The sequence below is a fragment of the Talpa europaea genome, assembly GCF_964194135.1.
Source record: "Talpa europaea genome assembly, chromosome: 8".
NCBI classification, from domain to species: domain Eukaryota; kingdom Metazoa; phylum Chordata; class Mammalia; order Eulipotyphla; family Talpidae; genus Talpa; species Talpa europaea.
Window position 1 is genome coordinate 39636493 of NC_140075.1, and position 144179 is coordinate 39780671.

General features: G+C 40.7%; 2 protein-coding genes and 1 pseudogene across 3 annotated transcripts in view; 1 reads left to right on the top strand and 2 right to left on the bottom strand.

Annotated features, from left to right (window-relative positions):
• Nucleotides 1-821, bottom strand: part of LOC311175252 (large ribosomal subunit protein eL8-like) — a 2913-nt pseudogene extending 2092 nt beyond the window's left edge. Inside the window, exon 1 of the transcript in view lies at nucleotides 813-821. The product of the transcript in view is annotated as a large ribosomal subunit protein eL8-like (transcript). The remainder of the gene's footprint in view (nucleotides 1-812) is intronic.
• A 13260-nt stretch (nucleotides 822-14081) lies between these two features.
• On the top strand, nucleotides 14082-68800 carry AP4E1 (adaptor related protein complex 4 subunit epsilon 1; the record flags this gene model as incomplete). The annotated part of the gene is made up of 21 exons (XM_084240986.1): nucleotides 14082-14231; nucleotides 15514-15585; nucleotides 18148-18271; nucleotides 23219-23292; nucleotides 24774-24895; nucleotides 27506-27665; nucleotides 29662-29828; nucleotides 32745-32818; nucleotides 40996-41118; nucleotides 41219-41328; nucleotides 43394-43533; nucleotides 44564-44676; nucleotides 44787-44905; nucleotides 46436-46738; nucleotides 48699-48813; nucleotides 54134-54257; nucleotides 58863-59121; nucleotides 62721-63272; nucleotides 65107-65297; nucleotides 67516-67673; nucleotides 68640-68800. The coding sequence occupies 21 exons, from the start codon at nucleotides 14082-14084 to the stop codon at nucleotides 68798-68800; spliced, it is 3411 nt and encodes a 1136-aa protein (XP_084097112.1).
• Nucleotides 68801-89416: 20616 nt separating this feature from the next.
• TNFAIP8L3 (TNF alpha induced protein 8 like 3) lies at nucleotides 89417-129759 on the bottom strand (the record flags this gene model as incomplete). The annotated part of the gene is made up of 2 exons (XM_084241117.1): nucleotides 129657-129759; nucleotides 89417-89979 (listed from the first exon to the last, which is right to left on the bottom strand). The coding sequence occupies exons 1-2, from the start codon at nucleotides 129706-129708 to the stop codon at nucleotides 89417-89419; spliced, it is 615 nt and encodes a 204-aa protein (XP_084097243.1). The 5' UTR covers nucleotides 129709-129759.
• Nucleotides 129760-144179: the final 14420 nt, after the last annotated feature.

Sequence of the window (144179 nt, forward strand, 5' to 3'; positions counted from 1 at the left end):
TCTCTCTCACCATTTTTCAGAGCCCAGCTCTTACTGGTAAAATGAATAAATCATAAGGTATAAATAACGGATGCTACTTTGAAAACCAGTTTCTTTATTTGTAGGCAAAAATAATAGACTCAATTTTCATATGCAAGAAAAATCTGGGTTAGTTTAGCACTTTGGGCTGTTTCTCCAAAGTCTTTCTTACCCTGACCCCAGGCTTCTTAGCCCTCTATTTCCAAAGAAGATCATTTGCTAGAGTAGGGTTTCTCAATTTTACTCTGGGCGTCCTGCCTGACCTCGCTTGAATATTTCTGTATTGGAGTTATGTCTTGCAAACAAGGAGAGTCCCTGTGACAACAGACCTGAGGAAACAGACACCTAGAAACAGTCTCTCTTTGTCTTAGGCATTATACACTCTAGTCAGGCTGACTCTTTGAACTTGTTTATTCTCTCCAGCTGCTCAAATGTTTTATCCTGGCCCTTACAACTTTCATATTGGATGAAAAAATAAATGGTATGAATTTAGCTTGCTATAGCTTTGGTCTTAGCCAAAGGAAAGAAATACAGCAACTTCGTTTTGGAAGTGGCAACTTACCTAAGCAGTCTTCCTCTTCAGACTAAAGTCCTTGGTAGAAACCAACATTACAGGTCAAGCCCACACAAAAACCTCGGATTTTAGTCATATGTCTCGCAAGGATGTTACATCATTTCTTAGTTTACCAAAAGGAGACATTTCTTGAAACAGAGGCCCACTGCCAACTGTTGCCTAAAGGTTTTGGGGATGATTTCCTTACTTGACTGTCTCATTGACAGGTTTTTCTTTTCACCTCGGCCATTGGTCCTTTTTTATGGGTGGGATACAAAACTGTTAGTTGTCTTATTTTTGAGATTCCAGGAAGTTTCAAGTATATTATGTTAGGGCCCCAAGGGAAATGAGGGCACACTCAAAATGAGTAATTTGAGGAGAGTATTACAAAAGGACTATTTAGAAAGGAAACAGAGTTTTGGTAGAAGCAACAAGGGATTGGACAGTATCTCAGGGTTAGTTACTGTGAACAAAGGACAGGTGGTAATAGTTACAGCAGTGATTCTCAATTTTAGTGTGCACCAGAATCACCCAGAGGGCTTGTTAAAATAGATTATTGGGCCCCACCCTGGAGTTCTTGCTTCAGTATGTTTGGAGTAGAACTAGATAGAGTCATCCCTCGGTATCTGTGGGGGACTGGTTTCAAAAACTCTTGCAGATACCCAAATCCACAACTGCTCAAGTCCCTTGTAATGGTCTCTCTACATCTGCATCTGTGGACTCAGCCAACTCATGTCTGTGGTTGGTTGAATCCATGAACGTGGAACCTAAGGATGTGGAGGGTTGGCTGTATTTATTGGGAAAAAAAAATCCCTATATAAGGGGAACTGTGCATTTCAAACCCATGTTGTTCAAGGATCACCCGTGCTTGTGTTTTTTAAAAATTTCCTCATGATGCTGGGTCCTGGTAGAGAGGTGCAGGCAACCTGAGGAGAACCAGCAGGTTGGACAACTGGGAATCTTATCCAGTCAACCAAATCATCCTCTTTCCAGTGTCCTCTGTTTATCCTCACTGGTTAACTCTACCAGCAGCCAAAAGGTGTAGGGGCCCATTGATGCAGTTTAGAAGTTCAGTCATGCGGACACAGATCAAGGTGGAGAATGAATCTGGACAAGCTAATGGGAAATATCCAGCACTTCTCCCTCCGCTGGCCCCCATATCTTCATATATCTTCTCCTCACATTTTTTTTTCATACTGCCTTATATTCCTTTCATGCTTTCTAGTAGACATCAACATTCATATACATAATATAATGTGATTCTCATAGTAACCCTACAAAATAGTGTGGGATGATATGTATTTATACTCATTTACAATGAGAAAACTGGGGCTCAAAATGGTAAAGACTGCACATCTGATAAGTTCTGAGACTTAAGTTTTCTGGCTGTCAATTCAGGACTCTTGCTACCACTTTACACTTCAGACTTGGGGGAAGCTGGCAGTGACACAGTAGCTCCACTCCATGCTTTCAGAAAGCTGTGTCTTTGCCCTCACTGCCCATGTGCAAGCCCTTGAAGCTGCATTCTCTTCTGGAAAAAGAGGCCCCCTTCCCACAGAGGAGCTCAGTCCTTGCTCATTAACATACAGCAAATTTGGTCTCTTGCTAGAGTCACTTCTTTGGCTTATTCACTGGTTTACAAGACTTTTAGTCACTGGGCTATTTCAAATCTTTATTTGGGAGCTTTGAAGAGGCTGGTAACCCATAGCACATACCCACTCTGAGTTCAGAATCTTTGGAGAAACAGATTAGTGAATCAGACACATGGAGATACATAATCCCAGCTTTGATGGGCATGAGGCCAAAGTAGAGGACCCACTGGTCAGGGTTTACAACAGATTTTCTGTACTGTCCGAGGAAGCAGGGTGTGTGTGTGTGTGTGTGTGTGTGTGTGTGTGTGTGTGTGAGAGAGAGAGAGAGAGAGAGAGAGAGAGAGAGAGAGAGAGAGAGAGAGATTGAGAGAGAGAGAGGTGTTCTAGGCTGGGATGCCCCTGATCTAGTGAGCAGGCCCAGAAATGAAAAGGCCCAGAAGTGGCCAAGCATAGTCAATGCATTCCTAGTGCCCCAATCAGATGAACCATACCTTCCCTGGGGAGAATCACTGGCAGAGCAGAAAGCAAATATTCTTCACAATTTTAAGGAAGTGAAAGTTTGTTTGACTTTCCCCAACAATAATGACCTTTGAGGCGCATCCTGCTCTTAGCAGTGTGTAAGAACCATTGATGTCATTAATTCCATCATATGGTCTAGGTACTGTATTTTAAAGATGTGACTCTCATTAGTGCATTAGTATAGCCTCAGGCCTCAACAGTACTATCGACTCTTTGCAATGTCACTCTTATTTCCTTTAACTGGATTCACTTCTGATCCCTTGGTCACCTTCTACAGTGCCCTGGATCAGGACCTGCTTAAATATTGAATAAGTTCCCATGGTTTCTTTCTGAGAAACCCTTCTTATTGAATCAAGAGCCCATTTCTCTTTCTCATCCAGGATTGGGTAGACTATTGGGAAAAGTTCTTACAAATATTTCCTGGGAACTGGATTTTTAAAACAAGTGCCTGTGGGAAAATACTCTTCAAGTACTGAGGGGCTCTGTTTTGTTGTTTTTTTTTTTTCCTCAAACTCCTTGGGGAAAGAAAGTCTTACAGGTCAAATCTTTTTTACAAGTAAGAACCACTGGACTATCCAAATATGTGGTATGGATCAGAATTTGGTTTCATTGACTGTAGCTTGAATTAGATTAGACATAAACAGGGCTGTGGAGGACTCTTTCCTTAAAGAGATATTTTCATTGTTAAGGTATTTATTGTAGAGAACTTATCTGAGAACTCTAAACTAAACGGAGAACTCTTCTAGCTAATGTTTTTACCAGGCTGATTCAGACTGGGGAGCAACAGTGGGGGAACTGTGGACATAGTCTGCTGGCTGGCAGTCAAGGCAGAGGAAAGAAAACACAGGCAAAGTTCTGTGTGAAATGTGAATCTGAGTCACAGAGGAAGAGGAAGAAAATAGCATATGTCATTCTGAAAAAGCTCCTCTTAGGGCAGTTTCTTTTGGCTCTAACCACTGCCTCTCCCCGGGAGAGCATCACAGGACCTCACTAAGTTCTTCCTGTTGCTTTTTCAGACTTAAAAGGAAACCACCTTTGGGCAAATTCCCTCTTCCTCCCAAGAAAGAAAATAAAAGGAAATTGAGTCCTAGTCTCTGAAGAACCTGGGTCAGGTTTTGATTAACCCAGGACTGTGCCCTGCTGGCAGGGGCTGGGAATGTTTACAGTCACAGCTACGGTGGTGGTGGGGGGCTCCTCTGCTGCCCCTGGGCATGAGCGGATAGCTGTGTTCTTTAAAGTTTCCTAAATCTCCACCATTGGCATACCCAGAACTCTAGTCAGTATGTCTACTTTTGTAGGCCTTGCCTCTCAGCTTGGAGAGTTTCCGGAACAACTTCTTGTCATTCCCAAGGTTTTTCTTTCCAGCTTTTTCTAGGGTCAACCCCTGTAGACTTTCCTCAATGTATTCATTTTTCTAAACAAATTCTTTCTCTTTCCATTTCTGCATTTTTCTCTGGTGATAGAATTATTCTGTAGTAACTGTCAATCAATAACACTAAATAAATGAAATTCATTTAAAATTTTTAGTTTTATTGAAATATAATTTATATACCATAAAATTCACCCATTGTGCAACCACTGGGTACACATTACCGCAATCTAATTTTAGAACATTTCCAAAACCCCAGAAAGTTCTCTCATGAGTATTTGCCATCGATCCTCACTTTCACCTCTAGTTTTAGGTGACTGCTGATCTCACTCTGTCTCTACAGCTTTACCTTTTTTGCCATTTCACATAAACAGAAACATAAAATATGTAATGTTTTGTGACATTTTTTTCTACTTAGCACATTTTTGAGGTTCAACAATGAAGCATGTATCAGTACTCTAGTTATACGTCCTTTATCAGGTATATAATTTACATAATTTTCTCTCAGTCTTAGTCTTTTCAATTTGTTAAAAATATCTTTTGAAGCATAAAAAATTTCATTTGGAGGAAATCTAACTTGTCAAATTTTCCCTTTGTGGATTAGGCTTTTTATGTCATATTAGAAACTCTGCCTAGCACAAGGTCTTAAAGATTTTGTTTTGTTTTCCTCTAAAACTTTAATACTTTTATTTCAAATAATTAGAACTAAGATCTGTTTTAAGTTAATTTTTGTACGTGGTGTGAGGTGAAGGTCTTTTTTTTTTTTTTTTGGCACATGGATATGAAATTGTCCCAGCCTCATTGGTTGTAAAGATAACCTTTCCCTATTGAACTATTTTGGAAACTTCATTGAAAATCAATTGAGGGCCTCCCTGGTGGTGCAGCAGTCAGCAGCAGTCCAGTGCTGGGTTGCGAAACTGCCCTTACCTCTGCAGCACCACTTTGATCCCCAGCCGCCTGGTGAGGGTCCCACATGGCGCGCAGACCTCTCCTTCCGCCCACTGCTCCCCTCAGCAGTGTACATCTGTCTGCCTGCTCTGCTCTCGCCTCTGGCTCTGGTGAATTCTCTCACCCTCCCGCGCTTCTGACTGTACCCAGTGCGTGTATAAATAAATAAATAAATAAATAAATCTTAAAAAAAAAAAAAAAGAAAATCAATTGACCATAAGTATAAGAATTTATTACTGACTCTCAAATCTGTTCTTTTAATGTATGTATAGACCCGTCTTTATACCAACACTATACTGTCTTGATGACTGTGAATTTATAGTAAGTTTTGAAATTGGTTATGATAAGTCACATAGTTGTTTTTATATTTCATATAAATTTAGGATCAGCTTGTCCTTTTCTACCCAAAAAAGGTGGCTGCATTTTGTATCAAATATATAGATTGATTTTGAGAGACTAACAGTCTTAACAAGGCTGATTCGTTCAATTCCCATTTACTTAGATATTCTACCTATCAGCAGAAGCAAACACTGATAAAATTGAAAGGAGAAATAGACAATACTACAATAATAATTAGAGATTCAAATATCCACTTTCAATAATGAATAGAAAACAATATAGAAAGTCAATAATGAAATAATGTGTTATGTGAATAACACATAAATCAATTAGAACTAACAGACATACACACCAGCAAGATAGAATACACATTTTTCTCAAGTGTGAAAATACTCTCCAGAATAGAGTACATGTTATTCCAAAACACAAGTCTTAATACATTAATACAAAGGTTGAAACCACACATACATACAATATATCTTTCTGACCACAATGGAATGTATTAGATTCAAAAACAGAAGGAAAATTGGAAATGTGTAGAAATAAAACATACTATTTTTTTTTAAAGATTTATTTATTTATACAAGCACTGGGTACAATCAGAAGCGTGGGAGGGTGAGAGAATTCACCAGAGCCAAAGGGGAGAGCAGAACAGGCAGACTGACTAAGTACACTGCTGAGGGAAGCAGTGGGCGGCAAGAGAGGTCTGCGCGCCATGTGGGACCCTCGCCGGCAGCCAGGGATCGAACCAGCGCTGCAGAAGCTATGGCAGCTTCGCAACCCAGTGCTCAACCACTGCGCCACTGGGGAGGCCCAATAAAACATGCTCTTAACCAATAAAAAGAATAAATCACAAAGAAGATAAGTAACAATTGTCCTATTTTATTATTACTACTGTGCCTAATTTATAAATTAAGTTTTATCATAGGTATGCATATATACATAAGTAAGTAGACAGCATATTTTGGGTTTGGTACTATCTGTAGCTTCAGACATCTATTAGGGGGTTCTTGGAACATATTCCCTGAGGATAAGGATAAGGTGATCTACTGCATATTGATATTCTTTTTTTTTTAAAAAGATTTATTTATTTATTATTTATGCAAGAACTGGGATACAGGTCAGAGGTGCGGTAGGGTGAAAGAATTCACCAGAGACAGAATGGGGAGCAGAACAAGCAGACAGACCAAAGACACTGCTGAGGGGAGCAGTGGGTGAGGCAGGAGAGGTCTGCCGCGCCATGTGGGTTTCTCCCTGGCCAGCCGGGAATCGAATCCACACTGCAGAGGCTGCAGACAGCTTCACAGCATGGTACTCAACCCACTGTGCCACTGGCGAGGCCCTGTATATTGATATTTTTATTTATTCACTCTGAGGTACTGTTTGTTTTTCATTTTTGTTCTGTTTTTCATTTTGAATCATTTCTATTGATCTACCTTCAAGTTCACTGATTATTTCTTTTGTCTTCTTAATTCTCTTTTAGAGAATTTTCAATTAATATATTTCAGTTTCTTAATTACCTTTTGATTATTTTTATAGGTTATATCTCTATTGAAATTGTCTATTTGCTAAGTGATTATTTTAATGTTTTAATTTTTCAAAATGTGACTACCTTTAGTCCTTTGAACATGTTTTTTCTTTTTTAAATATTTAATTATTTATTCATGCATACAAGAACTGGGGTACAGGCCAGAGGTATGGGGGCGGGTGAGAGGATTCACCAGAGACAGAATGGGAAAAAGAACAGGCGGATTTACTAAAATACACCACTGAGGGGAGCAGCAGGCAAGTCAGGAGAGGTCTGCTGCGCCATGTGGGTCAGCTTCTTGGCTGGTGATCGAAATCATGCTGCAGTGGCTGCAGATTGTTTCATAGTGCTGCATCTTAACCCCTTGTGTCACCAGGGAGGCCCCAAACATGTTTTTAATAAGTACTTTACAGGGGCCTCCCCGGTGGCTCAGCGGTTGAGCGCTGGGTTGCGAAGCTGCCCGCAGCCTCTGCAGCTCTGGTTCAATCCCCGGCTGCTCCCTGGCCACCGGAGGAGGGTCCCACATGACGTGCAGACCTCTCCTGCTGCCCGCTGCTCCCCTCAGCAGTGTACTTCGGTCCTTCTGCCTGCTCTGCTCCCCGCTCTGGCTCTGGTGAATTCTCTCACCCTCCCGTGCTTCTGACTGTACCCAGTGCTTGTATAAATAAATAAATCTTAAAAAAAAAAAAAAAGTACTTTACATTCTTTCTCTGCAAAGACAACATCTGAGCTTACGCAGAGATTCTATTTACTGCTTCCCCCCCCCCCCCCAGTATAGGCCAAACTTGCTTGCTATTTTGCAATGCTCATAATTTTGGTATTGAAAACTGGACATTTTATTTATTTATTTAATTTTTCTAGAGGCATGTTTTATTTATTTATTTGTTTGTTTGTTTTGTTTATACATGCACTGGGTACAGTCAGAAGTGCGGGAGGGTGAGAGAATTCACCAGAGCCAGAGCGGGGAGCAGAGCAGGCAGAAGGACCGAAGTACACTGCTGAGGGGAGCAGCGGGCGGCAGGAGAGGTCTGCGCGCCATGTGGGACCCTCCTCCAGTGGCCGGGGAGCAGCCGGGGATCGAACTGGCGCCACAGAGGCCGCGGGCAGCTTCGCGACCCAGTGCTCAACCGCTGCGCCACTGGGGAGGCCCAGAAAACTGGACATTTTAAATAAAATTCAATAGCAAATCTAGTTTGTGATTTCCACTCCCATGATAATTTGTTGTTACTGTTTTTGTTTGTTTAATAACTTGCCTGGACTAAATTTGTGGATCTCTCTACCTCCCACTGTGTTCTCACTGATGACTCTGACTTCCTAGGGGTTCATTCTTTTGTCTGTGGAGCTCGGTGGTCAGCCTTGATTGGTCAGAAGTTGTGCTCCGATAACACACAGATCCAGTAAGTCTTCTATTCTCTGATAATAGATATATGTATGGTTTGGAAAGCACTTTTGCATTTTAGACAAGTTTTCAAGTCTGTGTTACTTTTACTTTCCAATGGGCCCTATTGTGTATCCTTTCTGTGTGATGCACCTTCTGGTTGGCCAGAGATGGATGGAGAGTCACTGTGTATTTCTAGGTCTCTTTTAAATAACTGACTAGTTCTTGATCCATTGATATATAAAGAAAAATATACAGAGTAATCCTAATTATACAATCTTAGGCAACCCCTTTTTTTTTATATTCCCCATAAAATTGCAACCCCCTGATTTTGACCCCAATCCCTCCTTTCTCCCTCCCGCCCCCCCTTAGACAGCCACTTTTAACATTTGGGTATACATGCTTCCAGATATTTTTTTATGCACACCCTCCTCTCTACCATACTCTTCATTTAAGAAGCATAAAATGAATGCTTATTAAGTATCAGTATAGTGTCAGGTGCTATTTTCAACTAAATGAGAGCTATCTTTTCTTTCAACAGAAGAAGAAACAGTGGAAATCCAGTCCTAGAGGGATTAATTTAATAGGCTCAATCCTTGTAATAGTATGTCATTCTGAGTGAAATTACCTGGGACAGAAGTGGAGATGGGAAAAGGAGAAAGAAGAGCCCATATTTAAGGGGGAAAAATGCACAGTCTAAAATTATAAGCTTAAGAGAGAATATTTCCATCCCTTTAATTTCAGGGCAGGACTTGGAGCCAGAGTCTAAGAACAAGTCTAAGGCAATGTATTCACTATCAATGCCAGGAAAGTACAGGGGAATGTACAGGCTCAAAGCCTACATTTAGGCCACAATTTCAATTCTTAACCCTAAGACTTTGTGATCTCTATCAAGTGGTTTCCTCATTCTAAATCTCAGTATCCTTTTTCTACAAAATGAAAGGATCATTAAAAGAATCATACAACATGACCAGGTGGGATTTATTCTATGGATATAAGGATGGTTTGACATGTGCACATCAATCAATGCAATTCACCATATCAACAAAAGGAAAGATAAAAATCACATGGTCATATCAATAGATGCAGAGAAAGTATTTGACAAAATTCAACATCCATTTATGATAAAAACTCTAAATAAAATGGGGACAGAAGGAACATACCTTGTCACAATAAAGACCTTATCTGACAAACCACAGCTGACATCATACCTAATGGTGAAATATTGAAAGTTTCCCCTCTAAGATTAGGTACAATACAAGGATGTCGACTTTTACCACTACTGTTGAACATAGGAATGGAAGTCCCAGAGTAATTAGGCAAGAGAAAGATTCAAAAGTAATTAAAATTGGAAAACAAGAAATAAAACTATCACTATTTGCAGTTGATATAATAACATACATAAAACCAAAAGACATGACTACAAAATTATTTCAAACATTAAATCAGTACAGTAGAGTGGCAGGGTACACAACCAATGTACAAAAACCCATTCTCTTGGGCCTCCCTGGAGGCACAAGGGGTTAAGATGCAGCACTATTAAGCTATTGGCAGCCACTGCAGCACCAGTTCAATCTCAGGCCAGGGAGGTGACCCACATGGTGCAGCGGACCTCTCCTGTCTCTCCCGCTGCTCCACTCAGCAGTGTACTTCAATCAATCTGCCTGTTCTGTTCCCCACTCTGTCTCTGGTAAATCCCCTCACCCCCCCGCCCCCGCACCTCTGGCCTGTACCCCAGTTCTTGTGTGCATAAATAAATCTTTTAAAAACAACAACCAGGGCCTCCCTGGTGGCACAGCAGTTGAGCACTGGGTTGCGAAGCTTCCCGCAGCTTCTGCAGTGCTGGTTTGATTCCCAGCTGATCCCTGGCCACTGGAGGAGGGTCCCACATGGCACGCAGACCTCTCCTGCCGCCCGCTGCTTCCCTCAGCAGTGTTCCTCAGTCCTTCTGCCTGCTCTGCTCCCCACTCTGGCTCTGGTGAATTCTCTCACCCTTCCGCGCTTCTGACTGTACCCAGTGCTTGTATAAATAATAAATAAAAATAAATCTTAAAAAAAAATAAAACCAACAACCATTCTCTTCCTATAGGCCAACAATCAGAAAAGAAAGAAATCAAGAAAATAATCCCATTTACAATCACATAAAAATAATTATCTAGGAATAAACTTAACAAAGGAGGTGAAAGAACTGTGCAACAAAACTACGAAAAATTATTCAAAGAAATAGAGGAAGACACACAAAAATGGAAAGACAGTCTTTGCTCTTTGATTGTAAGAATGGCCATCTTACCCAAAATAATATATATTTTCAGTGCAATCCCTATCAAAGTTGCAATGTCATTCTTCAAAGAAATAGAGAAAACATTACTGAAATTTACATGGAACCATAAAAGAGCCCAAATAACTAAACCAATCCCAATAAAAAAGAACAGAGGTATCATATTCCCAGACTTCAAATTATACCACAAAGACAGTTATCAAAACAATATAGTATTAGAATATAAATAGATAGATCTATGGAATGGAAATGAGAGTCCAGAAATAAACATATATTTATATGGACAGTAAATTTATTTATTTATTATTTATTTAAAGATTTATGTATTTATGCATACAAGAGCTGGGGTACAGGCCAGAGATGGGGGGGGTGAGAGGATTCACCAGAGACAGTGGGGAACAAAACAGGCAGATTGACTGAAATACACTGCTGAGGGGAACAGTGGGCGAGACAGGAGAGGTCTGTTGCACCATGTGGGTTGCTCCCTGGCCAGCGGGGGATTGAACTCGTGCTGCAGAGGTTTTGGATTGCTTCATAGTGCGACGCTTAATCCTTTGCACCACCAGGGAGGCCCTGGACAGTAAATTTATAACAAAGGAGCCAAGAATATACAATGGAGAAAGGAATATCTCTTCAACAAATGGTGTTGGGAAAACTGGACATTTACAAGCAAAAGGATGAAAGTAGATCACTATCTTACACCATACACAAAATTAATTCAAATGGACTGAAGATTTGAATATAGGACCTGAAATCCTAATATACATAGAAGAAAACATAAGCAAAACACTCCCCAACATTGGCTTCAGTGATATTTTTGGGGACTCATGTCCAATGACAATGGAAACAAAAGCAAAAATGTACAAATGGGACTATATAAAACTAAAAAGTTTCTGCATAGTGAAAGAAACTATCATTAAAACTACAAGACACCCTGAGTAAGAGAAAATATTTGCACAACATACAGCCAACTAGAGGCTAATATCCAAGATCTACAAAGAACTCATATAACTCAGTAACAAGAAAATAAAGAGCCCAACCAAAATTGTGCAGAAGAGCTAAATAGTCATGTCTCCAAAGTCTCCCCTTCTTCAGCCAATGGAATTCAATCATTTAACCTGTAAGATGCTTTAGTGGGTTTTTAATTTCTATATTGAAAAGTAAAAACAAAAAAACTTTGGGTTTTAAAGCTTATTATGTCTACATTTACAATATTCAATTCCCCTCTAAACTATGGTTGACTGATTTTAAAATGATGTCTCATTTTAAATAATGGTATTTGGAAAAGTTCTTTTTGCATAAGAGAACACTGAGTAAATTAACATCTCTAAAGCCAAGGGATAGGAGCTTTTGACATACTGTTTCTTCTTAAGGACAGTTTCACCCAGATTCTTCCCCATTGCTGAGCCAGAGAGACTCCTATGATCTAAATGTCAGTATCATCTTTTTCAGCATCTTTAAATGTTTAACTGTTGAGGATGTAAGGTAAGCCTTCTAATTTCCTTTTTGTAAGTTAACCAAAGATACTGAAATTTTTTAAATGTGAAAAAAATTATTTTAGAACAAAATATTACATTCTAAAAGGTCAACAGTTTTAGATAAAATGTAAACACTTGGGGAAGATTTCAATAAATTAAAAAATATTCTTACAAAACAAGTCAAAATGGATTTCCCCCCTGTGTTTCTGCATAGATATCAAGGCAATTTCAGGATTAAAAATTTTAATTAAAAAATTAAAAAAAAAACCTTGTATTAGGTTACAGAGATGAGAGCAGGCGTAAAGAGAAGATGGCCAGTTAGAACACACTAGAAATATTGAGGACAAACCCAATTCTTCTTTGAAAACGCTCATACTTATATTCTAAACCTGCAAATTTAGAAAATTCTAGAAAACACAAGAATATGCAAGTACACATTTCACCAGCCTGCACAGTGCTTGCAAGTCATTTATCCTCTTGAAAAGTCTACACTCCAGAGAATGTGACAAGGTGAACAGTAAATGACATTTCAATAATATTACAATATAATTTTGACTTGGTGCATCCCTTCAAAGGGTCTCCAAGACTCTCAGAAATCACCAGATCACGTTTTGAAAACTACTGTGTTAGAGTCTGTTTTATTTTATTTTATATAATTCTTACATCATATTTCATTTTTGCACAATGTATGCATTTTCATTTTGGTTATATTCCCCATACAGTTCCCACCCCCTTATTTTGACCCTAATACCTCTTTCCTCCACCCCCTAGTGTGTGTCTGGTTTATTGTTGCTTGTTGATTTTGATTTTTTCTTTATTAGCCTTTTTCCTGGTCCCTTATTTAGGTTTTCTAAATTCCTGCTATGAGTGAGAAGTTGCAACAACAAATGTTGGCGAGGTTGTGGAGAAAAAGGAACTCTCCTGCACTGCTGGTGAGAGTGCAAACTGGTCCAACCACTATGGAAAGCTGTGTGGAGGTTCCTCAACCTACTACAGATAGAGCTTCCATATGATCCAGCAATTCCACTCCTAAGTATTTACCCAAAGGACACAGAAACATTAATTCAAAAGGGCACCTGCACCCCATGTTTAGCAGCACTATTTACAATAGCTAAGCTATGGAAACAACCCAAATGCCCCCAAAATAGATGACTGGATCAAGAAGATGTGGTACATATACACCATGGAATATTACTCAGCAATCAAAAAAGATAAACTCATTTCATTTGCAGCAACATGGATGGAGCAGGAAGGGATCATGCTCAGCGAAATGAGCCAGAAAGAAAAAGGAAAACGCTAGAGTCTGTTTTAGGTAATAGCAATGGATTAGATCTGAGCCCTATCGAGAGAGGCCTCCTGTGATCACTTCCAAAATGGAAAGAATGCAGTGTCGTGGAGGGGCGTGGAGGGGCAGGCAGCGAGGGCTCTCCTTGCTGGCCAGGTAAGGGACATCGGCCTCAGAGGAGTGAGTGACCTTTACCCCGCGACCTGCCGACGGCGGAGGGGAGTCACTTCCCTCCCTGTGCGGCCCCGACCCCAGGAATCGGACTGGGCGGGAAGCGACAGTGGCCTGAACTCGCACTCAGACTCCGCGACACTGGCCGCCGCGTCGCCTCTGACCGCCCCCCCCCCCCCCCCCCCGGGTCCCCGGCCCGGCCGGGGCAGAGGCGCCGGGGCGCCCGGCCTCGCGGGCCAGCGGAGGGAGGCGGCGGCCGGGAACGCGCTCTCCCCGCCGCCGTCTCTGGCGGAGGGAGCCCCTGCGGGGCGAAGTGCCGGAGGGACGGGTCAGAGCGGCTTCCTCAGGAAGACTCGGAGCCGCGGGGGACCGCGGGGTGTTCTCCGAGACCCGAGGAGTCGGGGTCCCCTCCAGGCGCCAGCGGCTGCTCGCGGGCGGGGCGAGCGGCCCTTGTGGCGCGGACTCGCGCGCCCCCCGGAGGCCCCTGCCGGCAGCGCCGCTGTGCGTGTCCGCGGGCGCCAATAAAGCTTTCGCGTTCAAACAAACAGGAAGCGCCTACGGAGGCCGGGCGGCGACCGGGCAGGGCCGGGCATGAGGCCGGGCGGCGGCCGGGGCGCGGGCGGCGATGAGCGACATCGTGGAGAAGACGCTGACGGCGCTGCCGGGACTGTTCCTGCAGACCCAGCCGGCCGGCGGGGCGGCGGCCGCCAAGACGTCCTTCTCCTCGCGTTTGGGCAGCCTCGTCCGCGGCATCACCGCGCTCACCTCCAAGCACGTAGGTGCCAGCCGGGCGGGGAGGTCAGGGGCGCCGAGGAGGCCCCGGCCCTGGCGGGCCCAGGGCGGCGGGCGGGCGGGCGCCGGGGCCTCCCCGGGGGCGCGGGGGCCGAGTGTGTCGCTGCGTCCCGGCGTCTGTCTGGAAGCCGCACTCGCCTGCTCTGACCCACAGCCGCGAGGCCGGGTTTCCACAGTTGGCCCTGGCCCTGACTCATTATGATCTGGGGCAAATCCCAGATCTCCCAACTTCCATGTGCTTCCTGGACACGGGAGTGGGAACACGCCGGACGCGTTTCATGGGTTGTGTCGGGGTGAGGCGTCAAGCGTGTGTGTAAATACCAGGGGCGATGCAAGGGTTTGCGTGATTCACCCATGAAGTTTCTTTCCTTTCTCGTTTTCCTGCTCTCTTCCAGTCCCGTCAGTCAGTTACTAGATGTCACACTCAGACCCTGTCATCGTAATCTGTTGACTATCTTTGGGGAGCTTGAATTCTTAGCTTAGACCATTGGGTTGAGCAAAGAAAAAATATCATTCTTCCAAAACGTAAAATTTGCTGAGTAAGTCTCTGCCTCAGGATGGACTTGGGAAAAGAGCAATTATGATAGAAGTTATGGTCCCACAGACTTTTGGTGGCTGCATTAATTGTGTAAAATACTGACTGCAAGTTGCAAAGAGTGTATCTCAAAGAGATCACGTGTTATATTGTACTTTATTATGGAGAGATGTGTGCGGAAAGTACAAGTGCCACACTGGTGTTTTTGTTATTCTCTGTGTGAGAGAGGTAGGAAGTGAGGGAAAGGATGTGAAGAATGAGGAAGAAAGTACAGGGCAGGGAATATGGAGAAAAATTATAGCACAGGCTAAAAGAAGATTGATTCTGTTTCTGTCTTCTTAGCCTATTTCCCTATTCCATGAAGACTTTTTACTTCTAAGGTGCAGGTATGGGCTCTTATCAAGGGCAGATACAGGAAGAATTTATTTTCTACACTCTCTCCACTGTTCTTTTTTTAAAAATCACTTTCTGCTAAAGAGTCCTTGAGAAGAGAGGAGAGACTAAAGAAAAGAGAAATGATGGGTTAGCTTGGAAATACTCATTCTTTCCAGTGATGACTCTGAGGGTTGGAAAAAGGCCTTAAAGGCATATCTTAAGCACATAATTTCTGTAACTTTTAAAATGTTTGTTTAATTGAAGGTATTATAAATTACATTTTCCCTTAAAAAACTCTGTTATATTTGTCTTTTTAAAAGACAGTTATTAAAACATTTAATTTTCACTTTTTCAGGAGGAAGAGAAATTAATCCAGCAGGAATTGAGTAATCTGAAAGCCATGGTTTCTGCTCCTTCTACAACGCTGGTAAGTTTTTGTAGTCAATGCCAGCACATACTGAATTGGAAATCTGGTCCACTATGGACTCATGAGAGGTATGGAATTGGTTGCTAAAATCTAATTTATCATAGTCAAAAAAACTCACTGGTGGTAGCAATTCAAACATTAACTTCAGCCTTTTATTATTTACTGACTGCACTGGATCAAGACTTGTTTGACTGATGTCAAGTTAGTGCCCATGTCGTGCTGACTGGATGAATGCGGTGATGGTCCGGGACCCCAGTGCTCATCTTAACTGTTTTAATGTTGATACTGGGAAAAGGATAGACTATATCATTTAAAATTATATTTTCAGACCTGAGTTGATATATTGTAGCTGTAGCTGTTTTGTTTTACTGTTACACATATTTCTTGGAGTATAATTTGGTTGACAAAATGGAAATAATGTTTTTTATTATTTGCTATAACACTGAGTATTTGCACAACGGCTAAATTCATATTGAGTTGTTTTAATCTTGGTCCCATATCTTATCATTTTTCAGATGACAGTCATTTAATAAGAGACTGCTACATGCAGGCCATTGTGGGAATGTCCTTGCATAGTTAGATTAAGACCTAGTTTTTTATTTTAATGTGATGAGATTTTTTTTCCCCAAGCAACATTTATTCAGCAAATATTTGGTGTTTTTGTGTCTCAATGCCTGGGAATTTTTTCCTTCCTCTAATAAAAATATCTGTGATCATTTTGCATGAGTATGTGATCATGTATAAGAGTAACACTTGTAAAGTCCGAAAGAATGTTTTGGGCAGACCTGGTTTCTCTCTTTACTTTGTTAGATTTCATTTTCCATAATTGGAGTACTAAACACAGATTTTCTTGCTGCCAGGCATAAACCTGCTATGGGCGGTACTAAGATAAATAGGTAGAAGTTAGGGAGTCAGAGATGGGAAGGAAGATTTTATAAGTGATTATGGTCATCCAGCTTTGGGCATTCCTGTCAGAGTAATCTGTCCCTGAGGTAGTCATGTAAATGTTGGATGACAGTTTGACAGAGAAATTGTAACGATAATTCCTGCGATGGAGAATGTGCTTTCTTTTCTAAAAGTAAGTGAACGATAATGTATGCTGTATAATTTTACTTAATGTTTGTAAAGACTTTTAAAAAACTGTGATATAGTGGCCTCCTTGGTGGTCTAGAGTTAAGTCTCAGCGCTATCCCCGCTATGGCCTTAGTTTGATCCCTGGCCAGGGAGCTAACCCACATGGCACACCTGTCTCGCCTGCTGTTTCCCTCAGCAGTGTATTTCAGTAGATGTGCCTGTTCTGTTCCCCACTGTCTCTATGAATCCTCTCACCACCCCTCCACCTCTGGCCTACATCGCAGTTCTATGTAACTTAAGTAAAATAAATTAAAAAAAAAAGAAAAGAAAAATTCTGATACAGAATGTTATAAAATCAGGATTGATACTTAGTGGTTTAAATGAAAACTTTCACTCCTCTAATTGTTGTAAAAACCATTGAGAAGGAGTTGCCAGTATCTTGGAAGCTTTTTTCCCTCAGTATTTAGTAGTCTTGATTAATGTGCTAATGAATTTAGTTGTGTTATTTTAAACACCAATTACCTGAATTAAATTTTATTCCCCTAAGATTTTGCAATGGCTTTTAAAAACTCTTTATACTTACATATATATAAACACCCAAATATATACATATATATCAGAAATGTCAGACATTATTATCCTATAAATATTTAAATATTTAAAATATTTTGCTGTTTCCTAAGCATTTTGTGATATAGTGATCCTGTAATATACTAACACTAATTAAGTTTTAGATACTAAAATAGTATATGTGTGTATATTTTTTCCTTGATTTTTTTAGCTTATATTGAAACACATCCCTTTTATTTTTGATAAAGAAATGCTGTAAATATTGAGAGTGCAATATTATACTGATAACAAAAGTATAAACTATTAATTTGTGTTATAAATATTGAGAGGCTTAATTACAAATTAAATATTGAATTGGCTATACTATTAATGAAGTCACGTCCCTTAGTTCATTATAACTGTTGAAAAAGAAAGCAAACTATTGCATATTTTATATAGCATAATTCTGAACAAATCCCTGTTATAGTATGGGTTTTAAATGTGAAAATTATTTTCATTGCAGAAATCATTATCAACTTGTGGACCTTGTATGGATTTTTTTACTTGATAAAGTATAGTAAAATAATATGCCAAATTTTAGAAGCTAAGTAAGATTTTTCATGGGTGAAATTATGACCAAATTTTACAAAGGGCTCATAGTAATAGAAATAACTATAGTTGATTTGTTTCATAATGTTACCACTAACAAGATATTGGAATAATTTTACTAAAATGAATGTTGTTAAGTTGGGGATCAAATTTTTATTCATAAAATTTGATTCGAGGTGATTATTTGATTTTGTGTGTGTGTGTGTGTGTGTGTGTGTGTACATATGTAGTGCCAGGATGAAAGGATTTCCCCTGTTAAATGATGACAGCATAATGAAACAAAAATCAAAACATTTTATTTATACCGTTACTGGATATTTTGCTTTTCAGAAAATGATGAAGGAATGCATGGTGAGACTTATATATTGTGAAATGCTTGGATATGATGCTTCTTTTGGCTATATACATGCAATCAAGTTGGCACAACAAGGAAATCTTTTAGAAAAAAGAGTGGGTATGTATGTATTTAAACCTTTCATACTTTAATGTTGCTCTTAATGTTCCAGCCACCATATAAAATGAATGATGACAGGCACAGTATATTTTTTAGAACACTGCTCTATAATTTGCAAAGCTTTAAAATACATCACTTCAAAAACCAAAGCCTATAAATGGAATCAGTTTACCTGATTTATTTTTGAGGTTTAGAGATTAAAAATTGCCTGTTCTTGTATTGGTGGTTAGATGGCTATATATATTTGTCAAAATTCATTGAACTATACACTTAAAGAAGGGGACTTTTTTAGTGTGTAAATTTTATGTCAATTAAAACTAATTTTAAAGAGTCTGTCTAGCCTCATTAAAGAATAAAACAGAAATTGACTTGAATAATTTCAAATTGCCTGTTCTCAGTTTCACAGATGTTACTAAGAGAATTAGAGGCCTTTAAAAAAATTTTGGCTCTGTAATCAATGTTTAGGGCTATTAGGAAAACTCGTTTCAAAGATTGAAGCCTCCTATCTATATAGGTTCAGCTTCTTTAACAGAATCTCAAGAATGAAGCCCTTTAGAATATTATAGAAGTACAACATGTTTTTTATTCAAAGAATAGTGTCATGTCAAGGACCAGCATTATTCATAAATTGTATTTGCATGTTGTCAGATGATGGTTGGGCTGGGAGATGTCTTAATAAAGATGCTGAGCCTGCATACCCATAATATTCCACTTGTTGAACCCATTCCACCCAAAATACTCTTGTATCTTCTCTACCTGTATACTTTTCTTCAAGAAGACTGTCCTCTAACATACTGTCTCTCCTTTTCCATATTCCAAATCAAATTTTAATTCTTCTTTGATTATTCCGATGGCTCTTACCATCTGTAACCTGGGGGTTGTCTTTTCATGTATTAATGTCTTAGCGCCTGAGCTAATTCTAAGATCCGTGAAGGCAGGGGATGTTGAAAGCAATACATATTTTGTATAATTATGGCTGCTTCATAGATTTTCATGTAATTGTTTTCATTTATAATTTAATTTTATTTTAAAAATATGTAAAGTATTAAATGGTTCCAAAGTTAAGTAAGACCTTATACAAAGGTATAATCAAGATGTCTGACTTCATCTGTTGCTCTTCTGTCTAATGTGCCCCTTACTTCCTTTTTTTAATAGAACTTTTTTTTTTTTAAGATTTATTTATTTATGCGTACAAGAGCTGGGGTACAGGCCAGAGGCATGAAGGGTGAGAGGATTCACCAGAGACAGAGTGGGGAGCAGAACAGGCAGACTGATTGAAATACATTGCTGAGAGAAGCAGCGGGCAAGACAGGAGAGGTCTGCTGCGCCATGTGGGTAGCTCCCTGGCTCGCCAGGGGATGGAACTTGTGCTGCAGAGGCTGTGGATTGCTTCACTGTGCGGTGCTTAACCCCCTGGGTCACCAGGGAGGCCCCTTCCTTATTTGTTTCTTTTTTTTTAAATCTTTTTTTTTTTTTTTTTTATAGAGGCATGTTTTTATTTATTTATTTATTTATTTGTTTTTTGTTTATACATGCACTGGGTACAGTCAGAAGCACGGAGGGTGAGAGAATTCACCAGAGCCAGAGCAAGGAGCAGAGCAGGCAGAAGGACCGAAGTACACTGCTGGGGGGAGCAGCGGGCGGCAGGAGAGGTCTGCGCGCCATGTGGGACCCTCCTCCGGTGGCCGGGGAGCAGCCGGGGATCGAACCGGCGCCGCAGAGGCCGCGGGCAGCCTCGCAACCCAGCGCTCAACCGCTGCGCCACCGGGGAGGCCCCCCTTATTTGTTTCTGATTAACCTTTTCTCTTTTTGAAAAAATAAGTAAATGTATTTGTACATACTCAGATAGTCTCTTTCACAAAGGTAGCATATGATATACCCTGTCTCTTAACACAAAAGATAGATTGTTTTATAACTTGTTTGACATCTTTATACTTTGTATACTTGTATAGCTTTTATTGGGTGGATGGATATGTTATTTTTTTCAACCATATCCCTACTAGTGGACATATGGGTGGTTTTTGATATTTTGCTCTTATAAGTTATAATGTTGCAGTGGATAACTATGTACATGAATTAATGCATTATTATGGGGGTTTATCTTCGGCTTGTCTTAGACTCTTAGGAGACCTCAGAGTCATTTTTATTGATATTCAGGTCTCTCAGGAAAGTAATTTATAACCAACAAGACAGACCTATTTGCAGACATTAGACATTCTGTATATGTGCTAATTAGTGGAAGTTATTTTTAAGTAGCATTTAAACACTTCTGTCTTTACTCTGGTACTACTGCCTCATTCACTTTACTGAGATTTCTTAGCCTAGCATTGTGCTTTCTTTGACGGAGAATGCCTTCTTAGTTTTTATGTGTATGTTGTTGAATAAATTTCAATACCCATTAAGTCAGGTGTTACTTTAGGTTCTTTATCTTGTAAGATAGCACTTATCTTCATTTTACAGATGAGAAAATTAAAGCTTAGAAAGGTTAAGTCACATGTCCAAGGTCTGAGAGCTAATACATGGTGGAATCCGAATGTGAATGTAAGTTTATACGTATCAAAGCTTATATTCTTACACTATACCCCACTTTATATATATCGAATGTACTTTATAATCATAGTTTAGTTTTGTTTTTCTGAAACCTTTTTCATTTTTTTGAATCACAGAGTATCTTGCCTTTTGTTTCCTGATGTTCAAAAACGGTATTTTTTGAAATGGCCTTTGGGTTAGTTTATCTTCTACCCTGATATTTGTGAGTTGATCATGTGTGATACCTTAGCTAAACACAGGTGTCAGAAACCCTTAAACTTTGGGGCCTCCCCAGTGGCATAGCGGGTTGAGCGCAGCACTGTGAAGCAGCCTTGCAGCGCGGGTTCGATTCCCAGCCGGCCAGGGAGATTCCCACATGGTGTGGCTGACCTCTCCTGTCGCGCCTGCTGCTCCCCTCAGCGGTGCTTTCGGTCTGTCTGCCTGTTCTACTCCCCACTCTATCTCTGGTGAATATCTCACCCTCCTGTGCCTCTGGCCTGTACCCCAACTATTGTATAAATAAAAAATAAATCCAAAAAAACAACAACCCTTAATCTCTGCTTTAAATTTCTTTGTGGTTTTTCTCATCTTTCTTGGTCCTGATTAGTTCTTTTCTTTCTCATGATTGTGGGAGTAATCGCTCTGCTCCTCTGACCTTCATTGTAGATATTGCATTAAGTCATGCTGCAACATCTTGGCTGTGAGAATAGCCAATGGTTTTCCCATGTTCCCTAATAGGTGCAGACAGTGTGGATGCTAATAATGATGGGGATAGTTAACATTAAAATCCTTTTTTTAAAAGATTTATTTATTTATTTATTTATTTATAGAAGCACTGGGTACAGTCAGAAGCGCGGGAGGGTGAGAGAATTCACCAGAGCCAGAGAGGGGAGCAGAACAGGCAGACTGATGAAGTACACTGCTGAGGGGAGCAGCGGGCACAGCAGGAGAGGTCTGCGTGCCATGTGGGACCCTCCTCTGGTGGCCGGGGAGCAGCCAGGGATCGAACTGGCGCTGCAGAGGCTGCGGGCAGCTTCGCAACCCAGCACTCAACCGCTGTGCCACCGGGGAGGCCCAACATTAAAATCCTTAATGAAAGTGCTAAAAGAATTGAGAAAAGGCCTCCCTGGTGGCGCAGGGGTTAAAGTCTCAGCACTATCAAGCTCTATCCTCAGCCACTGTAGAATGGCATGAGTTTGATCCCTGGCCAGGGACCAAACCCACATGGCGCAGCAGACCTCTCCTGGCTCACCTGTTGCTTTCCTCACCTCAGCAGTGTATTTAAGTAGATTGCCTGTCTGCTCCCCCCTCTGTCTTTGGTGAATCCTCTCCTTTCCCCCCACCTCTGCCATATATGCTAGTTCTTTTGTGTATCAATAAATAAAAATAAATCTTAAAAAAAAAAAACAGTGAGGAAGGAGGCAAGGAATAATGCCTCAAGGTGTACTGTGTGGAGAGACAGCATGGGATTAAAAACATCTGACTGCTGCTTGCTGAGTTTGTGTCCTTGCTTCCCCATCTAATAGTTGTAGACTTTGGGCAGTTATCTTTATTGGGGCCTCATCATGTTTAGGATAATACCTACCTGCTGGAGTTTTAAGCATTAAATGAGGTGAGGCTTGTGATGTACTTGACCTATAGTAACTGTCTAATAAGTGCTAGTTATTACTAATATGAAGAATGACAGGAAAATTATGTGGAGCATCTAGATTCCATGCACATGACATTTGTCAGTATTAATGTATTTTCTTAATACTAAGATATATATCTTTAGGTTTCAGTATTATTCAAATGAAAATGCTTATTTAAGTCAATGAGTACAATTAATGCAGTAGACAATGTTTTTCACTCAGCAACTGCTATTCATTCAATAGTGTGTCTTCAAATGGAGACAATAAACTATTGGTTCATTTAATACATGATTTACATTGTATCGGTTGGTATATGGTAGCTCATTCAGTAATACAAATGGAAAGTAATTCACTATTAAATGTAGTAGCTTTTACTATACCTGAGAGGAGAAAGCAAACATTGTATAAAAATGAACAATTATGTAAAATATATATAAATTTTTTTAAATGTAGTAATTAGTTTTTGAATAATTTTGTTTGGCTACAAGATAGAAATATTTTGATTGATTGTGAATATTTGCAAAAAAATTAGAAGACGTATTCCTGATATCATTACAAGACCTTATTTTGGTATACATTGCCTGTTTTCATTTCAAACATATGCTGTGAAATACATAATTCTAAAAAATTTCAGAATGAAAAACACTTGAAATTTTCCTTATTGAAGTTTTTGTACCTAGTATTTTGCAATTTGTTTTTGTATTGACCTGTAACTGGTACCTTTGTGTAACTTGGGAAAGTTACTTTGAGCAGGTAATAATGAGATTTTTCTCCTCAACTTTTATAGGTTATTTGGCTATTTCTTTATTTCTACATGAAAGTCATGAACTGCTGCTGCTCCTTGTGAATACAGTTGTAAAGGTACTGTATTGTATGTTGGTTAATTTGAAGTCTTAAATTATTCCTGCAGATGTGACATTTCCCCTTAATCATGTTGAATTAGATGTTTTTGAAAGAAGATAGGCTTATAATGGGCTTATAAAGGTCATTTAGATCAGTTTCTGCATCTGTAAAGTGAAGATAATGATATAACTTAGCCAAATTGTACGGGTTACTGCTTCTATTTTATTGTTTCATTTTAAAAAGCAAAATTAGAATTATAGCTCATTTCTCCAAAGATGCACTTTTCGTATTGTTGCCTTTTTCTTTAGGATCTGTTTTTTTGTTTGTTTGTTTGTTTGTTTTGATGTACTTATTTATGCATACAAGAGCTGGGGTTAAGTGTGTAGGATCTGTTCTAAAGGAATATAGATTTAAATGGAATGTTGAAGTCTTTTAAATTTTAAGTCATTTTAAAGGACAATAGAGTACAATTGGATGAATGAAATATACAGATGATCAAAGCACAGTTTAATCCATACTTCTAGTATTTTTCCTGTTAAACTTTTTTATTTTAAAGATTTATTTATTTTTATACAAGAATTGGGGTACAGGCCAGAGATGTGGGGGTGAGGGTGAGAGGATTCACCAAGACAGAGCAGGGAACAGAACAGGCAGACTGATGAAATACACTGCTGAGGGGAGCAGTGGGCGAGACAGGAGAGTTCTATCCCACCATGTGGGTTTCTCCCTGGCGGGCCGGGAATCAAACTCATGCTGCAGTGGCTGCGGATTGCTTCATAGGTTTCGTCTTAACCCCTGCGCCACCAGGGAGGCCCTTTCCTGTTAAACTTTTAATGAAAATTGATTATGAAGTATAATTGAATTGTTGAGCTTTCTCATGTTTTTCTTGTGTCAATCTTTTGTGTATTTTGTGGGCAAACACCTTTATTCTGTCTTATGTTAATCTTTTATATGAGTGTGTATATGTATGTAGCCTTTTCGAATTTTGAGTCATTGGCTATTTTAAGGTTTCTAGTTGTTTAAATCTTTTCAAATTTATTAAAAACATATTTTCAGGTTTTATTAGAATGACTTACAAACTTTGTGTAATATGTAAGCATATGTGAATACTTGCATTTTATTGTATAGACTTGAGAATTACTTCCTTTTTAACTTTCAGTAATGTTATTAACAAGAAAAATTCATAAAATTGTTTGATTGTACTGGTTTGGAAAAGTTTAAAGACTGTAATAAATAAAGACTGTAATAAAGACTGTAATACTTTATCCAGTGTTAGAACAAATACAATTACTTTTTGACTGTGTTTGTCTCTTGGCTCTGTTACGCCAAATGAAATAGATATATTCCATAAAATATGAGGTAAGCCTGAATGTACAAATTACTTATATAATTGGTGGAAAACTATCAAGTATGTAGGACCATTGATTGCATTGTTGAGCTCACCATCCGGAGTATCAGAATTTGCACTAAATGTTTTCTTTGCTTAATAATTATGTCAGGACTTGCAGAGCACTAATCTGGTAGAAGTATGTATGGCACTTACGATCGTCAGCCAAATTTTCCCTCAAGAAATGATTCCTGCTGTTCTTCCATTAATAGAAGATAAGCTTCAGCATTCTAAGTAAGTAAATTGTTTTTAGATAGGTGTTTATGCTGTGTATTTCAAACCAAAATTCATTATAACTTTAACTTAATACCACCAGGGTTGAAGATACTCTTCAATTGCTAGATACAATGCAAAAAGCCTCAGTAGGATCGTTCTTTATTTTTATGTGGGTTTATAAAAATATTAGGGAGTCTTTTTTTTAAATGTTAAACTGAGAGATAGGCTTAATGTCAAGATTCTGTGACTTTCCACTTCTACCATTAAAAACAGTGATTGAGTTTTTCCTTACCTACATTGGATTGGTTGAAGCACCTTAGTACTCACAGGTTGTTTTGAGGATGAAGTAAAATAATGGAACACATTTGGAAATGCCTCAAGTCATATGAATAAAAAACTTTGCTATCTGGGGGATGCTTTTATATAAAAATTGTGACACTCATATACTATGTTATAGCACAGTATATCCAGAAAAATTTTGCTAGTCTTTTAAGAATTCTTAACTCTCTTCCTTATTAGCTTGACTTACTTTTTCACCACACTTGGAATTCTTTTGTTTTTGACCAAGCCTTTCAACTTCATCATCTTTGAAAGCTTAGGAAACATTGTGCATTTTCCATTTTTCCTTTGTGATCACAGTATTTTAACTATTCTTACATTCGTGATAGATTTATTTTGTTACTTCTACAATATTTATTTCATATGCTTCTTAAAGTCAATATAATGTTCTAAGATTATAAAATACTGTTTATGATCTGTGTTCTTCAGGAAATCTTGGACCATGAATCTTTTAGCTAAAATAACTTTTAGTAAAAATTATAGAGTAGTTTAATAGGGTTTTCAGACTTTTTATAATGTTTCAGTTATGTCAGATCTGTTTTAGAACAAATTTTCTGGGTATAGACAATTATTGGAAATAAAATGTAGTTTTTTCTTTGATAATTATAGGTGGATCTGATCATAGCAGAGCATATTTTTATGTAATTTTTCCATACCACTACCATTTTTGTGGTAGTCATACTTTACAGACCCTTTGCATGAAGTTCTTTTGAGAATTGAATTTTTTTTCTTACTGCTTCTCATCTACTCTAATTTCAAGTCCTGGCTTCTCCTGTCTTCTACTGGCTAGAGTTTAGGCTTTTCGAAACTGCTTCTGCTGTTATGTCCATACCTAACTCCATGCTGTGGAGTAAAGAAGAAAGAATATGGGACAGAGCTACAGGTAGGCTAGTAGATGTCACAAAGATAATGTGAGACAGGGCTTGGACCTGACTTTTAAATCCCAGGCTGTATTTCAGTATGCCAGACCTGCAACCCAAATCTAGGTGTCTTGATGTCTTGCATTAATACTACCATTTAGGGCAGGCCTAGAGATTCCTGAGTCTATTCAGAGTTTGTATTCTTCTTCTGTATTCTTTTATTCTTTTACCTACTGTCTCTGAGAACTAATATTGGTTAATACCCAGTAACTATTGGGTAGTTTACAGTCATTCAGGTATTAATACTAATGGAAAGTCTGTTGTTAACTTCTTTCCTTTCTATGTGAAAAGAATTTCCATCATGGCATAGTTTGCTTACAAAGAATGAGTTGCCTGTGAGGGGAATTTAGCAGGAGTTAGGTGATCATTCATTAGGACTCTTGTAAATGCTATTCTTTAGAGAACATGGGATTGCATTGAAGAATCTGATTTTAGAAAACAAACTATATTTAAGAACCCTTAGAAGTAAATACTTCACTTCTGTGACACAAGTGAACACTGCTGTCGTATTCTGTAAATATGAGATACGTGGATATAGGCATGAGACAGAAGAGGAAGAAATACACTCCCTTGGAAATATGATCAAGGATAGTAGTGCCTTATTTTTGCTTCTTGTGTGCTAGATTTTCATTATCTGTTACAAATGAAGAGCAGAATTTCTGTATACTTACCCTCTTTGTTGTAATGAGATTTTTGAAACATGAGCTGGGCACTGAAAGGAGTAACACCTTTTAATTTCACGTGAATCTGCCAACAGAAGTATTTGGAGTATGTGTCCATGATATAAAAAAGAGAAACATGAAAAGCTCAGAATGTTAAAGAGACTTTTAATATTAACAAAGAGATTGTTTAATGGTAATACATAATACCTCTTAGTGATGTAAATTTACTATTGATCCATTTCCTAATTTCAAGACATATGACTTTCAAAAATGGTGTTAGAGTAGTAGGGATTTGTTTATCTTGTTTGTTCTGGTTTCAAATGTAGTATATGCTGGTTACCAAAAAATTCCATAACTGGAGAAATATATAACATGATCAGCTAAAATTTCTTGAGGCCTTACCTCTAGAAATAACCACTTTTTATATTTTGGTGGATTAAAATAAAGAAATTGATAATAGATGTATTATTTTCTCATTTTAGATTAGGATAATAACTGATATACATGTATATACATTTTTATTGAAGTAACATTGTTTTATAACATTATGTAGGTTTCAGGCATGCAACTTATAGATCAGTTGTCAGTGTATATTATATTCACCACCAAAAACATAGCTGATATTTTGAAATCATTTGATCCATAATCTTCACCCTAAATCCCTGACGATTCAGATGACTTGCTTAGATTTTATTTTTTACCTTTAGGGAGATTATACGAAGAAAGGCTGTCTTGGCATTATACAAATTTCTGCTTATTGCTCCTAATCAAGTACAGCATATCCACATTAAGTTTCGGAAAGCACTTTGTGACAGAGACGTTGGGGTCATGGCCGCTTCCTTGCACATATACCTTCGGATAATTAAGGTAAGTTGGAGATTTCAGCAGGTACAGAGTTGGTACTGTTAGCAATATAAAAGAAAACTCAGATTTTTCAGTAAAAATGGATAATACATGTTTATTATTTTTAATAGTAACTTTTGAAAGTTGTCGATGGCAAGAGTTATAGGCACATTATAGAATTAGTCTTTTTTAATGCTTAAAATTTTTTCTTGTTTCTAGTATCTATTGAAGGTGCTGTAAATGTGTAGATTTGTGCTTTTTCAAGTAGTCAGTCTTTTATATAACTTCATGGGATGCATAATAACTTACAGAAATGAGGAGCGCTAGTAGAGGCTGTGCAAGGTATAGACTACGCTTTCAGACAAGGAAGGACAGAATGGTATGGTAAAATTTTTCTAAATGGTGATGACAAGTTCATACTAATTCAGCCCCAGTTTATTGCTGTTTGAAACCCTTTGTATCTGAAAGTATGTATTTGTTAGAGAGTTGATGAGTACTTCATAGTGAAATAGAATATGCTATTAAATTCAATTTAAATTTACAGAACTGAAGGTTGTCTTCACTTTTATGTATTGTTTTCCAAAATAATATGCTATAAGTACACATTGAATAATGTCTTATTTTTCCTCTAACATTTACTAAGCTTTGAAAAAAACTATTCCCTTCCAAAAATTTGTCCTTGGTACATAATGAAAATTACAATGAAGAATCTGATGTTCATTTTGGGGAATTTGTATTTTATTTCTCATTTGTCAGATAATCATGGCACACTCACTCAGAAATGCAAACGGATTAATTTTTAATAAGCATGTTCACTGATTTTGGGGAGTTTAAATATATAAGTAGTCTTGGTTATGCTCTTCCACATAGAGCACATTTACATTAGAAATACATACAAAATTCACATAGTATACAGTCCTTTTATTTTCATCAAAAGAGGAGATATTACTGCCCTCATTGAATATTATAGTTCTTTACTCTTTTCCCCCTAATTGCTGGTATAGGCATATCTCTGATGTACTGTGGGTTCAGTTCCAAACCACCACAATAAGGCAAAAATTGCAATAAAGTAAGTCACAGAATTTTTTTTTTCATTGTCTAGTGCATATAAATAGTTGTTTCCACTATACTGTAATCTATTAAGAATTCCACAGCATTATGTTTGAAAAAAATAATGTACATTAAATGTGACACAGACATGAAGTGTGCACATACTATTTGAAAAATGGTTTTGATAGACTTATTCAAGGTATAGTTGCCACAAACCTTCACTTTGTTTAAAAAAAAAAAAACAACAAAAAACTTGGTTGATGTTATCAACCAATGTTACTTTATTAAAAAAAGAATTAAAAAATCTGGGCCTTCCTGTTGGCGCAGTGGTTGAGCGCTGGGTTTGCTAGGCTGCCCGCAGCCTCTGCAGCGCCGGTTCGATCCCCGGCTGCTCCCCGGCCACCGGAGGAGGGTCCCACAAGGCGCGGCGCGCAGACCTTTCCTGCCGCCCGCTGCTCCCCTCAGCAGTGTGCTTCGGTCCTCCTGCCTGCTCTGCTTCCCGCTCTGGCTCTGGTGAGTTCTCTCGCCCTCCCGCGCTTCTGACTGTGCCCAGTGCTTGTATAAATAAATAAAAATAAATCTTTAAAAAAAAAATTCTTTAAAAAAAAATTAAAAAATCTGTGAAACTCAATGTAGTGATGCACAATAAGATAAATAACCTGTATTGGCTGTTAGTCTTTCTAAGATGAAGTTATAAGAACATTTAAAATGTGATTAAACTGTTTATAGGGACAAACAGAGTGGTTGACACTTTTCAGGGGATGATTCAGCTTCATATGGGATAGGCAGGGTTTCGTCATGGAAGAAATTACGCATATTAAAGCTCTGTTTCATTAAATGTGAACATGAAACTCCTAGATAGCTTGTATTAAGTTAGAGTCTATAAGGCATTTTAACCAGGTCTATTTTATATTTGTTAAGACATTATTAGTAGTAAAGTTTTTTGTTTTATTTTGTTTTCTGGATGTAGGAGAACTCATCTGGATATAAAGACTTGACTGGGAGTTTTGTAACAATTTTGAAGCAAGTAGTTGGAGGCAAGCTCCCAGTAGATTTCAATTACCACTGTGTGCCAGCACCATGGTTACAAATTCAGCTCTTGAGAATACTAGGACTTCTAGGAAAAGATGATCAAAGGTAAACTAGTTTAAGTAAATTTGATAACCTTAGATTTTAGTCACCTAGAGGTTTCATGATAAGCTAGGTTATTCCCAATGCTTAACTTAATAGTGATAAAGGAATCTTTCTAAGAAATATATAAATTCAGGTTGCTGGGATAATCCTGGCTCTCTGCTTACCTTAATCTTGCTCATGGTGAAAGGTACCTTTGAGGCTCCATAGCTTCTGTTAAGCTTTCTTAATTTTGGTTTAGAGGTTGAGAAACTTATTCTGTAAATGACGAGGTAACAAATACTTTTTGATTTCCAGGCTATATGTTGTCTCTTACCATTATACAACACTGCTATGTAGCTCTATAGTAACCATAGTTTATAAATGACTGAGCACACCTTTTTACTGATACAAAACAACTATTTGTGGACTCTAAAACTTTAATTTTCCTCTCCAATCATTAAAAAAATGTAAGCATTTTTAACCTACAGCCATACAAAAATAGACATGGAATGATTAGGCCTGTGGACTGTGTTTGCTGACCCTTGCTGTAGTTGGATGTGAGCACTTCACCTTCTTAATTCAGTTAATCTGAATTCCTCTTTTAGCCAGTAATTTTTATTAAACTTTTTGTGGGTGTTTTTTCCCAACTATATATACTTATAGCTTTTTATTTTGCCATAGTTTTTCAGACTTACAGAAAAGTTCCAATTGTAGCATTTGCTTTATCTTTCTCTGTTTACATGTATACACAGTTACTTTTTTCTGAACTGTTTGAGAGCAAGTCCAGCTAGATTTTAGTTCCTTGAGAGAGAGGACCATGGCATAAATCCCTAAAGTATTTCTATCCTAAGAAAATTGTTAATCAGTGTTCTGATTTTATTAGACTTTCTCTTTTAGGCAGTAGTGTACATTTATATTCAAATTCTTTTATTTGGTTTTCCAAAAGAACTGTCCACTAGGCTTTTGCTACTAGAAATGCCTCACCATCATCTTGTTAGCATCCATTTGCTCATGAGCTTGTGATGAACACCACTTGGGCTCTGATTGAACTCAGGTATAAACCTGAAGGTCATGGAACACACACACAGATTATTAGTTCTAGTTTTATTTTATACAACTCAGCCTATCCTAGTGTGGAATTTTAGTTAAAGTTCACTGGAATTTTGTTTTAAAATCACAAATTTTATAGTAATGTACCCCAACTTCTTTGGTCTAAAAATAATTATTGCCATCTTATGTTGTCAGGAAGTAACTTTGGAGGCATTTAGTGAATTTACTGAATTGACTAGCTCATTATTCTCTTTCATTCCTTCATGGATGAATTTAGAGACTATATGAAAGGATGAATAAGATAGTGCTTACCTTTATGGAGCTTAGTTGAATAGTAAGTAGGCTCAATTCCTTCAATAAATAAAGACTAGAACTCCTTGATGTTGTGAAACATTAAAATGTTTCTCCTTTGTAGTTCTAACTTTAATGAGATTTTATGTTAATATCAATTTTACATATGATTAATTCAATATGGCAAAGTAAAAATATTAATCTATTTTATAACAGGATTCTGAACTTTTTAGTTGAAAGAATTAATTTACTGGAAAAATATTTTATTTTTATTCTTTTATATTTATTTTCTTTTGTTCTGTAGTATAGCATTCTACTTTTTAGGCTTCTAATATTTAGTTTGATCATGCCTGCAAATGTTTCCATATTTCATGTGGTTAATTGTGACTCTTAATGCTAGACATTGGCTTTGGATTTTGAAATTGAGTGACTAGGCTGTAGTTGTTTTACTGAATTTTTTTTTTTCAGGGATGGGATGGGAAGATTTGCAGTATCTATTATATGGTGTTATAAGTGGAAAAATGCTTATGCAATAAAACGAGGGATTTTAATGTATGGTTCTGGCTTCTCACTGGATATTTGTACTTTAGTAAAGACAAACTAAAAGTACTAAAAGTACTAAAAGACAAACTGAAGTACATTTCTTTTTTTTAGAATAAACATTTTCTTGAGGTACATACCATAGCAAATGTGTACAACCCCAGATTATTTTGGTCTTTTATTTGTTTTATATTGTAGTTTCTCAGTGAGACTATTGTATATATTCTCTATTGGTATAACTTTTTTTCTCTGTACTTTTAAATTTGTAAAATATACAGAAATACCAGCTCAGAAGCCATAGTTTTCTCATTGGCCTATTGGAGAGGAATTTTTTCTTCTAGGCTTAGGACTCGCTGAAGCACTGTATTTTCCTAGTGTATTGACCTCAACACAATTACTGTTCCTATAAGCAGTGACCATAACATAGGAATAGTGGTAGTGTGTGTGGTGTGTTAACATACACTAAAAGGGTGTGATCATGTATATCTCTTAAGTCATGTATAATGCTGTAAGCCAATGTCTCCACAATAAAAAACAAAAACAAAATAAAATATAAAGGGGTGGTACAGATCTCTTAATTCTACAAAATATGGTTTCTTTATATTTAATATAAATGAAAGTTAAACTTTACTTTTGAAGAACTTAGTGCTAAAGACTAGTATTTGTATTTTTTTTGAAACTGTGGTTAAAATATAGATAGAAATAATCTGGCTATATAATGTATAACTGTAGAAACTTAGAAACATTTTATTACGAAGAAGTTATAAAAGATAGTGTATTCAGCTACATCAAACCAATCAAACCAAAATCAAATTTGTAAACTAGATACAGATTGAGGAAAGAATTAATCAACATATTTCAATATATCTCTTTATTGAGTAGTCAGCTTTGATAAAGAGCAAATGGAATCTTTAAGAAGTGAAATACCCATAACTTCATAAAATGAATTTCTTTCACTTCTTTTCTGTAGATCCTCAGTTTTAAAGAGAAGTTTGAAAGCAATGTTTTATTGGGTTATAATACTATAATTCTACTGCAAATAAAATATCTTTTAAACAGGACAAGTGAATTAATGTATGATGTTCTTGATGAATCCTTACGAAGAGCCGAATTAAATCACAATGTCACATATGGTAGGTAACATGTAAATGCCATGCTAATGACCAACAGTGTGTTTCAGTATTATGACTAAATCTGTGTCATATTACTATAAGTTCCAATAGAGTGTTACATGTTCATTTTTAAGGTGGTTCTTTGAGTTATTATTTTTCAATGTAAGCACTGAATAACAAATAATTTTCAGTTGTGACATTGTTTTAAATGTTGACCTGAATTCATTATGATAATTTTCTTTTCCTTAAGACTTTATTTTTAAGAGAAATTATATGAAAGCATTAAGCATTTAATTGACTGTGAAGATAACTCAGTAGATCTGTTCCATATTTTATAAGCCTATATTTGAATGTAGTTCTTAAATAAATCAGTGAGTCAACTAGTTGTCAAATATTTATTATAATTTCTCTTATTTGTCAGACCCTATGTAAGATGTTTGGACTATATCTGTGAGTAAAACAGAAACTAACCACTCATTGAGCTCATAGAGTAGAGAAATGAAAAGGGGCAGGTGCTGTAAATGTTACAAAGAAGAGATACGTGGTGCTCTGGGATGTCTTAGGTGAGGGGAAGAACATGGAAGGTTTTTCTAAAAAAGTGATTTTTAAGAATATAGCCAAAGAATTCATAGTAACATATAAAGATAAATAGATATAGAGTAGTAACATACTATTTTGTGAAGAGATGATAAACTGTGTTACATACAATTTTAAAAAGTAATTTTATGATAGGAAATAATAAATTGGGGAAGACAGTAGAGAACTGAGAAGAGTAACCAAAAAAAATTTCCAGTTTTAGTAGCAAAGGAAGGAACTATTAATTAGTTCTTTTATTGGTGAGTTTGAGAAAGCTCAGTGGAGAAATTGAGCTATTTGGAGATACTTAAGAACACTTAACACAGTTTGAATTCTGCATGCTTTGGTAGAAGAGGTATTGAGAGAGATGACTCAAATGAGAAGTAATTTCTTAATCTGTGACATAGATTTGTGTTTCATATGCGTAGATGGTAATGAAGGCAATGTGAGTGGTTTATTCATTTATTTAACCAGTATTTGTTGAATACCTACAAAACAAAAACTTGATTTGCCAACTAAGTGTAGATTGAGGAAGGAGGTGATTGATTTAATGTATTCCTCCATGCTAAATGTAGAAGATTAAAAGAAAAATAAGGTAGACACAGGCCCTGCCCTTATGAGTGTGTAGGCCAATGAATAGTTGATATTATCTAGGGCCCTGCTATATAATGAGGTTTAAAAAAGGGAGGGGCAGAAACCACTTTTATTGAGATAGTTGGTTTGGCTAGAAGTTGTCAGAATTTTTCCAGGTAGCTAAAGTAAGTTAAAAAGTTTTGTTTGAGATAATCACCATCAATGATAAGGGTTTGAAAGGTTTTCAAGGAATTCTGTTAAAGCTCTGCCTTTTTTACTTGCAGAACTTTTTTCTTTGGGTCAATTGACGTTTCAGCTTTAATTTTTTTTATTTTTGAATAGGTAATATATGCACATGGTTCAAAATTCAAAAGGTACAAAGGGTATACAGTGAACAGTAAGTGTCGCTTCCACCCTTATCACCCACCACCTAGTTCCCCATCCTAGAGATAACCACTATCATTTGCCCCTTTTGATTTGGAGAAAACTATATATGTAAGGAAATATTTTTTAATGTTCTCTACTAGGATACCCTTCTTTTTATTAAGATTGCTGGAGCCAACACCAGCCGTTTGTAGACTGTTAGTCTAGTGTTTTTCCTTGCCACAGAAGCCTTATAATTTCTGTTCTCGTTTATTTCCTTTACTCATCTTTCCATTGTTATGCTTTCCCATCGTATTTGTTTTGATACATTTTATAGCTTACATTGATTATGTGAGTGGTGTTCTCTAGTAATCTTAGTATAAATATTTTATTAAGAATGTCAATTTTAAATTTCAAACTTCATAAGGGCAGGAATTGTGTTTGTCTTATTGACCAGCAAACCGCACTACCTGGCATTGAATTCATTGATAAGTAATATGTTTCAATAGCACTAAAGGAAGAGAAAGTTATTTAACTTTTATCAGTTATCTGACTGGTTTTCATTCTTAATACTTTCTAAGCCAAATTCTTAATGAGAGTTGTATTATTGTAACTTAGTGTCAAATCAAGAAATAAATTACATCAAAGACATTTATTGAGTATCTGCTATGTACCAGGCATTGTATAAAGTAAAGTAGAGGATATGAAGAAGTATAAAGCAAATCTTTGTCTTCAAGGAATTTACAATGTAATGGTAGAGAACTTATTTAGGAGCCCATATAGTAAGGCAGAATGCAGAGGGGTAGCACAGGGAATAAATATTACTGGAATTCAGAAGTGGTAGGGCACACATAAGATTTACTGATGTAGTGGCACCCTGAAAGTACAGGGTTTAGATAGCTAGTAAGAAGGGAGGTTAAACAGAATTATGGCTAAGGAGCATGAAGGAAGGAGCAGAAATGGGAGTGTAGAATGTTTCAGAGAACACTGACTCGCTGATCATTGACTAGACAGTGTGTAGTGGGAGCAGCAGAAAGACCATGTTGCAGAAGTCCTCTCCTACAGCCACTTGAGTTTGGATTTTATACTTTATAAATCTAAAGGTGTGAAAGATTTTGGGCAGGATACTGATTTATTTAAAAAAAGAAAATTCCCTCTTAAACAAGGACATTTATTATTTCATGTAACTGGAAGTATGGCAGTTCTCAGGGCTGATAGTTTCGGTTCTTCCTTGGGCTGGCTTTAACGTCAGGTTGGAGCCGAGATGGCTGCCACAGATCCACGCCTCTGTTCCAGGCATGGTGATGGCATTTAGAAGAAAGTACTCACTTGCACCTGGGTTCTTCTTAAGATCATAGTAATTCTCTCCCCAGAAGTTCCCAAATAGACTTTCTGTCATTTCCCATTCACCAAAACAAATTCCTTTCTCTAAGTCTACACTTGGATAAAGGAATGAGATGATCACAGCTGGTTTTCACTAATTAGGGCTCATCCCATGGAGTTGACTCCCAAAAGGAGTTAACATTTTAGGAAGCACATGGCTGAGTTACTTGAGCCAAATTACTTGGTTATTTGAGCCAAATTAGAATTGTGCTATAAAGAAAGGAAGTAAAGGCTGGGTAGACACTGAGCAGCATTTTCTAGAAAACTAACTTCTTAGTTGTTTTCCTTGGGGAAAATTTATTAGTAAAATTACTCTTGTTAAGATTAGGAGCTATGGGGCCTCCCCGGTGGCGCAGCGGTTGAGCGCTGGGTTGCAAAACTGCCCACAGCCTCTGCAGCGCCAGTTCGATTCCCGGCTGCTCCCCGGCCACCGGAGGAGGGTCCCACATGGCGCGCAGACCTCTCCTGCTGCCCGCTGCTCCCCTCAGCAGTGTGCTTTGGTCCTTCTGCCCGCTCTGCTCCCCGCTCTGGCTCTGGTGAATTCTCTCACCCTCCCGCGCTTCTGACTGTACCCAGTGCATGTATAAACAAAACAAACAAACAAACAAATAAATAAATAAAACATGCCTCTATTAAAAAAAAAAAAAGATTAGGAGCTATGCCAAGGAATGAGGGAACACTCAAGTGCTAAGGGAAAAGAGAAGTTAGAAAAGAATGAGAGAAAAAAAGGATTATCTCAAAAGACAAGACACAGATGAATTGTACAAAAGGCACAACCAAAGTGCTTGCCCAGAGGGTGTGAATGCTTATAGAAGTGATTATGAGGTATTCTGAAGCACAAGTGGGACAGAGAGAGAACTCAGGATTTAGAAAGATATGGGGATCCGGTGTCTAGAACAATGAGAAGGAATAAAATGACAAATGAGAAGAAGGAAAGAAATAAGGGGAGGAAAATCCCTGCCGGGCAGCAGCCAGTCAGAGGAAGGTGCTGTTGCTGCGAGGCCTGTGCTGCCGGGAATTAGTCCCTGACAACTGGCTTCTGACGGGGAATGGTTTTTAAATAGCTGACTTCCTTTGTACCTCTGTTCATTAAAAATATAATTTAATAGTGAGGGAATTCAGCAGAGTTGTAATTTGGAGACTAGAGCCTGTGTTTACCATCTAGTGAGAGAAATTACCTATTAGGGTAAACTTCTGTTTCAGTCCTGGCTCAGTTTGAAGATGTGGTATTTGAGTGTGGTCTGCCCAAGGGATAGGAATGGACATTATAATTAACAGTAGTTTATTTCCTCCCCAACTTTTTCCAGAATGACTTAGTAAACCCTAAATCATCACTTTGTTCTTTAGAATGCTTCCTGGGACTATCATTGTACACTTGCTTCCCAGGAACCCTCTAACCCTCAGAACTTCATTGCCTGTGATTCCTGTTATGTTGTGTGTGAAGCTCAAGATTATAGTACATGACAGCATTATGATTAGATACGTAATGATCTGTGACTTGCATAATTCAGCTCTACAGATACTTTATGCTTTGGGTATTACTGTGTAACAAATGGATGCCCAGAATTTGCATTTAAATGCAGCTTGACTAATATGAGCAAAATGCTACAAAACTATGAAAAAAGCTAGCCTTAGATAATAGCCCATTTTCTGGTACCTGTTTAATTGGTCATTTTTTTATACTTGCAGTTTTTTTTTTTTTTTTAACTTCTTTTTTTTTTTTTCTTTTTATAGAGGCATGCTTTATTTATTTGTTTTGCTGGTTTTGTTTGTTTGTTTTGTTTATACATGCACTGGGGACAGTCAGAAGTGCGGGAGGGTGAGAGAATTCACCAGAGCCAGAGCGGGAAGCAGAGCAGGCAGATGGACCGAAGTACACTGCTGAGGGGAGCAGCGGGCGGCAGGAGAGGTCTGCACGCCATGTGGGACCCTCCTCCGGTGGCCGGGGAGCAGCCGGGGATCGAACCGGCGCCGCAGAGGCCGCATGCAGTTTCGCAACCCAGCGCTCAACCGCTGCGCCACCGGGGAGGCCCTAATTGGTCATTTTTTACTTTGGTTCTGACATGTTTTCCAACTTCTGTCAAGTGTCCATCTTTTGTAACTTCTTAGATTCTGTTATAGGCTTAATATCTTAGTCCTATCCTCAACTTTTTATCCAAAATAGTCTTCTACTTCAGCTCCCAGAATGACATTTTTACTAAGCCACTTAGTAAATTGGGGGATTTATATAAAATGGAATATAAATGACAGAACCATGAAATTAGATAGAAGTACTTTTCCACTAAGTTCACTTAAAAGTCCTGAATATTGTATGTAAAACAAACAGTAGACTCTGAAAGGTGTAAAAAAGAAGATGTCTTTTCTTGGCATAGAAGGACTATATCGTGAGTAACCTGAGTTTTCTTTTTGCTTGATGTACCCCAGAGTAGGTACTGGAGAGTCAACAACCTGGAAATGGCAACAGGGCAACAAAAATAACCCAGAAACCCTCCTCTCTAGCCAAAGGACCAAGAAGATAAGGGCACAGAAGAGACCAAGAAGATAAGGGCATACCAACAGGGAGAAAACATCTAGTCAGTAACCTCTCTATTCCAGCCAAGCAGTCATGACTGCAAAGGGTGAGGGAGAATCAGACTTTATGACAAGGTGCCTTAACCATCCCACTGGGATGGTGGAGGAGAAACCCAAGAGCTGGGATTTCATCCCTGCCAGGCAAGAAAGGAAGCCCTCTACCCTGAAGTGTCAGTGGAGATGATGTGGGAAGACTCGATTTCATCTTCCAGGAGTGGGGAAGAAAGAGCTACCCTCCTCTCTTTGCTGGAATGGTGTTAGAAGAAGCCTAATGTGGAAAGTCAGTATCTCACCATTGGTCAGTGATGCCGTGGCCACCTCCTCACTGTTGGTGGAGGCTGCCTGGGGAGTCGTAATGAGGTGCCCCTCCCTTTCCTGGGCAGGGTAGCATCAGCAGTTACTTCCACCCCCACCTGGCAGGAACCGGGAGTCCTTCCCCCAAAAGTCAAAGGAGACTTTATACCCATTGGGCAGTACTTTCCTCCCCCTTGCCAAAGTGATGTCAGTAGATGGAGACATTCCTTATTAAAAATGAAAATCTAGGGCCTTCCCTGGTGGCGCAGCGCTTCCCTGGCTGCCCGCAGCCTCTGCAGCGCTGGTTCCATCCCCAGCCACTGGCGAGGGTCCCTCACACACACAAAATAAATAAATAAAATAAAATAAAATGAAAATCTAGTGTGAAGGATGAAGTATCAGTAGAACTTCAAGTTTGGTTTGAGCATAATCCAACCCAAAGCAATATAATAAAAACCATGTCACAAAGGATAGAACATTATTAGTTTTCATTTTAGTAATTTTTACTTAATGGTATTTTGGTCAGGACTTACTTGACTCCTGAAGAATAAAGTTCCAGATTGTGTATTCACATTTAGAAAACCTTAGAAGCACTTTTTCTTTCAACCACTGAGGGGTGACACAGCAGAATGTCTGCTTTTTCAATTTTGGACTTCCACTCAGATTTTGGCAGAGTTGGAGGATAAAGGGATTTAGTTCTAGGTAGGAAAATGATTTAAAAAGCCTATCAAATTCATTTTCAGTTCATTTATGCCTAAGTTGACCAGTAAGTACACATTTTAAACTATTATTTTTACCTATATCACCTTTCTGGAAATCTTATTCACATCTGACTATAAAAGTTTAGATTTTAGATGGGTAATGAGAAGCTTTTGTGAGTAAAGTAATTGGATAGCAAGTAAAGGAAAATATGTTAGTTATGACTGAAAATTGAGCAATAACATTTTTCATCTTTCTTGGGACTGTCATGTCTGTTCAGGGTTTGGCAAACTTTTTCTGAAAAGGGGGCCAGATAGTAAATATTTTGACTTTGCAGGCTACATGTAGTTCTATCACTTTTTTTTGTTTGTTTTGTTTTTTATAACCTTTTAAAAATGTAAAAACTATTTTTAGTTTACAGGCTTACAAAAATAGGCCGAACACTAGAGTTAGTGGCAGTTTGTCCACTCCTGCCTTAGTTTGATAATTCAGTTGACCAAGGCAAGCTCCCTTTGTTTAGTTTTTAGCACAGTAAAGACATTTTACAGCACAAGTATCTGAAAGTACAAAGTATGTCCTTAGGCTCAATTTACTTTATAATTTATCCTTTAATTAAGGTCACTTCCCTTCTTAGGGAGAAATTTATATTTCAGATTTTTTCTGATTTCTTTCTCATCTGTCTCTCTCTTTTTCTCTCTCTCCCTCTCCCCTTCTCTCAGAAGTGTGCAATACTGAAATAATCAGAATTTATCTTATATGCAAAGAAGTTCCCAATTGTTAATGTTTTAAGCTTTTGGAAATAGAGGATTGATTCTGTCAAGAACTTGATATATGGGTGTGGTGTGGTAACATACATCTGTAGAGGTTTTAATAACCTATACTAGCATATATAGTGTTATATATTACTGTTCCCTCAATTAAAAAAAAGTTTTAAAAAATGTACTTGATATGCTTCAACTTGCAGTAGAATTGTTTTACAGTATACTGCTTCTGTGTCTCAGTTCTGATAGTTTGGTTATGTGGGGCATGTCCTTTATGATGCCTCAGTGATTCTTCTTTACCATGTCAGAGCTTCAGCGCTAGCTCCTTGATGCATGCTCTTTAAGAGAATTTGAAAAAAATTTTAGTGTCCGCTTTAATCATCTATCATAGTTATTAGATCTTTGACTATTATTAGAAAATCAAGTTTGCACCCTATAAAGATATTCACTAGATTGTTCTGTATCCACTGAGGTTATTTTTAAAGAACTGACTTGGAATATTTTTGAGTAGTGGCCTTAAAATTATTATATTGAAATAAACTATATGATTTCTGCATGTAAATGGCAGAAACTTCCTGAGAATAAATGATTTTAAAGCATTCAAGGAGCATTGGAAATGTCTGTGTATAGGAAGAACAGTGAGTACGTTGCATGTTAATTAGAATGTGACCTGGAGGACGGGATTTTGTCTGTTTTCTTCATTTCTGTATCCATAGTACTAGAACAATGTCTGGTACATAGTGGGTGTTCAGTAAATACTTGTTGCATGAATGAATATGTCATTCTTATCTATTAATAAATATAATTCTCTTTAAGTTGTGCTATGGTAACCTTGTCGTAATAACTACATAAACCGGAAAGCAGTAAAGTCTACATCTTTGAAAAAATTTCCAATTAGTTTGTTTTATTGTGATTTTATGCAATTTGTTTTATTTTACTTTAGCATGAATCTTGACATTTTATATATTCTTTTTCTAGCTATTCTGTTTGAATGTGTGCATACAGTCTATTCTATTTATCCTAAATCTGAATTACTTGAGAAGGCTGCCAAGTGCATTGGAAAATTTGTTCTGTCACCTAAAATAAATCTTAAATATTTAGGTAAGATGATTGGTTTTTCAGCAGAAGTGACAAAGAAAGCTTTTGAAATTGCTGAGTATTTGTTTCATGTTACTTTGTATAATGTAATCTTTGTTTCTAGGACTGAAGGCTCTTACCTATGTTATTCAGCAGGATCCTACTCTGGCTCTTCAACACCAGATGACAATAATTGAATGTTTAGACCATCCTGATCCCATTATTAAAAGAGAGGTAAACTGGTACTTTGAACGTGCACATGAAGTGTTATAATTTTTAAACTTTATGTTGGTATTACGATGAGAGATTGGTGGGTGGTGTGTATGTGTGTATTTTAACTTGAGAGTCTTTTATTCTTCCAACTATGGAACTTTTCTAAAAAGTGCTTCAGTTAGTATCCATAGGAATGGTTTTAAATTATGAATCGGAGGATGTAGGTTCAATAGTTAGTGTATGGATTCACTAATACTTTTTTGGTCCAAGAATTGTATCAATAGGAGACCTGAATTCTATTGTCAGTTTTAAGATGAAATTTGTGGTAGTTAATAATTTTCATTATTGCCCTTAACATCTATAAAATAAAGTAATATATCCCCTGTTAAATATGTGGGAATGTTGAAAGAATTAATGAAGATATGCCTAAAATGATTTTTATTAGTACAGATGTACTAATTCCTTTGTGTAGGCATTTAGGAGAATGGCAAGGCACCAAAGGACATTAACAAATCTCTGTGGTTCTTCCTTTTTCACAGATAAAGAGTATGCATTTTCTTTGTGTGGCTGACCCCTAAATTGAGCAGGATTGACTTCAGTACAATTTTCTTTCTATTTTTTTTTTAAAAGCATGGACTTTATTATTGCTGTATTTAGTTATTGGGCTCTCAATTTAAAGGACTCAAAGGGCAATAGACTTTTAAAATTACCAAGTCTGATATCTTTGGTGTGTTACCTGTAGTGAAAAAAATTAGTTGAATTATTTGAGGAAGGGGCTGAGTATCAGTGGGTACCCCAAGGAGGCACTGCACTATTGTCTGCTCAGTGTCACTGGCAGGTCTAACCTTTATCAGTAGTAATTATATGCCAAGGACTTTGGTTGTTGGTTATGCAGTGACCTACTTCTTGGGACTGGGGTTCCCTTTTACCTGGCTTTATTACTCTCGTACAGGGAGAAGAAAGGCAAAAAGGAGCTACCAAAGTTGAACAGAAAAGACCTCTAGCTGTGCCATTCTCATACCCCGGGCAGTCCTAGAAATGCTGAATTTCATGGCTTTAGCGTAAGAAGTTAATTTGATGTAGATTATCTGAAAATATGTAACATATAATTTAGAATCTACAGGGAGCATATGTGAAACAGCTCCATAAATTGAAAACTATTGGTAGGGAGATCTATGTAAGTATAAGGTTTTAAATGGAGTTAACTGAAACAGTTTTTGAAAAATCAAACTTTCAAAATCTGTTATCCTTGGTACTTTCAGTCCTGGCTGAAAAATTAGAAGGAACCCTTAAGATACTTAGGACAAGTTTGACAGGTAGGATAAGTCAGTGTATGTAAGTAAGAGTGTAAAATTCTCTTGCAGCTATTGGTGTTCCTAAAACACTATAAAGTGATATTTTCTAAGTATTGCCTTTAGTCTCATATTTTTAGCACCTTAATGTAGAGCCTTAAGGCTAGTAAAATGGGAGCTCAATCTGGCAGTAGTCTTCCTTCATTTTACTTAAAGTAACAAGGAGTATATTCCTCAGCACTGAGAAACTAGCTATAAAATGTTTCTGGATTCCTGAGTTTCTGAACTTTGCCTTGTAGGCTTTTAAGTGCTTGAGCCATCAACCTTTGCCCATCAACATTAGGGGCTGTTTGCTCTTAACTGACAAACCTACTCGAGTTCAGTTTTCTGTTGCTTGGATAATGTGGAAAATACACTTTTTAAGGCTGGATTTTTATGTGTATGTCTGAGAAGACTTAGTAATGTAGGGTTGAGAACCTGTTGTATTTTTAGAAACTAAATTATAAACCTTTTAACTTTAGTCTTTACACGGCATGTCATGTAGAAATGTCAGATTGTAATTATATCAGTAAAGGCTTTTAGACTTTGAAATCGATCATAATTCATTTTTTGACAATAATTTTGCCTTAAATTCTGTTTCATTTAAAATATGCATTTCTTGAGCACCTATTAACTGATTTCCAAGAGATCTACATAAAAGTGGAAGAATCAACTATTACTAACCTATTTGTTACTATGTTTGTGTTATGCATTGTTTTATAATACTGTTTTTTTTTCCTCTCATTCTTAAATAGACACTGGAACTTCTTTACAGAATTACTAATTCACAGAACATAACAGTGATTGTCCAGAAGATGCTTGAATATTTATATCAGAGCAAAGAAGAGTATATTATCGTTAATTTGGTTGGCAAAATAGCTGAATTGGCTGAGAAATATCCTTTGCTTGAACCATAAGTAATAAAATACCTTTAGTTACACAGTGACTTTAAAAGAAAGTCAAGTTAAATTCAGAGAACCAGCAATCGCTTCTATTCCTGATTTTCAAACCTTTTATCAAAAACAAGAATTTATGTAGTACTGGTTTGGTTCTTTTCATTTGGTTGGTCACTATTGTAAACAGGAATCTGCCTGATTCCTCTTTCAATTCCTCCTTGAGACATTACTTCATACTCAAATTTCTTTTCTGAGTAAAAATTCTTGGGTTTTTATTTTGGGGTAGGAGGAGGTCATTGCTCAGGATGCTAAAAATGATTCTTCACACTGTTGCTTATGCTGGAAATTGTCACAATAAAGTATTTAGGAACTGCATTCATCTGCTGCTATTTTTCATTTGCTTTGTAAATGTGAGAGAAACTTTAAAGGTCGCAAAGATATTTCATTCTCTTTAAAGTGTCTTCTAAATCTAAGAAAGGAAAAAAGGAATAATGTTAACCCTTTGCACTCCGCTGTCCCCTCTCAGGGGACATTGGTAGCCAGTGTCCAGAATGGTTCGGAGTGCAAAGGGTTAAATCAGATCATCTTGGAAATTGTTTAAGGATTGTTTGTTTTGTCATAGCCAATGCTGCCATGGGTAGAAGAACAATAGAATTTTAGGACCAAAGAGGAACAGATTAGAAAAGAGGTTAAACAACTTCTTCAAGTAGATACACCACAACACTTAGCCTTTCTAAGTATTGATATATCGTTTTCCATTGTTTGTTCTTAGCTGTGATGTTTCTTTCAATTATTTCACATCTATATCTTGGATGGTTATATGCAAGTGCTGGATAAAGTGATATCATAATATCGGTTTATTAAGCTTTTACTGAGCACCTGTTTTATTTAAAACTGGAGTATAGAATAGTTTATTGTCAGCAGTTAAAAGTAAAAATGCCACACTAGGTGAATAGGGCTATTTTTAAAAAAGGTTGATGCCACTTACGTGGCACGTGGAAGTGTACTTTTCCTTAACACTGTGGACACATATGCTCCTGATAATGCATGGTTTATTCAAACAATGAATGCTGTGTTTTCAGTGGGAGGAGATGTAATGCATCCCGATATTCCCAATAACTTTCTAAGACTGCTAGCAGAAGGTTAGTAAACTGTTACATTGTAAAGAAAAGATTTAAAATTAAATGTTTTAATTACAGAGTCCTTTAGAAAATCTAGTAGAAATTAAAATGATATATTAATATCTTTGTAGGTTTTGATGATGAAACAGAAGATCAACAATTAAGACTTTATGCAGTTCAGTCTTACCTTACTTTATTAGATGTGGAAAATGTGTTCTATCCACAAAGATTTCTTCAAGTTATGAGTTGGGTGAGCAAAATACATTAAATCATAAATGTTTATACCATTGCTTTTATAAAACCAAATAGTACAATATGTTTCTTTCAGAAATCTTTCCATTCTGCTCAGCTAACTCTCTAGCTGTGAATTTTTTTTCTCAGTAGCTACTTTCTCTCATTTAACTGTTGTCTGTTCTTTCTCTTTGCCATCTCTTATCTAGTCTTTTAAATATGTATATTTATTTAGATAAATGTTTATAATACATTTCTTGTGTTTTCATTGTGAACCTATGTTTGTATGTGTGAATACTTATGTACCTATGTTGCATTAGTTTTTTATTGCTGCATAATAGTGTTACCACAAACTTAGTACATAAAGCAACACAAATTTAATGTCTCAGAGTTTCTGTGGGTCGGGAGTCGAGGCATGGCTTAGTCGGGTTCTCGGTTAGAGTCTTTCAGGGTTACAATCAAAGTGCTGGTTGGGTTGTGGTCTCATCCAGAGGTTGACTGGTGAAGGATCTACTTCCAAGCTTATGTGTGGTTGTTGGCAGGATAGTTTCTTAAGTCTTAGGACTGGGATTTGAGTTTCATACCGTTGACTATAGACTGCTGTTGAATTGCCTTCAGCTTTTCCACTTGGGCCTCTCAACATAGATGTTTGTGTTTGCAAAGCCAGCAAGGGAATTTATGTCTTTGCAAGAAGATCACAATTTTATGTAATATAATCAGATATTATTGCATACATGCCATCATCTTCATGTATTTTTTGTACATATGGGTCAGTGTTTAGGGGGAGATTTGGTGTAGTGTAACTGATGGGTCATAGATTATATTTAATATTTTATAGTTCTGCTAAATGTTAGCATATTAATTTAAATTTAAACTTCTTTTTTTTCCTTCTTCCTGGTGTCAATATTACACCAAAGACAAGAAAATATTCTATTAATGTCACTTCGGAAATCTCTCAATTCCACGAATTGTCAGTTTATTAATAATTTTTCGACTAGTAGGATTATTTCACTTGAAATGTTAGCTGTAAGAAAAAAAATATGTAGCATAGACCAGTGTTCTTCAGAGTCTCTTCCGTGGATCATCTACATCAGAATCAGCTGATGCTTGTCCAGGATGTGTATTGTAGTTCCTCACATACTAAATCAGAAAGCTAGGGCGAGAACCTAGAAATCTGTATTTGTATAAAACAGCTCAGGTGACTCATGCATACTAGCATGTGAAAACTACTTGTTTTACTACCTACAGGAAATAGTAATAGTGTCAAAGTGTAGAAACTAACAACTGCCTCTATAAGCTCAGAAGAAAGCTTACTTGTAAAGATATGCTGCTTTATGTATTGTTAACAAAGATATAGAAAACCTTTTGGTGTTCATTTCCTATTCTTGTGTAATTTTGAACCCAAATGTACAATTATATCTTTACCTAATAATTTCTTCATCATTAGAGTATGTTTAATTTAAATTCACTCCAGCTGTAGCTATTTGTTTATATTTTCAAGTATAGTTTGCTATATAACTTGATATTTATATCTTTGTTTTACTCATAGGTTTTAGGGGAATATTCCTACCTCCTAGATAAGGAAAAACCAGAGGAAGTTATTACCAAGCTATATAAATTACTTATGAATGACTCCATTTCTTCAGAAACAAAAGCCTGGTTAATTGCTGCTGTGACCAAGTTGACACCCCAAGTGCACTCTTGTAACATAGTTGAGAAATTAATCCAGGAATTTACTGTATCTTTAGATACTTGTATGAGACAGCATGCATTTGAATTAAAACATTTGCATGAGAATGTTGAACTTATGAAGAGCCTGCTTCCAGTTGATAAAAGTTGTGAAGACATGGTGGTAAGACATCTGTGTTCCATCTTCTTAAAACTTGCATTGTCTTTAAACACAGAATAATTTTTGCATTTGTGATATATCGGAAATATCAAAATACAGTTTCTGTAGCACTTACGATGAAGGTTAGAGTTTTTCTTCCATTAATATAAGTGACAGTTTGAGAACTTCCATTCAGTTGTGATCCTAAACAAGAGTGGAAGAGTATCTCTTCTGGAGAGCTGCAGTAAAGGGATTTATTCCCCCTGTAAAACTCTCTTCCCATATGTAACTCAAGGATTTCTTTTATTGTTATCTCTTTTGAGTTCTATGATATATGCCATTTTATTATTATTCTGTTTTCCTTGAGAATATAAAAGAAATAGTTTTCATTTTATTTAGTCTATCTACTATCTAAATTCTTTATCACTTGGGAACCTCACCAGCTAACTTTTCTTCCACTTACTTTCAGCCCATCTCCTCTTTTAGTGCTTAAAGTTACTTCTAATCCTTCAAAATCATGCTAGTCTCTTCCTCAGATTGATATAAATCAGAAAAATTTCAAAAGCCAAATTTATTCACATTTTTATAGTTGAGAAAGAGGAGATAATGGGCAGTATTCATTAGTTCTTTCAAAAGTTCCTTTTTTTTTTTTTTAAAGATTTATTTATTCATGCATACAAGAACCGGGGTACAGGCCAGATGTGTGGGAGGGTGAGAGGATTCCTTAAGGACAAATGCCTTGCCTTAAGGCATTCCAGTGAATGTTCTTTGAAATGGTAAATGAATACAATGTGTATAGAATTAAACTAGGAAGTAACTACTCTTTCCCTTTCCTCTAATAAAAGACAGTGATGACACAGCATCATCTGTTAAGATCTTATTGAAACTAAACATTTCCAAATTCAGAGTGTGAGATGCTACTAAAATATTTGAGAATTACCTGTTGTTCTAAGTTATCTGAGCTGATTGCATGCACTTGGCTATATCATGAGAAGCAAATCTGTGGTTTCTGAGATCATCATCACTGGTATTATCCTTTTGTGTATATCTTGTTTTTCATTTCTTCCTTATTTTTTCTTACCTATTTTCCCCTTTTTTCTTTAATCATTCTTTTATATCTTTCTGTTCTTATTGAAATGAAGTAATTTTTAATCAGTTTGTGAAAAAACATTTTCAAATTTAAAGGGGATAGGATAGATAATGGTTATGTGGGAGGCTGAATAATGGCCCAAGAAAGATATCCATGTATTAATCACTGGAATCTGTCTTTGTTACCTTATATGTTAAAAGAGATTTTTTAGATGTGATTACATTAAGGGTTTTGTGATAGGGATATTTATTCTGGATTATCCATGTGGCCATGATACAATAAAAAGTGACCTTATAAAATTAAGGCAAGAGTTCAGAGAGGAGAAGGCAAAATAACATTAGTATTAGAGATAAGAGTGATGGGACCATAAGCCAAAGAATGCTAGCAACCTCTGGATACTATAAGAGACAAGGAACTTAGTCTTGTCTGGAACATCACAAGAAATCAGTCTTAACAACACCTTAATTTTAATCCTCAGTAGCAGGAAACTAATATAGATGCTGTAATTCATAGTGTGTGTGTGTGTGTGTGTGTGTGTGTGTGTGTGTTCTCTCCTAGTAGGTTACAGGCTCTCGAAGGTAGAAATTCTGTCTTCCTTTGTCTCAATTAATGCACCTAAAATGCTGGCTTAATACAATGGATGCTCAAAAATGTGTTCTGCTTTGCAGGGAAATTAATAATAATTGCAAATGATTTGCTAGGGCCTTAGCTTGGGAGGTTTGATTAGAGATGTTTCAGAAAACTAGACATTTGGGTAGCACTTATTATAAAATTGAAGTTCTATTTTGCAATTAAAAATTGTTTTTAGGATATATGGGCTGAAGTTATTTGAATGTACAGTTTATTTAGGATAAAAAATTTTTAATTCATAATTTTTGCTTCATTTTAATGAAGGTAGATGCTTCCTTATCTTTTCTGGATGGTTTTGTGGCTGAAGAACTCAGTCAGGGGGCAGCACCTTACAAACCTCACCACCAAAGGCAGGAGGAAAAGCTTTCTCAGGAAAAAGGTAATTTTTCTTGGTTTATAGTAAACTAGATCATAGGGACATCATTTTTTTTTAAAGATTTCTTTTTTTTTAAGATTTACTTATTTATGCATATAAGAACTGGGGGGAGAGAGGTTTCACCAGAGACAAAGTAGGGAGCAGAATAGACAGATTGAAATACACTGCTGAGGAGAGCAGTGGGTGAGACAGGAGAGGTCTGCTGTGCCATGTGTGGGTTAGCTCCCTGGCTGGGGATTAAACTCATGCTGTAGCGGTGAGAGCGTTAAGACTTAACCCTTAGGCCACCACGGAGGCCCCTTTTTATTATCTTTCTTTAAATCTGCTTATGATTTGTTTACCCCACCTAGATTTTTGGATATCCTGAAAAAAATTTAGTCTAGCAGTATTCCCATAGTCATAAGCTCCATCTACGTAAAGCACCAATGATAGGATAGTTACGATGGAATTTCGAAAGAACTTGAAGGTGGAGTTATCTTGTTGGTCATTGTGCTAGAGAGCTGACAGATATGAACCAGGGCTGCAGAAAAGTTTCTGGAAAAAACTGGTTATATGAACTAATGAGCTTCATTTTCATTCTGAGCAATCTTAAATATTTTAAGTGTATTGGAATATTTCCTCCAACAAAGTGTCTGATCAGCAAAGTTCACAATAGTTAAGAAAGGAAAAAATAACTTCATATTTAAAAAATGTAGCCTCTTAGGGAAAGACTTCTTGGTCATGATTTTGGTAGAGGAAATCTTCGAGCTATTTGGGTGGTGAAAGGGATGTATATATATGCATAAAGGGAGACCACTGAATGTATCTATATAGGAGTTCAGAATGTGAATACTGAAAAGTCAGTGTTGAAACGTGTTTTATTCCTATTCACTAATGATTTTATTGAGAGCTTATTATTTTCCAGGCTCTGTGCTAGACATAATCAGTTTTGAGTCCAACTAAATGATTGATCTTAAAATGAGATCAAAAAGTTACAAATACTAGTCATAGACTTGATGCTATCTTTTTACAGAAGTATTTCCTCTTTTAAGGCTTTTGACACGTTACTTAGCACAGTGTACCTAATGACCTAGAACAATTTAGTTCTCTCTCAAAGAATAGTCACTTTCCCTCCTATGAACTACTTAAATATTTATGGAATGTTTTGTGGGGGAAAATTAAGTTTTAAGTTACTATTATTGTGCATATGACTATAGTTCATATAAGAACCTGTGATATGCTAGGCCTGATGTTCCTGATGTTCCACGGTAGGAGACATAGTCCATGGCCATATTTCCTTACCATACCCGTATTTCCTTACCATAGCAATATTTCCTTATTTTCACATGAGGAAATATGGGTAGGAAAGAAGAGGTAGGTTGAAGAGCCGAATTCTTGGTATCACTTGTCTTCTTTCTTAAAGTAAGTTAAATGGCTGACACAAATATAATAGCCCTGGAATTCCCCAAATTAATGCATTCCTCTGCCAAGCATATTTTTTCCCATAGAACTATCATTATAAATGATGATGGTTCTCAAATCAGGTTCTTCCTCTTTCCTCCCAAAACTATTCTTTTAAGTACTCTAGAGTACAATTGAAATTTCGTGCTCTATCTACATCATATATAGACTATCTATAGCATAGAAAAGGAAAGTAGTTATGAAACAGGATATAGTGAGTACTAAATAAATATTTGAGGAATAAGTCACAAAAATTACTATCTTGGAATTGAACTGGCTATAACATAGAAAATAAAGAATAAGGGGATATTAGGTATTTTTTTGTGTAAAAAGTTTTTAATTCTGTAATCCTTCAATTATCAGTAATTCTGAAACTGATCTTGAGATTTTCATAAATCACTTGCAGAAAGTAGTAGCTAGTCAGTGATACTTAGCTCTAGGGTAGATAAATGCCTAGTTTATAAGAATAAACTTCAGGGAAATGTTGTAAGATACTAAGAATTGGCAAAAAAAAAAAAAAAAACTGGAATGATGGGAAACAGACTTTATTACCAGTTCCCTCCCAAAGAAAAGCATTTAGGTATCAGTGTAGACTATTCTATTAAAACATCATTGGCATATCTTACAGCCGCAATGTTAGAGACAGCCAGGAACAGTTTGGGAAAACAGCAGTATGATTTCCTATCTACAGAATTACGGCTTTAAAAAAAGATGTCACATTGAAAAAATAATAACTGGGGTCAGTCAGAGTAGTTTTTAGCCAAATGATCACAATATGAAAGAACTGCAGTATGGAGTATGAGAAAGGAGTGTATATAATCATATAAAGAAGTGTGCATATTATCAGGGCCTCTAAAGTCACAAAGGTTGTGATCAGGTCAAATATTGATTTACTCACTTCTGCTGAGGATACTTTACTTTTTATCTCTCCCTGGATTACTTCAGTAACTCCTAACCCCCATGGACTCTGCCTCCAGCTAATGCTTTCTCTTCTGCATGAATTGTCCTTTGCCCTCACTATTCATCTGGTTAATAACTGCTGTGTATTTGTTAAGTTTCAATTCAGCCATCTTCTTCCTTCTCCTGACTTTTTCTGCATACCATTCTCTGCCTCTCGCTCCCCACATGTACACACACTCTAATACATCTAGTTAACTCTTAGAAATCTGACTCTTCTAGTCATTTACCACTAAAAGGACTTGGGAAATGTTCACTAAAGAATGAAAATGATGTGATTTGAACTTTATTTTCAACTTCGAGCCTTTCCAGGCCTTCCTTAGATGACAACCTTTATTCTTTTCTCTCAGGATTGTCATTTTATCTGCCTACTCTGCAGAGGCTTTCCCCTTCCACATCTATTCATTTTCTCTCTTCTCTGAAGAGAGAAATTTTGAATTCTTTCTTCTCTTTGTTTAAATTCATTATCTTACTTGCTCTTTGACTTAAATTCTTGGTCTTCCCTTGTGCATAGGAAACATTTCTTGAGATTTCTTGAGCTATTCACTCTTACTGAAAGTGTTAATGCAGAGGCTGATGACTGTCGTAGATGCTATTAAAAAGAGGCCAATATGGGATAGAAGGTTAGGCTAGATGATTGAAAAGCTTAAGATGAGATGTTCTGGCTGAAAAGAACCTTAGAGATTTTTAAAAATGGCTTCCACCTATGATTATGAATCAGAATCATAAAGTTTTCAAAGTTGATGGAGACTATTAAACATTATTCCTTTACATTCTGTATCTGAATCTCTGAAAGCTGAACTGTATGTATAAAAAAGGTCTGTGGGAGGTTTTATGAAGTCAACTTGATCCTGGTTATCAAATCAACATTTGGAAACTACTGAACTTGTCTGAGTCCTATACTTTACAAAGAAATTAGGTCTAGTTCACACTCAGAGTTAACACCTGACCTACATCAAGAACTCAGTTCTTCTAATTATTTAGCACTTTTTGGCTACTGCACATTGATTCATCTTCTGTATAACTCATTCAGCTAACAAACAAGCATATAGATAGTAATATTTGGATAAGGTCCCCTTTACTTTGGAATAGGCAATATTAAGTTTCTTTGTAATCTGGGGTAAGTTTATGGCAAACTCTGCCAGTTTCCTCATTAGTCAAATTAGGATTATAATTGCAGAAGTTAACATTTGTATTATCTAAGATAATTAGATAATTTAAGAAGATCCTTTGTGTTGTAATTTAGATAGCTCAAAAAGATAAATATGATTAGAACTAGGTTTAACTAAATAAATAGCATGTTAGAAAACAAAGACACTTTTGCTCTTTCCCATTAAAGAAATCCTGAAAAGGACAGCCCAGAATTGATAATAGTTTTCTGAATCTAGAAGAGGAAAGCAGAGAAGGAAGATTTTTTTCTTCCGGGGGTATTCCTCCCAGAAGTTACATGTAAAATATATGCATAGTTTCATTGGCCTGAACTTAGTCACATGGCAAAGGAGTCTGGAAATGCCATCTCTTCCCTGGGTGGCTGTGTACCTAAGATTCAAGGGCTCTTTTATTTAGAAAGAAGAAGAGAATGGATGTTGGCTTCTGCTCTACCATGATAACAATATAAATTTTCATGGCTCTGATTGGATTCATTTGCATTATAAAGACTCAAAGTGAACCTTGTTCTTTATTACTAAGGGAGATTTCACATTGAAGGCTCCATCAGTCCATTTGGCATTGGAATGTGTCCAAGAGCATTTTGTTAAGTGAAACTGGTCATATTTTCATTCATAGCTCATTTTGCACAAGAGCAGTGACTTTTCACTATACCTGGTTTATCAGTTGTCTTTCCTAATGAAATCCTTTCTTATCTTCTAAGGGAGGTAAAGTAAAAATGAAGGACAGCTTGTCTTTGAACAACTAGTACTGCAAAGATGCATAGTAGATTTTTTTTTCCATCTTTTTTGGTACTGCTTTACAACCAATATAAAACAGTGGTTTTGAAACACTGTATGAATCAGATCTTGTAGTTATTTTCAGTAAATCTTAACTGCATTATTATTAATGTAACTATTTTATTAGACCATCTGTAAAATCTAAAAATTGTTTCTGGATTCCATTCTTTTTTAAAATTTTTTAATTTATAGTTTACATCATTGTTCATTTTTAAACAATATTTGCTTCCCACCCCCTCCCTCAGGTGTAGTCCCCATAGAGTTTCCTTCACCAGTGCACCTCTGCATCATCACCACAGCCCCTGTGCTCCTCCCTCCTTCCCTCTGATTGGATTCCATTCTTGAATTGTAAATGGCCAGACCAGGTCTTTTGCTCACAACCAGAAAGCCAAACTCTGAACCACAAGATAAGTCTTTATGTGGAGGAGTTTGTTGTATGAGATGACCACCAAGGAAGTCAGCGAAGTTAGCACCTTAATGAAGTTAAATGGTGGGAGCGCTGTGACTGAATAAGGGAGGAAGGAATGTGAGGAGAGTGTGGCACTTTGTATTTCCACGTCCAAGGAGGTGCTGGGCAGTCTAGGCGACATGAGTCAAGTCGTTTAACTTTCCCTCCAGGGTGTTTTCTCAGTAATAAGATGTTTTCCATGCCACTGTCAACCTCAGAGGCACAGAGAATTTTTGTTAGGGATGTAACACAATCATTTTTTCCTAATTTCCAGAAATGCAGTTGGAGCAAGTCAGTGGTTAACCATAAGAAAAGAGTAGAGGGAGTACAGTCGGAATGAGTTAACAGTTAAACATAGGAGAGTAGGGAGCAGAGAATGCAAAAAGTGATTAGTATTTAATTCTACTTAGGGGAGTTTTTATTGCAAAGTGGAGGGGATCCACCTACCCAGTTGTTTTAGTAGTCGGTGGTCACTTTGAATAATCTTTGCTTTATTTTAAATGTGAACCTTTTAATTGTTTTAAAATTCTAGTTCTCAATTTTGAACCATATGGACTCTCTTTTTCTTCATCTGGCTTCACTGGACGACAGTCTCCTGCTGGCATTTCTCTTGGTTCAGATATATCTGGGAATAGTGCGGAGACAGGACTGAAAGAGTAAGTTCCTTTCTTATTAAAATTGAGCATATGGGAGTGTTTAAATGTCTTTAAGCATTCCATTTGCCTTCTTCTGCTTTGTACCATCTTGATCATTATTTGCTTTTTTTTAGGATAACTTCCAAGAAGTTATATCAGTGGTCTTTAGTTTTCAAAGGGAAAGGCACATTAGTAACAATGTGTTTTAATGTAATAGCTAAATTCTGCATGGACTATTAACTGGTTCTATTTATTGTTCTTGAGGTGTTGATACTGTACAATATGTTCTTTAAGAACTCACTTGCCTTCCAAGACGGCATAGGATATATACAAGCTTTATCCATAGTAATAATGTGTAAATTGAATTTATATATGTACATATAAAATATGGAATAGAATGTAGATACACACACATATATTTATCTAATTTTTTTTTTTTAATAGAGGCATGTTTTATTTATTTATTTGTTTGTTTGGTTGTTCTGTTTACACATGCACTGGGTACAGTCAGAAGTGCGGGAGGGTGAGAGAATTCACCAGAGCCAGAGCGGGGAGCAGAGCAGGCAGAAGGACTGAAGTACACTGCTGAGGGGAGCAGCGGGCGGCAGGAGAGGTCTGCGCGCCATGTGGGACCCTCCTCCGGTGGCCGGGGAGCAGCCGGGGATCGAACCGGTGCCGCAGAGGCCGCGGGCAGCTTCGCAACCCAGCGCTCAACCGCTGCGCCACTGGGGAGGCCCTATCTAATTTTTTAAAAGAAGCATATCAAAACTTATGCACCCAGGTGAATATTCAGATTTCTTTCTGTATTGCTTATCTTTGTGTCATTCTTCTGATAAATAGACCTTATAACTCTCTCGTTGGAACAAATAGAGACGGGCATAAAATAAGGTGACTAACTTCATCTGAGAATGCTTTGTATACTTTGTTCAGAGTGCTTTCAGAGCTTCTCCCCAGATAACTGGTGATACCTATGTGTAAATATCTCATGTGGATCCAAATCTTCATACTTTTTAGTTAGACTTTGATTTTAGAAATGTAATTAAATTGATTTTAGAAACATAAGTAAGTTGATAAAATGAGTGTAAGTTACCTCTTACTACTCAGGGCATAGTAAATGATCAATAAATGGTAAGTGCTATTACGATAATAATTGTCATTGCCATGATTGGCCTCATTATCCAAAAGCTGAGTTTACCAAATAAAATTGGTGATCAAGGTGGATAACTTTGGTCAGCATTTTGATATGACATAAAGCAAGTAAATGTGATAAAATTTTAAAGGTGACAGCTCTAAAAGATGGCATTTGAATTTTGAGTTCTCATAATGTTCATTAAGTAATTTTATGTTTGTCTTTGCATTTGTCACTCTTACAATGAGATGGTTTTAAGAAGTACTTACCAGAAGAGTGAACATGTACTGATAGATTAAGGAGTGTAAAATGATATGCTGAATAAAATGGCATAAATTCAAATTATCTTTCTTATCCTTTTTTTCCTACTCTCTTGTCCACCTTCTTTTCTTTCCCAGTCATTTAATTTTGGTACTCCTCGCAGGTTTGTGGGCATGTGATGGTGTAGTAATAGCAATGAAATGCCCTAAATAGAACAGGGAGTCAAGGGAAAAAGAGAGAGATAGGAACCCTCCAGACCCAAGGAGGAAACTTACACATTTTCTTTCACCTGTGCAATAGGTGATAGCAATTGCTTTTCTTTAGTATTGAAGTAGGATCTGGGAAATATGACAAGACCTTATAAATTCCCTATGTATATGTGTGCTACCCTCAGAGAAGTGACATTTGGAAATGCTGTTTGGGAATTATACATGCTGCATTACCATAGGATGGGACATGAGGAGGGATGAATTTTAAATTTATTTCCAAAGAGGACTACAGCTTACACATTATTTCAGACTTGGAACCTATGTGGTAATTGGCAAGATACATCAACTTTAGCGGAGAGACCATAGCTCTTCTGCAGTAACTAGCAACTGAGAATAAACCCAATTTAAACTTTCTTACTTGTGTATCCTATTACAGGGCAGCACCCTACCTCAAATGGGAATTCCTAGAGCTGAATTGAAGTATATAACTAATCTTTTGACGGTTGCTTTGCCAGAGTTTATATTTGTGTTTAAATGGTCTGATTAAAAGCAATGCAAAGTATACCATCAGTGTTGTCAAAATCAGGCAAAGATGACAATTTAAAAAATTCATTTACAGTAAGTTTCATATCATAAAGAAGCGTATTTTGTATATGAATAACTTTATGCTGCTCTTATTTATTTTGCTGCTTTTTTTAAAGACTATGTAATATGTGGCAGAGATTATTTATGTTGATAATAAGCAGGTATGCAGATGAAATAAGCTAGAAAACTCTTTAAAATTGCAGGAGTGATGTAAAATATATATATAAATAAATAGATTTAAACAACTGGAGGTTCCTTTTAGGTTCCCTTTCCCTCCCCTTTCCCCTTTAACCTGTTGATAAGGATTGGGCTCCCCAGGATGTGCATTCCACAATGGAATTTAGCATACATAGTATTGAGGAGTGCCCTTGGGATCAGCGACTATGGAAGGCAGGAGAAAGAAGCAAGTTTAGGCAGAGTGAGTAGTTAGATGCAGTATAGTGTCAATGACAACCTCTGCTGACCCCATAGGGAACTCTAAAACTAGAATGGCCTCTCAGAGTTATATTGATTTGGGCCTAAAGAGGTTCCAGGACTTTATGCTTATATTCATCAGTCACTAGATGTAGGCTCTCCTCAGAAGGAGTGTGTTCTCAGGTGAGGTGGCACTCTGCAATTGGGGCATTCCTGAAGCTGTTGCCAACAGTTGTGGCAACACGTCCTTCCTTTAAGGAGGATCTGGCAGGAGCATCCATTGCCCACCACACCTGTCTTTTTTGTTAAACTAGTATTTGAAGCATTTATTAGTAAAACTAGGGGAATTGCTATTTTTTTTTTTTTTTTTTTTTAAAGAAAGGATATGTTTTGTTAAAAGGAATGACAGAAACACTGTAATCCTGCTGTGGGTACTCATGAATCCCATGAGTTGCTGCTTTTGAGCATCTTAGAGTTCCTGGGGACATTTTAGTGGTTCCCATCAACCTTTTGGATTTGCTTGTGGAGGGACAACCAGTTTTTTTAAATTTATTTTATTTTTATATTCCCCATACAATTACAACCCCCTTATTTTGACCCCAATCCCTCCTTTCCCCGCCCCCCAGCCCCCATAGAGTGTCTCTGGTTCATAGTTGTTTGTTGATTTTGATATTTTCTTTCTTATAGTTATTCATTTTCTTGGTCCCTTATTTAAGTTTTCTAGATTCCTGCTATGAGTGAGACCATCTGGTATTTTTCTTTTTCTTTCTGGCTTATTTCGCTGAGCATGATCCCTTCCAGCTCCATCCATGTTGCTGCAAATTGCATGTGTTTATCTTTTTTGAATGCTGAGTAATATTCCATGGTGTATATGTACCATATCTTCTTGATCCAGTCATTTATTTTGGGGCATTTAGGTTGGGACAACCAGTTTCATTTTAAGAGAGCTGACAACTAAGTTTTTATTATTTTAAAACTTAAAAAAAAATTCTTCTTGTACCTGAAAGAGAAGGAGGTTTTTGTAAATGAGCTTTCAGCAGTAAATATTGAGGAGGAATAGACTAATTCCCTGGATGGATTCTTTATTTACATTCAGGTTTTCTTTCTTTACTCATTTTGAAGTTTCACCACTTGTATTTGTTTTTGGCCTACTATGACTATGGAAAATCAAATTGATAATGATTCCAACAAAATTAGAATGGAATAATAATCAATCATTTCATTTTTATAGAAGTACCTTTATAGTAGTTGAAAATGTAGCTAGTGTTCACATTAAGAAGCCCTTGTGGATTAAAGGTAAGTTTATATGTAGGAGTGAATTTGAATGATTTTTTTGTTGTTTCAACAGGGCTTTATTTTGTGAATTTATGTAGAGCGCCTTCATTGAGTGATTATAGCTAAGAAACTTAATAGTCAACACTGATCTTTAACCCTGTAGAATGAAAGATATTTTTGAAAAGTCAATGAGGGAATGGAATGAATGACAGTAGTTCTATTTTTTTCTTAATATTTATTTATTTATATAAGAACCCGGGTACAGGCCAGATGCGTGGGAGGGTGAGAGGATTCACCAGAGACACAGAGGGGAACAGAACAGGCAGACTGAAGAAATACACTGCTGAGGAGCAGCGGGCGAGACAGGAGAGGTCTGCTTCACCATGTGTGATTCTCGCCGGCTGGCCGGGATCGAACCAGCACTGCAGAGGCTGAGGATAGCTTCACAACATGGCGCTCAACTGCCTGCGCCACCAGGGAGGCCTGACAATAGTTCTATTTTTAAATAGATGCAGATGAAATTAGCAATTAAATAACCTGGAGTTTTAAAGTAAGTCTAAATTTCTCTTACTTTAAATCTTTTGGCTGGAGCATGGAAAAGGGAATATAACTAAAATAAAATCTGGCATAAAGTATATAATATAAAAACTATTTCTAAAAGATTATGGTAATGATGTTTTTTAAAAATGCCTCAAGAAAGTAACTGTTTAGAATTGATTTAAATTGACTTGTTTTCATTGTCAATCTCCTTAGGACAAATAGCTTGAAGCTGGAAGGCATAAAGAAACTGTGGGGGAAAGAGGGCTATCTTCCCAAGAAGGAAAATAAAACCGGTGATGAAATTGAAGCTCCAGCTGTTCCTCAAGAGAGTATAATAATCGAAAATGTAGATCAAGCTATAACAAAAAAGGATCAGTCTCAACTCCTTACCCAATCTAAAGAGGAGAAAGAAAAGTATCTTTTGGCATCATCATTATTTGTTGGCCTGGGATCAGAAAGTACAATTAGTTTGGTAAGTAGTAATATTCCTCTGAGAATCTATATTCCTTGTTTTGGCAAAAAAAATCCGGCTTTATAAAAGCTCTTGACTGTGGCTTCCCCAGCTCCAGAGCCACCAACGACATACTTTTTATATTCCTGAGAGAAAGTCTGACTCAGCTTGAGTCACATGTTCTCTCTAGTCCAGTCAGCTGATGCAGGAGTCCGGGTCCAAATAAAGTTACAAATAGGATCTTTGGTACTCTCATTACCATGGATGAACAAAACAGTTAGGGGGCTTAATGAAAATATTGTCAATAATGATACTTAACAATGTTGATATATCTAGGGAAAAAATACTTCTTAAAATGAAACTTTAGTTGTAAAAAGTAAGATTTTCTTTCTTTTTTTTTTTTTTTTAAGATTTATTTATTTATTTATTTATTTATACAAGCACTGGGTACAGTCAGAAGCGCGGGAGGGTGAGAGAATTCACCAGAGCCAGAGCAGGGAGCAGAGCAGGCAGAAGGACCCAAGTACACTGCTGAGGGGAGCAGCGGGCGGCAGGAGAAGGCTGCGCGCCATGCGGGACCCTCCTCTGGTGGCCGGGGAGCAGCCGGGGATTGAACTGGCGCTGCAGAGGCTGCGGGCAGCTTTGCAACCCAGTGCTCAACCACTGCGCCACCAGGAAGGCCCAAAAGTAAGATTTTCTTTAAAAAAAAAAAAAAACAAAAAAAACAACATGGCTAGACCTCTGGGCACTAGCTCTTGAAATTTATTTTTTAATTTAAAAAAAATATTTATTTATTTATTTATACAAGCACTGGGTACAGTCAGAAGCACGGGAGGGTGAGAGAATTCGCCAGAGCAGAGAGCAGAGCAGAGCAGGCAGATGAAGTACACTGCTGAGGGAGCAGCAGGCGGCAGGAGAGGTCTGTTACGCCATGTGGGACCCTCGCCGGCAGCCGGGGATTGAACCGGTGCTGCAGAGGCTGCGGGCAGCTTCATAGCCCAGCGATCAACCGCTGCGCCAGCAGGGGAGGCCCTGTAAAAAGTAAGATTTTATTTAGATGTCTAACAGTAAGAGAATTAGCCAGCCTATCATTCAGCCATTAAAAATGGTAAATGCTTGCCTTGTAAAGTAAAAAAATGATTATGTTAAACAAAACAAACAGAATATAAAGTTCTACTTACACATTGTTCACAAATGCTAAGAAGATAAAAATGTATTTGTACCAAAAGGAATTAGGCAGAAATGAAATTACAGTGCTAATTTTCAAAGCTTTTTATGCTAATAGATCGTTCTCACAGTCAAAGAATAAAAAATAGGCATGAAAACAGTTGCCTTTTTTGAGCATCTGGGAGTTCCTTGTAACTTTCTATTTGGTAGGGTAGTAAGCTTGACTCGTGCAAAATTGTGATTAGAGCTAAATTTTCTTTACCTTTATGTCATCCCAGTTTTTTCATCCTGCTTCTCAATTGTTAGAACTTTCCATTCCTGGTGACACCAGGCTGGATGGTATAACACACTACACTGTTTACCTATGTCCCTCTCTTTTCCAGACCTGTTTCTGTCAGATTTGATTCACTCTCCTAAGAAAAAGCAAATACAGCCTAAAAGTACTACTAAGTACTGTATCTTAATACTGTCTCAGTCACTCTTTGCAATTCAGCACCAAAGTGACTGATCTTAGGGCTTTAAGTTGTTCCAGCTCACTGTTGTAAGGGCACCAGTGAATGCGATGGCCCTGATGGGACAAATTCTCAGTGGTCAGAGTGTACGCAGGACAGAGTGCTCCCCAGCTGATGAAGTCCTGATTTGTGAACCTCAGTGCTGTGTTGAAGGATTTTTGTTTTAACAAAGTATGTAGCTTTTAGTTAATCTTTCTCAGGAGAGCATTTAGGGTGACAGAGTAGTATCAGACTTTTTTGTGGTGAATTTGAAGTCAGAAATGTAATTAAAGATTTTTTTCTATTTAAGTCATGCTAAATTCTTCTTGCATTTACCCCTTATACTTTTATCCCCCTCCCCCCTAGCTATCATTAAAATAGTAAAAAAAATAGCAAAATGTGTATTTTCCTGTTTTATGGAACTCTGAATTCTGTGAGAAACTGTTTATAATGCAGATGGCATCTGCAGAAAGAAGGAAAAGCAAATGACTACAAAAAATTAGCATATGTCCTTTCACCCCTCATGCCCAAACTTTCCTCTGTCACTAGAGTAAAGCAGATAGGACTAGCACCAACCAGATATGTTCCATCTGTATGATGCCTCTTTTTGGATGGCTACTTTCTCTAGCAATCTTTCCTAATGTTTTTTCTAATATTTAAAGTTCTAGTTACATAGATTAAAGCTATATTGGTGTTTCATTTTAACTAGCTTTTATTTGTTAGGTCTGTGGTCCATTTTGAGTTAGTTTTTAAATATAGTTCATAAGGGTCAAATATTTTTTCTCCCCATCTTTATCTTTAATTTCACCCTCATTTTTTAAAGATTTTTTTTGGGTTGACTTTCTTTAAATATTTTAACAAAGGTATCACTCTAGTGTTTTCTGTCATGTGTAGATTCTGATTAAGTGCAGATTAGACAGTGCAGCAGAAAAGATCATTAAATTTGGATACAAAGTAATAGAAATTATAAAACATGAAACTCAGAAAAAAGGAAAGACAAAACAAAGAAAAGCACCAGAATACTGTTGGTCTGAAGAGCAATATCTAGCCATTTAATATATTTCTAATTTGAGTCCCAGGACTCCTGGAAATGGAAGTCCTTCGCCCCTGTTTTTGTTTCTATGTCAGCAGAATGTTAGTTCTTGTTTGATGACTTCCAGATTGAGAGGTAGGAGACAAACTAACTCATCCGTTGAGCGTTGGAAGAATTGTTAGGGCTTTTGGGGATGGAGAAGGTATGAAAAGGGAACTAGAATTCTGACTAACTAGAGTCATGGAAAGGTTGGCCAGACAGTATTGAAGCCTCCAGGAGGATGGAGACATGAAGTTAGAGTAGTGGTGGTCTCTGCACCAGGTCTCTGCACCTGAAGCAGGTAGAACTTTGTGAGCAAAGGAATACTTGAGTCATCACCCTGCTTACAGGGTCTCGCAGACCATTCTTCAGGATAACTCAAGGATGGCAAATTTGTTGTTCCTGTCTTGAGCCTGTAGCAAGCATCAGTAATAGAATTCTTTACAGTTGACTCTAAGGTAAAATCAATTTTTCTTCCCTGAAGAAAATATATTTTAGATAATGGAGCCAGAATTTGGACTATCACATTTGAGGCTCTCCAGCTTCTACAAGCCAAATCTAGAAACTCAAAAAATGGCTGCATTCACTTTTTTTAATTTGTGCAGTAATGACCTCTAGTATTCTGTAATCTAACAGGTTTTAAGAATTTTTCATGATTGACTTTTTCACCTTATTTCATTTTCTGACTTTATGAGAAATAAGATTTATCTAATAAACTTATGTAGCTGTTAGAATTTTAGGGCATACAATTTTATTCATTTCTTTGTTAATCTATGTTTTATAGATGGAACCATAACAACTTAGTAAATTGCTCATTTGAAATTATACTTAAAACTTGTGACTAATAGCATGATTTCTTTTTATGTTATTGTTAAATTTTGTTTTTACAGCTAGGAAAAGCAGATACCACCCCTCACAAGTTCAAAAGGAAATCAAAAGTCAAGGAAACCAAAAGTGAAGAAACAACCAGTGTTCAGATTACAGCCTGTTCTTCCTTCAGTTCTTCGTCAGATGTGACATACGAAGAAAGTTATTATTTGGAAAATTTGCCGGACAGAGGAGACAAAGATTTAAGGAAACTTCCTCTCAATTCAGAACTTTTGGATTCTGAGTCACTCAAAGAACAACCCTTGGTTGAAGAACTCTCAAATTGTAGGCTTTCTACTCCTTCTTTATTTGCTGATAGTAACATGGAAGTTTTTCACTCTCCTGAATCCACTGCAGTTGCCAGTGAAATCTCTTTAGCTGCTTCTTTGTTGGAAGAAGCAACTGAACACATGTACTCAGATCTTACGGAGGTGTGTAATAATGAAACTATATCAGTGTCTTCTTACAAAATTTGGAAAGACGATTGTTTACTGATGGTTTGGTCACTTTCTAATAAGAGTGATTTAAAGTTGGAAAGTGCTAACTTAGAAATTTCTCCTGCAGAAAATTTCAAGGTAAGACAATGAATGATTCCTTACTTCTGCCTTAAATGAACAGTACTTGCAAAGTATTTCTGCTGTTGACTCTTTTTTTTTAATATTTATTTGCTTTCTTTGCACAGAACTGGGGTATAGGCCAGAGGTGCAGGGGGCGAGAGGATTAACCAGAGACAGAGTCAGGAGCAGAACAGGCAGATCTGAAGTACACTGCTGAGGGGAGCAGTGGGTGAAGCAGGAGAGGTCTGCTGTGCCACAAATGGATTAGCTCCCTGGCCGGGGATTGAATTCATGCTGTAGCAGTGATAGTACTGAGACTTAACACCTGGGCGACCGGGAGGCCCCTCTGCTGTTGACTCTTTTGATGATTTATGTTTCTTCCACATTCTTCTTTCTTCGTTAGCAAAGAAAATGAAAGGTGTTACAGTTTTTTTAATATTTGTAGTAGAGACAAGAAAGACAGTAAACAAAGATTGTATTGAGGAAGGTCATAAATATAAGCTGAGTTTCAAAAATGAAGCACAGTAGTTAAGAATGTAGGCTCTTAAGTCAGGTAACTTGACATTGAATCTTCCTTCTGCTGCTTATTAGTTTTGTTACATGATCCAGTATGTAATTGTTCTGTGGTTCAGTTTCCTCATGTTTAAAAATGAAGATATTAAATAATAGTGTGTCCCTGCTGCTGTGAGGATTAAATGAAGTTAATAGCTGTACAGTGCTTATAGCAGTACATGGCATGTGATGTTACTGTGTTGTTATTTTCATTGTGTATTTTGTGTTGTTTTCTTGCAATCTTTAAATGTTTCATTCATTCTTCATAAGCACTGAGACAGAATGCTCAATATGACATCAGAATACCAAGTAAGAACATTGAAGGATAATTGTGTATTCTCTCTACTTTTTCTCTCACTGATTTGCTATTCTTTATTGAGTGCCAATGTGTCAGTTCTACTTCCCTAGCTCTGGGTGATGGTCATTGTGACTTCTGGATGTATACTTAATTACATTGCTGTGGGTGCTTCTTTGTGGAGATACGATATTTCACAAACTGACCCAATTTCTTCTCTAAGCTAGAATGTGTTTAGTAAGATCTCACCTGGGCTGATGACCAGGGCAGAGCTTCCTCACTCTAGGTGTGCATTAGAGTCACCGTGGAGCTTAAAAAAAAAAAAAGACAAACCCAACTCATGTACTTGAACTTTACCCCAGAGTTTGAGTGACACTGGAGAATAAGAAGGGTAGACATAGGTTTTTTTTAGACTCTCCCACTTTTAAAAACCTGGTACTAGCCAGGATTGAGAGCTATAAGACTAGAGTTTATTAATCTTTTTGTTGTTAAATTAGACAGAAGTTTTTATTGTAATGCCACTTGTTACATAACTTTGACCCGTATGCTATTTATTATTTCCTAATTATGTATGCTAATGAATTTTTCTCAAGTAAAGTCAGTCATCTTCATAATGTGTTTTTTTTTTTTTTTAAAGATTTATTTATTTATTTATACGAGCACTGGGTACAGTCAGAAGCACGGGAAGGTGAGAGAATTCGCCAGAGCGAAGAGCAGAGCAGAGCAGGCAGATGAAGTACACTGCTGAGGGGAGCAGCGGGTGGCAGGAGAGGTCGTTGCGCCATGTGGGACCCTCACCCTGTGGCCAAGGATTGAACTGGCGCTGCAGAGGTTGCAGGCAGCTTTACAACCCAGCGCTCATCCGCTGTGCCACCAGGGAGGTCCCATAATGTGGTTTTTATTAACATCTCACAGAATACAGCTTTGTACCACCTCAAAAGTTGGTGTTCATGTGATAGTCTGTGTTGATCCCTTCTTCAATGCATCCATTACTTTTATTTACAGGTCACTGAGCAGCTTGGATGCCTCTTGCCTGTGACAGAAGCAGAAAGCATCAAAAACTTCCAGTATAGTGTGCAGATGGAAAAACCTTTTACAGAAGGGAACCTTTCCGGTTTTATAAATTATCAAATGATGGATACTCATTCTGTTCAGCTTGAATTTTCAGTAAATTTATCACTGTTAGATTTCATTAGGTAAATATTTTCTGAAATGTTAATTCAAGTTATTCATTCTTTAGGAAATGTTTATTAAGGCTTCATCACTGAAAAGAATCCCTGTGCTAGGTACTAGGGGATTACAATTTAAAAGTAGCCATAGTCCCTACCTTTTGGGAGTATCTAGCCCATGGAGGAAACATTGAACATCACACAAATACACATATAATTGTGAATTATGCTATGAAGAGAAAGTAAATGTTACGAGAGATTATAGTATGGGACCTGACTTAGTTGGGGTCGATTGTGGTTTTCTTGGAAAAGTTCTGAGTGAAAGAAATATTGAAAAATGTTTAAATTGAAATTGCTGTAAAGATTCTGCATTTTTAAAGCTTTTAATGTTTTTTCATTTGTATTTCATTTATATAATTATATCATAAAATCTGTTCATTAATTTTGAGATCTACAAGAAAATTACTCACCAAAGTTAATAAAATATTATTAGGCATGCATTTTTTAGCATTATGCTAGGCACTGTGCAGCATTACCAAAATAACTGAGAACAATCTCTTAACTTTTCTCTCATTTAGTTTTATGTGAATATATTGTACTGTGTTCAAGCATTTTTTAAAAGGAAGCCTGCCTGAACAATGCAGAATACCAAGAGTATCTGTAAACTTTAACTTCTGCACATCCACTGTATTATACTACTATAATTTTTGCCCACTCTTTAAAGTTTTTCAGTAAGAGCATGTCTGTCAGTCTGTCAAGGAGTATTTATGCACATGATGCCATTGTGTAAGATAAAATCCAGACTGAAAAAACTTAAATTCTGACTATGAAGATAGATCGCAAGTGAGCATTAGTAACCTGAAGAAACACAATATATATAACACAAACAGTTCTTCTGTATGTATTTTAAAAATCTTCTCTACCTTAAAATTTTTTCCTAATTATAAAACATTAGTACTTGAAAAAATTCAAATGCTATAGAAAAAATAAGTAGAATATAAAAATTCCTATAATCACACCTAAATGTTAACTCTTCAGTCTCATGAACCAGTTTTTTTTTTTTTAAGATTTATTTATTTATGCATACAAGAACTGGGGTGTAAGCCAGAAGTGTGGGAGGTGAGAGGATTCACCAGAGACAGAGTGGGGAGCAGAACAGGCAAATGTACTGAAATACACTGCTGAGGGGAGCAGTGGGCGAGGCAGGAGAGATCTGCTGTACCATGTGGGTTGCTCCTGGCCATCAGGGATAGAACTCATGCTGTAGTGGCTGGCAGTAGCTTGATAGCGCTGTCTTTAACTCTTGCACCACCAGGGAGGCCCCTCATAAACCAGTTTTAACATAAATTTGTTGAAATCTTTTCTCTTGGTCTAATTTACTTAAGGTGCTAGGTCTTTGTTTTCACACTGTTGTAAAGCAGGTCCTTGAATAATATTTTTTTCACCATCATATTTTTTTAAAGATATTTTAAAAATTTTATGCATACAGGAACTGGGATCTAGGCCAGAGGTGTGGCGGGTGGGGGTGAGAGGATTCATCAGAGACAAAGTGGGGAGAACAGGCAGATCTACTGAAATACACTGCTGAGGGGAGCAGCAGGTGAGGCAGAAGAGGTCTGCTGCACCATGGGGGTTACCTGCCTGACCAGAGATCAAACTCATGCTGCTGTGGCTGCCGATAGCTTCATATTGCTGAGACTTAACCCCTGTGCCACCAGGGAGTCCCTCACCATCATTTTGTTTTTACTTTGATGGGAAAAATCAATCCTGGCAGAAGTTGAATGACATGATGTTATTGGAGCACCTGCTTTTCTTACAGTTTGTTTAACTTAAGGTCTCAGTTTCCTAGAAACTGCTAATGACCCTATAGAAAATTTACTGTGTACAACTTAATAGAGTATTTAATGCTCAAATTCAAAGTATACGTGGAAGCAAATTTTTCTTTTATATTTGAATGATTCATGAAATTAAAACATGGTAAAATTTTACTGGAATGTCTAATACTCAGAAAAAGAGAAAATTGACTGATTTATTGAAAAGACATTTGCAATTTAATAATGTTGCCTGTTTCCAGTATTTTCAGGTTGGAGGATGATGCATTCTCTTCCTACTTTAAAACAAATTTTGTTGGACCTAGATTTTCAATGATTATGTTTTATTCTCTTGGTTCATTTTAAATGTGTTTGTTTGTTTAGAATGATTTTATTCTTTGAAAATACATCTAATTTTAAAAAATTATTTTCAGACCATTAAAAATCTCGACTGAAGACTTTGGCAAACTGTGGTTATCCTTTGCAAATGATGTGAAGCAAAATGTAAAAATGTCAGAATCTCAAGCTGCGCTGCCTTCTGCCCTAGAGACCTTACAACAGAAACTAAGATTTCATGTTGTTGACATTATAGGTTGGTAATGTTCCAAAAAAGACAATCCTTGTGTAGGATTGTCTTTCTCACAAACTGAATATAACTCATTTATAAGTATGAGATTTGTTACTGTATTCTTATTATGAGTATTTTTCAGATAACGTGTTCAGATTTTATCCAGGACATTTTTTTGGTAGTAAAATATACATAACAAAATTTATCATTTTAACCACTTTAAAATGTATAGGTCAGTGGCATTAAGTACTTAACATTATTATGCAGCCATTACCACCACCATCCTAGAGTTTTCTCATCTTCCATAATTGAAACACTATGACCACTAAACACTAACTCCCCATACCCCCTCCTTCACTAGCCCTGGCAACTAACATTCTGCTTTTTATCAGTTTGACTACTCTTAGTACCGCATATAAGTAGAATCATCAAATAATTTAATTATCCTTTTGCGATTGGCTTTTTTTCATTTAGCATAATGAAGATCATCCATGTTGTAGCTTGTGTCACAATTTCCTTCCTTTTTAACTCTGAACGTTGTTGCATTATATGAACATACCACATTTTGTTTATTCATCTATCGATGGACACTGAATTGCTTCCCTCTTTGACTATTGTGAAAAGTTCTGCTTGTGAATATGGGTGTCTAAGATTTGTGTTTGAGTCCCTGCTTTCAGTTCTTTTGGTTAGAAGTAGAATTTCTGACTAATGGTAATTCTGTACTTACATTTTGGAGAAATCGCCATATTACTTTCCACAGGAACAACACCATTTATATTCCTATCAGCAATGCGCAATGCACTTTCTCCATATCCTCACCAACACTCATCCTAATAGCTTGAATTGTTTCACGGTTGTGATTTACATTTCCTTATTCAGTGACGTTGAATATCTTTTTACGTGCCTATTGGCCTTTCGGTATTTTCATTGGAGAATTGTTTACTGAAGTCCTTTTTTAGTAAGTAATTTTTTATTTTTGCTTCATTGTAGGTAATGAAGGGCTTTTGGCCTGTCAGCTGCTCCCATCCACCCCCTGCTTGCTGCATTTCCGGGTTCATGCTGATGTCGTAGCCTTGTGGTTCAGATCCTCCTGCTCTGCTCTTCCCGACTACTTACTGTATCAGTGTCAAAAGGTGATAGAGGGATCCTAGCAGAAATTCTGCTTTTATTTTATTTTATAAAAGTAAATGGTTTACATAGATAAACTTATTTACCAAAGTGAAACAAGCTCATGGTACTTCTAATGAAAATGGGGATAACTACAAGTTGTGCTTTTAAGTGTTTTCTTTGATTCCTGGTCAAGAAGGATCCCCAAGAAATTGTATCCCTAATCTTTTACTCAGGATTGTACAGTATGTTTGGGTCCCAAAAAAGTGACCTAAGCTAATGTTATAAACTGTAATTGATTTATATATCACTTAGTGTAGAGGGACTAAAAATAATTTATTTTGTTATAAATAATTTTATAGCAAATTTATCCTACTGCTAGCTGACCTGTAGGGAAGCCAACTCTTCGTTCTCTGCATTAGTGAAAGATAAACATGGAATTGATAATCCCAAAAAAATGAATTCATATTGGTCTTTCGGATGTGGTATATGATTTTTGGTAGAAAGTTACTATCAATTATATTTTGCTTAAGTTAGTGTTGAACTATTTTGGCACAGCACACACTACTAATAGTTCAGGAAATCTGTGAGCATGCTGGATATTTGGGGGAAACCAATCTGATATATGATATAGTTTTTGTTACAGATACCTTATTTCACATAATTACAGATAATTTGCCTGTAAAATTTGTTTCCCACTTATATTTATTTTTAAAAATCAAAGCGAACTACTGTGTTCTTACTTAAAGCCATTTACAAAATACTATCATAGAGAAACAAAACCCTTAAGAGCACACAGTACTAAAGCAAACAGATACAAAAGAACTTTTTCATTAAGTCAGATCCTTGCCACTTAGATCCTTTTGGCAAATTAGAATTTGTGATTACAATGTAAGTGGCAAAACTATCTTTCCTAGCTTTTGAATCTAATACTCACTGGATACCACTAAAGTAACTAAGTACATGACAGTAAAATATATTATTTTCCTGTTATAGTTGCATCTATGTGGCCTCTGTCAAAACTGTTATTAGCAAGCCTAAAGAGTAAGCTAATATGAATGATGCACCACACTCTTGAGATTATGCATTTAATGTTGAAAACTGAGAAAGTATTTTATAAAACTTTATGGTGCTGTGGAAAATAATTACTCACTTTTTTCTGATACTTCACCATGGAGTCTATTCAGGTAATACAGTTTAAAGTCATTGCATTTAATACTTTGGTTAATTGGTACTTTTTGCCACCTAGGTGAATTCTGGTTTTAGGTTATCTCATTAATCTTATCTGATAAAGATGGTAAGGGAATTTTCCAGAGCTGATAGATTCATTAGTCATTTGTGTCTAGAGTGTTCCTCCCTAAAAACAAAAGCAGTATTGTAAAAATTAAATTTTAAGTTGCTCATTTTAAAAAATGTAATAATTTCATGCTTTCAAAAACATACAGTAAAATCTTGCTCTAAGAGCAGTGATAAGTGATTGGCATTTCCTGCATGGAAGGTTTCTCCTTTTAATAGAAGATCTCCATCCCCAAGCTCCAGCAGTGTCATGGTAAAGGGAATGTGCTATTTCAGTGGTGGACTCTGGTGGCTAACCTTACCAGCTTCCTCTTTATTCCTACCTCTGTCAGTGCATCCCCACTCCACCTGATTTTGCTGCTACTCTGACAAAGAGCTAGGACATGTTTTCTCATTTTTTTAAAGGAATGTAGCATGTGGCAAAGGAGGTGCTCCAATTTTTTGTGTCCTTACTTTCCTCTGTTTGCATGGAGACTGGGTTGAGTGTGGAGAAGTGATTGTAAGGTGCGCAGCAAACAAATGGATAGTTATTTGGGAGAGGTTACCATAAGCTGTTCTGTTGCTTTGCCACAAGGGTATTCATGAGGAACAGTAGCATTTGTCAGAGAGATAGTTGACCTACAAAACTGTCTAATGGTGGGAGACATCTAATGGTCGAGTAGGACTGGAAGGAAGATTTTAGGTCTGCTAAAGAACATGGTACCATTTTTGTTCTTTTTGATCTCAACTAAATAAAAATAGGGTAATGGTTTCTACTGAAATGTTTAGTAGAATGTTTACAACTTTTATATTTTTATGATTTTAAAAACAACAGTAATAGAAAAGAAGTTTTAAAGAACTACAGGGCAGTATATATTCTGCTTAAGCTAAATTCAATGTTTTAAACGCTAAGTCAGGTATTGCCGACCTTTTTTTGCATTGTAGAAGATGTGACTATGAAGTAGGAAGAATGATTTTCATGGATAGATCAACTCCCTATAACGTGGTCAGCTAAAAGGGCAAGTCTAGAGTAAGAGCTCTGGAGGGATGCTCAGCTGTGTGAATTCTATGCCAGGCGTTCTGCTGAGAATGGAGGTGGCAGCAGGTATGAATCTGAGGGAGAATAAAAAGAAGACAGGAAAGCCTTAAGGGTAGGTGAAGCAAGAAGGATAAGCCTCCCACCAAAATAGACCTGTGGAGATCAGTCTGAGGGGAAAGTAGGTCTTGAGTAAGGGTTCTTCTAAAGAACTACAGGTGGATGCTGAGCAGTCACAAGTGCGAATGTGCCAAGCATGCCAAGCACAGCATGTGCTCTGCACAGGAACGTTGTTTTGAACGATATTGTTATCTACCAAAAAACTTGTGGTGAAAATGCAGTATTTTTTTTTAATTTCATGTCAGTGATATTTTAAAATATTGAACTATTTGTCTTATATTTTTGTGGATATATGTGGTCTTTGTCTTATGATTGTGAGCCTCTGAAAGTGCACTGAACTTATTTACATGTCTTTAAGGTATCTTGCTGTGTTAAAATTTTAGGAGGGAAAAATGCAAGTGACTAACAACTTAAAAGGCATTAATTACCTTATTTTGCAGTTGAATTCTGTAATATGAAAAAACTCAGTTAAACCTGTAATAAATACAAAATGATCTATATTGTTCTTTGGTCTATACATTTATTATCTAAAGGGCAGAATATTAAGTAATACTGTTAGTAATTTGATAGGTATTAACCAGAAAGAGCAGATGCAATTGGAATGGGATGAAAAGAATAATTTGCTTCTTACAACCCCAAAGAAGCTAGTCTGATCTGCTATTTCTGCATGATATTCAGGAGGAACTTTGTGGACTTCAGACAGGTGAGAGCATGGATGGATCCTCAGGATGCCTGTCCACATCCCCTGCCTTCACACTAGCCTGTCCAGGGCATTCAAAGTAAAATGTGCTTTTTCTCTAGTGCCCTCTCCTTACAGTTGCCTCAAGATGCAAGGAACATGGTAAGTCAGCTGGAGACTTAGTAACCAAAGATTCTAAGCCTCCTGGTCACCCCTGCATTGTGCATCCTAAAACACAAGCTAGATCAGAAGTGGCATTTCAGTCTCAGTGATTTATGCCACTGATATATAAGTAAACTGAGACCAGGTAATACCCAGGGACTGATTTTAGTAATTCTGTGACTCTCTTAGTATAAAAAAAAATCATCTGATGCGGTTAATAGATATATTTACTCTAACTTAGAGATGTAAGTCAGCAAACAGGGATTCTGGTGAAATAACCAGTTTGTACCAGGTGATAGGAAACACACCAGCTTGATGAGACCTTTACCAGTTTGAAGGCTAAGTCCTCTGAAAACTAACCATACAATGTGAGATCTTTTCATAAAAACAGTGTGATTACAGATAAAAATTATGACTTGGAGGAGGGGTACTTTTTTTGCATATAAAACTACTTGTTCTAGGGTCTCCCCTGATGGCACAGTGGTTGAGCGCTGGGTTGAGAGGCTGCCCGCAGCCTCTGCAGCGCCAGTTCAATCCCCGACCACCGGCGAGGGTCCCACAAAAAAAACAAACAAACAAAAAAAAACAACAAACTTGTCCTAGTATAGAAAGCAGTGGACATTTGATCAGCAAAATTAGATAGGGAGCTAAGGCTGATTTGCCAAGTAAATTAGTGTCACCTTAGTGACCACTTTGATAATGGGAGAAGACAGCTGTACATTAGTAAAGTCAACAGCATCAGTAGTAGGAATAGATGTTACCTAAAAGGAAATGTGTTTCATATGTATCACACAGAAACTTGATCATAGGTGCATGGATCAAAGATAGGAGGGTACTGAAGGAGAGTCCAGAGAACCTTGAGAACTTATAAATTGTGGTCTGTTTACAGAGATGGTGGAGGGCAGGGTAGGCAAGGGGGGGGAGCGGGGGCGGGGGGGGATAGAGCTGGTGATATCAATCATTGAGTTTCCTGCAGCAACCCTAATGTTGAAACAGTAGTGGGGCCTTCCAAGTGGTTGCAGCTAGATTGTGGGCATCTTTCCTAAGAGAGGAATCAATTTCCTTTAGTTACTTTAAACTATTTTCCTATATAGAGAAATAATTTCCTTTCCCCAAAACATTAAATTGCCAATACCACTAAATGGCTGACCTTAGTAAGTTTTTCCCTCATGGGGTCAGGCTGGATATGTACTAAATGGATAGACTAGTGCCTAGAGATTATTTGTATTCCAGTGAGAAAAGGTAATTAGAAATCTGTTTAATTGCACATCTCCACCCCTAAGTCACATGACAAGTAAAAAGGAACAGAGATGTATATAGTTGTACTGGGAGGCATTTGGTCTGGATTGCTGCCACATGAAGGTAAGGGCAAAACCAGTCACTGGAATAAGCTGTCGCCATAAGTGAGGCACAAGAATTTATTTTTTTCATCTTAGTTGACTGGTTAATGGTTGATGGAATTGATTAGAAGAGTTATTGTGAACTATAGGAAAGATGAAATGATTTAAACCCAAATTTTGAGCCCAGTCTTCATCTATGGAAGTGGTAGGAATGAATGAGCCTCCCTGGTGGCACAGCGGTTGAGTGCTGGGTTGCGAAGCTGCCCGCAGCCTCTGCAGCGCCGGTTCGATCCCCGGCTGCTCCCCGGCCACCAGAGGAGGGTCCCACATGGCGCGCAGACCTCTCCTGCCGCCCGCTGCTCCCCTCAGCAGTGTACTTGGGTCCTTCTGCCTGCTCTGCTCCCTGCTCTGGCTCTGGTGAATTCTCTCACCCTCCCGCGCTTCTGACGGTACCCAGTGCTTGTGTGTATGTATCAATCAATAAATCTTTTAAAAAAAAAAAAGTGGTGGGAATGTTTTTTGTTATTCCAGAGGAACTTGTTAAAGTGTACTTGAGTTTATGCTAATAAGGCTACTTACAGGTGGGAGTAGGGTTACATAACCTCAGGATGGGACTAGTCTGTGGAAAGACCAAGTAGTGAGGTGGTTGAAGCTTTCAGCCCCACCCACCAACCTCTGGAAAGGTGAAATAAGAGAGGTGGCGTGGAGACTAACCTCTACAGGAACTTTTGAACAGTGGGATTTGATGAGCATCCATGTTGGTGGCTGTAGTGCCAATGAGGCACAGAGCAGGTTTTCTGTGATCCAGGCATACAGGTAAAGGAGGAGTCATGGAGCCCTCAATGGCTTTTAATGATCTTTCTCTTCCATTGTAGTGAGGCAACCAGGTAGAAGGCAGGCAAGGGAAGGGGACGGGATAGGGGGTTGGGCAAGGAGGCTGGTGAAGCCTCCCAGGTGAAGCTTTACTCCTGCTGGGCTCTCTGGCATTCTGTGGTGGTCTCTTCTGCACTCCGCCGCACAGTCCTCTACCGCCCCGGTCCTCTGCTGCCTGCCCAGTATGCTCAGTCTCTGGCTCAGGTGCGCCCACTCATGCATGCCCACACCATACTCCAGGTGCCGCCGTCAGGCCTGCGTGTAAGACCACAAGTGTCGATCATAGATGCTAAAGGCAGGAGGGCAGAAAATACCTGATCACTTCCATTTACCCTACAGTGGCATACCCGTTTCATGGGAACAGAGCTCCTGAGCTTTGGACCCTTTTGGAGCTTGCAGTATTTGCCTTTTCTGGTTGTGGTTAGTCAGAATTGCATTTTACCTGGACAGATGACAACCATCCCACCCGCTTATATGTATACCTGGAGGGTACTGATAGGAGAGTCCAGAGAACTCTTCCAGGACCTGGCTTCTCTTAGAGTCATCCAGAAATTCCCAAGAAGAAAGAGTAATGAGGGATTCTTCCAAAGCCCTAAAAGCATCCATTATCCAAAATAGACATCCAATATGTCCATTTATGACTTGCCATAAATACCAGCATTAGCAATGTTTTCTTCGAGTTAGGGGTTGGCTTCATAGTGTTTTGGGAGTGAAAACATCATAAATATCTATGAATTAATGTTATTTTTTTCTGTTCTCATAATTTACTCCAACAGAATTCTGGCCAATTTAGACATCTCCATGTAAATATACGAATATAATCATAGGAAAAAATGGAAACAGAATAAAATGAGGTCAAGTATCACATTTAATCCATAAATATTATGATAGGATTTGAAACTGTTTTATGGGTGGCTAAAGTAAACCTTTTCTGAAGCAGTGATGATGTTATGTATAGTGCCACCAATCTAAAAAGAGAAAAGATGCCTAAATATGGACTGCATGGAGCAGGCATTTTTAGAACCTCTTTTTTCTCTCTCCTTTTTTTAAGATTTATTTTTTATTTATAAACTAGCTGGGGTATAGGCCAGAGGCGCAGGAGGGTGGGAGGATTCACCAGAGAGTGGGGAGCAGAACAGGCAGACAGACTGAAAGCACTGCTCAGGGGAGCAGTGGGCATGACAGGAGAGGTCTGCTGTGCCATGTGGGACTCTCCCTGTCTGGCAATCGAACCTGCGCTGTGGAGGCTGCGAACAGCTTCACAGCGCTGTGCTCAACCCGCTGTGCCACCCGGGAGGCCCTTTTTTCTCTGGTTAATAGTACCCGTCTTGATAAATGATATAGTGGTATCTTAAAGTACTAGACCTAGCACATTTATGTACATATACATTTATATAGTCACTTTAAGACTAACAAAAGATGTTATTTTACAACACTCAATTCCCTGTGACATGTTTGGAAGTGTGCCATAAAGAAAATTCTGAAATGGAGTTTGTCCATCCTTTGTCACTAAAGGTCATTCAGGTGAAAATGAACACCTCTGATTTGACTCTATGAAGGTGTCAATTAAATTAAGGAAGCAGTTATGGAAGTGAGTTACGTATTATTCATTCTGGTTTCTAAAAATATGCCTAATGTGTGATCTATGAATCTTCTTTCCTTGGGTCTGGAATCCTCTCCTGCTCCCCATTACTTTTTCAGCTATTTGGGATTCTAGGGGACTTTTTGATTTCTAGCTGTGGTACAGGTTTGAAGGAGGCAGATTTCAGGTTGAGACACTGGGGGGGGAGTTGGCTACTGTTTGAATGTCCATACTGTATTAGTAAATTGTTGATAGGGTAGATTGAAAAACCACTGCTTAGTGGCTTGCTGGTAAGTGACTTCCTCCAGTCTTTCTCTTAAAGGTTAGAAGTGGACTCAGTATTTCCAGGAAGGGGTGGAAGTGGAGTCTGTGAGCATATTGATATGGAGAATACATGAGACTAAGGAAATGTCTAGGTCTGGAAGCTTGGTTTATGAGGGCAGGAGATGTGGCTTTGCAGAGCAAATATCTGCTACAATTATAATATGCCTTGGAAGTAAGCTCTAACAAAAGGGGAATGAAAAAATACCTAATGTACCATTTAGTCTAAAAGAAAAAACTACCTCTTATAATCCCTTCTCTCTCAACAATACCTTAAACTAATTTTTTTTTTTTTTTTTTTTTTTTTGCTGTTATTTTTAGTGGTAGTAGCTCTAGGACTACTTTGGATAGTGAATACCAGTGACCAACACTTTTTAAATGCCTCCTGCTGGGGTTTTTTCTCTCCCATCCTGGTTTCAGTGGAAACACAGCAACCTCTGGATCCTTTTACAAAGCACAATTGGAGCATACAAAGAAAGAAGACAGTTAGGAACATTTACAAGGAAATACACCCACAGCTGCTATAAAGGATATAGGTAAACTACATATTCAGCATGTTTTAATGGTGAGGCATAGTCAGCTTATAATAGAACCTAGTGGGACTCAAGGGACCATTTCTGAGATAAACACACTTATTCAAATGCCACAGACACACTGTTTCCCTAAACAGAGAGACTTGAGGCCCAGCAGTTTTTATGCTGGAGCAAAAGATTTGGGTCAGAATCAAAGTTTTAGAGACTTTTTATTGAAGAAGTTCAAAGATTCATTGGCCAGCAGCCAAGTGTGGTCTGATTTGTTTGCATTTCCTCTGGGAACTCACAGGCAAGTAAGGAATTGGCCAGCCAACACTGTGAGGATCACCCACTCCCCTGTGGGCCTTTTCTCCCTGGGCATTTACAAGGTGGGGGAGGAGAGCCAGGAGGAACTGTAGGCATACAAAGGCCCAGTTCAATAGCCCAGTCAAACTGCCTTTCTCTTCTTGGTGAAGGGAACTACAATCTCACCTCATTTCAGCGCAGCATTAATTAGTCCACAATAAGACCAACATCACTCAGGGGTAAAAAGCCATGAAATGAGAGGTGGGAGGTGAAATATCACTACTTTTCCTTCTACTAGTAATGGTTGGAGGATTTGCTCCAGGTTCATAGGCATCAAGCACATGTACTCATGGACTGGTTTTCTTTGTTCCATTTCTTGCAGATTTTAAGTTTTCAAGAATCTCTAAAGCAGTCCTGTTGTTTGTAGTTAACTCAAGGAGCTGTTGTTTGTAGTTAAAGAGCTTTTGAAAAATAGTTAATTGAATTTGATTGAAAAATATATTTTTGTGATGATTTGGCAAGTTAGAGAAAAAGATGCTTGACCATCTCCACACATATATACATACACACCATAAAGGCCCTTCCTCTTTTCTTGGGATTTTTATCACATCGGTAGAAATTTGGGCAAAAATAAAAAGGACACATGATTACAAAAAGGCGAGGAAGGGGAGTTAGGTTTAAATTGATGGGTGCCTGGTTCTCCTAGACTGATAAATCCTGACATGAGTCTCATGGCTGTTGCTTAGAAGAATTCACTGTCTCCATGATGGTTTTAACATTCAAACAGGCGATGGAGTAGGAAAGCTGGAGATCATACATAAACAGACATGATAGGCATGGGATGACTAAGCACATAAGAGAGAATAAGCCAAGGAGGACTCTGGGGAAAAGGTGAAGTAGTAAGCACCAGGAATCTATCCCCAGCTAGACAGCAATGGCACTAGCAGAATCTATCTAATGTGATTTTTTTAGAACTCTGTAATGTATTGAATAAGAAAGACTTGCAGTTTCCAGGGGAAGTCTTGGCTGATTTATTTTGGTTAATTTCATCTCTGCATAGTAGCATGTACCTATTCCTGATCCCCAGGCACTTGTCAGTCAGTTGTGTGTGTCTAAGGCAGCTTCTACAAGCAAGAATGGGCAAAAATTAACCTGTCCTCCAAATATCAGGGATCTGTGCTCTGATCATTTATTACTGCTTCTGATCACAAAGATAATGATAAAGAGGAAGGTGATCAGTGTTGTTGCAAGACCCTGCCCCACTGGCTAAATCAACTTTGAGGAGACTTAAAGGGTCAATGCTCTCCTCCCTTCATATAAATATATATATTTTTCCTTTTGGGAGCCAGATATTATTGATATAGGACATTCAAAAGCAACTTCATATGTGGGAAGATTAATAAGTGACTCTACATGCCCAGGGAAAGGCACAGCCTTGGAAAAGACCTGAGAAGATCTATGTTTACACTGCAGATGGATCCTTGGCACAGAGATAGCCTACAACAGTTAAAAAAACAACAACAGTAAAAAAATAACAAAGCCCAAGAAAACCTTGGGAAAGGGGAGAATCTGATTTCCAGAGGTACTTAATTGTTAGATTCAAGTACCTAGTTTTCAACAGAAAATCTCAAGGCATACAAAGAAATAGGAACAAATGGCCCAAACAAAGGAAAAACAAACAATAGAAACTGTCTCTGAGAAAGGCCTGATGGCAGACATACTAAACAAAGAGTTTTTCTAAAGATGTTCTAGAAACTAAAGAAAGATGTGGAGAAAGTCAAGAAAATGATGTATGAACAAAATAGAAATACCAATATAAATTATGAGATGAGATATGACACCTAAAAATAAAAAAAAAGGGGCTCCCCTGGTGGCGCAAGGGGTTAGGCAGCGCACTATGAAGCGATCCACAGCCTCTGTAGCACAAGTTCAATCCTGGCTGGCCAGGGAGCAACCCATATGGCACAGCAGACCTCTCCTGTCTCACCTGCTGGCCCCCTCAGCAGTGTATTTCAGTTAGTCTGCCTGTTCTGTTCCCCACTCTGTCTCTGGTGAATCCTCTCACCCCCTGTATTTCTGACCTGTACCACAGCTCTTATATGCATAAATAAATAAATCTTTTTAAAAAAATAAAGAAAAAAAATTCCAGAGTACAATCACTAAAATGGAAAAAAAAAAAAATCAGAGGCCAACGAGCAAATAGAAGCCAGTATCTTAAAAATAGAGCAGTACACTCATAAACAACTAGTGTATTGAACTCACAAAGAAAATTAGACTATATCTGGAGATGAGTGGAAAAAATATCACAAAATTTATGGGATGCAGTGAAAGCAGTGCCAGTGGGAAAATGTACACATAGAAGTGTATAAATAAATGCTTTTTAAGATCTCAAATCAACAATCTAATTTTACAACTTTAGGAAACTAGGGGAAAAAAAAACTAAACTCAGAACTAGCATATGGAAGGAAATAAGAAGTCAAAAGAGATAATGAAATAGAAAATAGAAAAACAATAGAGAAAATAAATGGAATAAAAATTGGTTACTTTGAAAATACCAACAAAATTGACAAGTCATTAGCTAGACTAAGAAAAAAAAGCAAGACTAGTTATAAAATCAGAAATGAAAGTGGGGATCATTACTATCAATTCTACAGAAATCAAAAGGATTATAAGAGAGAACTATGAGCAACTGTACTCCAACAAATTGGATAACTAAGATGAAATGGATAAATTCGTAGAAACAACTACCAAGACAAAATCACAAAGAAATAAGAAATCTGAATAGAAATAAGAAATATGAATAGTAAGGAGGTTGAATCAGCAATCAAAATCTGAATAGTAAGAAATCTGAATAGTAAGGAGGTTGAATCAGTAATCAAAATCTCCCAACAACAACAATAACAAAAGACCCCCAGACCTGCTTGGCTCCATTGGTCAGTTTTACCAAACATTCAAAGCAGATTGAATAGCAATCCTTTTCAAACTCTCCTAAACTGAAGAGCAGAGAATATTTCAAAATTCATTCAATGATATATTACCCTAATGCCAAAATCAGACAAAGACAACAAAAGAAAAAAAAAAAACACCAAAATTGCAGACCAATATACCTTATGAACATTGATACAAAAATCCTCAAAATACCTGCAAACAGAATTCAACAGTATATTACAAGGATCTTACACCATAACCAAATGGGACTTACTCCTGGAACACAAGGATGGTTTCGCATATGAAAATCAATCAATGTAATACATCACATTAACAGAATAAAGAAAAAATCCACATGATCATCTCAATTGATGCGGAAACAGTATTTGCCAAACTCAACTCCCTTTCATGGTAACACTCGTCAGTCTAGGAGTAGACAAGAAAAGGAAGTTAGAGTCATCCAAATTAGACAAAAAATTTATCTCTCTTTGCAGATGATGTAATCTTACATGTAGAAAACCCTAAAGATTCTATGAGATAAACCTGTTAAAACTTAGAAATGAATTCAGCAAAGTAGCAGGATACTCAACACAAAAATCAGTTGTATTGTATTTTTGTACATTAACAAGGAATTATCTGAAAAGGAAATTATGTAGAGAGTTTCATTTTCAAATAGTATCAAAAAGGATAATATATTTAGAAATCAACCGAGGATGTGAATACTTATATCATAAAACCACAATAAAATGCTAGTCAGGTCAATTGAAAATGGCTCAAAGAAGCATTAGCTTAATGACTTTAGATATGGCAATAATGTCTTAAATATTACAATAAAGACACAGGCAACAGAAGAACAAATAGACAAGTTGGAATGAAAACAAGAGTATCAACAGAGTAGAAAGACAGCCCATACAATGAAAGAACACATTTGCAAATCATTTGTCTGGTAGGGGATTAACATCTAGAACATAGAGTGAATCCCTAAAATTCAAAAACAAAAATCAAGTTACAAAGTAGGCAAAGGTCTTGAAAACATTTCTCGAAAGAAGACATACAAATGGCCAATAAGTACATGAAATGATGTTCAAATTACTAGTCAGTAAGGACATGCAAGTCAAAACCACAGTGTGTTACCACCTCAAAACCAGAGGATGACTACTATCAAAAATCCAGGATATTGATTTTAGCAAGGATATGCAGAACTCTTGTGTACTATTGGAGGAAATGTAAAATGGCTCAGCCACTGTGGGAAGTTCTATGGCAGTTCTTCAAAAATTAAAAATATAATTACCAGATGTGATCCAGCAATTCCACTTCTGTGCATAAAAGAATTAAAGGCATTGTCTTGAAGAGATTTTGTACACCCATGTTCATAGCAGTTTTATTCACAATAACTAAAATATGGAACCCCAGTATATATTAGATAAGTGATGAATAGATAAGTGAAATGTGGTATACACGCAGTGTATATACAATGGAATATTATTCAGCCTGTAAAAGGAAGATTTTGATACCTGCTACAACATAAATGAAGCTTGAAGACATTATGATACATGAAATAAGTCACAAAAAAGACAACTACTGTATGATTCTACTTTCTGCGATAGTATAGTCAAAATCACAGAAATGGAAAGAATGGTAGCTGCCATGGGAAGGGGGAATGGGGAATTACTATTTTATGTGTATAGAGTTTTAGTTTTACAAGATAAAAGCATTATGTGAAGATGGATGACAACATGGTGGGAGCACTTTCATTTTTTGCTGCACTTTAAGATCTCTTTCTGAGAGGAATTCCCCTGTCCTTTCCTGGCAAGAAACCCCAGCTCCTCTTTGCTTAAAGAGCTTGAATCAGAACCACTGAAGGGGTTGGGTAACCCTGATCAACTTGCAACACGGAACCAAATGTCCACGTGCCTGGAGCCCTCTCCCCTAAGTCTGTGGCCAGAATCCTCCCTTTCTGGGAGTCCTATGGCTCACTGATCTTAACTGGCAGGTGCTACTTCAATATCCTTTCTTACTATCTGAAAGAAAGGCATGGCACCTGGGGGTGTCTTTCTGCTCCTTTTCCCCTCTAGTTTCCAGGAATAATCCTGCCTCTCATTAGTATTTCCAGGATGTCCTGTGTTACCGAAGAGAGGGCCTTGAAGAGGAAAGTGCTAAAGAGGGGTGCCATAGAAGAAACCATCTTTAATGTGTCCTGAGAAAAACTTACTCTTCCTAGAGAAACTGGATCAAATATAATTCTGGAAATTTTATTTCCAGATCAGCATTTTAGATCATTGACCTTAGAAGAAAACTTTGAGAGAGCCACTGTAAAAGGTAATTAAGAAATGATAAATGTAGAAGGTAATTAACTGAGAGATGAGAAATGGAAAAATAGAGCAGATGTGAAACTCACAGCATTGCCAGCACAGCCAAGGTTTCCATGTTTCTTATATTCCGGTGGCTCTTGGCATTGGTGATAATTGATGGTGTCCACTGAAGAGAAGGCATCCTTCTAGCACTGCAGCTAGTAAAAACAGGGCTTGAGCAGCCCTAGGTAATGGAATGCATGAGAACAGCAAGACCCTAGGGGGTGGCTCATGGATACAAAGAATGGATGGACTCAAATTCAAAGATGGAAAAGGCGGGAGCCAAGCAATTCAAGAGGGAATTACATCTTCTGAGAAGCACAGGATTAAAGATGCAAAGTATTTCAAGTTGTGCCCTCTATACTGGGTCAACAAACTTCACTATATCTAAAAATGACCAGGAACTTTTTACACAATGCAGATCTCTAAGCCCCATCTAGAGGTTTGGCTCAGGCAGTTTTGGGGGTGGACCCTGGGATTCTGCTTTTTTCACAAAACCATCCCCACCCCCTGGAATTATGATTGCAGGTGGTTCACCATCCACATTTGAGGCTATCTGTCCAATGCAATATCTGAGCTCCTACTATGGCACCTCCAGTACATGGCCACTGCCTATATCCAATGATGGAGTGGCAGGATGATGAGAGAGATGCCAACCTCAGGAAACTCTTTTAGGCCTCCTGGTTGGCCTTATACCTGGTGGGGTCCAGCACCCTGCAGAGCCCTTCTGTTAAGTAACAGGCTCTTGAGTCTTGTTCTTGTGGGGATAACATGACGATGCTTGAGGCCCACCCAGCGTAGCACAGTGAGTCTTAGTCATTCGTGTTAAGATTTATTCTCTGAATCTATGGCCATAGTGCAGTTATATTGAAATTTTTTTTTGTGGTATTTTGGAGCTGGGAGAAGAACAACTTTTATATTGCTAATAACATGGGAAGGAGGTGATCGCTAACAGCTGCCATGTTTCTTTTTGATGTGAGGAAATGTTCTAAAATTGATTGTAGCTGTAGTTGTACATATCTGCATATATGAATACACCAAAATTCACTGAATTGTATACTTTAAGTGAGTTTATGTTATGTGAAATATACCTCAATAAAGCTGAAAAATAGGGGTTCATAAGAAGGGTGGCATGAGTACACTAAGCCACATCCTAAAGATTTTCAAGGAATGGTAGTTGTAGATATGGATGAGGATGGTGTTGTTCCAGTGAGGGAGTACATTCACCACATGGAGGCATGGAATACACTAGGCAAAGGAGCATTTATTAAGGATGTTTCACACAGCGGTGGTGGCAGAGGAGGTTTGACAACTCCATCAAATGTCCCATTTGTTGGGGGAAAGGCTTCATGTTTATATATAATTCTCATAATTTCCTGTGATCTCTGACTAAAATCAGTAATGATTATTCATGAGTTTGCTTATTACTCTGTTATTCCTGCAGAGATATATTATTGGCATCATATATTTCAGTTTGAAGTGCATGTCTCAATAGAGGGTGGGTGTGGACATGGAACCCCAGCTGAAGTAGCTGTGCTGGCGACTGTCTGATGACCTCAGCCCAGAATGTGCAGTTCACTTGTGAAGGTCCTTGTGGATTTTGCTTTGCATTTTCTGGCTTAAAGCTTTTCCTTTCTGGAATCATGAACTTAGATCCACCAAAGTCCTGACAGGATCAGGGGGGAACTACTTCTCAGCCTATTTGGAAACTATTGCTTTGTTTAAATGATGAACAGGCATCCCTCCAAAGAAACCTAGAATGCAGAAGTATTCAGAACCTCTCTCAGAGACCTTGTGCAACTTTCTGCTTTTACAGTTGAGGAAACAGACCTAAAGTAGTGAAGTGTAAAGAAATCACCAGATACTGGGGGAACTAAGACTTAAAATCCCTGTCTTGTGGCCCGATTCATGTTCTACACTTTCTGCTGCCCGCGAAAGCTGACAAGGAAACAAAACCCCAAATACCCACTCCTGTTTTCCCAAACCCAACAATCTATTTCTAAAATCAAATCATAATTTTCTGAAACAGAACAGGGGCAGCCCCATCCCGTCGCCCCAGAGGAAACATGACCTTCTTGGCAGGGAAGATGCAGCTCTGAGGTAAAAGGAGCTTAATGACTCCCCAGAGACCAGCCCACAAGCTCTTCCTTCACCAGTGACAGAGCCTGGAAGAGCACGTCTCTCCCTTTACAACATAACCTAATTGCTGCTTCCCCACCAGCCTTGGCACTTGCTCTGTGGCAACCTCTGGCTTCCATCCAGGCTATCCTTGGGATAGAGCCAAACCCCAGACTCCCTGTCCCAGGAACCAGTCCAAAATGGCCTTAGCAATCAGTGAGGAGCTCTGAACCACAGCCTGGGGGGCCTGGCTGCCTGAGTGGGTGGCCAGAACCCCTCCTCTTTAGAGGTCTGCCCTGACTCAGGAAGGGGAGGCTGAGGAAGGAGGACAGGTCAGTGGTAGCACTGTGGCACTTCTGGGGCTGGGGCATGAGAGTGCTCTGGCTGACTCTTCAGACTGGGAGGAATTTGAATTCAGTGTACCTGTATCTGAGGGTCATATACTTTATTCTTAAATTCAGTCAAGGAATTAACTTAGGGACTACTGGAACCACACATTCTTAACACCTAATCTGCCCCACCAGCAGGTAAAGCTGGAACTGGGACAGAGCAGGTACAGGGGCTTGTTCACAAGACTTCTTTAGGCCCTTTTCTAAGAGAATGGGGCCTGGTGGGTCCAATCTGATGTCTTTTGTACTGTGGGAATGTATTATTAGTATTGCTAGGACAGGTTGGTCAAGTCTTTGATTTGCATGTTGTACCTTTTCCTGACAATTTTTAATGGGCAGGTAGGGTGTGTGGGAGTTTGCTTCTTTCTGCAGCAAGCCTTATGTCTCCCAGATACCAGTTTACCCTCAACCTTTGATACCCCACAAATGAGTAACTGTCAAGGGCAGGGTGAAACTGATTTACTTTCTGCAAGTCCTCATTCTCATGTTATAGAAGCAGTTCTCAAATTGGGACTCATGGACCCCCAGGCTATGTCTATAGACATCTAGGGATTGCCTAGCCTATTCACATTCAATTCTTTAAGTTGATCAATGAGCATGAATGACAATTGTATAAGCAAGGAGAAACTCAGACTCTGAAGCAGATGGTATCATCTGGCTATGAGTAGTCATCTTCACATGATTCAGAAGTACCGGTGTTAATTTTGATTTTTAAAAAAGTTGTTCGAATGAAACAAAAATCTAGAATCTCCTTTTAGAATTCACAGTCTCTTCCCTTCTCTTGCTCTCCCCATTCTTAGAACTTTCAGGGATTCCTAGATGCCATTCCGAGGAATAGGATTATAGAAGATTCCCGACAAACAAGATGTCCCTTTAAGGGATGAGCACGAGGTAGGCCTGGTCTCGTCTATCAGCTTCATGGGAGGCTCAGACTAAACAAGGGAAACATATTGGCCACTCAGTTGGAAGTTGGGAGGACCTTAGGGACAGTCTCCTTCAAGGCCATCTGATTTATGACTTTATTGTCAACATCCTAGTCTACTACAGGGCCTGCTAATGTATTGTCCTTGCAGCCAGAGTTTGCTGATCTAGAACTTTAAGACTGGTTTTGCTTTTGACATCTTTGACTATTGAATTAAGAGTGGTAAAAAGTCTCAAAGATGTTAGGGCAGGGGCATATAAGCCTGATCTGAATGCCTTTCTTTTTTTATATAAATGGATACAGTAAGTTTTTTTTTTTTTAATTAAGAAAAATCGTTTATTTCTTTTTCGGAAGAACTGGGGCCAGAGGTGTGGAGGGGGGTGAGAGGATTCACCAGAGACAGAGTGGGGAGCATAATAGGCAGCTCTACTGAAATACACTGCTGAGGGGAGCAGGAGGAGAGACAGGAGAGGGCTGCTACATAATGGATACAGTAAGTTTATTTGAGCAGCCAATGAATGTGCTGACTTGGTTCTGAAAAATGTACAGACGGGAGTTTGGCGGGGAAGCACAGATGGAGAAGGCTTTCATTTGGATTTGTCACTGAGCTGAGACTTTGTTGCTGAGGATGTCAAGACTCACAGATGCAAATACAGGGAGCAAGAGTAATACAGACACATGGCAGGCACAGCAGGCAGGGAACGTGCTTCTGGAGGGTTCAGGTACATGAAGGACACATAACCAGGAGTGGTGGGAACTTGAGCACAAGTCCCTGTTGTCCTCCCCAGGGAACAGAGCTGAGTGTTCAGGAATGCTTGAAGACCTAGTGATATTTCCAGATAACTTAGACAAGCTACTCCTACTACCCCCCATCCCCGATGCTTAAAGAAGGAATCCTGCCTCTGCCCTTCCTTTATTGAGCCGGGCATAGTGCTCTGAAATTTGTGTAGAGTTGATCAGTTGAGTGATTTTGTACTGAAGCTTCTTTGGGAATCAGTTTTCTTTCTGGTGCCACCTAAATGTAGATATTCTAATTTAGCTTTAGTGGGTTCTCAGTATTCAAAACATTTATGTTTTGAGCCCAAATAGTTTTTTCATGGCCACCAAGTAACAGAATTGGAATCCTCAGGATATCCTAATAATGAGATTCTTTCTTTGGTCACTATATTGTTATGCAAAACTTTTGGAATTTGTAAGCTTTGCAGCTGGTTGATGAAACTCAATAATCACTTGAGTTTACATGCCAAAGGTATGTTGGAAATAAACACATGGGTTGGTTTTAGCTGTCCATTTTTAAAGATATAGTGGGTTCTTTGTGCCCAAGTAGCCCAGCTTCTCCTGGCCACTGTTGATAAGTTTGGGGTGTACCCAGTTGGTCTTATCCCAGAGTCCCTTGGCTTCCTAGTGGGGAAGCCTAAGGCTGTAGAACATGCTTCAGTCTACACTTTGTTGTTGCACTTGCTGAGTCCTGCTGGTAGAACTGTTGATCCTTCTCTGACCAGAACAAGAAAGACCCAATCTCCTTAGAGATATACAGCTGTCAGAACTTACTCAGCCCTTCTCTGCTGCCATTGCTGTGCACTGTGGTCTGGGGATCCAGAGGAACCTGCAACTCTCTTCTGTCTAAGATAGACAGAAGACATTTCTACCTACTCTCTTGGGTTTGAGTAGACTAGAAACGCCCACCTTCCTATTAAAAACCAAACCAAAAAACAAAACAAAAAACAACCCCGTTTCTAAAGCCACCCCCTCAAACTAGAAAATAGTCCTTAATGAGATACTGTAGACAAAGCAGACATTGAATACTCTGAAAATTCAGTTACTGCTGGCCTATGTGCTGTATTAAAGGGAGGTAGGAAGGCAGGGAGCCTCCCACTTGTAACTTCCACTAGCACTCCCCCCACAAATGAACAATGACCCCCCCCAGCCCAGATGTGCACAGGGTATCATTGTTCAGTTCTCAGGTCTGTGAGGGGGGGTAGGCCATGTTTGTCAAATATGGAGAACTTAACTATTCCATATTTCCTGTCTTAATCCTTTCTATTTGGGAACATTAATAAACAGAAACTCTTATTTAAGTGAGGTTAGAAAACTAGAAAGAAAGTGCCTAGGAATGTGTAAATCAGTAAATTACAGGATCCACTATGCCTTACATCTACCACAAGAGGTGATACTGTTTCCCACTCAGGTTAACTTTGGACTTGGTTCTGTCCATGAACACATTCTTCAATCAGCTCTTCTGTTATTTCCAAATAAACTCATTTGTTGTTGGAGTAACTGATTGTTTTGTTTGAGGTCAAACACTGAATGAATATTGAGTGCTGGTGGCCCACTGTAGGTTCAGTAGATGTTGTTCCCACCTTCCACAAACCAGAGAGATCGTGGGGTGGGATGAACCTAGGGCTGAGCTAATGTGATATTTTCACATTATCACAGATACAAAAGAAGTCTAGCAGGACAGTAGGCAATGCAAGAAGAGCAGGTCTCTTGATGTGATGTCCTCCAGACAACTTTACGAGGAGATAAATATTTTGTCTTAGTGTCTGTTAAGACTATTCTGAAAGATGTCATAAGTCGTAGTGTGAAGTGTGGCTGTGAGCCAGAGAAGGTGGTCATGGTGGTCATCAGCTAGCTCCCACACTGCCCTGTCCCATGTGTATTCCCACTGCAGCTACTTCTCTTTAGAATCCAGAAAAAGAGTTCTTACTCTTCATGTTCTTCTTCCTTTCAATACCATTATTCTCATCATTTTACCTAACTCCATGGAATTTTATTTTTAAATCACAACTCTAGAACCTCTTGTTTGAAGGGTACTGTCAATTTATTAACGAACCAGAGAAAACAGCACAAAATGACCATAAAGTCAAGAAAGACAGATAGGAATTCATTCATTCAGCTTGACTCTCTCAAGCACGCTGGAATAATAAACCCTCCTTGTGCCTTACAGATGGTGCCCCTGAGATGGGGGGAGGTGGTTCTGCAGAGTTCCAGCATCTGGATTTTGGGTGGGCAACACTCTCTTTTACCCCCACCCCCTTGGGAAGTTTCTCTCTGCAAGATCATAAACTGCACATCTAAGACCTAAAAAGCACAGCTCTGTAAATTTTTCCAATTTGCAGCTTTACTTTATACCTTTGGAGTTGTCATTATCTTTTCTGAAACAGCACATTGAGAGACAGATTGCAAAACCAGCCCATTAGCTACTATTGTTCTTTTCTTCTCTGCTGCTTAACAGTCTAGATCCAGGTCGACACCTCCCACACTCCAAAGGAAGAATAATAAGACCTTACACTAGAGTTTTCAAAATGTGAACATGTATCGTCTCCTTTGATCAATCAGCAGCCCTGGGAAGTAGGACGGAGGCATGGTGGTTCTGTGATCCAGAAGATAGAATTATTGTTGGTGGAGCTGGGAAACAAACCCTTGTACTCCAACCCCTGATTCAGAGCTCCTCCATGCTACACAATGGATTGGGCTCACCTTGGCCAGCAGAGCAACCTTTCGGCATCAGATACATAAAATGTCCTTGGGGCTTGCAAACAAAAGTGATTTTAGTTACAGACCTTGTCAGTGAGCTCAGAGGACAAACACACCTGAGCTCAATACAGCAGCAACACCAGAAGAAAGAGTAGGGAAGAACATGGGGCATTTTCAACAAGGGTTTCTTCTTGTTTTCTTGATTCTCACCCAGACCACGCCGAGTGCAATGACTTGAACACAGCAAAGTCCAGGAGGGGCGAAGGCATTCAGAGGACTTTCTCATCGAGCAATTTATTGATTCCTTCACAAATCCTCTTGAGGTTGGGCCTACAGTCTCCATCCAGACTATAGAGGGTGGAGAGGAACCCTACATCAGCAAAGTGGTTGAAGACGTGATTGATGCGCCCATGGGTTCTGGGCGTCAGGTGTCGCTGCACCAGTTCATGCACCAGGTCCTTGCACTCATGGAGGAGCTTGGAGAGCACATTCCTATCGAAGGTGTACTCCACCTCATAGAAGCTGACAATGGTCATGGCCGTCTGGTTCAGCTTCTTTCTGAACTTCTCCACAATAACAATCTCCTCCTGGCTAAACTGGTTGTTCCGATAAAGGATTCCAATCTTGATTGCCACCTTGATTAAGTCTTTCATGATCTTATGGGCCTCCTTCTTATTGTGGGTGTGCTCTTTGGTGACTCTGTAGAGCTCATCAAAGATCTCACTGCTGGTGTCATCAATTAACATGTTGGCTACAGTTTTGCTGGCTATTTTGCTCAGAATTTTCTTCTGGGCTTGAAGGGCAAGGCTCTTTGAACTAAAAGCATCAGGACCTATGGTAAAGAAAGAAATAAAAGTTGTAGAAATATGAGACCCATTTTTATGTTTCTACAACTGGAACACTAACTTGAACATAGATTCTTAGAACAAAAACTCACATCTTTATCCCCCACAACTCACTAATTAATCCCTGACCCAGCCTGGCTGGCCCTGTCCTGTCCTCATGACATGCTTGTTTACCCTTCCAAACCTTCGGTATTACACTTTTCCCTCTCTGAATGTGATCTCCTTTTGTCCAGGCCAGATTTTACCTTTTTAGACCAACTTCACTCATAAAGCCTTCCTGACTATTAGCTCCCAGAGACCTTCCTATAATAGCTATTGCACTAGAAACCATTCAGCTTTGCAAATTATACAGGAGCAATTATTGCTTAATGACAGGAATTTAACACCAATGCCAGCCCCATTCCCAGGGCACACAGTGTGGATCAGGGTAGTCTTTTTGACTGAGTCTCACCCATACTGCATTGAGTCCAAGATGTGTTTTTTTTTAAAAGATTTATTTATTTATGCATACAAGAGCTGGGGTACAGGCCAGAGATTGCCGGGGGTGTGCGGGGTGAGAGGATTCACCAGAGACAGAGTGGGGAACAGAACAGGCAGACTGACTGAAGTACACTGCTGAGGGGAGCAGCGGGCGAGGCAGAAGAGGTCTGCTGTGCCATGTGGGTTTCTCTCTGGCCGGTGGAGGATAGAACTCGTGCTGCAGAGGCTGCGGATTGCTTCATAGTGCAGTGCTTAACCCCTTGTGCCACCAGGGAGGCCCCCAAGATGTATTTTTTATCACAGTGGATAACCATGGAAGTTGGGAAGTGTCTTATAGCTAGTGTTGCCAGGTGGTGGTTGTGCTGTGGTTGTCATTGCCGGTGTGTGCACCAGTTTGACAACAGAAGCCAGAGGCTTGGAAGAAAAGTCAAGAGCACTCTTGTAAGAAATGTTACCTCACCAATGCTCTTGATGGCTTAGAGAACTGTGCTGCTTGGGAGACAGACATCAACAATTCCAAGTCAAAGATGCTTCAGACAAGTAGTACAGTGGTGGTAAAGAAGCTTAGAAAAACCAAACCCAACATATTTCCTTATTATTTTCCACTTTATGAATGAAGGAGTGTGATCTATGTTAAAATTACACCATATCTAAGTAAGTCTAAAAAGGATCTTTCAGTAAGTATATAATTAAAATTCTAAGTAAGGAGAAAGCACACATTCACAGTTTCACTGACGGCATTTTTTTTTTCTTAAGAGCACATAAAACAGCATCTTAAAATCTATGTTGTCTTAGATTTAATTAAAAACTTCATGGAATCACCAATTATTTGGAGCTAACATTTGATTTTTTAAAATTTATTTATGTATACAAGAACTGGGGTGTAGGCCAGAGGTGTAGGGGTGAGAGGATTCACCAGAGACACAGTGGGGAGCAGAACAGGTGGATTTACTAAAATACACTGCTGAGGGGAACAGCGGGAGAGGTCCCCTGTGCCATGTGGGTCAGCTCCCAGGCCAGGGATCAAACTGGTGCAGTGGCTGGCGATTGCTTGATAGTGCTGAGACTTTACCCTGCATCACCAGGAAGGCCCTGGAACTAACATTTGAAATAAAGCCCACTGGCCATCCTCACATGGGTGTGTATTACTCTCATCTTCCCAAGCAAACTAAAGTTTCCTGAAGACAGAGACAATATCTCCCACAGTCCCTAGCTCAGTTCTGAGGACAGGGATAGAATGTGTCTGCTAAGTAATACTGCAGAACAGGTGAACTGGTGGTGGGAATTCTATGCGGATTACACCCAAGAGGAGAAAGCAAACATTGTACAAAAATGAACAATGATATAAAATATATATATAAATTATATAAAAATTAAAAAAGAAATACTGCAGAAGAGTAAGAAAGAAGGAAGCTATAATGCAAATATGTGCTGGGAAAAAAATCAATTTTCTTTTGAAAATTGAGGCTACTTTAGGATCCCTTGAGCTCTCTTCAGTGCTCTGTGGCCATATGAAAGTGACAGATGTGATAGGCAGTAGATACAGAAATGGCCATCCGTAACAGCTTCCACAAATCTTGGCCCCTTACCACCTCGTATTCCACCCTCTCTGCCCACCCTGGACTCATTCCCTCAGAGGATAATGATTAATTCCTGAATGCTCAGGTCTTGAAGATGCAGGCTCTCTAACAATCAAATAGAAATTGCACACAAACGCTGTGCTTCCTCCACATATCCCCTCACAGACTAGCTCAGCCTTACTTTCTCAGCCCAGGGGCCTTCCAAGACAGCTACATCTGCTCTTGAGCCTCTTTCAGCACAGGTCCCACAGCTCCAGGAATGGACTTGCTGTGGTGGGATCAGCAGAACTAAAGCAATGGGCATCTCAGTCCTCCCACAGCCTCAGGAAATTTTCTCCCTAAAGTTTGAGACCACAGAATCGTCAAGCAACTTCACAGCAAAGGGACCCTGACGTGGCCAGGATTTCCCTTCTGCCTCGGTGTAAAGGGAATAAACGCTATCTCTTGACTCTTCTTTACCATAAGAAAGCCTGACCACCTCATTTATTCCCTTCCAGAGTTTGAGATAGGTAATATTCCTTCCCGGTCAGATCATCTACCGTGGTCACTAGACCTTTATGTGAATAATACTTGATTCTAAAAACATCAAATTCATCCTCTAAAGACAAATATAAGCAGTAAGGATGTTCTAAAGATTGTGCTGTGTGCTGTGAAGTCAGTTCCACAGGAGAAGCTAAAAGACTTTTTTGAGTAATGGCCCTATCTCTGAAATAAGTGTATGCCTTCTCAGGTGATTACTCCGATGGGAAGAATGGAATCTAAATGGATCTGTTCTAGAATATCAAAAACTGAGTCATTTCTGGTAGACAAGCTCCTAAAAACTGCCTGAGGATAAAATATTTTAAAAGGCTCTCTAGAACAATAGCAAACATGCATCTACATAGAAGCAATAGATCGTATAAATACATTTTTACTGGAAGGAGGCTATGTGGGAGAAGGGACTGTATGTAGCTAAGCCCTCCTGTACATCCAGGGCTAGTGTAGGGGCACACGCAGCTACTGGCTGCATGAAGGCAGTGCGTGACTCTGTGCCACACTTCAGGTTTTAACCTTGGATGAAACTCTTGTATTTGAACCAAGATATTCCTGCTAGCCTGATTCTGAATTCTGCTTCTTTCACCAACAGCATCCCCAACATTTTTTCTCTAGCTGTCACACCTTTTGCTGATATAAGAATTTTGAAAAATGATATGCCTTCTTGCATAGCTTTAAACTTGTCAGCCAGTATTTTTCACTTTAAGGTTAAAAAGCGGTTATGATTGCTAAGTAGATATAATTTCTCGGTGCAGTGAATATTAAGAATGATGTTAGTCCTTATTTAAAATATGTCCAATGAAATGTATGCACCACAGGATAAAGCACCTATAACTGTCCAATTGAAAATGACCAGAGCAAGCTCTTCTTTAAAAAGCAGAAATGTCACATTGCTCCCCAAAGGTGCTCACATTTCTCCTTAAAACTGCCTCTCTATTCTATGTTACCCAGACAACTTTAACTTAATATATGTTTTTATGATTGAAAATATTTTATTTGATCAATCCATGGTAATTCTTTAACCAAAGGATTCATACAAATTGAAATTTAAGTTACAAGAAGATTCCAGTGACCATAAATCTTCAATCTTTACAAAGTTTCTTCTGGAGTGAGCTATCATTCTAATAATATTGGATGCAATATAAAATATTAACATTATGGTAAGTACTGAGCATAGAAAGTGAAGTTTCATTAGAAATGCACCTCTAAACGAGGTAGGTAGGGATGGGTTCTGGAACTTTAATGAAAAGGTGTCACTGGGCCTCCCTGGTGTCACAAGAGGTTAAGCACAGCACTATGAAGCTATCCCAAGCCTCTGCAGCACGAGTTAGAACCCTGGCCTGCCAGGGAGCTACCCACATGGTGCAGCAGACCTCTCCTGTCTCGCCTGCTGCTCCCCTCATCCTTGTATTTCAGTCAGTTTGCCTGTTCTGCTCCCCACTCTGTCTCTGGTGAATCCTCTCATCCCGGGCACCTCTGGCTTGTACCCCAGTTCTTGTATGTATAAATAAATATTTTTTTTAAAAAAAGAAAAGTTGTCACCAACACTAGAGCTTCACATTGTCCCTTTGTTTGCCCAGGGAGGTTTGGCACCCCGGACAAAATACTTTCTCTGAATCATATTCTTTATGGGTGAGAGAACCTCATGTCTGAAATAGTGGAAAAAGCCATCTTCCAGATTGTCTCTCATGCAGATGAGTTTAGAAGAATATGCACTGATGTGAGAAAGAGGAATTGGATCTATAAATCAATTCCTCAAAGCTCTCTTCCGCCTCCACATCTCATGAAAAGTCTCTGGACTTCAGCAGTGTGCTTAGTAGTTTGAATGCCACTCTTTGGTAAAAGCAGCAGTATTCCAAGAGATGTTATGAGGTATTCTGCTGGTTGTTTTTTTTTTTTTTTTTGGAGGGGGTGTTCTTTTTAAAGGAAAGTGGTAAAGAGTTTCCAAATAAGTTTGAAAATGCTGGGTTAAGCAGTGTTAAACAGACTCCTGTGAGACTTTAAAATGATTTCTTTAATACATTAAGGTGTTTCATTAATTCTCAGAGGGGTGGGTATGGTAGGTGGAATGACTTTTCTCCCCGCAAAGAGGTACCCCCAACCTAGTCTCTGGAACTTGTGAATATGTTACCTTATCTGGCAAAGGAAACTCTGCAGATAAAATTAAGTTTAGAATTTGGGGATGGAGATCTCCTGGAAGAGGATCAGACTGATGTGATCACTAGTTTGGAGATGGAGAGGAAGCCACCAGCCAAGGAATGTGGGTGGTTTCTAGAAGCAGGAAATGGCAAGGGAATGAATTTTCGCCTAGTCTCCAGAAGAAAAAAAAAAAATGCAGCCCTGCTGACATATTGAGTTACAGCCTTTTAAAAATCCCATTTAGGATTTCTGATCTCCAGAGTGTAAGGGGATAAATTTGTGTCGTTTTAAGTCACTAAGTTTGTGGTAATTCAATAGTCACCAACAGAAACGAGTCCACGTAGGTAGAATGTGATGTAGCATGTCCCAATTTTCTTTGACCAGGGAATGAGTTTCTGTCTTTTGAGCACAGTGGCCAGATGCCCTGGTTCTCCAGGATTGAGGGGATTCCCATATAGTGGATTTTTAGTGCTAAAATTAGAAAAGTCCCAGGTAAATCGGGTCAAGTGGGTCGCCCTAGTCCTGGACCACTAGACTGGAAGAAGATGCTAGATGCCTAACATTCAAGATGCTACCATCTCAGCAGGGAAAGCTGTATGCCCATGCCCACCACATTTATCACCCTTCTCTATTTGCTTTCTAATTCTACCTTAATTAAACCCTAACTTAAAAAAACAAAAAACAACCTTTTGGACCAAAGTCCCTTTTGTCCCTGGTTTCTCTGTAGTTACTGAGCATTTGCTGTTTGGCTGTTTGGGAAAAGCCCCAAAATGTATTCATTTGGGTCCTTCTCTGAGTGTGGTCCTGTTAAGAGCGGAGATAAAGACAAATGAAATAAAGAAACATATGAATTAGCCCACACTGGCATGAGTGAGAACAGGTGGGAGAAGCTCCGTGGGCTCAAGGTGGATTTGAAGGTGGATATATTCCGATGGCATCAATGTTAGGAAGTGGTTTCTAAAGTCATAAATACAGGCCAGTAATTTTTCCCAGATCAGAGTCACTGGAGTGATTTCCCGCATGAGTTTTCAGCCATCTCTTTTGTGTTATTTACTTAGAAGCGGACTTTGGTACATGCTTCTATGGTGAGGGCTGAGAAGAGTCACAGGTATAGCACCTCTGCAGCCTGAAAGGTCAAGCGTCTACAGCAGAGAAATTATGGGTCATCATCATCAGAAAAGCTTTCAGAAAAAACAACAAACAATGTAACAACAAGTGAGTCTACCTGGATGGTCAGTATTAAAACCTTTAGGAAAGTCAGTAATCACAAACTCCCCAGGTGATTCTCATGCTGTATGTGGGGTACATACATGCTGTATGTGGGGTAAGTGAATTAATCAGGCTTTTTACACAGCTAGCCTCTGTGGCTATCACCTGATGCCTTGATCGTGCTGATGCACGAGGTGCTTGGGAGCGTGGGCATGGGGCACCCGTGCCTGATTATGGACACCTGAGCATGGGTGTGTGCGCATGTGTAAGTGTGCACATCTGTGCCTAGGAGGGAGGGGCTAAAAGGGCGGTGTCACCCTAGGGAAGGGGGCTCAAGTTGCTGTCTCTCTGCTGGCTTGTTTCTCCTGCTTACCATTAAAATCTGTGAAAATGACGCCAAGGACTTCAAAATTCTCTTTCAAATAGCTAGAACTGACAGTGAACCTACCCGGGCCTGGCAAACACTGTACATAGGACCACTTATCATGGTATGCCCCCAATGTGCATCCTGTAGAGCTCTGGTCCTGTTACATGATACAGAAAGATTCTGTGGACAGTTAAGTGAGTTTATAGATGATTACACATAGTGCATGGCTCTTCATGATTCACTATACCAGGCAGCTTAATAGAGGCTTTGAGAAGTCCTATAGTAACTACCTGTGTAGTTTTGTTTAGTAGCTACCACTTCTCTAAATGGACCTTAGAAATGTGCGTGTGTATGCATAAATATAACATGTATCTCATTATGTATTATATAATAATACAAATATACATAAAAATATAAATACACACATATATACATGTATATGTGTAAGATTAAGTCTCTAACTTACAATGGTTCCACTTACAATTTTTTTTTTAAGATTTATTTATGCATACAAGAACTGGGGCACAGGCCAGAGATGCTGGGGGTGAGAGGACCCACCAGAGACAGAGTGGGGAACAGAACAGGCAGACTGACCGAAGCACACCGCTGAGGGGAGCAGTGGGCAAGCCAGAACAGGTCTGCTGCGCCATGTGGGCTGCTCTCTGGCCAGCCAGGGACCGAACTCCTGCCGCAGACTGCGGACCGCCCCACAGTGCGGTGCCCAGCCCCATGCGCCACCAGGGAGGCCCTCCACTTACAATTTTTTGACTTCCAATGGTGCAAAACTGACACACAGTCAGAAGAAAGCTCAGTGTGCTTTTAGCTGTGTAGGTTAATTGGTGAGAACCCAGACAACCATCTGCCTCCTTCACTACAATGTTAAATAAATTACATGAGATTCTCCATACTTTAGTATAAAAAAGGTTTTGTACTAGACGATTTTTTCCCACTGTAGTCTAATATAAGTATTCTGAGCATGCTTATGGTAGGCTGGGCTAAGCTATGCTATTCAGTAGGTTAGGTGTAGTAAATAATTCTGATATTTTGAATTAATAATGTATTTATTGTGGTATAACTTCCTTGTAACTGAGGAAGACATCTACCTGTCTGCAACATCCCGTGTGTAGCAGCAGGAAGGGACGGAGCAGGTTCTCTATGATCAAGCAGACGGGTGAAGGAGGACAGTCCTGGAGCCCTTGGTGGCTTTTCAGGATTTTATTGATCTTTTACCAGGTACACGGCAGGCAGGGGTGCCGGGGGGCAAGGAGGCTGGTAGGCCTCCTGGCCCCCAGCGAGTCTACTCTTTCTGGTCTCTCCAGCGTTTTCTCATGGTCTCTGCTTCTAATGGGCTCCTTCGTTCCTCTTTTGCTCTCTTCTGGAAGCTCTGCTCTTCCTCTCGTGTCCCTGTGACGCCGCCCTTATAAGCCCAATCTCTCAGCCCAGGTGTACCACCTACGTAGGCCCACACCCTACTGCAGGTGCCCGCCATCAGGCATGCATTCAGGACACAGATCCATCATCAGTCTTAACGGCAGCAGGTCAGAAAAGCCTGGTGCTTTTTTACTTACCCTACACCATGGAATACATTGTAGGGAATGTTTTGACAGGATTGAGAAAAATAAAAGCAAGATACTCTGGTCAAACTTTAATGACTCCCAGGGATCTGTGAGGGAGGGGTGGGGAGACCCCGCTGTTTCCAACATGCATGCAGGATTTAAGGGAGGCATGTGTACTAAGGGACAGAAGGAGGTCAGGAGGAATGTATCTGGGATGTTTGGAGTAACAGGCCCAACCAGTTGGTCACATGTTTGTTTTGGGGAAACACCGGAGATCCAGGTTCTCTCATGCCTATGTACAAGCTTTACGAAGGCTCTCTTCTGGGAGAGATGATCCTCTTAACGATATTTGAACAAAGATTCCTATTTTCCAGCCATGAAAAGTAATGGATTGTTTACATTACCTCAGTCTCTGAGAATGCAGATAATGTGATTAATCAGCTATCTTATAGCTCACCTGACTGTCACAATGTGACAAGATCAGGGAGATATACATTTCATCCTTGCAGAAAAAAATTAGGTATCCTTATAGCAGGACTGATAAGAGCTTCAGTGAAAGAAATATGCAGTCAGGGCCTTCCTGGTGGCGCAGCGGTTGAGCGCTGGGTTGCGAAGCTGCCCGCGGCCTCTGCGGCGCCGGTTCGATCCCCGGCTGCTCCCCTGCCACCGGAGGAGGGTCCCACATGGCGCGCAGACCTCTCCTGCCGCCCGCTGCTCCCCTCAGCAGTGTACTTCGGTCCTTCTGCCTGCTCTGCTCCCCGCTCTGGCTCTGGTGAATCCTCTCACCCTCCCGCGCTTCTGACTGTACCCAGTGCTTGTGTAAATAAATAAATAAATCTTTTAAAAAAAAAAATATGCAGTCAGTACTCTGACGATAGGCTCTCTTAGAATATTTACAAGGAAGGGGAAAGCACCAGAATTGGGTGCAGTGATAGTGATCTAGTTTAAAGAGAAAAAGCAAAGATCATTTAAGTGGGCCCCTTACTGCATAGAAAAGTGCTGGGGCGAGACTCAGTTGCGACGTCTACAAATGATGTTCAGCTGTAGTACAAATGATGTTTTCAAGTTGCTAGAAAACACTAAGCTCTCCCAGATGGTAAAATGCCAAGCTCATGGTGACAAACAGCAGGAAGATCTCACCAAGCTGGATGAGTGGGCAGAAAAGAAGCAGATGAGCTTCAGTGTGGCAACGACAAGGTAATAAATTCTGGGAAAAATAATGTTAATGATGGTTATGAAAGATAATGGGCTCTGAGCTGTCAACTACAGCCCAGAGAAGAGGTTTGAGCATCAGCTCAGGATGTAGAGATGGGCTGAGGGAGCAGCCTCAAGTTTCTTCTTCCTGTCAGGACTCTGTAACTTCTTTCCCTCTGGCTAAGGAGTATGTGGAAAGCTGCACCTGAGTATGGATCAGTGTGTCAAAATGATAAAATTAGAAATTATGTGTAATATCCAGAATGTACACAGTATTACTCTACTTCTGTAAACTGCTGCAAGTGAGGGCAAGGAAGAGAGTTAGCTAAAAGTGTTGAGTAGAGGTTAGTAGTAGAGATGATACCCTAATCTGAGAAAAAACCCTACAGAGAAAACTCTGTAGTGCTTAATAAACACCATATACCAGGACAGGAGACCTAGAATCCATGGAGGGGGAAGAGTCCCCAGGACATGGGGTGAGACTGAGGGTAGAGGGTGGTTCGTGTCCAAGTTTCTGGCACTCAGTCATACTTAACTGTTGGAAAAAAAACTTTAAGCAACCTTCCTTGAGATGAAGCAACCGCCCAAACTACTTTGAACTTGAACTTTCATTGTGACCCCCCCCATCTGTCTGCTCACCTGCTTATGCACCCTGAAAAGCTGATTGAACCTGTTGTGTCCCTCATGCTCCATCCTTCATTACTGACAAGGCGCCAGGAGCCAGTGGGGAGAGAGACCACCCCTCCACTCCCTTCCCCTTTCCGTGTCTGTTCTCTGGGTGAATGATGAGGAAGGGGGCTGGCTTTGGGGGTGAGGGGGTCTGCAGGATGGTAATGATGAAACACCTTATAGAGAAGACATCTCTGCTTTGGTTTTGGCTGTCCCTATGGAGCTGTGGGGACAAAACTATTAAGAACCTTAAGTAGTGTTTTGAAATGCAAACCTAATGCAGTTATGGTTTTCAGAAAAACTTACTGAGTTGTTGTTTCTTTAGTGGCATCAAACTAGAAGACATTTTCCTTCCCTTATATAAAACTATAGCTTATATATCATTGGAATAGTAAAGAAAAAGGGTAGAGGTACAATGTCATGAAATCATCAAGGGATGGTGGGACAAGCTAAAAATCTTGACTTCCTTCTTCCCTCACAGAAAAAATGATCAGTGTTTAGAAACTCATGGGAAAATGCCTTTTGTTGGTCTAATCCTTTTCATACTTGAAGATGATATTTTTGAGGATTAAGAAAGGTATTTTGGGAGACTTTAACATGTATCACAATAAAACTTAGATGACCTGGTAGGGTTAAGAAAATGGATTTTTCAGATTATGAGTTAATCTAGCATATTCTGAGATCTCCATGGTCTGGTGTCTCCCATTCTCTCCAAGTCACTTGCCTTGAGGACATATCACCTAGATTTAGCTCTACTGCGAAGACCTAAGGTTCCCAAAGTTCTACCACCTGCAATAAGAAGCAAACAGTGTGTGGGCCCTACGGGCGGTCACCAGAACTCGGAAGGCAGCAGCCTCTGCCAGGCACCGCTAGAGGGTGTGCAAAATGAAAATATTAGAACATGTATTTCTGCTTTCTTGTTTCCTAATAAGATAAAAGAAGCTTTACTAATATTTAACATACAGGCTGACGCTGGGCCCCACTTGTGTGGCATTCTGAGGAAAGAGGGTATGGTTTCCACTTTGGGGTAAGTGGGTATTTAGTGTAACCCTCATTGTTTGTTCCCTTTCAGCAGTCTTGATTTATCTCCACATATGTTTATGTATGCTTGGTTAAACAGACTCACTGATTATATTATTTAGTTCTAACTAAACTAACCCTCACAAAATGCACTAGTGATTTCGAAAGATTCCTACAAGAAACAAAACCGAAGACTGAAAACAATATGCTAATCATGCAAGCAAAGTGAGAGACAAGAAAATGGCAGAGCTGACGATTATGCTCCTCATAGTAAGTAAAATTATAAGATATTAGTAATGATCTAATCAGATCTGACATGTGATGGGACATAAGAATGGCAAAAATTGCAAAAGGGTGATGTGAAATGTGGATTTTAAATACTTTAAACATTCCCTTGAGGTAGTCCTCAAGCAGGAGGAAGCTGTGGCAACTTGCAAGGAAACTTCAAGGCATTGTGATTTTAATCTTAGCTTGTCCTGTGGGTGATGGAGAGCACACTACAGAACATCATGGGTGACTGTTGTGGGAGATGGCAGTAGTTCAGGCTGAGACTGAGCATTGCTTTTAGGTTTGGAAACTATGGGAAGAGGCTATTGAGGCATCACCAACCAGATCAGGCATCTAGGAGTGTGGGGGGAGATGACTTCATGCTGGGCCCCAGGGGACATGGGTGGTGTCTAGTAGGCACCTCAAACTCTATCCATTCTACTCTGGATTTTCTATTTTCCCATCCAAACCCTGTTCCTTTCCATCAAGCAATAGATGGTAAAGAGACCCATTTTCCTTAAATAACTAATCAGTTAGGGATCCTGAGGAATAAATTGTTCTGCTTTTAGAATGCAAATATCTATTTAGATGGTTGAAATATAATCTTAATCGCTGCTAGAATCACTTTAGTCATAGTCACAGTGATCCCTCCTAGAGGTTTTCTTTCTCCTTTTCTACCCACCACCGAGCCAACCCCCTCTCTACCAAGAGCAGGGATGATTTAAAAATGAGGTAGGAAGTGAGAGGCAGGCTTGGGTACAGTGGGAGTGGCCTGGAGGGTGGAAAGAGGAAGGACTGAACTGCTAGATGACCAAAAGCAGACGAGAGGATGTCTCATTAGCCAGTCTTTACCCCCTTAAGGCCTGGCCAGTCATCCTGTTTCCATCTTGGACTTGAGTACCCCTGAAATCTTGCGATTAGCTCTAGCCTGAGGGCTAGGGACAGAGTTTGACTTTGCCTTTTGTTGGTCTAATCTTCTCAGCCCAAGAGATTGATTTATTCAGTGGTCAGGAATGAGGATTCTAGTGTTTTCGAGGGATGAGGCATGGTGAAATTTCCAATTGAATGTTGTAGGGTAATGAGCAAGGACAGAAGCAATGGCAGTCAAAATGCAATGCTTCTTGGGCCTCCCTGGTGGCACAAGGGGTTAAGCACCGCACTATGAAGCAATCTGCAGCCTCTGCAACACTAGTTTGATCCCCTGCTGGCCAGGGAGCCACCCACATGGCACAGCAGACCTCTCCTGACTTGCCCACTGCTCCCCTCAGCAGTGTATTTCAGTACATCTGCCTGTTCTGTTCCCCACTCTGTCTCTGGTGAATCATCCCACCCCCCACATCTCTGGCCAGTACCCCAGCTCTTGTATGCATAAATAAAGCAATCTCTTTAAAAAAAAAAAAAACTACAGTGCTCCTTATAGAAAAGCAATTTCAGATCATTGCAATATCTTGCATCTGGATAATTGTACCTTAAAAGCAGCACCTTATCATCTTCAAGATAAAGACCGCGGTTTTTTTTTTTCATTTCAAAAAAATTCTAGGACCTTGAAATAACTTATTGTTTCGGGTGAAGCAAAGAGAGATTGGCAAAGAGAGTTGGCTAAAACCTTTCAGCTCATTCTCTTATTTTGTCTTAGACTTCCCCCCCCACCCCAATCTACCTATCCATCAGCACTGAGGATTCTGTAACTCAACGATCATGTCAGATTGCACAGATTATGTACCTGAAGTAGTGTGACCATGTATTTGATCCTCACAAGAATTCTGTAACAGGACTGTGTCCCATTGCAGAGATGAGGAAACCGAGGCACAATACGTTTAAGTAATTCACTCAAGGTTATGTGCTAGTAAGGAGCAAAGGTGCATTGAATCCAAGTTCAAACCAACTCTAGATACAGCCAGTAATCTTTGCCTTCCTGCATCAGCTTTCAGAAAATTGTCTTTGGTTCCCTAATATTGTGATTTCTCACTTATTTGGACTAGTAAGTAGGTTCCAATTTAAATCCCCATGTAACAAGGAGATTTACATTTCCTTTTTTTAATGCAAAAAAAAAATTCAATCTTCGATGCTAGGACAACACCATATGGTCATTAAAACTTGAAGGTAGATGTGACTTTCATTTTTAATGGGAATCTTATCTACAATTTCAACAGTCATATATTGATTTTGTTTTTCATACTGATTTTATAGCTAGCTCTGAAAAGTAAATGAGTGATAATTTTACTTCCCAGAGCTAACTGAAGCAGATACTTGTGAAGTCACTGCGGGGTGGGGTGGGGGTGAATCATCTCCAACTCAACAGGTTAATTTTGGAGATCTGAGGGATATTTTTGTTTCACTGCAGTTGAAGAGCAGCCGTCACTAAAAACAACATCTACTTACATGATTGCTTTAAACACCCCTCGTCTCCTCTCCTGCATCTAATAAATAGCTAGTGTCTCTCTGAATGGTAGATCACATTTGGGCATAATAATAAGAGATTCCACTTATGTAGTGCTTGCTCTTCCAAGTGCAACTCACTATCCTTGCAGCTTTGAGTAGGCATTAGTAGTAGCAGTAGTAGCAGTAGCAGCAGCAGCAGCAACAGCATTTTCCATCCACAGAAACCACAGTGAGGAGAGATTCAGTAGCTTGTCTAAAGTTACCATTTAGGAAGTGGCAGAGCTGGATCCAGCCCCAGACAGGCTACCCCAGAGTCCTGGGTTTCCACCAGGCACACTAAACATTCATGAAGTGCTAGACATCAGTTAGTTTAAATGGCTTCCTGAATTACTGTCCACTTTAGGATGGAGATTGAGTAGGTTTTACCCTAAGAATTAATTTTTAAAAAATCATTACACATCTCATATAGAGGGAGAAAATAGAAAATAATATAACAAAATACTTGGATAGCCACTCATCCAAATGGAACACATTTTACTATTTTGTCCTCAGAGACAGAGCAAGGTGAAGCTCTTTTGTTTTCAATTCTCTTTCTCCCCCTTCCAGTTCCCACATCTAATTGCTCTCCAGAAACTGGTGTGTCTTTGTCTCATTCACAATTTTATACTTTTGCCTCATGAGTGTGCATATGTCAACATTATATTTCAAATGATTTTAAACTTTAGATAAAGGTGTTATACTGCACAGAGCTTTCTGTGAATTATTCAATATTGTGCTTTCAAGACTTAACAAGTTTAGTCATTTAGTGGTTTATGTATCATTGTTTCCTGTGGATGGTCATTTAAATTCTTTCCACTTTCTGTAAGCATATACATCCACAGATGTGTACACACACACACACACACACACACACCACCCCTCCTGGATTCTATACCTAGAATTCAACTGCCTGCTCCTGTAACAGAGGCTGCTGACTGCTTTCCAGGGAGACTGAACTAATTTTCACTCCCAGCAGCAGTGTATGAATCCCTGTGGCTCCACTTCCTCATCAACACTTCCCATAATCCAGCTTTTACATTTCAGCTAATCTGGTAGGTACAAAATGATATCTTGTTTTAATACTCACTTCTCTTTTTGTTAGTGAGTCTCAATAATTTTTTTGTTTTACATTGAGGTCTTTTTCATCTGTGAATTGTTTATTCATATAATTTACTCATCCCCCTCCCGCCCCCAGCTGATTTGCTGAATTGCATGTCTTTTTGTAAGTTCGTAGGAGTTTTATATATTATAGATTCTAATTCTCTGTTGATCCTGTGAGTTACAATTATCACTTCCCAGTCATGGTGTTTTTAGCTGAATAGAAATTAAAATTTTAACATAATCCAATTTACTAATCTTTCCTTTTGTATCTAATTTTATTTTTTTAAAAGATTTATTTATTTATGCATACAAGAACTGGGGTTCAGGCCAGAGATGTGGGAGAGGGGTGAGAGGATTCACCAGAGATAGAGCGGGGAACAGAACAGGCAGACTGACTGAAATACACTGCTGAGGGGAGCAGCAGGCGAGTCAAGAGAGGTCTGCTGTGCCATGTGGGTAGCTCCCTGGCTGGGGATTGAACTTGCTGCGGATTGCCTCACAGGCTGAGTCTCACCCCTGTGCCACCTGGGAGGCCCTGTATCTCATTTAAAAAATCCTAGCCTGACATGAGAGGATAAGTGAGTTTTGTGCATTTTCCAAAAGTTTTAAGGTCTTGTTTTTCATATTTAGTTCTTTAGTCCAGCTGGGATTTACCCTGCTTGTTATATATGGTGCTTTTTCCACCTCACAATTTATTCAATTTATTGAATAGACCATTTTTTCTGCTACTGACCTGTAAGGCTGCCCTTTTCTTATTAAGTTTACATATTGCACTTTTAAAATTCTGCTCTATTGAGCAATTTGTCTATTTCAGTTCCAACACCACACTGTCTTAATGACTATAATTCATAGTACATCTCCCTATTTGATTCTTAGAAATTATTTGGGGGCCTCCCCTGGTGGCGCAGGCAGTTGAACACAGTGCTGTGAAGCTGTCAGCAGCCTCTGCAGCACTAGTTCTATCCCGGCTGGCAGGTGAGGGTCCCACATGGCACAGCAGACATCTCCTGTCTTGCCTGCTGCTCCCCTCAGCAGTGTATTTTGTCAGTCTGCCTGTTCTGTTCCCCACTGTCTCTGGTGAGTCTTCTCACCCTCCCGCGCTTCTGGCCTGTACACCAGGTTCTTGTATAAATAAATAAATAAATCTTTTTTTTTTTTTTAAAGAAATTATTTGGACTATTCTTACTCTTCCATATAAATTTTGGAATCATTTGACCTAATGACATGAACACCCGTAAATATAAGGAAAACTGGTATCTTTATAATATTGAGCTTCTCATCTATTAACACTATATATCTCCCTATTTATTCAGATCTAAGTTCTTCCTTACTATTTTATAGCCCTCTCCATAAAGCTCTCGCATATCTTCCATTAGATTTCTTTTAGTTTTAGTTTAGGTTGCTACTGTTTTTTTTCATATTATAGTTCCTAAATGTTATTAGTTATAGGAACCCAACTGTTTTCTACATATGTATCTTCAACTGAGAAATTTTGTTGAGTTCTTTTGTCAGTTCTAACAGATTTTATGTGGCATCTCTGGGCTTTTCTTATGTGGACAGTTGTATTGCCTATACAAAATGATTGTTTTCTTCTGCCTCCATTTCTTTTCCTTGCCTTGTTGCAGGGGGTGGGAAAATCCAGGATAATGTTAAATAGAAAAGGTGCTTTTTGTCCTCCCTCTCTTTTTGCTGACTTTAACATGATCGCCTGTAACATTTCCCCACCACTTGTGATAGGTGCTGTGGGTTTTGATAGATACCACTTGTCAGTTTAAGAATTTCCCTGCTGTTCCTATTTGGCTAAGGCTTGTTTGTTTTAAGTTAGAACCATGTGTCTAATTTTATCACACTTTCTTTGTACCTATTTAGACGATCAGATGGTTCATCCCTCTGAATATGTGAATTTAATCAATTATTAAGAGATTTTAATTTAGATCATCATATTATTCCCAGGATAAGCCCTACTTGGTCATAATGCATATGTGTTTAATATATTGAAAAATTGTACTACTAGAATGTATTTAGCATTTTGTAACTATGCTCAAAGGTGAAATTGATGTCTAACTTATTCCAACTCCAGTCCTTCTCTGATTTTCATTCCACCTCCAGTCCTTCTCCATTTTTCTATTATCTGAGCCTGTGAAAGGTGAGAATTAACTGTTATTTAAGGGTTTCACAAAAGTTTCCCATGAAGCCACTTATGACTAGTGTGTATTTTGAGAATGGGGATAAATGAAGAATCAATTTATTTAATGTTTGTTCAGGCATAGAAGAGCAATAATCCCCTAAAACATCATGCACAATTTTTTATGTAACAGCTATCTTAACCTTTTTTTAAAAAAGATTTATTTATTTATGCATACAAGAACTGGGGTACAGGCCAGAGGTGTGGGGCGGGAGTAAGAGGATTCACCAGAGAGAGGGGGAGCAGAACAGGCAGACTGACTGAAAATACACTGCTAAGGGGAACAGCGGGCAAGACAGGAGAGGTCTGCTGTACCATGTGGGTAGCTCCCTGGCTAGGTATCAAATTCAAGCTGCAGTGGCTGCGGGTAGCTTCATAGGTTGTGTCTTAACCCCTTATGCCACCAGGGAGGCCCTTTTAACCTCTTTAGGTTTACTTTTCTTTTCCTAGAACATCCACAAAGTAGGTAGTTGTTCTGAATAGTAGATGACTCTCAGGAACAAAGTGATGACACCATCCACTGGTATAATCTTCATTACTACACTACTTATTTTAAGAGAGGAGACAGAGGATTTATTTCTCAAAATGTTTTCTTTAAAAAGTTTATTAGAAAAGTTGGTACAAGAACTCTGAGAAAAGTAAGAAAGGACACAGAAGTTAAAGGAAGAAAAGGAAAATTCCACCACTTACCACGGTTAGTATATGTATATATTCTTCCAATTATTGTCCCAGGCATATGCACTTTAATATTCACAAACATGGTGGGCCTCCCCTGGTGGCTCAGCGGTTGAGCACTGGGTTGTGAGGCTGCCCGCAGCCTCTGCAGCGCCAGTTCGATCCCCGGCCACCGGCAAGGGTCCCACCAAAAAAAAAAACAAAACAAAAAAACAAACAAAAAAAACCTCACAAACATGGTATCAGTGAACACTATTTCCTAATCAGTATTTTCACTCAACACTCTGAGGATATCTCTCCATGTCAATAAATGCACTACCTCATCATTTTCTGATGGCAGTATATGCCACTAGTTCCTCTCCTGATAGACTTAAGCTGTTGCCGGTTTTTGCTATAAAACATCTGCAGAAACTAACAAATAACCTAGCCCAGGCTACATGTTTGGAAAAAGGGTTTCCAACAGTGTCTTTTCTCTTTTAATTCCCCTTCCTAAGCCAAGAGCAACACTTAGGGGGAACCCCACAACTCCACTGGCTCTTCCAACCCCCATTGCTCTCTCACCAGAAACCTACCTGTCTGATGTCAGAGGACATACTGAGATCAGAAACCAAAGGGCGGATCACCTCTTCTGGAGGGTTCTGCCCAGCCCAACTGGTTGAAGATAGCCAGGCAGATGTGGGACAAGCAGTACCAGAAATCAGATCAGCTTTCCTGAGGGTGGTGGTGTCCTAACCCTGTCATGCCTATAGCTGAATCCAGTGCACCCCCATCTAGATGCAAGAGGCACAGTGGCAGCTTATCTGTTCCTGCTGAAGGTCTCTTCCCACCTGACCAGCCCTCACATCCCTCTTTCCAGGGAGGGTGGCCCTTGCACCCAACTCCAGCACAGTCCTGTTCCTGTGCTGCACTGTGACTAGTGCTGGGTTCTTACAGTCTCAGAGGACTTTGTGTCCTCACAAATAAGGCAGAGCCTGCCATGTAGAAGTTTTTAATGAATCTCTGTTAAATGAATGACTGAATGGGTGATTTTAGCATGTTCTTTCTCACCTTTGAGGTTCAGATTCCTTCTGCACCAAATATACATTGGAATGAAGCTCACATTTGCAAAGTGCAGGTTGAACTCAGCACAAGGCCCCACCCTTTTTTCTCATACCATGCTGCCTTCCCTGCCCAGTTGCCCTGTACCCATCTGCTCCCCTACCAGCAGCAGTAACAACGCGGGGGGTGGGGGGGGGCAGGCACAGTGCCCACCACACCCTTGGTGCTCAATTCCAGCAGGAAACCTCTCTCCATGGTAGCAGCACTCAGCCCTCCTGCCACCCCCAGAGTTTCCCCATTCACGTCCCTTCACGCTCACAAGCTATTTCAATGCTCAGGAACTGTTGGGGATCAGAATAGCACAGGCCACGTCTGTCTCTCTGAGTGATTCTCTTGTGTTGGCAATTTCCAAACTGTTGACAGGCACTCAAAAGCGCATGCGCAGGCCATCAGACAGCTAACAAGGCCCTGGTGGGGTGCCGCAGCGGAGGACACCAACTTGGTAACGTGAGATTAGTAAATAGGACCGATGCAGTAAAAATGTCAGTCTTTGGAATTCTTCAATTTTTGGAATGTAGATACAAAACCTAAAATGTTAAAAAAAAGCACACGGTAAAATGGGACAAACTTTAGTTTATATTGGAACAAACAAAATATGACTTGATAGAACAGGTATTTAATTCTAAAGGACTGAGGATCTTGGAAAATGCAGTAATTAGATTAATAGAGTAACACTCAGCTTAGTAAGCCTCAAGAAAAAAAAAAGATAAGCTGCTATACTAGAGAGGTCGGAACACATGAGAAAAGAAACCAGAAGGTACTTCTGGATAGGAGACAATTTGGCAGACAGCGCTATGCCTGCTCAATGTTCTACTTAATTTTTTTTAGTGAAATAAGAATTTTGTACAATGACATTTTTGGATTTCAGTCAATTTGAAAGTTCAACAGCAGGAAGGGGCACGTGTGATATATCAATCATGACGCCACTAAGTATATTCAGCAGCTGTTGGATTTTGTTCATGAATTTGAGATCTGAGACATGAGTCAAGCCACATTTTGAAAGTCCACCAGTGCCACCGGCAGTATCGAGCCCAGGGGATGCCAGTGTTAAAGGAGGCAGTTTGCAGATAAGAGGTGGGAGGACAGATAGCTCCCTCTCCTGCAAGGTGCTGAGGCCGGGCCCCAAAGCTCTGCTGAGCCACTGAGGTTGGGGAGCCGACTCAAGCCAGAGGGCCAACCTAGCTGTGGAGACTTGCCTGCTTGCAAGTTACTCATAAATGTGTCTTTCTCTGAGGCTTCCTTTCTAATTAAACTCTCCCATACTTTTCTCAGAGGAAAAGTAAATGTCTTCAGCTAAAATTATTTGTACTTTATGGTAACGTACCACCAGAAGTTTGCACTGTTTCAAATCAAGTCACTGGGTGTGGTCACCGCAAATGCTGACAATGGTTGTCCTGTGGAGTCAGGATGCCAGGGCTGTGGCCACAGAGGAGCTCCCCAGACACAAGGAAAACCCCAAGTGCAGGGAAATGCAGGCAGTCAGTCCCCCCACCCCTGGCCCTGTCTCTAGCCACTGAGCCCATGGGCCTTAGGCCCAAGTTTCACCCTCCTGCTTTCTCTGTTAAATGAGAGTGCTGAACTATATGACTCTGTTCTTTGTTTTCTATTCTCACTTTCCTACTTACTTCTTTAGACTCATAAATTGAGTTTTTAAATCCTTAAAAACCAGCGCTGGACACACAGGAGCTGTGATCCCACGCTGTGGAATGGATACCAGCTTTCACTTCCTTCTCTTACTCTGATGCCTCGTCCCCACCCCAGGCCCTCTCCCTGCTAGGATCCTGTCAGTGCTTCAGGGGTGCAATGCTGCCTGCTTTCCGGGGGATGCTGATGCTGGAGCCTCTAGCTCTCCTATGGTTTCCCTCCAAGGTGCCTCCCCCCACCTCTGCCCCTTGACTCTTCCCCATCAGACTCCAGCAAGCAGGCGGTCAGGTCAGCAGCCTCTCCCCAGGCCTCTTCTGCGCTGGCCTCAGCGCCCACAGACCAAGCAGCAGGCTGCCAGCCCAGCAGGCGGCCTGTGCTGACACAGCGGCGTGTGGGAGTTGTGTCCAAAACCCCAGGGCCAGTTCTTCCCACTAGGCCTGGCATCCCTGTCCTCCCACCTCCCTGCACCACAGAGACGGTGCTCAGCCTTTTCTCAGCCTCACCCATTTTGCTCTGTGTCTCATCGCTCCAGGTCCAAGCACTCCCTGCTGCCTTCCCTCGCACCCTTCCCCTGAACCCTCCCTCTATCTAGAACTCTCCACCAGGGGCCAGTTTAGGACCTCCCAGATGACTTCATTTGTTTGTTCACTGCAAGAGGGGAACCTGGACCTGGATGCTGTGTCCGCTTGGGTATCCCTGGGACATGGCAGAAATTTGATAATAAACCTCTAAAAACCAGCCCAGAACTGATGTGACAGGGGAGAGGATGAAGACTGGGGCAAGAAAAGGCCTGAGGAGAGATGGCAGCGGTAGGACAGGGGAGCTGTGGCCTTTTCCTTTCCTTGTTTCACCCCAAATTCAGGAACAACTGTTTTCACAAGGTCACCAAGGGACCTTATTGTCCCCGGGAGTGTTTGAAACAGCGGACATTTCTGTTGTCACAGCATGCGAGCAGAGGGTTCTACACTAGAATGGGAGGTGACCGCGGAGAAAAGTCCCCAGAGGTCAGAAGTCCTCCAGTGGAGGCCTGGAATTTGAGTCAGAACTGGCTGGGGGTAGGGGCTGGGGTGGGGGTGCAGTGATTGGGGTGGGAACCGCGTAGAGCAATCATCCTGTAGCTGAGGGATGAAAGCGGAGGGCCAGAAAAGCCTGCTATCTTGCAAGCCCCGAGTCACACTCCTCTGTCCTGGCTCACCTCTCACAGCGTCGGGCCCTCCCTCTGTCTTTGCCTTGCTCAACCTCTTCTCTTGGTCCTTCTCCGCCATTTTCAGGGCTCCCTTTCCTCTGTCCTTGCCTGAAGTCCGGGTATTTGCCTGTGTTTACTGGGGACCCTCTTCTCTCTTGGCCACATTCTCTCCCTGTGTGTGAGATATCACTCCCTCCCCATGTGCTGACTCCTTGCTGATAGGTCCCCAGCCCACGACTCTCCCCCGAGGCCCACCCCCATATATATGACTGCTCATCGGACCCTTCACCCGGAGCATATTCAAAATTTCACTTACCTCCTTTCCCCTGGCCCCTGCAGCCCTCCTCCCTGTGTTACATGCAGCTCTGCTGACCACCCAGGGGCAGGAAGAACCAGGGGCCATTCTTGCATTCCATTTCTCCCTCACCTCCGACATCTAGGGGGGCATCAGACCTCCTGAATAAGTTATTTGCGTTCAGCATCTGCCTTTCTCTGCCTCCCTGACACTACCTTAGTTCAGACCCTCAATACAACTCAGCTGAGCCGTCAACTGTCTCCTCGCGTCTTTGTGCCCAGCTTCCATTCTGTCTTCCGCCCTGGGCTCTGGTGACTCTACTCCTCTAGTAAGAATGTCCACTGGCACTGAAAACAAACCTTGAATACAAAGTCCAGACTCTTGAGCATGACACGCTGGAAACCACAGGGCTGATATCTAGTTTCTTTTTCTTTTTTAAAGATTGATTTATTTATGCATACAAGAGCTGGGGTGTAGACTAGAGGTGCAGGGGGTGAGAGGATTCACCAAAGACAGAGTGGGGAGCAGAACAGGCAGATCTACTGAAATATGCTGCTGAGGGGAGCAGCCGGCGAGACAGCGGCATGTGGGTTGGTTCCTGGCTTCCTGGGAATAGAACTTGTGCTGCAGTGGCTGGCAATAGCTTGATAGTGCTGTGTCTTTACCCCCTGTGCCACCAGGGAGGCCCCTGATATTTAGTTTCTGCTCACCCTTCCAGCTTTACCCTCAACGAACTCTAAGCTCCTGACTCCAGGCTACAGGCAAGTCTTACCTGTTCCATCTCTCTCATGTCCGAATTCCCTCTATGCCTTTGCATATTCCGTTCCCCATCCTTGGACATCTGCTCTTTTTTGTCCCCACCCCAATCACTTCACCACTGTCCCACCCCTTAACCCCCAGCCAATTCTGACTCAAGCTCCAGGCTTCCACTGAAGGACTTCTCACCTCTGGGAACTTTTCTCTGCAAACACCTTTCCCTCCAGTGTAGTCTTACAACCATGCAGAGCAATCCTCCTTTAGCTGGATGAATGACTCCCTATCTTACCAGTCTGTGAACCAGCTCCTCGAGGGCAGGAATATGGTGTATTCATCCTGGGATTGAGACTGTTCCATGCATGAATGAATGACTGTCAGTCGGGACAATTTATTGACATGTACTCAGCCTCCCATCAGAAACAATAATGATAACTGCTGACTGGAGCTGGCATGGGTCTGGACACTGAAGCCTGCTTCCTCCACCCAGGGGCTCAGGTCGCCCTCATCATGTCCATTCTCCAACTGGACATGGTTTCCAGGGACCCCACTTCCTGGGCTGACCAGACATTAGTCATTTTTCTTTTATTAAAAAAATTTTTTTCCCAAGTAATACACGTGCATTATTTTAAAAGTCAAATTATTCTGTAAGGCTTATAGCAAAATGCAGCATCCTCTGACCCACTTCTGATGCTGGCAATTTGGAGGCAAACTGCTAAGCTATTTTAGCTGTTTCAATGAATAATTACCCCTATACATACACGTAACAAGCTTATAGTATAAGTTATTTGCTTTCAGCTTTCTGTTATGGAAGGGATAATTGAGCTCTTTTCGCCTCTCATTTCTCCTGCACCTTCCAACATGGTTCTATTTTAATATTAGGTTAACTAAAACTTCAGTGATGACATTCCTGTGATTTAGATACCATCCGTAGCTGAGTCATGTATGTTCTGTGACTTCCAGCACGCATTTCCTTTCTTATTCATCTTGTTTTTCCAGGGGTTAAAGATGGCCTTGTTTATCTTTCGGTTAGTTTTCTATCTAGCTAGCACCAACTCACTCCTGACATTCCTGCAGAATATAAAATTCTCAAAAATAGGTTCAAACACTTCAACTAACCTACCACTTCAGTTTTCCTTCTCGCCCTCCTGTGGGAGAGCAGGGGTCGTGGCGCTGTGCCCTGGCTCAAATCCGAGCATTTTCCTCTAAGCCCGCTCCAGGCTGACATCCCACCGCAGCCCCCGTTCTCTCCTCTCTTGTGTCCCTCTCCTGCTTCTTGGATCTCGTGGACTTCTCTCTTTATTTACTCCCCATCTCAGTGGGCCACTGTCTAGCACAGATGTCAGAAAACTACCTTAAAGGACCAGAGAATAAAAGGCCAATTGGCAAAATAGAGGCTATCATGTAGGTACTTATGGAACTATTTAAAATATAGACATTAAAAAAGGATGCTCTTGGGCCTCCCCTGGTGGCGCAGTGGTTGAGCGCTGGGCTGAGAAGCTGCTCACAGCCTCTGCAGCGCCAGTTTGATCCCCGGCCACCAGTGAGGGTCCCACATGGCACGCAGACCTCTCCTGCTGCGCCCGCTGCTCCCCTCACAGTGTACTTCGGTCCTTCTGCCTGCTCTTCTCCCCGCTCTGGCTCTGGTGAATTCTCTCACCCTCCCGCGCTTCTGACTGTACCCAGTGCTTGTATAAATAAATAAATAAATCTTTAAAAAAAAAAGTATGTTCTTAGTTGGGGGGCCATCCATAAACAGGTAGCTGGCCAGACTAGGCCCAAGGGCCTGAGTTGACCTACACTTGGTCTAGCAACTCCCTAAAGAAGGGGACATGGTAAGGCAACTTTTAAGAGACCTTAAATATCGTAAATGACTCCATTCCACCTTACAGCTACTGGAGGTTTGGGCTCAGCACTCTGCTGACAAACATGCCCCTTGAAGAGTCAGTGTGATACTGTTTGGTTTTCACTATTGCTATTTAGAAAACTTGTCATTGGTTAGGGTCTGCCTTTTCTTTCTGGAAGATTTTTTAAATTACTTTTTTCAACTTAATTTTAATTTTTATTTACTTATTTACTTATTTTTTAAAGATTTATCGATCCATGCATATAAGAGGTGGGGTACAGGCCAGAGATGAGGGGGCGTGAGAAGACTCACCAGAGTGGGGGAAAAGAACAGGCAGATTGACTGAAATGCACTGCTGAAGGGGAGCAGCGGGCGAGACAGGAGAGGTCTGCTGCGCCATCTGGGTTTCTCCCTGGCTGGCCAGGGATTGAACTTGTGCTTCAGTGACTGCAGATTGCTTCATAGTACAGTGCTTAACCTATTGTGCCACCAGGGGGGCCCAACTTAATTAAGTTTTAAATTGAGGCACCATTAGGTCCTCAAGCTCCGCAGCGATCACCATAATAGCGCACCCACCACCAAATCACCTGGCGTCCTCCACCATAGTCCTCTGCTTCCTTCCCTCCGTGCCCCCACCCCTCCCCACTCTGAAGCTTCAGGTCTCTGCAGTCGGCTTCCGTGGTCAGTTATCAGGCTTCTCTGTATCTGACCCTTAGTTTGGTTTCTCTATAATCTACATATGAATGACATCACCTGGTATTTCTCTTTCTCCTCCTGACTTACATCACTTAGCATTATCCTCTGCAAGTTTTTATTTTTTCAAATATTTACTTATTTATGCATACAAGAGCTGGGATCCATGCAAGAGGTGTGGGGGGTGAGAGGATTCACCAGAGACAGAGGGGAGCAGAACAGGCAGATGTACTGAAATACACTGCTGAGGGGAGCAGCGGGCAAGACAGGAGAGGTCTGCTGCACCATGTGGGATGCACCCTGGCCAGCAGGGAATTGAACTCGTGCTTCAGTGGCTGGCGATAGCTTGATAATGCTGATTTTAACCCCTGTGTCACCAGGGAGGCCCCTCTGCAAGTTTTTAGATCTTTACCTTATGATCAATCTCTAGTCATGACTGCAGGTCTCGGAGTTCTGCCTTAGTCTCTCTGGCACCCGAAAAGCCTCATGGGATGGGGTGGGAAGCATGCCAAAGATATGCAGAGGAGCACATGGGTGGGAGAGGTTGCAGGGAGACTAGCTACCAGGTGTGAAGTCAGGAAGGATAGCTCTTGGAGTTGGGGTGAAAGGTCAGTAGGCTCCTACTGGGGAGCCTTAAACATTTTTTAAAAAATGTTTAACTCTTTAAGATTAAGAAAGGCTGTCCTTGATGTGGAGAGGCCAGGAAGGCCTGGACAGTCACAAGTGACAAACCAGCTGCAGACCTCGTGACTCAAAAGAATGGGCCCATCCTGGGAAGCCACTGCCCCTGGCTTCCCTGCCACATCACCCGACATCCTGGCCAGTAGCTCTTAAACTTGCTAGCCCCATCCTGTCTGTCAGACAGTCTGTGCTCCTACTTATCACCAGCCTTCACCCCTCTTCATGTTGCTCAGAGATCAGCTACTTACATCAGTTATCACCATTTGGCAGTGTCATTTTTAGGAGGAGATGGTTGTTTTTTTAACAACAACAACAAAATGATGGTTGAAAATAGACTTCATCCCACTTATGAGCTTCAGCCCACACTGACCTCCCTCCTGGGATGAAGAGAAAGCAGGGGGTGGTGATGCCTGGAGACAGCTCTCTGGCAACAATACCCTGGGGGTGGGGGGTAGGGTTACTACACTGGCTAGTTTTAGGATGTGCCATCCTTCATTCTCTGCACAAATACCTGCTTACTCCAAGAATTCACCCCATCTCAATCATTTTGCCTATCACAGTCTCTGATCTTCCCTTTAAAAAGCTATGGTCATATCCCCTCATTTGTAAGTAATAAAGAGATCTGGCTGCTTAATACAGGAATTGATACTGCTTTCCACTTGAAAATTAAGGAAGTGATTTATCTTTAATGGGAAGAAGTATAAATGTGTATAGTCAATTGCAAAGGGGTTAAAATAAATATTTTTCATAATATAACCAAGAAATAAAGATAAACAAAATCCTGTCTGATGGGGGCTACCAATCATTAAGAGTGGCTGGGGTGAATTTAAAATTGGGTTAAAAACCCTGCTAAATGTGACACTAAAGGGTGACTAATTCTGTTTCCTGTAAGTTCCCTGCAGGGAACTGGAATAGAATAAGGTGGGGATACAGAGGCAGTAAAAATATTGGGGTCATGATATAGCCTCTTATTTTCACATCCAAGATGCACAAAAAATCCTCAATTATATTTGTCTAATTTTTTTTTAAAAAAGATTTATTTATTTTACACAAGAACCGGGGTACAGGCCAGATGTGTGGGAGGGTGAGAGGATTCATACAGAGCCAGAGTGGGGAACAGAACAGGCAGACTGAGGAAACACACTGCTGAGGGGAGCAGCAGGTGCGGCAGGAGAGGTCTGTCGCACCATGTGGGACCCTCGCTGGCCGGCCAGGGTCTACAGAGGCTGCGGACAGCCTCACAGTGCTGCGCTTAACCGCCTGCGCCGCCAGGGGAGGCCCATAATTTCTTTAAGATATATACACATTGCACTTAATATCATACAATTTCTCAAAAAATGAATTTTTTGGAAAGGCAGACCATATCTTTTAGGAGGCAGAGCAATGCCTCCTAAAAGCCAATAATATCACAAAATTTTAAATGCTCTTATTCCTTCTTACCTCCTCCCCAATTATAAAATACAAAGTTTTACAAAATTATAAAATATGAAGACATGAAATCAACTTGTAAATGAAAAGGTGGAAAGTGAGAGTCACTGATATGTGGGAGGGAGTCAGGGACAGGGAAAGAGTCTTGAAGGGACTGAATGAAGGTCAGGGATGCCAGCTGTACATATCGTTGGTCAGTAAGCTCCGGCGAGGCCTCGGTCAAGACACCAAACAGCCCAGTCAGCAAGCTCACCCAGCAGGTCCATTTGGCCTTGGAGGCTCCTGTGCCCTTGACCAGTCTGTAGGCTTTAAATTTATAAGCTCGATACCAGCAGCCTGTCTACACCCATTTTGTGGCATTAAGGTCCCAAAGTGTCAGGTAGGGTGGACTCAGAGGGGAGGATGGAGATGGGGTGGAAGCACCAGAAGTTGGGGAGGGCTGACGTGGGAGCAAGAGGTGCATGAAGAGGGTTGAAGAGAGAAGTCTGGAATACCTCCCGACCACCGGGCTGGGAGGAGCCGATCAGACGTACTCATGAGGGGGAACAGGATGGTGGTGAACTGAGGGAAGAAGGAGTTTCAAGAAAGAGGATGTGTGTGGGGAGGAGGTCGCTAAGACAAAACTTCAAGAAAGCAGAAGGACGAGCAGTGGACCAGGCCGCTGGTCCTCATTTGATTGTTGCTTTCAAAAATAACATGTCCTGGGCATCTCCGGCGGCGCAGCGGTTGAGCTCTGGGTTGCGAAGCTACCCGCAGCCTCTGCAATGCCGGTTTGATCCCCGGCTGCTCCCCGGCCACCAGAGGAGGGTCCCACATGGCACGCAGACCTCTCCTGCCGCCCGCTGCTCCCCTTGGCGGTGTATTTCATCAGTCTGCCTGTTCTGTTCCCCACTCTGTCTCTGGTGAATCCTCTCACCCTCCCACACATCTGGCCTGTACTCCAGTTCTTGTATAAATAAATAAATAAATCTTAAAAAAAAATAACATGTCCTGCTGAAAGTTATATGTACTCATTGAAGAAAAATCTAGCAGTGCAGAGAAGGAAATGAAAATTACATATAAATTCATCATATAGAGTGGTTAATTCTGTTTCAGCACTAAATTTTTTTAATGTGTTGATATATGTGAATGTGAAGAAATTTCCTTCCCGTCTCTCTATAAAAAGTAGTACATAGGTGTGTGTGTAGATACATATGTATGTATATACACATGTTAAAGCAAAACTGAGATTATATGGGTCGTTTTCTTTATACATTATAATGCAAACACTTTTCTATATCATTGTATCTTCTTCAAATTAAAGTTCTTCCTAGAAGTTGAATAATATTCCTCTTTGTGGAAATTTCATTATGTTTTTAATCATTCAGTAACTACTTGACAGCATATTTGTTTCTTCCTTCCTTTGTATGGGGGAGGCAGTTATAATAATGAAAGTCTGATACTTTGTGATTTAAGGTAATTTAATTTTTTTTGATCTGTTTCTTCATCTGCAAACTGAGAATAATACCTATTTTATCCATGTCCTGGTTTTGCTATGAGATCATGTGTGCAGGATATTTCATTGTTCTTATGACTTCACCACTGTTAAACTCTGAATGATCTGGTAGCTGTCGAGGCTAACAGAAAATTTGGGGAAAAGTGAGAGCCAGGTGATGGATGGTCTGAGTGTGAATGTGTTGAGTTGCGGTGTCTCCTGAAGAGCGAAGAGAGGCCCAGAGGCCAGCAAAGGCAGGATTCCTGCTTGGAAGAGAGGAATAGTCTAGAACACTGCTTTAGGAATCTTTAGCTCTGTACTGTAAGAATGAGTGGTCTTTTCCAAATGAAAGTGTATTGTTAGAAGAACAAGGTCAAGGGCTCAGCTTTAGGAGGTGACTGAAATTAATGAGGCGTGCAGGAAGAGCAGTTGAGGAAGGGTACAGGGAAATCAGGACTACATAGTCAGAAGTCAAAAGGAAAAATGCTCAAGAAAATTCAGGTTAAATTCTCATCAGATACTGTTCTGAGCTGTCTATAAGTTGACTGTATCTGTCTGACTGAACTCTCTGTTTTGCCATGAATGTCTGCATTTCATCTTTCCTTATGGCTGAATAGTATTTCACAGTGTGAATATACCATATCGTCTTGATCCAGTTGTCTGCTGATGGACATTTAGGCTGCTTTCCATGTTCTAGCTATTGTAAATAGTGCATATAGAGCACACCGTTTTTTGCATTGATGGTTGCATGTTCTTTGGATGGATGCCCAGGAGTGGGTTTGCTGGGTAGATTGTTATTTCTATTTGTGGTTTTTAAAGATGAATCCAATTGTGTTCCATAATGGCTGCACCAGTTTACATTCTCCCCAGCAGTGCAATAGGCTTCTTCTTTCTCTGCATCCTCTCTAGTACTTGCTGTTGGGGGTCTTTGAGATATGTGAAATTCTCAATGGGGTGAGATGGTATTTTATTGTGGTTTTAACCTTCATCTCTTATTGGAAGTGATGATGGGTATTTCTTCATATATCTGCTGGATATACCCTTTGGTGAATTATCTGTTTAGATTTGTTGTCCATTTAATTATTAAATTGTTCATTTATATCTTGGATATTAACTCCTTGTGAATTATATGTTAAGTGAATATTTTCTGTCCTTCAGTAGGATGTCTGTTTAATCTTCTTACATATTTTTTTTTTCATTGTGTGAAAGCTTTTTAACTTGAGGTAAACCCAATTCTTTATTTTGTTTTTTTTTTATTGCCCTTGCCATGGGGTAAAGTTACCAACAACATCTTTATTATAATGTTATAGAACATATCACCAATATTTTCTTATAGTTATAGGTCTTATATCTTTAATCCATTTTGAACTTATTTTTGTGTATGGAGTTAGAAAATGATCCAACTTCATTCTGTTATATGTGGCTTTCCACTTTTCCCAGAACCATCTATTAAAGATACTCTCTCCATTGTATAGTTTGGCTGCTTTATCATAGATTAAGCACTGATATGTACATGGATTTATTTCTGGGCTTTCAATTCCACTGATATGTGTATCTGTTTTTGTGTCAATACTTGTTTTTTTTTTTTTTTTAAAGATTTATTTATTTATTTATACAAGCACTGGGTACAGTCAGAAGCGTGGGAAGGTGAGAGAATTCACGAGAGCCAGAGTGGGGAGCAGAATAGGCAGAACAACAAAATACACTGCTGAGGGGAGCAGCGGGTACGGCAGGCGAGGTCTGCGCGCCATGTGGGACCCTTGCCGGCAGCTGGGGATCGAACTGGCGCTGCAGAGGCTGTGGGCAGCTTTGCAGCCCAGCGCTCAACCGCTGCGCCACCAGGGGAGGCCCTGTGCCAATACTATTTTAATACCACTGCTTTATAGTAAAGTTTGATGCCTCTGTTTCTCTCCTTTTTTTTCCCCCCCCCTGAGGATTGCTTTTGCTTTGTGGTTCCACATAAATTTCAATATTTTTTCTTCAATTTATTTGGAAAATATTGTTGGTATTTTGATGGGAATTGTGTTAAATTTACTTACCACTTTAGGCAGGAGAGTCATTTTGACTATACTAACACGGGCTATCCTCCATCTCTTTACGTCACTATCTGAGTCCTTTAATAAGGTCTTGTAGTTCTCATACAGCTCCTTCACTTCCGTAGTTAGGTATTTCCCAGGTATTTGTTTCTTTTTGAGATGATTGTAAATGGAGCTATTTTCTTGATTTCGTTTCCTTCTTGTTTGTTCTTTGTATATAAAAATGCTATGGATATTTTGTATGCTGATTTTGTAAACTGTCACTTTGCTGTATTCATCTATTGTTTCTAATAGTGTTTTGGTGGCGTCTTTAGGGTTTTCTCTATATAGCATCATGTCATCTGTGAATAGAAAAAGTTTCCAACTTGGAATCTCTTTATTTCCTGTTTTTGTCTGATAGCTCTGGCCAAAACCTCTAAAACTAAGTTAAACAGAAGTAGTGACCCTGGGGAACTTGTATTGTTTCTAATCTTAAGGGAAAGTTTTCAGTTTTTCACCATTAAGTATTGGCTGTTAGGTTGTAATATGTGGTCTTTATCATATTGATGTAGGTTCCTTCTATTCTTTTTCTACCTTGTTTAGTTTTTATCACAAGTGGGTGTTGAATCTTATCAAATGCTTTCTCTGCATCAACTCTGAACCTTTTAAAAAATTACATGTTTGGGAGAATGACAGAGTTGCCAAAGACTCTGGCCTCCAGTTCTGGTTCTGACATTGTTTGGCAGTGTAACTAGATGTTTTTAGTATCCCAAGTAAACATTTCATTCTCTTATAAAGCTCCCTTCCTCCCCCAATAAGCTTTTATGGTATTTTTCAGAACTGTTTTAGGACTACACTCTTTCCTTGGGAAAAGTACATCTCAAGGGCTCAATCTCATTTTCATCTTTGTACTATTCTCACATATTCTGCCATGAACATGTATTCCTTTGGTCAGAAAATAATGTTACTGAGAAGCAGTAATTAAGGGACTATGCTGGAAACCCAGACCCAAGTTGTCAGCTCTCCATCTCTAATTCTCCTCTCCACGCTATAGGCTCACCTTTGAGTTTTATCTCGCTCTTGGTCACCATGTTATGGGAATTCTACACTTGAAATTATTCTAAATGCCGTTGTGGAAAAAGTGGTTCAGTACCCTGCTAAGTATACTCTGATACAGGGACCATGTGTCTCTCTTGACTCCGCTTTTCAATCCTACTCTCAGTGTTTGTCTCACTCACCATCCACCGGTCCTCATCATCCTGAAGATGCCTACGGCTGCAGGTCTTTCCAGAACCTTTTCTCCCTGCCAGCTATTTGTGCTGTTCTTCCCATTTCCCCCCCACTCCCAGACCACTCCTGACCAGATTCTAATCTGGGGCTTGTGCCAGTCAATCTCTTGCCCATGTGTTTTTGGGTGGATGCAGTTTATGTCTGTAGGTAAAAACAGGGCCTTCTGGAGACTTAATGCCCCAACCTAACAGATGGAGCCTAATGTTCAGGGTTCTGGGCATAATCGTGGTCTCTGGTTGAGGATGCAAAGGAACCTAATGGTCAACACTGACCTAACTGTGGAGTTGACCTGATACAAAACAGAGTTTTTAAGAGTTAGACTGCCTTCATATCCACTGACAAGAGGCACATCTTAAAGCAAGTTACAGTTAACCTCTCTGTGCCTTAGTTCCTTGGTCTATAAAATGGAGCTATTTATAATACCTAAACCAGAGGCTGGTAGATGGGTAACACCATATAAACCAGTTAACTCTGTCCTAAATACATTGTAAATAAGTAAAAGTAAAAAGTATCACTATTATTTTACATTAGGTATTAGCTCTCTGGGGCTGATTAGCTCTTTGGGGACTAGCAAAGATCATCCTCACAGTTTCTCATCATATTTGATATTTGCCACAACAACTTTTTTTTTCCCCACAATGTCTTAAACTCTAGTTTCTCTTACCCTGTAACCTCAACCCCAGTCTTTTCTCCCTGACTTCCTGGGTGTTATCCCAAGGAAACCAAGGAAGCAGACTGAAATGTGGTAGAAAGAGTTGCTGTTAAAGCCTGCCTTGCAGAAGGCCCCCACCACCTCCCTCCCATTTTCTGTGCTGGAATATTTGTCTGCCTTCCCAGCATAACCCACAGACTCCAAATCAGGATCGTGGGACATGTGTGCTCACCAGTAACAGCTCTTTACAGAATTTCCTCTTGCACATGAAATGAGATTCCTTTAGCATAGAAGTATAAACTGGGAGTTTCCAAAAAGCCATCTATTACCAAAACACTTCCTTTCAGGGCTAAAACAGTTTCACAGAAAGAATAATTTACATTTGAGAAAAGACCCTAGAAGCTAGTAGCTGCTCCTGTGGTTTTTCAAGAGTTTAAAACAATATTTGGAAGCCACCAAAGTGTCTCTCTCTCTTTCTTTTTTTTTTCCTGGAGAACATTGTTACAAAATACTGGTTTCTATTAGGGTGTGTCGAGCACTTTCTGTGCTGCCAAACTTCCACGTTTATAGTCTGCACACTAGTAGATTTTCCGTGAATAGGCTCAAAGTTACTCCCAGGCAGTGATGTTTAGGAAACCCAATATGAAATTGAAGACTGTTCTAAAGCGGTCTCAGAATGTGTGCCATGCAGTTGCCTAAAAAGAGCATTTCTGATGTATAAAAAGTAACATATTTTCCCAGCATGTCTTAATATATGTGGAGGAAAGGCTATTCGCTCTTCTATGTTTTCTTAGATTAGGTTGTTTTTAAATTTTTCTTCTCTATCCTTTTATTTCTATACTGGTATAGATTATAGCCCAAACACCCACCTACACAGGCATTTTACATAAAGAGTTGGAAATGAAGAAGCTGAAAAAGAAAACAAAATTATGTACATCATATCTTTAAAGATATTTGCATGTGAATTGAAATGGGAGCCAATGGAAACTCAGGGAAAATGAACCAGTTAGAGAAAAGTGCTAGTGGAAAGTGTGACTGTAATTTGGTTTTGCTGACAAATATAAAAGCAGGTGCCATGTTTTTTAAAGAGAAAAATAACATAGAAAATAGAGCTTTATATTTACATACACACAGGCATTCTCTTTCCATCTCTGAGAACTGACACTTTGGCTACAACCACAAGCTATGACATTGAAATCTACACTTTTGGTCTGACAGCCATCTGTTCTCATTAGTCCTGGAGAGGGTAGCCCCGTTGGGTCCGGCCAGGGGCTCTTGGCTTTTTCTTCTCCCATCTAAATCCTTCAGCCCTTCAAGGCTATCTTTAAGGCCTATTTTCCCGATAAAGCCTTCCTGCCAGAACTCCAAACCAATTGCTCCATACTGCAAATCTTATTTATTGCCACCTCTCTTGCAGATTCAGTTGGGGGTAGGTGTTTTTTCTCCTAATGTGTGCACAAGCCTCTGGAGGGCAGGGTCTCAGAAATGCCATTTCTGTATGCCACAGTACCCTGCACCGCTCTGAACACAAAACCGGTAATCAGTCCATATCTACTGGACTGTATGGGCTGAACAGTGGGGTACAGAGGTGTGGGTCTTGATTGCTTGATTTCATCTGGAAAGCGAAACTGCCCTACTCAGGTCCAGGTAAGGTTTAGAGTCCAATAGCTATTCCCTGAACTCTGCTGGTAGATAGGGATGCCACCTGCCATCTCTAATTTAACGATCCTATAGGATTTTGGAGGCTACCTGTGGTGGCTACTGCAATGTACTGCCCAGGTTCCCCTTTGGGAATGACGGATTTCTTCCACAAGCCGCTGGGAGTGCTACCTGCAGAGAACCCTCAGCTGAAGGGAACAGCCTCACCATGGTCACAGCCTACTTCCTGGGATGGCCTACCTCTAATGATTATAATTGGAGGGAGTATAAAATCTGACCCAACTAGGGATAGTTCTAAAGTGCCATTCCAGCTCCAGAAGCACGAAACTCAGCTTCTCGCTTGGCCCAGTCCAGCACCCCTCCCCCCCTCTTCTTTAGGCATTGTTCCCAAAGAGCACTGCCAAATAAACTTTCTGTGTGCTAGCCTCCATCTCAGAGTCTACTGCCTGGGGAACCAACCCACAGCATCATCCATACATATCCAACTATGTGTGCATTCATCTATGCAGCCAGCCATTCAACCAGCTAGGAACCTTCCACCTGTTGGGGACACAGGTGGTGTTGGGGGGAGGTGATAAAGATGAAGAAGTCCAGTCCTGCCCTTAGGGAGCTAACAGTCCACACAAGAGGTGAGACATGTTTGGGAATAACCAGAAAGCACACCATGGAGGGAGGGTAGTGTCAAAGGAGGACATATGACGACACAGCTGGAGTGCAGTCTCAGGGCAAGGGGTTCAGGTAGGGGTCAGGACTGCGGCCATCAGTATGCAAATCCTGTCTCCCCACCAGATCTCAAGCCCTGGAAGGACAGGATGGTCTGTGTCCTATCCCTTGCTCATTCCTCATACCTCCTAATGCTGAGTCCCAGACCATGTAAGAAATCTTACAACACTGAAACAAAACAAGCCATTGATGGAAGTGCTCTAGCAGTTCTACCTTACAGCACAGGTTTCTGGCTGCCTAGCTGGCCTTTCAGTGCAGGGCTCTCAGAAGGCTCCTCAAGATGCTGGTTCATTTATCATGCTCATGAAATCTTGCGAACATGAAAGCACAAGACTAGATCCTGATCCCGAAAGTAGCTATACCCCACTGTCTGGATGAGGCAGAGGACCCTGAACAAGAAAAGAACAAGACATGGGACTATGACTAATAGAACGTTCCCTGCCCTGAGTTGGCCAGTGCATCAATCTATCAGTCAACAAAGGGTACTGAAAGCCTCCACGTGGAACCTCACAGTGAGAATCCAGCACCTCATATCCCCCAAGTGTTGTCTGCAGGGGAAGGAGCCTTTCAACAAAATATCACTGCTAAGTGCTTGACGGAAAGAAAGGGACTGTGAAGCATTTGTGGGAAACCCGGCTCCTGCCTTCCCTGCCCTCACCCCCAACTAAACATGCTTGTCTCCTTCCACTCTCCCTCTCCTTTCTCTGCTTCTGTACAATCTGTCACCAAATTCTGTTAATTTGTTTCTCTGAAATGGCATTTGCATCCTTCTTCTGCTGCTTCGCCTTAGTGTTACCGCCCCCTTTGATATTGTGGCCACACCCCAGAAGCTGAGGCTCCCAGCCTGGGCAATCCTACACTTCACATCTGCCAGATGTGGCTTCTGAAAACCCAGCTCTCAGTCCATCTCTGCTCAACAATCAGCTCAGTGGGGGCTTTTCGGCACCCTCAGGACCAAGTTACTAAGCTGCTTATAACTTGCCTTCCTAACTTTATTTGCTCAAGTGGCATCTGACTTCTGGAAGTCCTTTCTTCCTCTTTGCCATCTATTGACCCCTACTCACTCCTTGCCACTCTACTCACATGGACCAAGCTTGGGTCCAGGGGAAAGGAGGAACGGGGAGGGCAAAAGTAAGGGCCTGCTATTGCTCCCCACTTTTGATCTCTTGAGGTTACCCTCCCAAAGCCAGAACATGGAAGTGTTTTTTCTGCAGACCTAACTAGCCTAAAGGAAGTCCCTTCAGCTCGACTGTCCTTGAGCAGCTAGCTGTGCGTGGAGAGAGCGTGTCTGCCCTCAGCAGGATAGTCTATCTCCGTCTTAGAAGCCAGAGTGGGGAAAAACTGACATGGATAATGTTTATTCGCTTGTTGCTTCTTACGAAAGACTCAGTCACTGAGTGAATACACCAAGCTCTAGGATTTCTGAGAGATGGATGGTGGGTTTGCCAAAGGAGAGACTGCCAAGATGGGTCTCTGGAATGACTCCAATGTTCCATAAACCCTGCCTCTTTCCTAATCATAGAAAGAACCATAAAATGACAGAAAAGCAGAGGGGAGCTGCAGGCAGCAGAGTGACAGAGTATCTTCCTGTGCTTCCTGAAAAACAGAAAACGCAGATCAGACAAATCTCATTCTCCTTTTCACTTCCAAAGCAGGGTATTGCTCCATGAGAGATCGGCAGTCAGTAGTGGGGAGAGCGTTGTAAGCCTCTCTTAAAGGGGTGCAGTAAAAAGTAAGATGGTCTGCAGAGATTTCCTTACTCTTCGGCCAGTTTCTGACAGGGAGGGTGACTGTGATGAGCACATTCAGGGCACCTTCTGGGCCTCCTGCCACCTTGAAGGGAAAAGATTCTCACAAGGTGGGGACGGGGATTAACTCCACTCTTATATTTGAGATGGTATGAAAGAGAGAACCCCTCCCATCTCCAGGTTAGTAGGTAGATTGGGTAAGGGGTTCTCTGCTTTTCACAACTCTTCTGAGAGCTGGAGGAAAAGGTTGGTGTAAATAGTTGGTTTGAAAATCCCCATCTTCAAGTCTTAAGCTGGAAGGTAGATGGGGATGAGAAGTGGTAAATTAAAATAACCTCCTCCAAATAAGCAAACACACACAAATGCAAATGCATGCATTCCAGAGAGACAGAGTGAAAAGGAGAAAATGCAAAACAAATCTCTTTAGGCAATTATATGAGTGTGATACTAATGAAAACAATGCGCATTGTTTTACACAAGCCTAGTGATTTGCATTTTACAAAGCACTGGGGATACATAATTTAGCTGTTGTCTAAGGATAAATCCAATCAGGTGATAATCAAAATAGTAGCTATCAGTTACTGAATGATTATCAAGAACATTTGTCATGTGTTATCTAATTCCCACACCCTTCCCGAAGGGGCTATTGTTATCCCCATTTTACAGTGGGGGAAACTGAGGTTTGCAGGTGGTAAGTAATTTGTCCATCAGGGAGAGACTGAAACTCAGGTCTTTTCTGATTCCAGAGTCCAGGTCCTTGACTTTATAAGGTCCGTTGTATGGCAGGGCTTTTTTACAAGTTTGGGAAGGAAGTAGCACTGAGAAGTAAGCAGTCCTTACATCTCAATTTCCTATGATAGGTAAACACAGACATATACATAAATACTCTAAGAGGTCCCACTGGCCTGCTTTCCTTTCTCAGTTACACCCCCATCTAACTTCAGATGGGTTTATTACTATGAAATGGGCCCACAGATAAATGCTAAGTTCCTTAGAGCACAAAGGTCAGCCCCTATGGATGACATTTAATCTGTGTCTGAAGCTGTAACACGGGTTTCCATTTTACAGGATGCAGCCTATCACAGCAACTTGATGAATTAACATCTAGTTTTGAAGCATTGTCACGAAGGAGAATACTTTAAGACTGAAAATAATGAGTGAAATGGAATGCCATTTAGCAGAATAGCTGTGACATTCAAATCAATGTTCAACTTGTGAGATTCAAGCACAGAAAGAAAAAAGAAACTGAGGGAAACAGAAAGATGCAAACAAATGGCGACAGCTCACTCCAGCAGGCTGCCCTGTTCTTCAAAGGGCCCGTCTGACCTCAGTGGCAATGTCTGCTGTCAGCCTTGCAGCGGCCTCTGACCCAAACCTACATGAACATATACAGGCCTGCCCGGAGCTGGGCATACTGGGGGAAGAAGCTACAGGGCCCTGAGGAACCCCTTTGTGCCCCTTTTGCCCAAGACCCACCTCTAGTTTTCCCTCCCTCCTCTTGTTTTCTCTGAGCCCCCTAAGCCTCCTCCCCTTCTCCATCAACCAGCAAGAGCTCTGGAGTCGAGGCAGGGAGAGCATGTTAGTTCCTGGGATTTTGAGAGATTGAAGTGTCAGTGTTAATGATGTCTCCCACCCTTTTGGCTCTGGGAATACACTTAGACACACATAATATACCCTCTGGAACTTTTAAATGAGCGAGGAGATCCACATGCCACCTGTGAAAAATCTTGGTGCCTTATAGTCACAGAAACATGGTTATCACCCATATCCACACATACCTAGACAAAGCAGGTGGCCCCTGTAACACAGTAACCCTTACACTCCGGCATCTCGGTGCCACCTTTCCTTAAAAGCTGGCCTCGTCCCTTCCCACCCAACTGAAAGTTCTCCCCACAGCCACCCCGTGCGAGGCTGAGGGGTGTGACGCAGGAAGGGGAGTCACTGGGCCCCCTGTCCCTTCCTGGCCGAGACAAGAGCAAGTCACTCAACCTCTCTGAACCCCTGTAAAATGAAGATAATAATCACCTGGCTAAGTGCTGTGAGGAGGGAGAATTTGTATACACGTAGGGTCCTTGGCACCGCGCCTGGGGCCGCCGAGCCTGCCTTTGCTACACCCCCACTTGGGCGGACCGCGCCTCACTTAGTCCCGGGAAGGGACGGGGGCTGGTCCGGGAACTCCAGTCTGCACCAGAGGGTCACAGCTCCGGGGCGCGGGGCGCCGGCCGGGGCCAGGCTCCGGGGCCGCGCAGGCGCGGGGAGGCGCGGGAGCGGGCGCGAGGCGGGGAGGGGGCGCGCGGGTCTCCAGCGCGTGGGCCCGGGGGCGGCGGGCGGCGCGGCGCGGTGGAGGTGAGCAGATCCCGGCGGTAAGTGGCCCCAAGCCCGTGGGTGGCTTTCTCCTCTTGCTCGGCGTCAGGGAGCGGCGGGGGAGGACATGCATTTCCCCCTAAGTAAGCATCCACGCGCGGCTTCAACAACTATCGATTGGGAAAAGCCAGCGGCGCCGCTCGAAGGCGCAGCCCGGCTCCGCGCGCCCCCGCGTCTGCGCCCCGGCCCCTCCGCGCGCAGCTCCTCCGCCGGCCGCGGGCAGCGGGGGGCCGAGGCGGCTGCGCGGCGGCCGGTCCCGCCGCTTCGGGAACCCCAGCCACGAGCTGGGCTTTCTTCTCCGCCGGTGCGTCCGCGCGGCCCTTCTCGGCCGGAGTCCCCGGGCACACCCTCGGGCCGGGTCACCTGTTCCTCGGCGTGTCTGGCTCCCCGGGTTCGCGGGCCCGGCCGGCGCTCCGGAAAGTTATTTCAAAAGGCAGCCGTGTTGCAACCCTCGCCGCAGCAAACTACACCACGCGAATTTCCCGAGCCCGTCCCCGCCCCCACCCGCCCGGCGACCCGGCAGCGTGGAGAGCCACCGCGCGCCCCAGTGCCGCGGCGAGCGCCCCAAAGCAAACTCAGGGCGCAGCCCCGACCTGCGAGGAACAGGGCTGCTGGGCACCGGCCGCCTGGCTGCGCGGAGACACACCCGCGGGCTCCTGCCCCGGTCCCCCAGCTCCCGGCCCGGCCCCCCCAGAGGGGCCGCGGTGGCCCTGGGTACCTGCGGCGGTCACCGGCTCGCCCTCGCTCTGCTCGCCGGAGTCGGAATCCATCCTGCGGGCTGCGGAGCCGGCGTCCTCACTCGCCCGTCCGTCCGCGGGGCGCTCGGGCCGGCGTCCCGGCTCGGGCAGCCGGGGGAGGGTGGGGGGCGGCGGCCGCCGGGTGGGCGCGGGCCGGGCGGGGCGCGACGCGGCGCTCGGGGGGCGGCCCCGCGGAGGAGGAGGCGCGCGCGCCCGGCGGCCGGCGCTGGAGCGGAGGGAGCTCCGGGCGGAGGGTGGGGCGCGAAGAGCCGGGCGGAGGCAGCGGAGGCGGGAGCGGCCGGCGCCCCGCGGGCTCGGGCTGGGGTTAAGTAGCCCGGGGGCGGCGCCGCTCCTCCTCCCGCGCGCGGCTCCGGGGCCCGGCGGAGCGCGCGAGGGTGTGCGGGTCGGGGAGCCGCGCTCTTTTCCGCGGGGGACGCCAAATCTGAAGGGTTTGTCGGTGAGAGAGCGCCTCTGCCCAAGGAGCGGGTCCAGATAGGGCGCCTGGGCTGCCCGGTCCAGGTCCGGCTCGAGGGCTCGGGGGACCTTAGACGAGCGCCCCAACCTCTTTTGGAAAATTGGGGAGATGACGGTTCCCTGCCGTAGTGAACGTCGTGGGGGGGGGGGGGATAAGATGATGCGGGCGCGGCGCGGCGGGAAGGACCTGGCGCCCGGCGAGGAGGTGCGCCGCGCCGGGTGGTGCGAGCCGCGGGGCCTCCCCGGCGTGGGCGGGCGGGGTGGGCCCCGGAGAAGCCGGTTCTAAGAATCAGAGCCCGGCCGGGGTCGGAGGCTGGACCCGCCCGCCCTGCCAGGCAAGGAGCCGCACTCAGAAACCATCCCTCCCTCTGGTACCCGCACCCCCCGCCCCCCAACACCGGAGACTTTGACTTTACAGTTGACTTTAGAGCCTTTTTTGTCTTGAACAGAGTGCCCCACCTCCCCCAAATCTAAAAACACTTCCACGTCTCAAAACAAAACAAAACAGCATTTGTCAATTTATTAGTGATTGACAGACTGAACTGAGGGGGTCGGGATGGATCAAGGACCTGGAAGACCTCAGGAAGACCAAAAGGCCTCACTGTTCATTCTCCACTATCCACAGTCTTACTTTCTCCCCGAATTATCAGCTCCAACACTTACATAACCTCAGTCCGGCTTCTTTACATGAAAGTGCTTGGGGAGATGCAGACTATTTACCTGAGCAAAATGGCAGCAGGAAGAAAGTCTGCTAAGAGCGCCGTTTGTTGTTTCCTGGGTACGCTCATTTAAATCTATGCAGTGGCCCATTGAAGAAAGTAGGTTGAACCACTTTAACATCCTTTTTGGGAAGCTCAAAAATGGGTGAAAGTTGTCAGTTCCATAGAACTTAACCTATGTTGTTATCCCCGTTTTATAGCTATGGAAACTGTCTAAGAGGAGGTAACTGTCTGTGGCCTCAGGTGTAGTGAATGAATGAGCTGGGACTTGCAATCAATCAGGGTTGTGTGAGTGGGGAATCTGCTCCTAACCACTAGTGTATAGGGTCAGGGGGGAGTTTGACTTCTTGGCTAGCTGGGGGTTGCCTCTTATAGTGAAAGTATGAGCTTCACAAAATGCAAATACTGTTTTTTGTGTAATCAGAAATTTTTTTTCTTCCTGGATGCCCAAACTCATAGACTTCAGTTTACTGGATTTCTTTAGTTGGATGGATTTCCATGGAAGGTTCAAAGGCGCTCCATGCAACACGTGTCATCTTGGGCAAGTGGCTTACTCAGCTTCCTCATGTGCTGGCATCTCCTTCATAGGGTGGTTCTAAGAGAGTGAATGAAGTAATGAGTGTGGAAGCTATTACCCAATGCCTGGCATACAGTTGAAGTTTGATAAGTGGAAAGAACATTAGTTCTTAGATCTAATAGATGCCATTTAGAAAGCTGAATATTTTGGATTTGCATTTTTTTAAAGAGAAGAAAAAACTTGCTGCAACATTTGGGTAAAAATGGATATTCAAAAATCAAATCACTGGGATAATCTTTAAAGTTTGCCATCTAGCATTGCAGTCTTTTTTAAACAAATATTTTTTAAAAAAGATTTACTTATTTATACAAGCACTGGGCACAGTCAGATGCCGGGGAGGGTGAGAGAATTCACCAGAGCCAGAGCGGGGAGCAGAGCAGGCAGAAGGACTGAGTACACTGCTGAGGAGAGGTCTGCGCGCCATGTGGGACCCTCCTCCTGTGGCCGGGGAGCAGCCGGGGATCGAACTGGCGCTGAAGAGGTTGCTGGCAGCTTCGCTGCCCAGTGCTCAACTGCTGCGCCACCGGGGAGGCCTGGCATTGCAGTCTTAAAGAAAAACAAGGAGACATCAGAGATCAGAGCATATTGAATTGAAAAGGCACCCAGCTTCCTCTAAAGGTAGAGCCTAGATTTAACAATAGGAAATGTGACACTTTTTTTGTTCCCTTAGACTTCCTTTCCTAGCACCGGAGTAGAAGCTTTTTTGAGTTTGTTGTTTTTGTTTATGTGTTTGTTTTAATGTAGAAATGGTCTGGGTTGAAGGGTGAGAGAGGCAGAAATACCACTGAGGCAGCTATGCTTCTTTGGGGTAAGGGAAACATTACTAGGCACTTGATCCATAGTGATCCAAGTGCCAACAGCATATTTAGGACATATATATGCCCCTCAGTCATCCAGTCTTTAATGAGTACCTTGCACATTGCAGGCCAGAGATCAGATGCTGCGGGGAGGGGGTAGAGAGGGCTGAAGATTGGTCACAGTGCTCCTGGAAGGTCCAGGGGGTGAGTCTAGAGAAACAATATCTATTCGTTTATTTGTTCCTCTATTCAGTCAGAGCACATTTTTGCAAATGAAGACAGACTTAGAATGAAATACTGAAATAGTCAATGTGGAATTAAACAATGGAGAAGAGCGATCCAAACTAAATAAGGTCTCCATTCCAATTTCCTATGATATTCAGTCTGTTTTCATGGGATTGCAAGACAAAGGGAAGTGAGTGCTGGCACCAGTGTGTGTTTAATGAGGAACATTAGTGGAACATACCTTATCTGTCCCCACAGTGTGGAAAAATCTATATAAGAAAGGGAAATCCTTAAAATAGTATCCCACCACCACCACCCCCACAAAAATGGTGAAATCTATGGTGGTGAATCTCATTTACAAACCAATCCTACTATGTATCTTAAGAGAAAGAAAGGAAAAGCTCTCAGAAAAGAGGAAAGGATTTCTGTAGTTCCTCCTATATTTTTAGAAGAATCGCCTCACTATGCAGACTTGAATCTAGGCTTTGAGGGTTATAAACCACTTTTCTCAGTATTTCCACTACATCTTTTTCAGCCTGGCTGCTTTTCAGACACACGGATTTCTAACTGTTCTTGGTCATTTCTTAGCTTCAGCTAACAAAATTGTTGGCTTTTTAAGGAACTTGCCTGTCTGGTGGGAAAGCCATGTCTATTTGTAAGGTGTCAAGAAATGGATAATAAAATAGATCCATTTCTGCTAACACAATAATGCTCCTTTAATCTGAGCCAGTGCTGTGACTCATCCGAGTCTCCTCTTGTGGGATGGAAAGGGAGCTGTCTGCAAACCTTAGGCAGACAGCCGGGAGGAGGAAGGGAGGTTCCTCTCACATTCTAGGGCTGCTGGTCTGTGTCAAAAACTCAGGGGGGCTCAGAAACTGCAGTTTCTCCGAGCCAGAGTGACCCTTGGTACTTTGCAATAAGAGGTGTGCCAAGACAGCCCAGTTTTTAATAACCATCTCAAGGTGAAAGCTGGCACCAAGACAGCTTCTGTCCAGAGCCAAGGTGGCTTCCACGGGGCTCTTCGCAAACTGGAAAGCAGGGTCTGAACTGGCTTCATGTCCATCTGGCAGAACAAGGTGTAGTCTTGAAAGGGGGGGGGGGGCGCTTTTCTTATTTCTTTCTGGCTACAAAAACAAGCTCCCCCCCCCTTATTGCCAAAGCAATGCATATCATTGTAGAAATTTGCAAAACAAATGCAAGCAAAGAAGAAAAATAAATAGTCCATTATAATTCTACCATTTGCAAAACTGTTAATAAATCTTTTGAAAAAATGTCCCCATTTATGTGTATGGTATTCTGCTTTTGTAACTGGAATTTTCCTGTAACAATGGTTTGGATATCACATAATTTTTTTAATTGATGCACAGTATTCTGTTTTACCATAATGCATTTAAACAATCTTCTGTTGTTGGGCATTTAGGTTGTTTCCAGTTTTCTGCTCTTAGCCAACATCAGTAAACACTCTGATGTTTAAATCTTTGCGCACATCTTAATTCAATGCCTGTGAACTTTCAGCTGCCTCTGTATGTTTTTGGGAGAGAGGAAAGACAGAAGACTGTAACCAACAGAATAGTCGCTGATTATATCTTAAGACTTTAAGGTTATCAAGAATTTCATGGGGATGATACCCTCTTGGCAGAGGGTAGGTTATTTGAGTTCATTTTTGCATTTATCCAGTATTGATTGAGCCCAAATGGACTATCGATATGTCGAGGAGAGGAGTGGAAAATATCCTTCTACATTTTCCTTGTGGGCAGTGTGTCCTCTGCACAACCTTATGTTCAGTGGGTGGCAGGGAGTGGATAAGGCTGAGCACTTAGGTATCAGGATATTCTGTTGGGTTCTTAGCTTCTGCCCTGGTGAGTGGTCTACAGGACAGTTTCCTGAGCAGCTGATTCAGCTACAGTGATTCCAAAGCACTGATTCAGTGGGAGAGGGACGTTGAGAAAGGGGGAGGCAGAAAAGAAAGGGAGAGAGAAGAAAACCCTCTGGGCCCAATCTCTCTTTTGCTTTGGCCCATCTTCTTGTGGGCTTCTTTGTAAGTCTTTTATTTATTTTTTTAATGTATTTTAAAATTTAATTTATATATATTTTACACCATTCTTTATTTTTGTGCAATGTATGCTTTCTCCTCGCAGATGTAGTCTCCTTAAAATTCCCATCACCAGCTCACCCGTGCACCATCACCATAGTGCACCATCACCATAGTGCTCTTCCCTCCCCTGTTTTGATCCCTCTCCCTCCCACACCCTGCAGAAGGTCTCTGATTTATAGTCACCTGTTAATTTTTTTTATTATAATAATAATTATTTTTTCCTGTTACCTTATACAGTTCCCCTGTATTCCTCCTATAAGTGAAACCATCTGATGTTTTTCTTTTTCCTTCTGGCTTATTTCGCTGAGCATGATCCCTTCCAGCGCCATCCATGTTGCTGCAAATGGCATGTGTTTATCTTTTTTTGATTGCTGAGTAATATTCCATGGTGTGTATGTACCACATCTTCTTGATCCAGTCATCTATTTTTGGGCATTTGGGTTGTTTCCCATATCTTACCTATTGTAAATAGTGCTGCTGTAAACATAGGGGTGCAGGTATTCTTTTGGATTAATGTTTTTGTAAGTCTTTTAAACAGCAGTAACAGGATCATAGGTTTAGCCCCTTTGGGAATCTCTAATTATATATGGTGTTTGGTCCTATTTATCCCATTCATTTTGGGAGCCACATGTTCTATATTGAAGCTGTTCTTATGAAGATCCACATGGTTCCCATATAAGCACCCTAAGCAATGTTGTAGCTATTTCCAAGGCCTCCCATCAAGATCCTCCCATAAGGATCCCTCCTGGATCCTTACATTGCTTGTGGCACAGAAGGCATCAGTATTGTTCCCACTGGGAAGACAGGGCCAAGACTCTTGGAGTTCAAGCTATAACAAGACTTTACAGTTTTCAGGAAGATAGGCGAGAACCCAAAGACTGGAAAGGGGCAATAATGCCTCAGTTTTCAAAAAGAGGAAAAGAGTGGATTTCAGGAGTAACAAATTGGTGGCACTCTCTAGCAAGAGTCTGGAACAAACAGGGTTATGTACATTTAGAGAAGAAAACAGTGATCACAGCCAACCCAGGTTCTTTATCATGACCCACTAAAATGATCAAGTTAGCTTCTTTAATTAAAAAAAAATTATTTTATTTATGCATACAAGAGCTGGGGTATAGGCCAGAAGTGTGGGGTGGTGAGAGGATTCACCAGAGACAGAGTGAGGAGCAGAACAGGTGGGTCTACTGAACTGCACTGCTGAGAGGACCACTAGGTGAGACAGGAGAGGTGTGCTGTGCCACGTGGGTAGCTCCCTGACTGGGGTTCGAACTCCTGCTGCAGTGGCTGCTGATAGCTTCATAGTGCTGAGACTTAACTCCTTGTGCCACCAGGGAGGCCCCAAGCTGACTTTTTTTTTTTTTAAATAGGGTCATTAGGTATAGAAATTAAGATAATTTTATTGAATTTCATTGTAGCAAATATTAGTTTGAATACCTTCGATGCTTTGGATGCAAAATAAAGGTAACCTACTGTCCTTGACAATACATTTTTTGATTCAGTGATAACTTGGCTCAAGCTGTTCACAACTCCCTGGCGGTTCGGTAGACCTGGAGCTAGTTGCACAACCCTACCCAGTGAACCTTGATTCATGGTTCTGAGTTAACTTGGGTGGAGTGACATAGAACTCTGTCCTTGTCTTTGGTCTGTTTTACTTTCTTTTTTAATCACTGATTTAGAGAGCAACTTTGGTTGTACTTATCAGATGCATAGATTACCCTGCTAAGAAAGGCAGGGGAAGACTTAGAATCACATGGACACGATATGTGGGCCTTGATTGTCCATAAACTTCACCTCGGTCAGCAGTGGGATAAGAATGGCATTGCTCCAAGAAGGTTGGGAATAGCCCTCCAGTATTTGAGTGGGTTTTATGGACACATGGGTTCTTACGAATGTGGGGTGCCACGTTTTAAGGAGACATACCAGAAACTCCTAGAGGATTGGGGATCCCAGTGAAGGAGGTTGAAAACCATTCTATGGGTGGAAGTTTGAGTGTTAGGCTGAGGAATAAAAAATAAAAAGGCAGAAGATGGAAAAGACCAGATGAATGTCCTCAAGTATATGAAGACCTAGACTCTGTGTAGGCTGATGCAGGAATAATGGGAGGAAGTTACGAGGAAGTAGAATACGGATCTAGTGCCAGTCCCCAGATCCGTTCCTCGCCCTCTCCCGAGTGTGTCTGGAAGAGATGCTGCCCTCTGCAGGCTGCATTTGCCAGGCTCCTGTGCCAGCTGGTTTCTAGCTGAATCCAGCCAATGTGAGTCACCGGTAGAAGGTTGGAGGCAGAGGAAGGAAATGCTGGAATATTCTCTCCAATCCTCTGGCTATCAGATCTTAGCACCTCTGACAGTGACTGCATCTCCTCTGTGGTTCCAACTCCCACCCACATGGGCCCACTGTGGTTCCAGTTTCCATCAGGTGACCAGAGGCTCTGGGCTTCAGCAGTGTTGCCAGCATCACCGGCATCACCTGGGCTATGTCCCTCTAGCCCAGGTAGCAGTAGCTTCCTGCTATTGCTAATATCTGGGTTACCTCACTGTCCTACTTGACTTCTTGCCTTTGTAGCCAGGGCCTTGCATTACTCTTTTGCAATGGATAAAATAGTGCCTGCTTTTCTATTTGTACCTTATAGTACAGACACCCAGGAAGAAGAGAGAGGGCTGTAATGATTCCAGCTGGATGGCCATACTGTGGGAGGCTGGAGTCCATGAGATTTTAGGGGCACAGAGGGAAATGATGTCCCTGAGTCCTGAAAGTGGCAGGGTTGGGACTTGAATATGAGGCTCCCGACCCCTAGACCAGAACCCTTCATTTGACATTAGTTCTCGCCTCATGCATGCATCTTTATTAACCATCCACCCATAGTTTATGTTAATCACTCTTCTGATCTATGGGAGAAAAAAATTGAGTCTTCCAGATTTTTTTCCATTTAATTTTCTTGTAATTATGTGACAACCAGTTCAATAATGCTTACTCACTAATTATTTTACAGAACAAATACTGCTCGCCAAGTGTTGAGTGGAACCTTTTTTTCCTCCCTTCAAAGCATTTTTTAGAAAAGTTAAATACAAGTTTCAGTCTGGAAGGTTCCATTTATATAAGTCTAAGTCTCTGATTTCGGAACCCCTATGTTAAACCGAGGGCTGTAGAAGAGGGAGTGTTCAAGGTCATCTGGCTTAACCCAGTCACTAGATGTAAAGAAACAAGTCCAGAGAGATGGAGTGGCTTGCCAGAAGCTAGGGCCAGAATGAGGACTAGAACCCCGGACTGTGGTCCTAGTTCAGGATACCTGTGACACTCCCATACTCCAATATGGGTGGTCTGCTCTCCTTAACTACACACAGTTTGCAGTCTGCTTCATCCTTCTGGTTTCAGATCTTTTTCAGCTACTGGCTTTTCGTCTTTTTTCATCTCCTGAGCCTGGGGTTCTAGTGGTCCATCTGCACCTAGAATGGAGTTACCACAAGCAGGACTCCTCCAACCCTTCCTTTTAGCTTCTTCATTAAGTCAACAGCTTCCTTTCCTCCCATCCCTTCCACTGCCCTCTCCACTCTCTTCCGCTGCTGCTCCTTCCCTCCACTCCCCTTTTCTTCTGGATTCTCAAATTTTCCATTGCTCTCTCATCTCGGGCCAACATTTTCTTCCCCATCAAGTCTTCTCTTGGCATTGGCCTTTCACTGGTCCCTCCCTTCTGTGTTCAAAGCCAGTCTGTCTTGTTGAAACAATCAACACTTCTAAGGGAGGAGTTGCAAGCACTGGATTTCACTCCTGGATGCCATAAACCTTTATCATTCTTGAAGAAAGCCATAAATCAATGTCATCCCTTGGCAGGACCCTTGAACCCATTTCTATTACTCCCCTAGCTTCTTGACTGTGGATAGGTGCATCTTAATACCCCCAGCACTATGGTATATAGGTGGGAAATCTGCCGACAGCCAAGAATATAAAATTTATTTCAGTTCAGACCATTAACACATGTCATCCCATGGGAGGTCCAGTATTTTGACAACTTTCTTCTTTGGCTATCAGGAACAGTCTTACCTGGTTTTAAATCTTTCCAAACTTATGTTAGGTAGGCTTTCATGAGTGGGTAGACTTAGTGAAGTTCTTTCAGGATGACATTACAATACAATATAAGAGTCATAGTGACCTTGTTCAAATGAACTAATTCTGGGCCTCCCTTGGTGGCACAGCGGTTGAGCGCTGGGCTGTGAAGCTGCCCACAGCCTCTACAGCACCAGTTCGATCCCCGACCCCAAGAGAGCGTCCCACATGGCGCGACAGACCTCTCCTGCTGCGCCCGCTGCTCCCCTCAGTAGTTATTTCATCAGTCTGCCTGTTCTGCTCCCCGCTCTGGCTCTGGTTTCTCTCACCCTCCCATGCTTCTGACTGTACCCAGTGCTTGTATAAATAAATAAATCTTAAAAAAAAATTAAAAAGAAAAACAAAAATGAACTAATCCTCCTCCCAAACAGACACATTGACACCATATTTCCACTTGGCTTAATTATATTCTTCTAGCCTGTTGAATTCTGTTATTTTCTTCCAGTGTGGGGTTTGTCAAGTCACATTATTGTCAAGAATCCAGCAACTCAATTCACCCTTCACATCAGTGTCTTGTGATAAGTTGGTAAGTCCAAGGATCAAATATAGCGTTTTGTCTCAGAAAATAAGTATAGGGGACACCTGTCTCTTTTCTCAGTACAGTGATATTGCTGCACGAGTTAGCAGGAATGGCGAATGGCTATGGGAAAGAGGACTGCCTCAGGTACCAGACCATTCCTGCTCTCCTCTTGTAGATATGAAGTGGAGGGTGGGGTCAGAGTAGCTCTAACTTTCAGTTCCAAACATTCACATCTTTTCCACAGTCTCCAACATGCCAACAGCCTCCCAGGACCCCAGGCCCATAGTCTTCAAATTAGTTCCCTTATCTTTACCTTACTTCCACTTTAACATCCACAGCCCTATCAAATTCCAAAGCTGTTTTGTCCACGAGTCTCTTGATTTTACTCTTTCCTTTCCAAATCCATGGTCTCCTTCCTCTTAGCTTCACCCTTCTTAATTGCTTCAACAACACTTGCCTTTATGCTTGCCCAAACCCAGCTACACCTGAGCCAGAGCACAAGCTCCCTCAGCCTTGTCCTTCACCACCCTGCTGTGCGCCCCGCTTTGTACAGTGGAGCAGAGGACATAGCAAAGCAGAGGATTAGCCAGTGTCTAAGCAGTCATGGGTTTGTCCCATGTCACCCTGTTTTCATCTCTCCTGCTTCCTGCCTGGCTCCACATTTCATTTCTTGGACTCTGTTTGCTGCAGCCTCACCCCTGATTTATGGACTCCTTGCTTCCCCAATCCCATCTTAAGGCCTGTTTTCTTCCTTCCAGAGGATACTTTGCTGTGATGGCTGGAGGTTTTGAGTTGCTGGCTTGGCCTCAGGCCCTGCTCCCCAGAATTGTCCTCATGGGAACTTTGACCAGCATGCCCTGGTGTTCCTCGCACCACATCCTCCTCTTTGCTTTGCCCCTTGACCACTAAGTGTTGGGTTATTTCTGCCATGTTGGAGTGAAGACACCTGGATTTTGTCCTGGCCGTTCATGAGGTTGCTGTGACTTAAAATAAGTCAGGATTGCTTGTCCCAGCAGCTTCAGATGCCAATTCTGGAAACTCCAGCTTGCCTTCTTATATGCCTCGAAAAAATGCCCCCCACTTCCTTACTAATGCCTGAGCCTGTACCTTTCCCCATGAGAGAGGGAATGAATCTTGTTACTTGGCATCCAGCTTACCCTGATCCCGATATGCACTGACTCAGTTTCCCCCTTTCAGTTCTACCCTACAGAATGTGTAAACAAGTAGGCTTGGGTTTTGCCTCAGTTTCCCAACTTGTACTCATGTGTCACTCTTGGCCTGGTAGCCCCACCCTGGAAGCTGACTCCAAGGTCTGACCATTTCCCATTACTTGAGGAATGAGGAAATCAATTTTCATCTCCAAAGAATTTGCTAATACAACCTGCCATTAATGGATTCTTACTTTGCTTCAGAAATTAATTTAATGGGATTAATTTCTTGTGTGGCCAAAAAGAATTAACCGCCAGTTGCTATACAGCCCCCCCCCTTTTTTTTTTTAAAGATTTATTTATTTATTTATTTATACAAGCACTGGGTACAGTCAGAAGTGCGGGAGGGTGAGAGAATCCACCAGAGCCAGAGCGGGGAGCAGAACAGGCAGAAGGACCGAAGTACACTGCTGAGGGGAGCAGCCAGCGCGGCAGGAGAGGTCTGCGCGCCATGTGGGACCCTTGCCCGGTGGCCGGGGATTGAACCCGCACTGCAGAGGCTGCGGGCAGCTTCGTAACCCAGAGCGCAGCTGCTGCGCCACTGGGGAGGCCCTGCCATACAGCCCTTTTTAAGACTATAGCTAAGAACCAGGAGAATTCAGAAAGTAAAGGCCCCTGAGCTAGCAGAAAAGGTACCTTTTACACTGCAGAGTGTTCTCCAGGCACTCTTTCTTTACCTGCAAATTCTGTCGGGTATTGGGGGTGGGGGGTGTCAAGCATCCGCTCCAGGAGGCACAGAGGCCAAAGTGTACCTTCTCCCATATCCTGCCAACACCTGTAGGCTTTTGGAGGTGCCAGGGAGCTAAGTGCCAGCCCTCAAAGAGTAATGGACAGAATTTAGGGGTAAAATCTAGGTTCCTGCTCTTCATGTGGGACAGCTCTGCACAGTCTTGTAGGGGGGTTGCAGTGTTATTTGCATCTGTAAGTAAGAAACTTTTTTTTTTTAAAGATTTTTTTATTTATGCATACAAGAACTGGGCTACAGGGCAAAGGTATGGGGGTGTGTGTGTGAGAGGATTCACCAGAGACAGAGTGGGGAACAGAACAGGAGGATCTACTGAAATACACTGCTGAGGGGAGCAGTGTGTGAAACAGGACAGTTCTGATGCACCATGTAGGTCACCTCCCTGGCCAGGGATCAAACTTGTGTTGCAGTGGCTGCGGGTGGCTTCATAATGCTGCGTCTTAACCCTTTGTGCCACCAGGGAGACCCCTGTAAGTAAGGAACCGGTATAGGCTTCCTGCCCTTTCCTGTGACAATCCCCCCTACTCTCCCCCCAAGTGCTTCCTGGTATCACCTCCATAAACTGATCATTTGACCTCAACTTCCGATGTCAGTGTTTGGGGTTGGGACAGCCTATCCTAGGACATGCTACAAGAACGGAAAGCTGGGCCTCCCTGGTGGCACAGGCAGTTGAGCGACACACTGTGAAGCTGTTCACAGCCTCTGCAGCACGGGTTCGATCCCCGGCCACCAGCGAGGGTCCCACATGGCATGCAGACCTCGCCTGTCTTGCCCACTGCTCCCCTCAGCAGTGTGTTTCGTCAGTCTGCCTGTTCTGTTCCCCGCTCTGTCTCTGGTGAATTCTCTCACCCTCCCATGCATCTGGCTGTACCCTGGTTCTTGTATAAATAAATAAATCTTTAAAAAAAAAAAAGAATGAAAAGCTGAGAAGTGATGAAAGAAATTAAGAGAACTGAAAAAAAAAAAAAGCAGAGACAAGAACTAAATGATATTGATTCCTGAGGTCACTTAGCAGGGACCATAGGAACTCTGAGGGCTGTGGTAGTAATCTGGGTATAGAGTATTCTCTTCAGTCTGGGACATAAGTACCGCCTTTTAGAATCAGTCTGCCTGAAAGTAAGAATAGGCTGGAATGCTGAAAGGAATAATAGATGGGCGACTTAGAAGCTTGAGTTTCCTGGATCCTTTCCCTGGTAGGCAGGATGTCTTGGGATTTCAGGTGAACTCAAATCATTGCCTTCAGATTTCAAAGCTCCTGCTTCCAGCGACTTAGTTCTTTAAGATTTGTCTTCATGTTTTTCGTGGTCTTGATTTCATCCCTTCCCATCTTGTGTTTGCATAATGAAGTTCTTTTTTGTTAAGGCTGCCTTCCCACAGAAGCTCCCTTTACCCCTCTGATATGTCAGCGCCCCTTCTTGGGCACCATTATTTCATTCTGGAGTGTGGGATCAGCTCTGCATTCAGTATTCCAAGTGCCATGCCACTGAGATTTGTACTTCTGTTTTGTTTCCAACCCAAATTGATTATTTTTTTCAGTTTTCATCCAGATGTTTGATATCATGTAAACACAGCTGTAAGTGTTCCTGAGCTGCTTACAGACATATACCAGTGAAATCCTTTCCAAATTATATATAATGATGCTCTGGGTCTATTTATATCTATGTCATCGTCTCTGGCTTGAGTTCGGCTATAAGACTAAGTTGGAAAGAAAGTGAAAAGTTCACGTATGTGAGGGCTATTTCTAGATGACTTAAGGTTCCAGATATTGGAAATGTTCAGGAACTAACATCATTTCCCACTGAATGCTGGCATGCCTGTTCCAGTAGCATTATGGGCTTAATGTTTGTTCCCCCCAAATTCACATTATTTAAAGCCAAGGCCTTTGGGAAGTCATGAGGTTTAGATGAGATCATGAAAGTGGGATTCCTATGATGGTGTAAGTTCCCTTACAATCTGAGATACCAGAGCTCATTCTCCCTCCCTTTCTGTCTCTCCCCTCACTCCCACCTGTGCTCCCACAAAGAACAGGTTGTGTGAGCCCACAGTGAGAGCACAGCAGACAGCAGCCGTCAGCAACCCAAGGGGAGAACGCTCTCCCGAGTCCAGCCAGGCTGGCGCTCTGATTCCTAGGCTCCAGAATTGTGACAAAATGAATTTCTGTTGTTTAAGTATCCGGTCTGTGGTATTTTGTTAAGGCAGCTTGAACAGAGTAATACATATGGCACGCAGATCTGTTGATGCGTTTAGCATATGGTCACCGTGATTTCCAAGCCTGCTGTATACCGTTTTAGACCAAGTCAAGACCGTCATACCTGGTGTTTGCCACCAGAAAGACACTCTGCAAGCCCTTTAGACCTACTCGATTTTTATCAAAAGCTTGGCTGCTGGGTAGAGCATTTATGGATAATTATATGAAGGATGTTGTAGCAGATTGTATTTCTCAAAGATGGCAGCAACAGTGTCTCACATCCATGAGCTTTTCTACAATGGCACCTTGATCTAGGCCTCTAGAAGCTGGAACTAGGCAGGACTGTTGCTAAGAGGAACCAATTTGCAAGGTGGCCTGCTCCCACCCTGATGTTGGGGGTGTGGGGCAGGGCTGACAATTGAAGACTATAGGAGACCCCCATCTCAGCCTGCAGAGGTCTGGTACTGGCCATTACAGAGGAGAGGGGCAAGGTGACAGTCCCAGGGGATCGGGCAGTCAGTTTCCAGGTCTTCATCCAGGTCATCACGGGATGAAGCTTCTGGCACTCTGGGAGGGAGGCTATGGCGTGGCAAATGCTTATTTACCAGGGTTTACTCCAAACCTTTCACAAACTTAGAATAGGAAGCAAGAGTGATTGCTCCTGTCCTTCTCCAGCTTCCTCATCAACCACCCTCCCCATGGCTGCTCCCAGATGCAGACCCCATTGCTGGTTCTCCAGGGCACCACACATGCTCCTCACGCAGGCCCTTCACCTCAGCTTCTCCCTCTGCCTGAGATGCTCTTCTCCATGTCATTCACTTATGGGGTCACTCACTGCATACAGCTTGTGCCTCG